The 120,523-nt window shown below is 35.0% G+C and overlaps 12 protein-coding genes across 19 annotated transcripts; 8 read left to right on the top strand and 4 right to left on the bottom strand.

Moving 5' to 3' along the window:
* Window positions 1-9,541: 9,541 nt before the first annotated feature.
* On the top strand, window positions 9,542-10,873 carry LOC113495151. The gene is made up of 2 exons (XM_026873762.1): window positions 9,542-9,758; window positions 10,461-10,873. Exons 1-2 carry the CDS (start codon window positions 9,713-9,715, stop codon window positions 10,802-10,804), a joined length of 390 nt encoding a protein of 129 aa, XP_026729563.1. The 5' UTR covers window positions 9,542-9,712; the 3' UTR covers window positions 10,805-10,873.
* Window positions 10,874-10,936: 63 nt separating this feature from the next.
* On the top strand, window positions 10,937-13,472 carry LOC113495140. Of its 2 annotated transcripts, XM_026873754.1 has the most exons (5): window positions 10,937-11,028; window positions 11,634-12,070; window positions 12,528-12,563; window positions 12,666-12,792; window positions 13,232-13,472. In XM_026873754.1, exons 1-5 carry the CDS (start codon window positions 11,022-11,024, stop codon window positions 13,342-13,344), a joined length of 720 nt encoding a protein of 239 aa, XP_026729555.1. In that variant the 5' UTR covers window positions 10,937-11,021; the 3' UTR covers window positions 13,345-13,472. The 2 variants fall into 2 exon arrangements, with proteins under 2 accessions (XP_026729555.1, XP_026729550.1); XM_026873749.1 differs by having other exon boundaries at window positions 10,937-12,070.
* Window positions 13,473-13,880: 408 nt separating this feature from the next.
* LOC113495134 (eukaryotic translation elongation factor 1 epsilon-1) lies at window positions 13,881-16,801 on the bottom strand. 2 transcript variants are annotated; one of them, XR_003400699.1, is made up of 5 exons: window positions 16,543-16,801; window positions 16,285-16,470; window positions 15,831-15,926; window positions 14,941-15,281; window positions 13,881-14,054 (listed from the first exon to the last, which is right to left on the bottom strand). XR_003400699.1 is itself a non-coding variant. In XM_026873738.1 (4 exons), the coding sequence occupies exons 1-4, from the start codon at window positions 16,627-16,629 to the stop codon at window positions 15,132-15,134; spliced, it is 519 nt and encodes a 172-aa protein (XP_026729539.1). In that variant the 5' UTR covers window positions 16,630-16,801; the 3' UTR covers window positions 13,881-15,131. The 2 variants fall into 2 exon arrangements, 1 of the variants encoding a protein (XP_026729539.1); XM_026873738.1 differs by having other exon boundaries at window positions 13,881-15,281.
* Window positions 16,802-17,022: 221 nt separating this feature from the next.
* LOC113500461 (solute carrier family 35 member F5) lies at window positions 17,023-25,377 on the top strand. Its single transcript, XM_026881273.1, has 10 exons — window positions 17,023-17,456; window positions 17,547-17,681; window positions 18,329-18,394; window positions 18,549-18,641; window positions 19,067-19,219; window positions 20,256-20,438; window positions 21,438-21,585; window positions 22,107-22,266; window positions 22,633-22,878; window positions 23,570-25,377. Exons 1-10 carry the CDS (start codon window positions 17,301-17,303, stop codon window positions 23,637-23,639), a joined length of 1,410 nt encoding a protein of 469 aa, XP_026737074.1. The 5' UTR covers window positions 17,023-17,300; the 3' UTR covers window positions 23,640-25,377.
* A 117-nt stretch (window positions 25,378-25,494) lies between these two features.
* LOC113495110 (probable RNA-binding protein CG14230) lies at window positions 25,495-27,802 on the top strand. 4 transcript variants are annotated; one of them, XM_026873727.1, is made up of 5 exons: window positions 25,495-25,828; window positions 26,161-26,282; window positions 26,540-26,644; window positions 26,960-27,286; window positions 27,413-27,802. In XM_026873727.1, exons 1-5 carry the CDS (start codon window positions 25,639-25,641, stop codon window positions 27,608-27,610), a joined length of 942 nt encoding a protein of 313 aa, XP_026729528.1. In that variant the 5' UTR covers window positions 25,495-25,638; the 3' UTR covers window positions 27,611-27,802. The 4 variants fall into 4 exon arrangements, with proteins under 4 accessions (XP_026729528.1, XP_026729523.1, XP_026729509.1 ...); XM_026873722.1 differs by having other exon boundaries at window positions 26,161-26,288; XM_026873708.1 differs by having other exon boundaries at window positions 25,496-25,828; window positions 26,161-26,288; window positions 26,528-26,644.
* A 95-nt stretch (window positions 27,803-27,897) lies between these two features.
* Window positions 27,898-31,055, top strand: LOC113495090 (probable RNA-binding protein CG14230). Its single transcript, XM_026873687.1, has 8 exons — window positions 27,898-28,222; window positions 28,328-28,458; window positions 28,736-29,059; window positions 29,145-29,336; window positions 29,415-29,638; window positions 29,910-30,187; window positions 30,369-30,611; window positions 30,848-31,055. The coding sequence occupies exons 1-8, from the start codon at window positions 28,033-28,035 to the stop codon at window positions 31,021-31,023; spliced, it is 1,758 nt and encodes a 585-aa protein (XP_026729488.1). The 5' UTR covers window positions 27,898-28,032; the 3' UTR covers window positions 31,024-31,055.
* Window positions 31,056-31,189: 134 nt separating this feature from the next.
* LOC113495099 (28S ribosomal protein S9, mitochondrial) lies at window positions 31,190-32,551 on the bottom strand. The gene has a single exon (XM_026873698.1). The coding sequence runs from the start codon at window positions 32,434-32,436 to the stop codon at window positions 31,234-31,236; it is 1,203 nt and encodes a 400-aa protein (XP_026729499.1). The 5' UTR covers window positions 32,437-32,551; the 3' UTR covers window positions 31,190-31,233.
* Window positions 32,552-32,763: 212 nt separating this feature from the next.
* On the top strand, window positions 32,764-36,937 carry LOC113495081 (transcription factor stalky-like). The gene is made up of 5 exons (XM_026873678.1): window positions 32,764-33,057; window positions 33,229-33,511; window positions 33,727-35,373; window positions 35,484-35,603; window positions 35,695-36,937. The coding sequence occupies exons 1-5, from the start codon at window positions 32,998-33,000 to the stop codon at window positions 36,783-36,785; spliced, it is 3,201 nt and encodes a 1,066-aa protein (XP_026729479.1). The 5' UTR covers window positions 32,764-32,997; the 3' UTR covers window positions 36,786-36,937.
* Window positions 36,938-37,829: 892 nt separating this feature from the next.
* On the bottom strand, window positions 37,830-42,289 carry LOC113495065 (microtubule-associated protein RP/EB family member 1). Of its 2 annotated transcripts, none has more exons than XM_026873661.1 (6): window positions 42,150-42,289; window positions 41,519-41,808; window positions 41,045-41,279; window positions 39,823-39,926; window positions 39,518-39,673; window positions 37,830-39,111 (listed from the first exon to the last, which is right to left on the bottom strand). In XM_026873661.1, exons 2-6 carry the CDS (start codon window positions 41,783-41,785, stop codon window positions 39,043-39,045), a joined length of 831 nt encoding a protein of 276 aa, XP_026729462.1. In that variant the 5' UTR covers window positions 41,786-41,808; window positions 42,150-42,289; the 3' UTR covers window positions 37,830-39,042. The 2 variants fall into 2 exon arrangements, with proteins under 2 accessions (XP_026729462.1, XP_026729469.1); XM_026873668.1 differs by lacking the exon at window positions 41,045-41,279 and adding an exon at window positions 40,576-40,807 and having other exon boundaries at window positions 42,150-42,287.
* A 1,172-nt stretch (window positions 42,290-43,461) lies between these two features.
* On the top strand, window positions 43,462-56,436 carry LOC113495055 (proton-coupled folate transporter-like). 2 transcript variants are annotated; one of them, XM_026873639.1, is made up of 8 exons: window positions 43,462-43,598; window positions 43,726-43,862; window positions 47,057-47,317; window positions 52,525-52,699; window positions 52,768-52,945; window positions 53,893-54,271; window positions 54,974-55,214; window positions 55,873-56,436. In XM_026873639.1, the coding sequence occupies exons 2-8, from the start codon at window positions 43,730-43,732 to the stop codon at window positions 55,928-55,930; spliced, it is 1,425 nt and encodes a 474-aa protein (XP_026729440.1). In that variant the 5' UTR covers window positions 43,462-43,598; window positions 43,726-43,729; the 3' UTR covers window positions 55,931-56,436. The 2 variants fall into 2 exon arrangements, with proteins under 2 accessions (XP_026729440.1, XP_026729450.1); XM_026873649.1 differs by having other exon boundaries at window positions 43,462-43,634.
* Window positions 56,437-58,538: 2,102 nt separating this feature from the next.
* Window positions 58,539-69,445, bottom strand: LOC113495046 (ATP-dependent RNA helicase vasa). The gene is made up of 14 exons (XM_026873627.1): window positions 69,306-69,445; window positions 68,276-68,315; window positions 67,775-67,871; window positions 67,359-67,490; window positions 62,572-62,819; window positions 62,307-62,492; window positions 62,116-62,202; window positions 61,867-62,004; window positions 61,501-61,677; window positions 61,227-61,422; window positions 60,950-61,147; window positions 60,697-60,827; window positions 60,273-60,398; window positions 58,539-59,657 (listed from the first exon to the last, which is right to left on the bottom strand). Exons 2-14 carry the CDS (start codon window positions 68,309-68,311, stop codon window positions 59,598-59,600), a joined length of 1,812 nt encoding a protein of 603 aa, XP_026729428.1. The 5' UTR covers window positions 68,312-68,315; window positions 69,306-69,445; the 3' UTR covers window positions 58,539-59,597.
* A 304-nt stretch (window positions 69,446-69,749) lies between these two features.
* Window positions 69,750-93,822, top strand: LOC113495033 (tyrosine-protein kinase hopscotch). Its single transcript, XM_026873602.1, has 22 exons — window positions 69,750-70,362; window positions 71,643-71,794; window positions 74,054-74,212; window positions 75,691-75,868; window positions 76,483-76,637; window positions 76,877-76,969; window positions 77,047-77,166; window positions 77,527-77,675; window positions 77,983-78,117; window positions 78,362-78,489; window positions 78,813-78,949; window positions 79,457-79,654; window positions 80,884-81,034; window positions 81,313-81,451; window positions 81,767-81,841; window positions 86,484-86,596; window positions 88,540-88,761; window positions 89,181-89,333; window positions 89,800-89,973; window positions 90,447-90,619; window positions 91,502-91,651; window positions 91,960-93,822. Exons 1-22 carry the CDS (start codon window positions 70,120-70,122, stop codon window positions 92,096-92,098), a joined length of 3,336 nt encoding a protein of 1,111 aa, XP_026729403.1. The 5' UTR covers window positions 69,750-70,119; the 3' UTR covers window positions 92,099-93,822.
* The last annotated feature ends 26,701 nt before the right edge of the window (window positions 93,823-120,523 follow it).

The raw sequence follows: 120,523 nt of genomic DNA, 5'->3' as shown, positions 1-120,523 counted from the left end.
ACAAGTAGTCAAAGTGTGAGAGATGTCTGAAGATGTTTTTTTATCTCAAACGAAACTAAACTTAGTATTTACATTTTTTAAACTATATTAATACAAAATGAACAAAATACATAGGTTTTATTTAACTTGCTCTGCTTTTTTAATGCTTTGGTTGGGCGATATCAAAAGACATGAAGGTTAGGATACAGGGGGCACAAGACCGGAAGAGGAAGGATGTGGAAGAGGCCTTTCCAGAAACGAAAAAATATAGGCCGAAAATGATAACTACATCATCATCGGCCTAGCCTTTTCCCAGCTATGTTGGGGTCGGCTACCAGTCCAACCGGATTCAGCTAAGTACCAGTGTTTTACAAGGAGCGACTGCCTATCTGACCTCCTCAACCCAGTTACCTGGGCAACACGATACCCCTTGGTTAGACTGGCTGTCAGACTTTTTCAGCTTCTGACTCTCTGTAACGACTGTCAAAGATGTAGCAATAACAGCCGGGACCCACAATTTAACGTGCCTTCCGAAACACGGAGGAACTCACTATGACAATGATGGTCACCCATACACGGACCAACCGCGTCAAGCATAGCTAAACCTGTGATCGAATCACTTATACGGTTATAGCTTAGCCACGAGCTCCTAAAATGATAACTACAATGATGATGAATTTTGATGAAAGAATTGTAATAACCACGAATGCTTTTCCGAAGTCTTTGTATCTTTATGCATCTGACTTGAATGTTTATGAAAGACGACACCAGGATTAACTTTTGTAATGCGGGAGACGATTCTTAAGAAAAGGCTAAGGCAAAGACATCGAACAAGGATGGAAAAAAACATTTTACTGATGAGACTTCGTGTAGCGCTTAGTGAAATAAAGAAAATATTAATATTTAACAACTGACCAAAACAAAATCAATTTACAAATTAAGCAGAGGTCGTGTTAAAATTATTGGTAAAAAATAGGTTTTAGTTTTATCACTAAACTTCAAGATTAACCAAAACGAGTCAGTAAATGTAAGAAGTAAAAACAAAAAGACTTTATTGCACACTTAGGTTATAGCGACATAACCTGATTTGTAAAATAGGTACTGACCTGTTGTTGATCAATCATGTAATATAGGTTTAAAAACTAAAATTACCCCTATTTTGTTCATTAAATCTATGTAAATATTAACCTCGATAATTACAGTACACGATTCCAAATTTAACGTTATTTTAATCATAATATACAAATATTCTGATACATACAAGATCATAGGAAGTTTGCAGAAGTCCCATAATATTTGGTAAAGCTTGAGGAAATTTTGATAAGTACTGGCTGTAATGTATTTTAACACCAGTATCACATTGACAAAGCTTTTGTTTTATTGATTAAAAATAATAAAACCTTCTTCATCGTATAAGGCAACGTACAGATTGACACCATAAACCCTAAAGTTATTTTCGGAGACCTTGCTTTAGGTCCTAATATTAAAATAGGACTGCACGGATTGCTGAACGATAAGGTCCCGGTCGCCACGAAAAACGAACTGTTCGCGACGTCGCGGGTTCGATCCCCGCGTTTGACAAGCATTTGAATGTATCCACATCACATCCACATCCTACAAATGCTTTCTTTGAGTTTGGGTGTCTGTTTTCACGTGATTTGAATGTTTGCGAAACCCCTCGCGATACAAGAATTAAATTTATTACTGCGGGAATTGTTTTTTTTTTTTGTTAATAGTATAATTATAGATGTAGCTAATTCTATATTTCTTAGACTACATACTTTAAACGAGGGCAAAAGCTCATTAATACATTTTCATACGCATTTGTGAAAATCGGAGACAGCGAGATATCCAACAATCGTCACCACACTAGGTACGACCCACTTAACTTGTTTTAAATTAATAGGAGGAATTAAGTAATCAACATAATATAGTTATCCGTAAATGTGTCAATTTGACAAAATAATTTGTTTTTGCGTTGTTTTTTCGGAATATTCCTAATACAAATGATTAACGCGTTCTTATTATATCTTGAAGGCACTTGTGAGTGCGTAAGCTTTGAGAATTCCTGATCCTTTATAAATAATAAATCGAATTTGTTTCCTCTCTAACCTGTTTAAACAAATACTTATGATACATCATTTACCCAACCGTGGTCCAATATCGGGGTACCGAACTTTGTAACCTTCAAATATGGGTATATAAGTGTTTGCGACTAAAGCTTTTGACATTGTTCGACCAAAAATTCGCAACATGAAATACGTAAGTTGAAAATATTGTTCCTAAAATAAAATTATTAAGTTTTTAAATCACATTTCTTATTGAGGACCGCACAAAGTTTAGCTTCAGTTTACCATTAGCGAAAATTATATTTGTGTTAAAGACAGCCTAATATTTGGACCGAAGGTGTAAAGTTTGTGTAATTGGGGTTTCTAGTTAGAACGTCCGGCTTTTGTAGAGTCGGGATCTACAAAAGATATATACAAAGGATAACTTACTGCCAGTTTTTAATAATGTTTTTTATATGGTTAAGTCTTCATATTACTTATCATAAAATGTTTTTTGTGGTAATCTTTTAAGCAAAGTGTTCAATTAAATAGCAGTTTCTGATAGTAGTGGGTCGTTGTCAAAATTTAGACTTACGGAAAACGGTTTCAAGAAACGGTTGTCGTTGTTAGGAGTCGAGACGATATGACGACAGAACGAAACTTGTCAATAAGTTACGGTTGCAGTTTCTTGCCACTGTTAACGAGTTCAGTTACATGAAACAGTTTTTTTATTAATTTACTAATGACGAAATTATTATTACCTATATACATATAGTATTACCTATAATATATTTTGATCACTGTTTTGTGAACGAATGAACTCGGAATTACAGAGGACGTCGTTGTGAGTAGGAGTAGTTTCATAGTTCTTTTTATTTTAATTAATTTATTACTTATTCAAAACAAAGGCATACAATTAATATCAATCAAAAAATCGCCAAACGGAGAGACAATTGAATTATTGCAGTCCGACATTCTGTATTTTGTTGGCCGCAATGAACAACGAATGAATAATTAGAACGAATGAGACGAGGATGACGCGACGAGTGCGCCGTCGACTGGACAACGAGACTTGTCTATGCAACGAAAACTGTTTAGCGTAAGGCGAGAAAACGGTTTCATCGTTGTAGATAATAAAACGGTTTCATAAAACGGTTGCTCGTCGCGACGCCCACCAGTAGTTTCTGATCGTCAAGCGCAAAATTTGCAAAACGTACCGTCGACCCTTTACCTCTTTACTTTACTTTTTCTTCTCGTATGTCGATAATAGAAAATTATCGTCCGTCCTGCAAAAGTAAAGAGTCCAGCGAAGATCTACCACCACTTCTTAACATAAGCTCGGTGCAGTTTTATAAGAATGATGTGGCTCAATACTCAATACTCAATACATTTATTGCATTCCACAATGTGAACTTAGGTGGTAGGTACACAGGATACATTAGGTTTGGAGCATTGTGGGCCCTGTCGGGCATAACAAAAATAAGAATTTGGAGGAGGGCTATTAATAACATTTTCAGTTTTACAAATTAATAATAATATAGGTAAAGTATTTCTACAGTTCTTATCTACATTTGGTTTTGGTATTCATATCTACATTTCTATGAATTTAAATTATAAATATATTTTATTATTATTCTATATAAATTAACACTATTTATTTATTTCTGTTTTAATTATTTACTTTATCACTTAAATATTCTTTTATACTATAATAACATTTTTGGATGAGGAATTGTTTTAAATTGTTTATAAATATGTTACATTTTCTGGCTCTACCTGTAATGCTCCGTTTTGCTTACATGGTTGCAAAAACGATTTATTCCTCTTCGAAGTGTTGGTAGTTCCCTTTTTAGCTTTTTCAACGTCTAAATAATATATTACTCCTCCAGTTCGCAGTTTTCGCCATCCTGATGTGCGCTGTACTAGCGCTGGTTGGAGCCGGCAAAATTCCCGACTCCGTAGCCAAGAAGCTTGGAGTCGATCGGCCAGCTCGCAGCGCTGCCCCACAACCAGGATATGGACACGGATATGGTCATGGCTACGGACATGGCTACGGACACGGCTACGGACATGGCTACGGACACGGATACTACGGATAAGCCTGTTAATTGAACACGGTTTGGGTGAAGGTGCTGTGATTAAAATTAGTGGAATCTCGAGAATAAATTAAGTCTATATCCAAACTGTATGTTATTTTTTCATCCAATTACCTCAATTCTGACTGAATGTCAATTGCCAATCACGATACTATTACTAAATTATAAGGTAGTCCATGTCAGATCGATGTGAGACAATAAATCCATTCTACGTGCAATATACCCTATTAAATAAGGTTATTTGGTATCTGTTTATAAACTGGTGAAAAATAGTCCAAAAGTTCTCCTTCAAAAGGCTGAACCTATTTTTGTGTCTTTCTATGCCTATTGAGAAGTTCTGGGAGTAGTTAGTAGGGAGCTTTCGATTTTACACCCCTAAATTTCAACTAAAATACATGTAAACAACGTTCGCCAAGTCAACTAGTTTTAAACAATGTTGCAATGTTATGAATCACTGCCCTTGACAAAACATTGTAGTACAGAAAAAAAACTTTGTGTCACATACATACTTATATTCCGAGTTTTATTAGATACTAGCTTTCCCGGCGGACTTCGTACCGCCTTAGAGTCGATGATAATATTGCTGATTGTTTTTAAGTAATCATTTTAAGTTGTATATAGGTTGTAAATAAGAAACACATGATTTACTAATATTGCCGATTGAATTAGTTTTTTATGCTAATCGCGGCCCTTCAGCAAGATCGCAACCACCTTCATATACATCTACTGCAACTTAGAGCCAAACTCATGGGTGCTGCCAATAGATATCTAGTTTATTTTTGATTTTGACTACCATTCCCCGATTTAATGGTACCACCTTCATGTATTACTGCTACCTGCTCTACTGGTAATCCCCTCATGACTGCTACCTACTCTAAGGTCCCACCCTACTCTCACGCGTACAGTACCTGTTACCCAGCTATAACCCTCACTGCTCTACTGGTAATCCCTTCATGACTGCTACCTACTCTAAGGTCATGAAATACTACTATCTGATCTCCTGGTATCACCCTAATCAACTACGGCTACGTGCTCTCCTGGTACCGCCCTCGTGCTCCCCAGCTACAACCCTCATGAAATACTACTATCTGATCTCCTGGTATCACCCTATGGACAACAAAAGTTTTACATGTAATAAACAAATCAGCATTTATTGAAATGAAAGTATTCATTACACATATCGAGTTTTCATTGTTTTTAAGGTGTATTCTGTTTTCGGGACGGAAACAAATCCAACAAATCAAAAACCATGGCAATCGGTCCAGCCGTTCTCGAGTTATAAGTGTTGTAACAAACACGACTTTCTTATATATATATAGATAGAAGTAGTTTTTTTTAATATTGATTTCTTACAAATATCAAATTGTCATCCATACGTCATTACATAGCTGTCATTTGCGTTTTGTTATACCACGTTTTATAGTGACTGACGTTTCATGTCAAGTCACACGGGAACGCTGTCGAACGGGATAAAAAGTATCCTATGTCCGTCTCCTGGCTCTAAGCTACCTCCCGACCAATTTTCAGCCAAATCTGTTCTGCCGTTCTTGAGTTATAAGTGGTGTAACTAACACGACTTTCTTTTATATATATAGATAATTAGTTAACATCTTCAAAATGAGCGATGTCATAAATTAATAAGGCGGTAAAGTTTTTCCAATGTTGACTAGAGCTCAAATTGAGACACCACAGAGGTTAGGTGCACGCCAATAAACGGTCAAACAGTACACGTGAACTGAGAAAAAACATAAACAAAGAAAAAACACACAATGCCAAAAAATGTTCCGGAGACATTCGTTGGAAATAATAATAATAACATGAACCGTGAACTTTGCAAAAGTAGCTCGCCTTGAATCCGTCGAGGCGTCTTCAAAATCCGGAGTAATAATCGTAAATAAGTCAACAGGTTTTTCCGTACAGTGAAAGACTTCTGCACAAATATTGAATAAAAATTCTGTTTGAAATATATACTGCATTAGTTAGGTTTTTGAACTCAGTGATAAGTGCTCATTATACTTTCCTGGTTCTTTCTGATTTACCCACTGAATAAGAAAAAGTTCTATTAGTTTTTGCTAACATGACTAGACATGCCGTTATGCTTAAACCAAAACTGTGCGATAATTACGTGAGATTTACTAGTAAAAATTTGGTGTACGTATCACTTTTCAACACTTGTTAGCGTTTAAGAGCAAATATGCCTTTGCTTAGCAATGCGATATTTTATTCTATCTATTAACCCTATACCTAAGACAATATGTATATAAAACTTTCATATACATACAGTTACAGAACAAAGGGATAACAAAAAACATGGTCAACCGCGTCAGCTCTCGATTAACGACTCCGTTCTCCAAGTAATCCATCATTAAATAAGTCATTATTAATCCGACTCACAGAAGTTAATTAGTATAACAACTATAGAAAAATATTCTTTATACATTATCGGCCCTTCTGAAAGACACCGGACTTGTTAATATTATGACCATTCCGGTAGTGTTACAGGTTGTGTTGTGAGTGTTGTGGTTTCTTATTGCATTCCAACAGATTACTATCACACATGCGATCACATTTCTTGTACTAACATGTAATGGAACTCTAAAAACCTGTTCCGTGGTGATTCCCCGATCCCCGCTCAACTTGCTCCATTTGTTATTGTATCTTTATCTTGTTTGTCAAATACAATATGCTGACATTGGACTTGATTTTCTAGTTTATTTATTTGTTATAAATGCAGATAGTTCGTGAAGAACGGATGTTGTTTCAAATAACAACTTTATATTACAAAATAAATATGTGATGAGCTCAAAATTATTTAAAAACTTTTTTTCGATTTGAAAAATATTTTTCTGCTATATTATGTAACAAGGCTTGCGTATTCATTTATCTTTTTAAATGATCAAAGTTATGAGGTGTCTCGCCATATAATTTATACTACTACTTTAAATGGTGCCTGTTTTCCGAGAACCATCATTATTATTTTATTATACACAGATTTGACCAAAACAAAATGATTACTGCTTTTGTTTATCAGTTTCTTTGACTGCACATTTTTATCGAATAGTAATTTTCGTGTAGCTCTTTCGGACATTGCAAGCAAAAAATTAAATAATATTATGCAATTTTGTGACCTTCCATGGCCCGTGAGTAAAACTGGTTTTAATATAACATTAACATTTTATAATAAGAATAATTCAACATAACTAACTTAAGCGTATAGTTTTAAGTTAAATCATTAAAACAGCTGGATGTTAGCCTCAAACTTAGAATTACCTAAATCTAATAATTGATCCACTTATTTTTTCCTATAATAACCAACGAAATGTGTTTATGTATGCGTGATATGTATAAAAAAATGCATTCTACTATCCCAATCTAAACCGCCTATCGGCATTAAACTTCAAACAACTTAAAAGAAGAACAATTATAATACAAGGAAAACAACAAAATGATGTGCGTGTAAACTCGAATTATTAAAAAAAATAATATAGAGAGACTTAGAGATAGACACTGAGACTTTTCCAATTACTGTAAGACTCAATTCTTTACCAATAGTATCAAAATATTAAAAATATGATAAACGTAAATGTGTATCTCATTTAAACCTAATACGTATATCGATCAACATTTTTACGACTTAACAGGTTGGGTCTGGTTTTAAAATGTAACCTTCAAAATCACAATTTTGATTTTTTGTTCAATTTTCGCAAAAAAACCTGTTTCGTTTTTAATCATCGTTGGGACTTCTTTTCAAACCGGTAAGTGGCGATGGGTATATTTATAATAATTTATACGTTTAATTAATCATTAATTAAACGTATGAAAAGTAATTTAAAGTGATACACGGATTTGGTTAAAGGCTCTAATTAAAACACGTTGACGCATTGGTCGGTACCATACTATTTTGTTATAATGAAGTCGGCGTGAGAGTTTCACCTTTTTTGAGTTACCAAACAAAAACAGCATTTCATAAACCATATTTAAATACCAACCAACAATGTTATGCTTTTTTTACATCTACCTAAATTGTAAAGTCTGACATTTTGTTGTACCTTCCATATTTGAATTCATAATTATCGTATACAATGCCGGGATGGGGTCGTTCACTCGGCTATCACTTTCGTAAGGTGTCCTTGATCGAGGTTATAATATTTAGAGGTCATAGAGTGGGAGAAAGCTTTTCCCTTACATAACATTATGATACCTCAAAAAAAGGTTAGTTTGGTGCATTTCTTTGAGTAGTGCAGCTGCAATAGCAGAAAAAGCAGGCGGCCATGTTTGTAAGTTAATCTATCATTTTTTTTTTGTAGTTGCCGTTGTTTTTTCCTTCTCCCACTTGTTTTTTTATTAATAATATCTACAACGTGTTGTAAAGTTGAGATAATTGTACACGTTTTGGTCTCGAGATCGGAATTAAATTCATGTTATAAAAACGTCAATGATTTTTTATTGACTGCGAAATTTAATTAGTTATAATTTATTTTGTGTCGGATTTACAACTCAAACAGTATTTTTTTTTATTTAAGGTATGAGTCTTCGTTTCCAAATATCTTGGGTACTTAAAATCAAAATATTACTGATTAGGTAATACCCAGTAACATCATACAAAGCTATCCGTTTATTTAAATTTATATTTAAGTCGGGCGGTCTTAGCCTAAGTCCTCATTCGTTCCTTACACTCCATGTTTCACCTCCGGTTCCAATAAAAACCTTCTCCGTATCATCCTCACTTGGAACAATCCGGTTAAAAACTGTGTCCACATGCTAGGTTATTCATAAAAGAAACGCTAGTACACCTAAACATCATAAATTCAAAACGTATCAGGAAAACACATCGAAAGCATACTTAGTCATAGGTAATAATTTATAAATTTATCGGTGCTTGAGTATTTACTCCATTATCGTAATTACTATTCATAGACAGTACATTACTATAATAATGACAAACCGCAAGTTTATTCTAAGTAATAATTTTCTGTAACACATAATGAAACATCTACCACAATTAATTAAACAGATTTATAGTTATTAGCTTCTTGAAAGTTATTATAGAAGACGGATGCTAATGTTTTTTGTATTGAAACATTAAAATAAATCTCTTCTGGCGGTCCGTAGGTATTGTGCAAAAACTTATTTCCCATCAAACTATAACGTTATAACATAAAGATTGTTCTTCTTATAGAACTCTATGTTTACGAATAAAACTTCATTGTATTGTTCTAAACCAAAAGGCAAAAGCGTATCTTAGGGTTTTGTACAAATCACACTGAACATTTATTTTTATAGGTAGGTACAATACTACGTTAATTAATCATTAAAGCTGAAGAAGGGCCTTCCACAACCTCAAATCAAATCGTTTAACTTGTAGAAGCAAGGTCTATCGTCTTTAGTGCATAACCAATAACAACAAGACATCTTTAATCCTATTTCTTTTTCCAGTTTCAGATCGCTACATTATGGTGCGTATTCCTTTGTTTGGCGGACTCAGCGGTGTTGGATCCATCTCTCTATCTAACCCCAAGCCCGCCATTATTGGAATCCAGTCATGACATATCGGCAGGCGAGTTATGGAGTCAATCTGTGAGGAGTACAATGGCCCGGGAAGCAAAAGATCCTACGTCTCAAGATTTGGGAGAAAGTAAGTGTCTTCAGCCCTTATTACTGCAACGCAACTCAATGCAAGTCGACATTTCAAGTCTTAATTTTTAGGCACTTCCTTTACATTCTACTATTGGATTGATATTAGTTTTATATCGTCAAATTTTACGCTTTAAGTTTAAAAGAAATAGGGGTAAAACAGCAAGGGGCTATATTTTTGACATTACTTATAAGTGGGCGTATATACCTACAATGGAACCGTATCCCTCGATTATTATGTTCGTTTTGTGAGTTAATCGGTTATACTTAAATCCTAACATTAAATGTTTTTGCTTTACTACACCTATGTAACACTAAGTATTAGTTGCTCGATTATGATTCTATATTATTATCGAGATATAGCAATTATGTTTTTATGGATATAATTTATACCCGCTAACAGAGTTGATACATAGTGTTAAGTTCATGAGTATGTCTTATTATCAAATAAAAAAAGCTTTGTTTATACTGAGGTACCCATGATATAATAATTATGGTTAAATATGTTAATCGAAATAAGCCTATTTTTATCTTAACATTATTTAACGTCTATGTATAATAATTATAACTATATACTACCTACTTGCCAATAGAGCCCATACAAATTTTCTTTTCGACTTTGTTTCGAAGTTTTTGCATGAAACAGGAACAAACATCACTATAACAAATTTTTGAAATTAAAATATTTATTTTACTTTTTCAGAACCAACAACAAAACGAAAACCACAACCAATGGAGAAAGCTAAATTTTTTTGGCCTTCATTTAGTTCTCCAGAGTACAGAGTAGGCACAGGAAACATTCAAGTGCCTTTAACATTCAGCCTTTCGGGATTGTACGGGAAATATTCGCCGGGTGCTGCCGGAGGTGTGATTGGAAGCTCTTATGGAACTGTATCTGACGTTGGAAGCAGCATGGTGACGTCATTAGCTGGAAGTGGCTATGGCAAGTATCGAACTTACGCTGGACTCCGAATCTATGGCGGAGAGAATGGGCCCGCTTGGAGCGGCTGGGGTAATGGCAAGTGGGGTAACTATGGAAAAGGATAACTTTTAAGCGAATTTTTTTTTTGTGATTCTTGGATTGATTATTTATTACTATTAAAATTGCGTGGGAAATATTTGTATTTTTATTCATAACCAGTACTTTACAATGTGAGTTCATAAACTTCTTAGCTAACTAGATTTCAATCCATTTCACTGTCTTGGAAATGTGGTAGTAGTTAACGTTGAATACACGTGGACGCTTTAGTAAATGTTCTACTAAATGATAGGTGAGGTTAAATGCTATAATTATTATAAACTGTAGATGATGTCAGTTCAAATAATATCCTCCAAGCAGAAATGAGCACAAGGAAAACCCAAAGAAACCTCAATTAACACAGCTGAGCACCCATACAACATACTCCTCTGTACAAAATTACTGAATAGCTATTTAGGTGAATACATATTAGTAGATATGTATAATACTTTAACAATAATTAATGGCCAACTAATTCACCATTTCCATCTAACTATGATATCATACAGGAATACAATGCTGTTTTTATATTCCTGCCGGTAGTAGCAGATTTTCGCATTGTATTCAAGAACCCAATTGTTGTCAATGTTGCAATGAAAAGATCTCACAGGAGTTACAACTCCCTGTGACAGGCACATGTCAAGTATAATTATCGAGCTTCCTGTGCATTTACTGTAATATGCGACTCTTAACTCATGATAATGCAATTTACAGAAAGGGATAAGGTCTACACATAGATAGCACCATCTCTTTTTTAATCAGGACTCCTATCTTTTACCTTTCATAATATGGCCCATGATTTGATTTAAATGCACGTCTGTGGTTCTGATTTTCATTTCGTCACAATGGTGGGTGCAGCGCTACTGGCAGCACTCCTGCCCGCGTTCGTCGCCTGCGCCGGAGAAGGAAACATACGCTTACTGGAAGATGAAATAGCTATTGCTTTGAAAGCCTGCTCGTTTCCTGACGATACTATTTCAAAGGAACCAGTTGCCAAAGCTCGCCAACGCCGCTCTGATGACACAAATGATGATTCTCCTCGAATTGATGACACTACCAAGGAGGGAAGTCGCTATAGCCATGAAAGACGAAAATCAAATGATAGCGGAGACGAGATGCAAGTTATAAACGCTACGGAGAATGATTACGATGGCTATGGATCTGGTAATATGGGAGAAAAGTTGTTGACCTCAGTACCTCGGCCAGCCTCCAGTTCTGGAGAAAATTCTATGAACGTGAACTCCAACAGAACTAAACGAAGCGAACCGCTAGTAAACAAACCCGATACGGATCAGGTACGACAACATGAAAGGAAATTTCAATATTTCAGTATCTAACCTCACGAACCAGTCTATGCACAATTCACATAATTCTAGAACTTAGGAGTATTTTCCTGGTTCTTGTCTGTTAGATAATAGGTACATAGCATAGCATAGATTTACGTTCCCGAACTACGATGCCCTACTCATTTAATTATTTATTTTACACCGTTAATTTATAACTGCCACTTTATTGCGACACATGAATAAGCCTCTACAGATCATTAATTATTTTTAACTTAGACATTAAGCATCGAACATCTGGTTTTCCCGCCGCGCAGCCTCGAAGAGGTCAACTTACCAATTTAATTAGATCTTTAAGGATCCCAACAGCACCTTAGTAAATTCTTTACCCTGGAACTTAGTCACGTGTCTAAATATGTCTGTCTTTCTAGATACGAATAAATTATTTAAAGAATATTGTATTTTCCAGTGTCTCAGCCAATGTGTGTTCGCTAATTTGCAAGTGGTGAGTGTTTTATGTATCTTTCTTGACTAGAAATGACTTGCTAAAAGTTTTTATACAAAGATGTTTACATGGCATTGTTAAATTATGAATCATTTGACCTAGGTGGATTCTCGAGGGATCCCCCGCGAGGCTGAGCTGTGGAATAAAGTACAATCGGCTGTTACGTCACAACAGTCGCGCTCTGCACTTCACGATCAGATACGGGCCTGCTTCCAGGAGTTACAATCAGGTACCTACACACGTATTTGTACCCTCTACCATTCAACCAACCTTTATAGTTCATCAGCTAGCTGTTGCCAGTGGACCCGCCTGCTACAAATCGAAAATGATCCCACGGGAACATAATATCGGGATAAAAACTGTCCTTTGTGTTTGTCCTGGTTATAAACTATCTGTGTAACAAGTTTCATCCAAGTCCGTTCAGTGGTTTTAGGGTGAAAGAGGAACAAACATTCATACGTACAAACTTTTGCGTTTCTAATATAATATTAGTAGGACCTGCCAAAATAAATCCCAATCTCATACTTCCCAATCAATCACAACACAAAATACCATAATAAACCAGTAACAAGTTATTTCATTTCATTTATCCATTGGCAGCAATTTCGCCAAGTGCCGAGTCAAGGTAGTGTTATAATATCCATTATCTATCATTTATTTAATTTCAGAGGCTGAAGACAACGGCTGTTCTTATTCCAACAAATTGGAACGATGCCTGATGCTTCGATTCGCTGATCGTAAAACAGACGGCCAAGGAACCACTCAGAAGCCAACCACTTAAATTGCAATATCTCATCTGAACGGCGACTCCAAAACGAAATTTGCATATAAACTATACTTAATTACTCACATGTTATTACCGTAGATTTATTAGTTAATAAAGCAAATCAGAAGAAAATCTGAACCATATTTGCTGACTTTTATTTGGTTTACTAGCTGTTGCCCGCGACTTCGTCCCCGTGGGTAGAAGATATAAGTTATGATTTATACCTGCCCTATTTTTTTCACATTTTCCTTTGTATCTTCGCTCCTATTAGTCGCAGCGTGATGGTTTATACCCTAAAGCCTTCCGCGATTAATGGTCTATTCAACACAAAAAGAATTTTTCAAATTGGACCAGTAGTTCCTGAGATTAGCGCGTTCAAACAAACAAACTCTTCAGCTTTATATATTAGTAAGTATATAGAGTATAGATTTGCCATGTTACCCATTACACACGAGCTTCCTTCACACACAAACTGTATGTATATTAAAGGAGTTTTTATATCAACTATATCAATACATTTTTTTTAAGTAAACAAAATAAAACTGTATTCCGTTAACGAAAACTATCTATTTATTGAGTTACAAATAGAGTACGACAGGGTATCCGGGGTGTGAAAGAGGTTGAGGAAAGAACAAGACGGCATCATTTAAGCTGGCGTTCTGCAACTGATGCGGAAGTATCTGCGTAGGTAGCGGTGGCAAGCCTTTATTCTTTGGGCTCGCTGACTGTAAACATGTTAAATTTAGTAAATGCATAACATTCACACTATAGTAGATACGCCGTAAGATGATATGCGTGGCAGATAATACTTGACAATCGTAGTGAAGTTGCCTAACGAACATTAATCAATTCTATAATTTATTTAATACTTTATTGCTATAATTTATACTTTGTTAAGCATAAACCCCCGAGCGCCCCTTATTTTTTTTAGTTTTCCGGGGTGAAACGCTACTGACCCAACCCAAGTCGAGGGCATGGCGTGGGGATATGTCGGACTTCCACCGACTAAAAACACCCCGGGCCCCTACTACTGCCTGAGCCAAGCATCGATGGCGCATGCTCCTTTGGTGTTTTCTATTCACGCAAGCGATTACGGGCAGAGGCACTTAGAGCCAGCCAAAACGTTTCGTTCAGCCACTTGACTTATTTCTGTCATTTTCCTACACTGGAGATTTTTCTATCGATCCTCACGATTGTGGAATGTAACTTGAATAGTAGGCTGAAAAGTAAAATGGATTTGGATGAAGTTTTACGCTTCCACTAGATTGGCTCGCAAGCTACTTTTTACCCGATAAGGCCTTCGAGACATACAAATTCCAATTATTTTCTTACAATGACTGATTGTTTACTCATTTAAAACATGAACAAGCATCACAGCGCCATCTTCAAACATTGTGACACAATTTTAAAAATGGCAGCTTTAGTACTGTGATGCCTATTTCCAGTTTTGTCGATTTGTATTTTTTTTTTAAACTAGGCCAGGTAAGGTTGTGAAGAGAACATATAAAAAATAAGTTTTTACGGTACATTATATTGACATACATAAAACATAAATTAATTATATGCATAATTAAACCATTGCAAAAATAAGTACTTAAACCAGTTACTTACACTAAGCAAGAGCAAACAATTAGCAACATAAATAAATAAAAATTTGAACTTGTTGAACACAATCATTATGAAGGGTTTCCAATAATGTTAATACTTTTTACAGTCTTCATTATTTTATGTTGGCAATCAAATGTTCAATTAAGAGTTTTAATTGTTCCTCCATTAATTTGGTCATAATAGCAAATTGTTGGTTAATGTACTGCAGGAGCTAATATTGAGAGATTGAGAGTGTTTAGTGGAAGCGGTTTCTGGTTTGAGCACACTCGGGGCTGAGCTTGGATATGCCTTGTCCACCTGCAGACGTTGATTAATGATTCTTGTTCGGAAACTGTCAGCCGCTCCTGTAATAGTGAAATATAAAATTAATCAATTATTCAGTTAGAATTTTAAATTATTAGACATAGAAATTCTTGTTTCAATGTGTATCATGAGAGATATAGCCAGAATATAAAGTTTTTAATGTTTTGTAATTTTGATCAATGAACCATGTAGGATGACATAATTAAACTTCATGATAAAAGTTTTAAGCATAACATTTTTTTTTTACTTGGTTGAAAGATGCTTTTTATCAGTTATGAACTTAACAAGATGTTTTCATAATATTCTTATCTTAATGTATTTATAGACAATTACATTGTTTATAAGTTCAAGTGCAATGTTTCTCAGGAGTTACTGCATCTTTTCCCATTACAGCCAGAGTACATAGGTAGCAATCTAGAGTGTGTTATTTTGCAGTTTTTTTGATAAGCTGTTTTGTCTTCTTCTTACCACAGCTTTTAAGCAGACCATGCAGAACAATATTACTTATATCTCTGTGTCTACTTTAAACAATTTCAAAGAATGCTCTGTACAAGCACATAGTAACTCATAGAAATACTAGCTATACTTACAATCATAGGGTAAAGTACATAATAGCATGCAATATCAGTCACATCCAAATGTTGTCCAGTCAAGTATGTGTTCTTTTCTAATGCTTTGTTAATACCCTGAAAAGTTTAAAACACATATTGTACATAAGCAATAATAGTATCCTATTTACACTTAGATCTCAATGATGATATGAAATGTAAGGTACATTTCATATCATTATGGTATTTTAAGTAGCCTTATAAATAGTTAAACTCATCTGTGCATGCAGCTCTTTGCATACTGGTGGTTGACAGTCATTGACTATTATTAAAACTTAATTTGCTAGACAGTTTTCATTCTCATTGCACAGTGCACAAAGATGAGTGAAATTCACTTGACTTAGATAGTCAATGATGGTTTAAACACCAATCTTTTATAATGACTTCAATTAAATCTTAAAATTAACCAATAAATTAAAGTTTTAATGAATTTTACCTGCAGAAATCCTTTAGCAAAGGCAGGGTTGGATGCTGCCTGGTTGGCATACATCGCTATGTGTTCCAGCCACTGATAACTAAGGAGCAACTGTTCTTGACTCGCATTTTTGCCGTTTCCAGCTAAACGTAATACTATACTAGTAAAGCCTTCAATGCTTTCCTTGTTTATAACTGTAGTCAAAACCTACAAAAAAAGCATGTATTAGCACTTGAACTTGAATGTTATATGACCTAACCTTTTATTGGATTAATTTACCTTATCGGTAGAGTAACATATGGTACCGACCGGTACATTGTAATATCTACCGATTTGTTTGATGACGTCTATATTACAGGCGCTCATGGTTTTTAAAATTATTTTCACAATATAAGTTTGAGAATATCTAATAGAAAAAATCTTAAAGTACAATCGCTTAATGGTTTCTTGGTTTCAGGTTATTTGAAATATATTATCACAACACAAATCTGACGTTTTAGACAAAGCCATCAAATTTCATTCAAGTTCATTCACAATTCTTGAAGATTATTCACAAAGACGTGTCTACACTAGAGTATAATATAATGTCTTTGGTCTACACAGCACAGCCTTCTGGTATTTAGAGATGTTCTCAATTATTATTTATTCAAATTAAATATATTTTTGTGTGATAAATAACAAGAGTTTCTTTTTAACATTCACTACAACGACAGACAGAAGTTTTACATTGACCCCCGTTAATTTCTTTTTTGATGTAAGCAACATTACCCGTAGGCTAATCAGCCATTGAAATAGTTGTTGATATTGGTTTGATTGAGTGTTCGATCTTCTTTCATTGTGTTGAAATTTCGTTGCTAAAAACTGAACAATAAATTAAAAACAAAACAAGTTTTATTCAATACCACGAGTTACAGTGCTTCGTTTAAGTAAATTATCAAAACGATTATGTTACTTTAAAATAGAGAAAAAAGAACCTAAGATCAATTCAATGTAATTCAAATAATTTACTTGGTTGCCGAATTTTTGTATTCGCCTTCATGTTGACTTTATGCCACAATTATTTTCGTGTTACTAACAACAACAAAAACAGTAAAGATGTGGTCCAACGCTTCAACAAGAGAAAGTTTGCGTTCGGCGTTTTTATACTGTTGTTGGTCGTTGTATTGTGGGTGGTATCCTCAGAGATGACAAAAGTAAGTAAAAACAGCCTTCATCCTTTCCCGAATGTAATAAACTATGGAGCTGCGGATATATCCTAACACTTGTCTTGTTTTTGTTTACAGTACTTGTACATAGAGAAACACATAGAAAGACCATTCTTAGTTACCTATGTAAGGAGTTCACTGCTGTTTATTTACCTTTTAGTACTATGTTTCACACCTCCGACCAGGGATCCTTGTCAACCTGCTGACTACACTGTAAGTTTACCAAAGCTAACCTCTTCTGTCAACAAAATGATCTTAATAAATTACTTAATATCTTATTGATAATTGTGGAAACATGCAAGTCAAGTTTAGGGTTATTGGAATATCCTCAATGTATAGAAGAGGCTGTTAGAATCTAATTAGTGTTTGTTATTTAATTAGCAATCACAAAATTATGTAACTTATCACTCAAAACCATAACCGAACAGCCAAATATGTAATCAAATTATCTGTGGACAGAGACAAAACAAACATTATTTCTTTTAAAATGTGCAGTACTTATACATATACTGCATTGCATGGTTCAACCATTTGTATTAATGATTCTTTGATTAATTATCTCTCAATTGATTGTGGGTTTCCTTGTTTTGAGTGATGTTTCTAGACCAGTTTGCCTCCACAATACAGTGATTCACAGATTTTATCTATTCACATAATAAAAATATAATGTTTGTAATGCATATTAGTAAAATACTAATTAAAGCAATAGGGGGACTGGAAGAATGGAAGTGCATTCGTTATTTTTCAAACACTAATATAAAAATGGTTGTAGACTGCTGAAATAAAATAAAAACACATAAAATTATGTATATAAGTGCAATGAGATTAGAAGTTCCACTTAATACACTTATCTTTTTCAGCAATTATTAGAAGCTACGGCTGAAACAGATGATGAAAACTATTTTAATGAAGCAACAAGCAGTCTTGTGAGTATGAAATATTCAACACCAATACCCCATTTCATATGTGCTAATGTTAAAAGAACAGGAATTTTACCTATAACCTCTTAAGTTTCACTTTTAAAGTGCCACAAATGACATGGAAAAGACCTGAAATATGATACAATAATCCATTTTTTAGGGAGACTCTACCTTTGTACCTGTGCGAGCAGGAGAAACAACGGACAGTGATGACGCAGCGCCAAGAGCTGTCCGATTTAACAAAGTGGCTGAGGTAATTCTAATTGTATTTACTAAGAAACAGTTTTTTTTTACATCTGGTGGAATAATGATGTGTAATTTAAGTTTCTTGTCTAAGGAATATGCTTAACTGACATTGGCTACTTTTGTTTTGACGTTTTTTTTTAAATGGTTGGCTATATTTTACTGGATTCGAAATCAATATAACATTTGACTCAAATCATAAATCCAGTTCAAGGAGGAGATGATAAGGAAACTGTGAAGGCCTTGAGGTACCTTATGTTATGATACTGCATCTAACATCAATGACTACAGTTAACAAGCACTAACACTAGAGATTGATTTTACTATCATTTACCTGTGCCTGTGTGTCTACAATACAAATTGAAATATTTGATAGCTAACATACATTTTACATAAATATTTACAAAGTTTATAGCATAATTGTATGTGACATAGGTGCGAGTAATGTCAGCGGCAATGGCCAGCGAAGCTCTACTGGCGCGGCTGTCGTGGGCGGCGTCAGTGCGGGCCACGGAGCACGCGCAGCGCCGGGCGGCGGCCGCGGCCACCAGGCGCCATCTCAGGCTGGCGCTACTGTTCTGTGTACCTGTGAGTACAGATATTAAATAAGTAATTTATTGTTTTATATACTCATCACAGTAGGTTTTATCACATAGGTGAGTAAGGGACTGGTGCCTGATACAGGTGTAAAATAGAAACCTGAGGTACAGGTCACCAGAGAAATGTAATAATTTTGTTTCTGTACCGTCACACCGGTTTTTCTCGTAAAATAGTGTCTATTTTGGAAAATCACCACTTCCATTTACATTCATTTACTTCCATACAGCATGTATTATTTAAAACAACTATAAAGTATAGCATGTCGTAAAACCTTAAAAAAAATAACAATGTCATAAATGTCAACGACCGTTTACAATAAAGAAGTGCTAACGATTTTGTTAAATCAAAAAAGTGTATACGATTACCCACACCCACTTCCAAACCAACTAGCTCCGTCCATATTTTCAAAACTGGCGCAATAGGCTGAACCCTATACCATTTGAATAAATCATAGGTCATAAAACTAGCATAACAAAAGGATTCGCATTCATTACTGTCTGAACTCAGTGACATTGTTCAGCCGCCAGCGCTTCTTTTTAGGAAGTCAATTTGTCGACTAATATAGGTATGAAATAGTGTAATACTAAACTATTATGCTTGAACCGTACATTTTCGGTACAATAAATATTAATACAAAATTAATGTTGAAACTTTAACTGTGTCTGAGTAATTACTTGCAAATATTCACTATTCGTTACACCTATAAACCATTAAAAATTAAATTAGTAATTGTGGTAGCAATCGATATGTTACGCATTAAATACTAAAGTCTAGATATAATAGTTAGACATTTAGGTCATTCTGATTACATTTATTGTATGTACTAAACATGTTAACTTTATCCTTTATTAAAGTTATTACGATAGGTATTCCTCAGTGTATCACAAATGATTATTTGACAGCATTATTATAAAAAAAAAACAATATTTTTTTCGCCTACATTATGTACTTTGCTTGCTGAATCACCCTTTCTCATATGGGTCAGTTAAGATTAAAAACTCCTTTAACACAACCTTTTTTCCAGTGGTTCATATCAAACTACCTATACCGGCTGAGCCTCCTCCACACGTCGTCTGGCTCCGCCACGATATACACGTCGACGGCGGGTGCGTTCGCTCTCTCCCTCGGCGCCATATTCGCACAAGTACCCAACGACCGGTTCACCTTGTCTAAATGTATTGCTGTCTTACTCACCGCAGCTGGACTGGTAAGTTAACTCTAACATCTGATATCATTTGAAGACGTTCTTGATCTAGGCTATTGATCGATAACATGTTTGTGAAGTGCGCGGGCTCTTACAGGCATCATGAGACAAGTGCCGTATTTTTTCCCATATTGCAACAATCAATATCTTCTATTCATCTATTGAGAAATAATTCAATAATAAAATGAGAAGTGGAAAAGGTCTAAATCGGGAGGGGGTTCATGACGTCACTAGCCAGCATGGACCATATAAAATTACAATATTTATTTACGTAGAGAGTCCTTACTGCATTTAACTGCTTAAAATATTTGCCTAACATTTATATTATTATATCGTCCAAGAGGCATGAGACAGCCAAAAGAGATTTTAAAATTTTCATACCTCGTTAACTTTGTGGGATTTTGACAAATAATTAAGTAATGCAGTGCTTATCAACCTTTCATAAACCAGGGGCTAGTAGATATGTAGGCTTGTTAAAACAATTTGTGTGTTTATATGACTCTTATCTGATAACTATCTCGTGTAGATAGAACTCGACCTTATTGTTTTGATAGCTGTGAAATTTTGCGATATACAGGTTTTGTAAAAGCTATAGTTAGCTATACATAGAAGAAAAAGAGTGGAGGAAGTAAACATTTTCAAGAGTATCTATATTATTTAGACTATCCGTATACATTTACTGCGGATGGCCGACTGGTTAAAGTCACCACGCCAAAACTACTGTGCGCATCGTGTCGCGGGTTCGATCCCCGCATACGACAAGTATTTGTGAGATCCAAGAATGCTTGCTCCAAGTCTGGGTGTCTTTGTGCATGCGATGTATATGTTTGTGAAACCCTCCGCGACACAAGGATTAGATTCTTTACTGCGGGAGTCGTTTAAAGAAAAACATTGCCTGAACTATGAAGACAGTCGTCTGGGGAAGCAATTTCCTGCATATAGTAGATATAAGATGACCTCATAGTAAAAACTCTAAAAGCGTATACTTACAAAATTTTACAGGTGGTATTGGGTATAGCAGAAAGTCATCAAACAAATTGGATAGCAGTATTAGCCGCACTTGGATCAGCGCTGTGCTACGCAGTACATCTGCTTCTATTCAGACAAGCATTAAGAAGCGGTGACGATATTAATTCTTCTCTGCTTGTTGGTAAGTACAATGCTTATTATATTTTTATCTCACTTATCGAAATTAATGTCCAGATTTCAAACATATATCTTGTTAATGTCCTGCACACAATAGACTATTATTTATAATATTAGTTATGTCTTGAAATTCAAAGCACATTCTTCATGAATATCATATTTCTTTGTAATTACTTCTTAACTATCATAACCTTTTTTGTACACTATACGTAATAATATATAAAATAGGTACATTATTAAAAAAAAATAAGTACATGTTCTGGAACAGCACAATCAGGAGCAAAAAAAAAAGTTTCTTGCAAAGGGATTATACAGTACTACAAGATGTGACATCGTGCGAGACATTTTACAACGACGTGACGTCATATATCCCCACCAACGACCTACTTTTATACTTATTCAATCTTAGCACTAATCTCTCCTTGCATTTATAATGTGTTATATCAATACTTCTTCAATCTCAGCATTAAACCCTCTTGACCCCATTCAAAATAATCATGTATTAACATAACATTATCTCTTTAGGTCTGGTGGGATGTGCATGCGGCTGCCTGACGTGGGTGGTTGGCGGCGTGCTGGCGGCCACAGGGGTTGAGCGCGCGGAACTGCCGCCGCCAAGGCAATGGAGCTGGCTGTTGCTGGATGCAGCCCTCGGACCTATACTTATTGACTCGCTGTGGCTCTGGTAATTAATGTTAATTAGATTTTTCATTTTAGAAGTTTGTAGAGTTAGCTTGAATTGCTGTACATGGCAGTGTTATAAGTGAAACTGTTACTTATTGTAAATAATTTGAGTGTGCATTGTAAGTAGCGTGATTTTGACTCAGGTCATCATTCTCATAGCATAGTATTCAAATAATCAACTTTTATCAGTGTTAATAATGTTTGATTGCGGATTGCACACAAGTATATCCTTAAAAAAGAAAGAAAAGAAAATCGACCAAACCAATCTCACTTAAATACCTTCATATTTAATGTTCCCGAATCAGAATCGACAGCTTTGGTATCAAAGAGATTTTCTACAATGTATCTGATTGTCGTGATGGTGCAGGGGCCGGTCGCTGACGTCCCCGGGCGCGGCGACGGGCATGCTGGCGCTGGGCGTGCCGCTGTCGCTGTGCGCGGAGGCGTGGCGCGGCGAGGCGGCGGGCGGCGGCGGCGGCGGCGCGGGCGCGTGGCGCGCGCTGGGCGCCGCGCTGGCCGCCGCGGGCTGGGCCGCCGCCGCCGCGCATCTGCCGCGCGACCACGCGCTGCTCACCTGCCTCACCGACCGACTGCGCGCCGCCGAGGGGTTCACGTCTGTATCACTCCTACATACACATTATATACTTACCGGCACCGATCTGGAGCGCTCGGCGGAAGAGTGGGGATCGCTTTGCGCATCGTAACATAAATCGCCAGTCAATTGAATTGGCCGGATGCGTACTCGTCGTCTTAAGGTGTCAGTTGCAAACACCAAAGAACGAATCATGCGTGACGGCTATGACAAGATGCGCCGCGGTCCAATCACTACACTAGTCCGCCCCGCGCTTCACTTCATACCGCAAAAGGGACCCAAAAAATCACATCTGCGCAGGTAAAGGTCAGCGCTCAAGATCCGTGCCGGTAACTATACCATATATGCAGAGCCACATAAAAGACGACGAAAATCGTATTTCGTCCCTTAAATAATCGATTAAGTCAACTTCTCAAAAAAAACTACCTTTCGACATTCACGAAAATTAATTTTATTTTTAGATCTGAGTCCTCATTTTCTTCGTTAAATTTCTGTATTATTCAGTTAATATATCGTTTAAAAATCTTAATCCTTTTATATTTTAACGTAACATCATAAGCTATTAATTGATTGTTGTTGTCTTAAAACTTATGAATCATACCCACTGCATTATTAGTATTTTATCAAAAGAAAACACAATAAAAAAAAATCAATCAATATAAATGTTATCAGTTAAAACTGTACATTAACTTTATTTATCTTGCTTGTGCAGAGTGATAAGAAATATGCCCGATTTGGACGAGCAGTCGGAGGCGCTGATGTCATCGGAGGAGCCTACGTAGCGCTACACCGCACACAACTCTTGCTACGAGAGGTACCACTACAAAGTCTGAGCTGTAGCTGCTACACTGCTACGCCGCATGTACTATAAGACACACGAGTTTGGTTGCCAAACTCGTTACTTCAACCATTCCGTATGGCAACTATTTATTAGTTTATCTTAGGTTCATCACAACACATACGCTTCGCCCCGCGGTCGGGCCCGTATGACTTGTACGTGTGATCTAGATCAATTATATTTTCACTTACAAAGCTTGATTACCGTATTTAGAATAAGTGAGTATAAAGTTTATATTATTTTAAACGGCGAACGACTCTCACGTGGTATTCTGGTAATGCACGTTATTTGATTCCTGAGTATTTTTGATGTGAAGCTAGTCGGGTGTCAACTTATTAAATAAATGCACCCTCAAGTATTTGTGTGGGCACACCTTATTTCGCCTAGTCTAATTTACATTAATATTAATTAAAACTAGTAAACTATTAGGTGTGTTAACCGTTAACTTTGTAAAATTATTTATAATTTTCCTAAATTTAAAAATAATGTGTGAAGAGTTAAGGTAATATGTAACAATTGTATAAAAGATCTTGAAATTAAAAATTTATACAAAATACATTGTAAATTGTACATTGAACATAACAGTAGCTACTTGTGTTGTTATATCTTATAACAATAAGTATTCATTAACTAAGTAAACTAAAATGAATTATCAGACAAAAGTCCTAATCATCTGTACCTATTGAGTCCATATATTTCCTATAAATAACTATCATAAGGGATGTTTTATTTATTCACTAGCTGTGCCTTTGATCTCTATATTCTTTAGGGGTAAAACAATTAAGGGCTTACTACACAGAAATATTATAGTCGGACCAGTACAAACGTACGAACTGAGCCTTAAACCATATTTATTCAAACCTTCGTTTACATGCACAGGCGTTTGAGGAAAGCGCTAGAAAATCTAGAAATGCGTGTAACAATTAAAAATAAATTGACGTTACGATAAGAAACTCGATAACTGGTAATGAAGAATGAGGTCCATGCGAGAGGTCTTATCACATACCGACCGTAACTTTACAATTTATAAAGCCATCATTCGCGCAGTTAGTACTTAAAAATGGGCATTTACTCTCCTATTAATATGTACTAACTATAAATGCTCACTTTACATTACGCCTTATAACACCGGCCAGTACCTACCTTAAGACTATATATGACTACTGACTCAGTTCACACGATTTTAAGGTCCCAACTATAATTTGAAAACTTGTATGTAACAGTGTGTACAGTACTTAACTGACAAGTCTTTAGCTATTATCATGATATTATGTATATTTGCATTTAAATGACGATCAAATTTTTCATTGGAATTAATAAATTAATATATCATTGTTGTTAGTGTTTTGATGTTGAATCCAGATATTGTGTCGTTGTTTTGACTTTTATTCATTTTTGTTTCTGTTTTCTTGGCTTGACCTAACTAATATTAATAATTTCGACTTGACTGGAGAACTAGTTGATTTTTTAGCTGAATTAATTTATTTTTAGTAAGTTCATTATATTACTCTATCTATATTTGTTTTGTGAACTATGTAAATAGATGTCACTAACTGCTGTATCTTATTATATAAACTATTTACCTGTTGTATATTGTGTTATGATTATAATTGACACAGTATTATGTAAGTGAATTATTTTGTGTTATGAAAGTAGTAGCAATAGATTTTATATACATATTACTATTTGTTTTATTTATATTTGTGAACCTCGTGGTCAAAATGTTTCTATAGCTTTCTACTCCATTTTATGCATTTATTCTCCATCGTTGTAAGCGGGGAACTCCTTGAGCCTACTATCCTGCAGGAAAAGAAAAAAAGAAAACCTTACTTCTGTCATAAAACGACTGTCAAAGTAAAAATTTTCGTGTCATTTTGAAAATAATACCTACATTAAATGCATGAGGTTGGATTTCTAAGATAAATTTATCGTTAAAAACAGCCATGATACCAGCGACCCGTTTGTTTGTGGCAAATCTCCCAGCTAATATTAAAGATGAAGATCTAATCTCGGCATTTTCCATTTTTGGTAAAGTCACTAATTTGGATCTGAATGTTAAAACGGAAGCTGGTAAAGAGCTAACCAAGTTCGCTTTCTTATCGCTTTCCGCGCCCAACGCCGATGTACAAACATGTAAGTATGTTATTGGTACCTACCTGTAGGAAGTTGTGTATCAATCACGTTGAAGTAATCGCATAAAACACTTGAAATATGGCTGGTTTGTACCTACATAAGGCCCGACCGGAGGGTGAAATCCTTGTAGGCCTGTAGGTTGCGAAAGGCAAGGGACAGAAGAGAAAAAGCACTGGGAGGCCTATGCAGCAGTAGATTACTCGGTCAGTGGGTCTTCTTAAGGGCGGAGTCCTTCTTGGCTTCTCAGAGCCATGGTGATAGGACCTCATGCACATGTATCGATAGACCATTCATTATACGCAAGTGTACGACGACATTTATCTTAATTATAGGCATCCAATATTTTGCCAACGAAGACTTTTACGGCAACAAGCTGTATGTATCAATCGCAAGGGAGAGTTTTCTGGAGAAATTGCAACGAGAACAAGTGGAATCGCAACTGAAAGATGAAAAAGTAAAGGTTGTATAGAGTAGTGACGCTTATTTAAATAAACGGGAAATATTTTTTACACTTTGCTACTACCAGTCATAATTCAATCCCTATTTATTACCTCTAGTTAGAGCAAAAATATTACAAGGTCAAAATGAATACCGTCTCATTCACTTGTTTTTCTGTCTGTAAGATTTTATAAGCCAGAGTGTGTTCGATAAATAAATAGAAAGTAGTTAGGTACTGTAAAAAAAAATTACTCATTCCAGTTTATGTGCCAGGAAAGTTTGAATCAGAAGAATCTAGCTCTAAGAAACAGTGAATTTTATACTGAGAAGCTGAAACGAAGTTCTAAATGGAGTTGGCGGTCCTGCGACCACTGCTATGTATATTTATTTTTATTTTCTTTATTAATTATATTTAAGTTATCCTGGAAATGTGAACGCATTACCTTACCTGTCTCTGCCAAAAGGCAACAGATTTGTGTCATTTTTCAACAACACCTTTGAACTAGGTAAAAGTTGTATCTCATTTCTAAAATAAATATAATGCAGGGTAGCTTCAAACCCGATGACAATGCAATTTACAACTATAAAAAAGGATGGACCGATTTTGATAAAATTTTACTGGAGTGACATTTAAAAACGTGGGGATTAAGATTTTTTAAATCTATTAATTTTGATTGATAATACTCGTTTCAGTTTATGGAAAAGGAAAATGCCGCTAAGATGACTCCTATTTATTTAAGTGAAACATTAAATCCACGTAAAAGAAAAATTGAATACAACCCTGGATTCGAATCTGAATTGAAAACAAGAAAACGTAAAGAAAGCAAAGCTCTACATGAAGGGAATAAAATAAAATATATCGCTGGGGACAACACTAATTTGGCGGAGAAAACGAAAAAAGTAAGTTTTCGTAATTCACAGATCTTGAAACAAGAGATGACAAAGAAAATGCTGGAATCTATGAAGAAGAGGCAAATTTATAAAGAGAAACCTACGACTACAACAAGTTTGACTAAAGTTGTAAGTACCTTTAACTAGTTCTATTTAAAATAATATTTAGGTACCTAATACACAGTAGGTAGGTACATTTCGTTAATAAACCTTAATTTAAAAATTGTTTTCTGATACCTAAATTCATAATTTTAGGATGAAATAAAGAACAAACGAGTTAAATTTCCTGACTTGGACGACATACTTAAACAACTAAAAGAAAATGATAAAAAAGTGACCAAACAAATTACTATTCATTGGATACGCGTGTATCAAAACGCTCGTATTCTTCATACACATAGGCAAGATCCCATGCACAGTCATCTGTCCTTGACCAGTATACTATTAAAATGATATTTTATGGACCAACAAAAGCCAAAATATTATATTATCATCAGTTATGACAAATTTGGCCCTGTTTTGTATTAATCCTGTAACAAAAAACTACAACTTCAACGTCTCTTTATGTAACTTTAAACGCCACACTTTTCTTTAGTTGAAAAAAAATGTATCGTGTAATCATGAAATAAAAAGATTTAAAAGGAACTAGTGTTTTATTTACATAGTACACATACAAGTATTTTCAATTAAATGTCCTAACTTGTGAAAAAGTACAATAAAAAAATATTTTAGTCAATGTAACATCTGTCACTCATGTGTCAAAAATTTTGGCGTGACATAACCTTACTTTTAAATTTCAAAATAATGCATGAGTTTTACGAGTTTTAGATAAATATTCGGTACATTAATATAAAGCATCTTAAAAACACTTAGCCATGATATCTGCAACCCGCCTATTTGTGGGTAACCTCCCAGAGAACACGGAAGACAAAGATGTTCTCTCAGCATTCTCTGTTTTTGGTGAAATAACAAATATAGACCTAAAAACTAAAAACGGAGCTGGTAATGAGAATAAGAAGTTTGCTTTTGTGTCACTTTCTGCACCCAACGTCGACGTGGAATCATGTAAGTACCGACATTCTACTATTACTTATAGAACTTTTGTTACATCCCTCACATTCTGTAAAATAATATTAATATCTTATAATCAAATAATATTTAAAATTATAGGTATCAAACATTTTTCAAATCAAGATTTTCACGGCAACAGACTCTATGTAACAAGAGCAAGGGAAAGCTTTCTGGAGAGATTGCAACGTGAACGAGAAGTGGCACAAAAGAAAGACGAAGAAAAAGTTAAGGTTGTAACAGTAAATGTGCAATATTGCTCATTGTGGTACATTGTAGAAACCTATGCAGTAATGCTAAAAAGTAGGGGAAAATAGCAACCTAATTTGAAAATAATGCAAAAATTATGTGTGATCTTTTTAATATACATACTGTTAGGCCTAAGGATGGTGAATTGTGGTGGTATATTTAAGAGAAAAACCCTGTCCTTTACTATACTTTGGCTAGACTTCATCTATATAGATATAGAATATAATATTAAGTAATTACTTAAAAAGAAACTTATTTCAGGTATCATCCCAAGAAAATTTACCTAAAAAGCAACCTATCATAAAACTCAGTGAAAAATTGAATCCGAGAAAAAGAAAAATAGAACTTGGTCATACAAATGAAGCTTTTTCAAAAACTAGGAAACAAAAAGAAGGCAAGATACATACTGAGGCCACCAGTTACAATGCTGGCGATACAGTGGATGGTAAGCATGCACCTGTAGTTGAAACTGAGGCTGATAAAAAGAAACATGAAGCTGAAAAGAAACGGTTAGAATCTATGAAAAAGAAGAGACAAGAGTTCAAAGAAAAACAAATGATTATTAAGACAGGTTTAACTGGAGTTGTAAGTAAAATCTTTCTGAACCTAAACTATTTTGGTTCCAAATAATGATATAGTACTATATTTTGATCATTTATCTTAATTTTAGGACAAAGTACATAACAAAAAAGTAATATTTTCTGACTTTGATGATATATCACCTAAACATGCAAATGAGAATGATGAAAAACAGAATAGACGAGTAAGTCAAAAGAATCTGTTTGATCATGACGCTGAAGGCTCCGATGATGATATAGATTTCAAAGTTAAAAATCAATATGAAGGAAAGAAAGGACAAAAGGTAAAAATAATACTTTTTACACAAAACTCATGTATACATTTAGTAGTGTAGCAAAATTGTAAGACTTTTTAATACTAGGTTTTAGATTTGCAATCAAGATACAAATCTGATAAACGTTTCACCTTAGATGAAAGGTTCATTGAGGATGAAGAAGAAGGCAACAATGACGAGCAAAATTATGATAACGAAGAAGTTGAATTAGGTACAGCAGATGAGAAGGCTAAACAGATGAACATTCTACAAGACGTGCTAGGAGTGACCATCAGACAGAGATTTACAGAAACGGATAACAAAAAGAACAAGTATGTATTTTCATAATTTTTTATTCATTAGAAATAAGCTGTGCTACAGAAAGTCTCTAATCATAATTTCTTGATAAAGGTAAACTTACGCGTAATTAGGATCGCGAGCTGGCTTCCCGTCCCTGACCCTATGTCGGTATTAAGGACTTCGATTGTGTTCTAAACTAATCGGGTGATCTTGATAAATACGCTTGAATTAACCATTATCAAGCAAATATTCAGCTACTTCACGACAGTTATTAGAATAATAATTATCCTTGTAAATTTTCAGACCAAAATTAGGTATGCTTCGGTTTGATCCGTCACAACCAGACCATGCAAAATTTCTAGCGCCTGTGGAAGCAAAACCACAGCCTACTAAAAAGTCTAAGAAATCAAAAGATAAGCAAGCAGAAGACCCTCAAGTACCGCAAGTACCTGAAGGTCCAAAGGTAGAGGTTTCAAAAGAACAGTTTTATAAAGTCAGTGATGCATTGAAAGAAGCTATTGCACAACCAAGTACATTTAGTTTAAGGAGTTTGTTTGGCAACAATGAAGATGTTGATGATGGTATGTATTTAGTTCAAAACAGAATTGATATCTTAAAAATACCTTAGATACAACTGGCAAATAAAAACAACCATCGAAACTATATTCAATACATAGATAATTACATGAACTTACGTAATAATGATATGTTAACATTTTGACATTTTGAAACATTTTTCTAATAATTATGTAAAATTTTCAGGTCCTAAAGAACAAGAAACAACATACATTCCTCTTGAGCCGCCAAAACAGAAGAAAGTAAAAAATCCTCTAGATCGAAAAGAAAAGAATCCATTCGTTTACGACTCATCAGATTCTGAGACTGAGGAACCTGATAACAAAGAGGTTAAAAAAGCTGTTGAAATTCCAACAGCACCTATTGTCGAACCAAAAGCCGTTTGGAAAGAGAACTTGTTCTTTACTGAATTTGATATACGTCTCAAAGGTAATACAATAAACTAAAATTAAAAAGTAGTTCACCCTATTTCGTTACGTATGTTATATTATAATTGAATATATTTATATTGAAAATATATTTAATATAAATATACCTATATCTTGCTGCTCAAGATCGAAAAGAGTGGTATAATCTTCTGCGAGCCCTATGACCCTTATGAGGAATAACAGGATTTCATCATCATTATTATACCTCTTTTCAATTTGTGATATTGTTAATTTCAGAAGGATTAGCTTTCTTTAGTAAAGCCCCAGAAACGGAAGTTCAAAAGGAAAGAAGAGAATTAAAGTCTTTAATGAAGAAACGAATTTACAACAAGGACAGGAAGAACCAAATGTTCAAGAAGAAGATTGGTGGGAGGAAGCAAGCTATGAAGAAACCTTATAAAAATAAAAGCTAAATATTATTAAATGCCTTATTATAGTATATTAATATGCATTTTTATTGTAAAGTCGAATCATATTAAATTTGAGGTACCTGTTTATATTTGGAAAAAGAGTTCTGTCAAAATTACGAAACGGGAAAAGCAGACAATAAAACTGACAGAATAAAAAAGTAAAAGACAGTTTCAGAACTAGTAATAAACATTTTATTCAAACTAAAAAAAGAACTATCTCCTCTTCCATGTAGGCTTCTTCCTGGCACCGGGCTGGCCTGGCTTCTTACGCTCTCTGCGCCTATGGTCTCTAGTTAACAAGCCGGCTACTTGCATCTGCTGCAACATAGCAGAGTCTACAAAACTACGAAGACTCCAAGCAATGCCCCATCGGATTGCTCCTGACTGACCAGAAGGACCACCCCCTTCAATGTGGCACTCAACATCAACACGGTCTAGCATTCCAGTGAATATGAGTGGGAAAATAACCTGTTCTCGTGACTGAACATCGTCAAAGTATGTCAAGTCTTTTCCATTGATAGTTATTTTGCCAGTGCCTGGAGACTTCACTGTGACATCTCCTCTAGCTTTCTTTCTCAAGCACTCATAAGTTGTGATAAAGGCGCGGCCTTCACTGTCATAGCCAGGTTTAGGGATCTCTAAAGCAAATCTTTGAGAAGATAGTGGTTTTCTAAACTTCTCAATGAACTCCTTGAACCTGTAGGCATAGGGTAGAGATGCCAACCTCTCCATCACTGCTTTGAAGTTATCATATTCTAAGTCTGTTATGTTCTCAACAAGGACTTGCTCAAGTTGGTCTTTTGTCAACCAAACACTGGTATTTAAATTTAGATCTCCATTGGGATCAGGGGAAGCTTTTTTTCTGATCACTTTGTCTTCAAAGCTCTGTAAATTTTTAATATTTTCAGCAGCATCATACATAAGCTTAAAGAAATTTGGCTTCCCAGTGTAAAACAGGAAATGGTGAGGTCTTCCAGCTTCGTCGAACTCTGCAGCTTTTCTTGCGGGGAATATCTCTTCTGGTGGTTTCATGAGAGGTCGCGCAGCTGGGTCGTATATGCCACTCGGAAACAAGTATTCGATTGCACGGTCCACGTCTTTTTGTGTGAATGTCTCTGGATCCTCGCCCATCATATTGGCCAAATGTCGTTTACCAATCTTATATTCAAACTGCTGTCTTTTCATGAACTCATCATGTTCTTGGGCTCTCTCTAAGTAAGCTTTCATAGCCTTACTGATTTTCTTTTTCTTGCTTAGCGTTTCCCAATCGGTTATGTTATCGAGGACATTGTTGGAGCCGCTTGCAGGAGTAACTTTAGTGCTATAACTATAAATATTACACACTGCAGGCTGTCTGAACTTAACACATAAGGATCTTGTATGGGGAAGAAGTTGCTTAATGATTACCAGTGACATTTTTACGTTTTGTAATAAGTTTCATTTAATTATTCTAGCATCCTTAGTATATTATATTCTTTTCATGAATTCACTCCTAAACTTAACCTAAAATGAAAATGTCAATCAAAGACTAAGTTGACATGAATATACCACAGCTACTAAATAAACTAAATTAATACCAACATGTTTTTTTTTACAAGTACAAGATGATTAATGACGAATTAACATCAAATCAAATCATAGTATGAAAATAAACTCAAAATATTTATATCAAAGAAATTGCAAAGGACAAGGATTGAGCACTTTTTTGATTTGTGACTGTTCACAAAACACTGGCAACACCAAGTATTTTGTAAAATAAGCATAGACTGTAGAGGAAATTTGAAAATATAATCTCAAACGCGTAAACAAAATCAAAATGGACCGTTACATGTGGAATACGGAGTTTACGATGATTTGAGTTTATATTATGCGTAAAAAGTTATCTGATTGTGTGTATTAACTGCGTTCAAACCATAGAAATTGAAAAAATCGTGTGCTAATGTTATTCATGACCCGGAACACGTAAAGCTATTCAAAATGACTGATAGTGATAGCGACGCTTCAAATAGCGTTTTCACTTTTCAGAATGTGAACACGGTAAGTAAAATCTTAAAATATTTACTTAGATATTTGCAGGGTGGTCTATGTTATCAATCTATGACAAATGTGATACAAGTATTGCTAGTTATTAACAACACTATTCTGTAATTTAGCGATAGTAAACAAATTGTATCGTATTTCATTTCCACCCGTTTTATTCGATTACAGACTGTAAGCGCTAAAGGACCGAATACAAACATAACGAACTTGAGTTTTCGTAATCAATTGACGTCAACAATGTGTATGCCGCGAAACTTTGAGCGGCAAAGATATGCGGAGTCAGTCTGTGACCAAAGGAGTATGTACTACAGACGAGAGACCTCGCCGATGTCGATACACAGTGCATGTGATATACGACCGAGGAACTTCCAGCAATATTATGGCGGGATGGGCTCACAACAGTCAGCGTTCAATGGTAGAAGTGGGTCACCCATGTCTGTCAGAAGTATTGGTATGTTTACAATAAATTTCACATAACATTTACATTAACGACCTTTATGATTGTAGCTTTGTAACTGGAACTTTATGTGTGTAAAGGTTTTTAAGACTTGTTTCTCTGGACTTGTCAAGACTTGTTTATTTTTATACTTTGTTCATTAGGTGTCTTATAAGACTAAGTCTAAGTTTCCATGATGCCTATTAAATTTAATAACTTTCTAATTTCAGATTCCACTGCAAGTGTCAGTGCTGCAGATATTGCATTTGCTTTCAAAAATGTCAAGTTCAATAAATATGATTTAAAAGTAATTAAAGATGCCTATCACAGACTTATGAAACAAAGGGTGCGAAAGAGAATTGAAAAAAGAAGAAATATGAGATTGTTTTTGAAAGGAAATAGAAGAAGGTCAGGTTATGACTCAGGAGAACAAGGCAGTAACTCCTCTATAAGCAGCGATGACTGTGGGTCTATAAAGACTTACAAAGAAAACATGTCTACTACAAGATCAACAGGAATGTTGACAGAGTTCAGAAAACCTGCTGCAGATAATATGTTCAAGGACTTTTCAACAAATGTCAGACAGAACAATTTCAAAAATATGTTTTCAGTTGGCTCCACCAGTAACACTAACACACAAAATTATAGTACCAGTGGAAAGTCAAAACAAAATAATCATATGCCCACTCAAAAGGAGAGATTTAAAAATGGTTTCTTATTACCTTCACAGAGATTTAACAGATCTGTTGCTTCTACAGCTATTCCTGAAACATCTGAGAAGCCACAAAGAAGTACAGACGAAAATGTTAAAAATCATTTTGCTCAAAATAAACAAAAAAATAAAAATGTCACCAGTGGTAGTGAAGATGAACAAATATTTTCTGAAACTGTCAGAGAAAGCAGCACTTATAACTATGAACCTCTAGGTAAAAGGACTCTTGACAGTGATGATGAGTCAAATCTTCCTGATAAGAAGAAGAGTAAATTGTCATCCCCCAGAAATGCACAAAGGAACAACATAGTTTTAGCAAAACCAAAGAATGCAAATCCACTCCCAAATACCTCAAACTTTGAATTTGCTGTACCATCTTTGCCTGTAAGAAAGTCGAGGCCAAAAGTACAAGAACAGCTTATTGCTAAATCAGCACAACCACTCACTGGTTTCTTAGAGCCTGTTGTAAATAAAGTTCAAGATAGTACAGAAATACCTCATCCATACAACATAGAAGAAAAATCAAGTAACCATCAGTCAGAACTGTCAGAAACTACCCAAAACAGTGATGTATCCATGCGCCCAAGCTTTATAAAAAGGAAACTTTTTACTCAAAAGCTAGATGTTGCAGAGAAAGCTAATCTAAGTGATGGGACAAGCAGTCCACATTCTAATGTGTACACATTACAGAAAGAAAAGAACAAAGCTAGAAAATTGGTCACAAACCAATCATGTCTGAACAGAGATGTGCAAGATGACAATAACCTGTTAGACTTGATCCACAAAATAGTACCAGCAGAGCGCATGAATATTACAAACCAATCAACAATCAGTCAAAACAAAACTGATGTTAAAAATAAAAACAAAAAAGATAATGATGACAAATGGGATGTCACCTCTGTTATTTCAATGTGCAATGAAGATGATGTTAGTGACACTTATACTGATGAAGAAATATTTGAACAAGATGTTACTAAGATTTCTAAGAATAATAAAGATAAAGAGCATGAGAAAAATAACCATGCAAATATGAAACCTAGTGAGCCAAAAGTGCCATACACTAATCAACTACCTCGAGATTGTAAGATCGTCCTGCAAAAATTAGAAAATAATAATAGTATACAGAATATAATTAAAAATAATAACTTTAACTTGACACATAATAGTAAGTCCATTGCTGTATTATTCACTGCATTTATTTTAAATACTTTATTTTTTTGTATTAGTAAAAAGTTTTTTCTTTTTAATTTAAAGTGTAATTTTTTCTCTTTTCAGATGTGACGAAAAGCAATGTGAAAAGCTCGGTAAAATCATTCTGGGACACAGATTTTGAAAGTGATGCGGAATGCCACTCTTCCGCGCCGCGCAGAGTTGTATTAGATAATCTGAAAAAAGGTATAGCCCTCTCATTTTGCACTTACACATATACCCCACTTGAGTAAAGTTAGGAATAAATTTAAATCGAATAACTTTTCGTTTGTTTCAGTGAACTCTACATTAGAACCTACCAAGCAGGACTCAAATAAATCGGCTGGATACGACAAAAACCATGTCTCAAAAATGTCATTACCCACTGCAGAGGATTCCAATAAGTTGAACAATACAACTATGAATAATACCCTTGACAGTACACGCAAATTTAATGCTAGCACTCTTAGTATTAGGTCGCACCGAATTACTACCAAAAAGAAGTGTTGTAACGAAACATGTGTTGGTGATGCTACAATAAATCGTGATAGTAAAAAAAAGGTAGCGGAACAGAAAGCAGTTAAATCTGATGAGCCTAAAAAAATATCTGTTGTAAAGCAAGCAAAAACCGTTAAAAAAGTACCAGAAAAATCGAAATCAAAACCAGATTCACAAAATGAACCTAAACAACGATCTACATCAAACGCGAGAAACAAGAATATCAACGAAATAAAATCTCAAACAGCTAAACAAATTGAATCTCCGAAAAATATCGATAAGCCTAGATCTAAAACTGCCAAGCCAAATGAAAAAGCAAATGAGAGCGTGAACAAAACAATGAAATCTAAACCAGAAAAACAAAAGAAACTGCCTGTAACTAAAAGCAAAGAAGACGCGCAAACTGCAAAACGTAATTTGAAATCTCATGCAGGCAAAGAAAATAAAAAAGATACTCCCACAAAAAAATCAATAGCAAAGAAAGTCGATAAAAACGGTAGTATGGTATCTAACCAGAAAGCTGTATCAAAAACCAAATCTAAACTAAACAATACTATGGAACCTGCAAAACAACTCAACATAAGCAATCGTCCGATTAGGTCTTGCAGAGCATCAAGCCAAAATAGATCCCAAGATATATCTTCTATGAGTCTAAACACTTCTGATGTACACAAAAGTCTTCGTTCAAGGATCATTAACCTATCATCGTCTATTGAAAATATCACTATTAAAATCAAGCCTTCCGCCAAAAAAGTTAACCAAAGCATTTCCCAAATAAAAACGCGGAAAAGTAATATATCATTCTCTTTAGCGGACAAAATGACACCAACGCCGAAAAAGAACTTGCCACGGAATAGAGCGGACTTTTTCAAAGGCAAGAGAAAAGCTTGATTTTTTTTTCTTTCCTTAGTTACTTATGTTTGTTCATATTCAGTTTTAAACGCGCACTATCATTATATCATTTCTCTTGCTTCTTATTTAAAACCTGAAATACAATGTAAATATTTTTAATGAATGTGTCTGTAAATATAACTTAAAATACTCTGGAGTTAAAAACACATTTTTTTTACAAATGTAAGGTTTAATAATAAAAATAATGTTATATTTTTGTCAGTGCGTGATGTATTTAACATTTATTTAATTATGTAATTTGACTTTTACACACTTATACAAATAATAGTAATTATTTTGTAGAATCCTGATGTATCTTGTGTTGATTTGTTTAAGAGGTATATAACAAAATAATTATGTATGGTATGAGTTTTAAATAATGACATTTATAAGATATAAATAAAGACATCTTTTATGTATTGACTTGTTTTTTTTTCACTGAGACACTGAGTCTGGGTGTCGTTGGCTTGTGCATGTGACTATGTTAATGAAACAACTCAAGGATTTAATGCTTCGGCAAGGAAGTATTTAATCTTTAACCTCAGCAAGAGTAACCACAACTTCAAAGTACACAATTCATTATCTACTGTTCATTTAATAGAAAGAGCTAGGAATCTTAAAATTTTACAAGTGATTCATCCTCCTAAAAATAAAACTATGTAGGTAATCGTTACATAGATTACACGCGGAGCTATAGTCGATGAATTTGTAAACATGTGTCTGTTGATTCCTGTTAGCTTAAACACCTGGGATATCATATTATACGAAGTCTTTTTTTATCTGCGTTCTATTTGCCACTAACCATCCACGTGAAAAGGGGCATCAAGTATGGAACTATCGTGGAAATTGAAATATTCTGATAGTTTATTAAATCAGATTTTATTTAGCGAGTAAATTACAAAATATAAGATTATTCTTGAGCATTAAATTATTATAATAAATCAGCTTACAATGGGAACTTAAATAAGACCTTTGTTTTTGTGGTGTACATAAACAAACACTGAGAATTTCAAGATGGTTGAAATTAAATGACATAAACACATGTATTAATAAAGTTATTATTTTATTCGATAAGACATTCACAATCTGAAAACCAGAGGCAATTAATATCTGCTGTTAAGGCAATTTATGAATGCTAAAGTAAATAAATTAATTATCTATTTATCTTAACCAGCGAATAACATCTTTTTTTACGCCAACAAGTCGTTAGTATCTTCGACGCGTCTAAGAATGCAATACTCTACTAAATAAAAATATTTTGAATTATATGTATTAGTTATACTTCTTATAGTTAGTTATAATAGTGCAAAGTTTCAAGTTTAAGTCTTGTATTTTGTTTAACCTAAATCACGGTCATGTAAATATCACACTACCTGGAACCAATACATGATTATCAACTATTTCAATACAATGACAATCATTAATTTAAAATTTTGTTAGTTACTTTCAGATCTAATGAGTAATCACTTAATCAATTCACTTGTTAATATTGTATTAGAATGATAAATTTAAGAACCGAACTTTCATAATTTTATTCAACTGGGTCATTAATATAACAGAATTAAACAATTAACAGTAAATCTCTTCCAATAATTTAACAACCTATTAAATGCACATTTATATAGGCACCAGTGGCCCAAAAATGATGTCGAATACAGGTATTCTTATTCCTCAGTCAAACTTCACCTTGCAGCTTTATAAAGATTACACGAGAAACAGCTTACTCCACGGATAGAGTTATTCCGCCAAGAAACTATGCTCCCAAATGCTAAGGAATGCACTTAGATATGCCACAGCCACGTATATGTATAAAAATGAATACAGAGCAAGTACATGACAACACAATGCATAATATGATAAAATGTTAGATAGGATAAAAGTTAATCCACGCAATAATACTTCATAACACATTCAATAGGACAACACATATGAAAAGCGTTAAATGCGATAATCTACGGAGAAATTATATCCTATAATATAGCATTTACACAAACTGTTGTAAGAATGTACAGCCTTGACAGATAGTAAACTGTAACATATTTATACATGAAACTTATTTGTAGGAATTATTAACATCAGCTAGTTTAAGCCATTTTAGGGCCACTGTTTCCGAACATTAACCTACAGGATCCAATTACGACTCATTGGCTGTGAAATACTAAGCACTCGATACTGTCGATGATTGTAAGCGAGATAATTTCGATTTGATATATGTAATATACAAAGAGCACTATGATACGCGTAGATACAATATATTTCAATATTCGTCTTCTTCGGGCGGGTGCGGGTTGTCGCCGTCTATTTCCTCTGGAGGCGCGAATCCGTCCTGTGAAAGCAACACAGGCTTGTTATTAAATGCAGTTAGAACTGCAATGTATTAACTTGAGACGTGTAATGACTTAAAGATTGAATTACTGTAAGCAATACCGTTGATGTGACATGCAAGAACTGTGTTACTCAATCTGAGGTACATTATGGTGAATGTTCCTACAAGGTTGATTTAATGTATACTGAATAGTTATGATCACAGTTATTACTGTAAATAATAAGTACAGCAAGCCAAGTTATTTTCTGGGAGCATTAATATTCCTTGAAATATGGAAATTGTCAATAGCAACAGGTTTGCAACTTGTTGCTTTATGACTACTCAAATGAAATGACAACATTTATAGTAGCAAGTTAAAGTAACTTTATAAAAGCAAAATCTTTGATTTCAAAACTACTATTCTTACCTCAGTTGCGTATAAGATATCCAAAATTTTCTGCACAATCGGAGCATTCTGCTGTTCTTCCATTTCTTGACAGATCACCTCTATATCCCGGAGCTTGCCAAAGTAGAAGTCCCTTTCCTTCTCGAGGCCGTCAACTGTTGCTTTCAATTCATTTATCTGTTAAAGGCAAATTTAATTTGTTTATTATCCTCCTGGCGGAAAATAACTACCTAGTATTAAATTGTGAGTTTAAATCCTGTTTATTTAAAACCAAACTATAAAAACTGCATTTTATAAAAATAATATTAAGCTCTTTAGAACATTACCTGATGATTTAGTTCATCAATGACTTTGGAGTCTCCCTTAGCACTCTGATTTATTCTAGATAAATTAACTGGGGGAGACCTCACTGTGCTGTTTGCTTTGCCAACTGCAAAATATTAGAAAAACACTTAAAAATTGATGCTTGAATTTTTTAAGTTATAAAATATATTTTTTACAACAGCCATTTAAATGAAAAGAAGCAATGTATACTCTATAATATTTAGACAAATCTAATAAACTATAAATAACTTAATGTATTTATTTATATTATATATTTTCCTGTAATGACTTAATAATAGTAAATACCGATAAATATGACGCCAAACACATACAATACACTAAACACAAAGTATATGACTGATGTGACTCATAAAATAAATAGAAAAATGGTGTCATTATGGAATGAAATAAATAAATGATGATATATTATGAATGATAGATAGCATGCTGTGTTAATACAGATAATGATGAAACATGCATATATTACTGTGCAGGTGCTATCTCAAATAATGTTAATTGTAAATTATTATACACTATGTACATAGAATACATCTATAAACTTAATTTAGATATTAATAATCATTATAGACTGTATAATCCTATCAAAATATTGTTTACATAAACAGTGCAATGGTTCTATTGTTTACATAGATATAATTTATAGGCCATCTGATTTGATGGCATAATCTTTTATGCAACTCAAAAAATAAGCAAGTTATCACAAATCAATAATTATAAAGAAAACAAAATAGTACTGGATTGGGGTCTAGCTGCAACTTTGGCAACAGGCGCGATGGGTTTCTTGGGGACAGCGGCGGCGGCCCGCGGGGCTGCGGCGCCGCCGTGCCCCATAGGCAGGCCCTCACGTTGCGCCACCGCGTCATATTCCGTGCCTCCATAGTTGGCATCAAAGAATTTCTTGAACCATTGCAAAAATTCAAAATTGTCTTGGAAACGACCCTTCACCAGTCTGTCAATGGGTACTATCTACAAAAGAAAAAGTGAAGGTAAAATAAAAAGAATTAACAGATGCCACTAAAGGTGCCGCTACCTGCCAGCAGACTATATCTAACATGTGTATGGATGACCACAACTAGAAACACTGTGGTAGAGACTGCTTGATGATATGAGAATGCCAACATAAATCACATATGCATGTCACTGGCCATGTTTCTAACTGTGATAGATGAGTGGGGTGCAATATTTCATTCAACTGATGCATACTGCCAGAATGGTGCATGGGGACAGGCCTGCGGGCTTTGGGTGGTGGCACCTGGATAGCACCACACAAGGGTACTCCAGATTCACATGCCCCTGAACCAATTGTGATACCGCCACGCGCATCGAACGCATCATATTCCCTCCCATCATAATTTGCATCAAAAAACTTTTTAAACCACTGCAAAAACTCAAAATTGTCTTGAAACCTCCCCTTAATCAGCTTGTCCACTGGTATTACCTATAAAACATTATATGAGCTTGATAAACAGTAATAACAATACTAAAACAAGTTCTACACTGTGAAACATAACATTTATCAATACTTTTTGATAGGTCTAATGTGTTTTTAAATGCCATTAAGCTATAACTCTTGTTAAAATTCATTTACAAATAGCTTTAAAAGTGTGCAAACACACTTATGTGTGTAAAACAATAAAAAAATATTTTTAATTGTATTGAAGAATGACGAAAATTTACCTTATCAACACCCATTTTTTTGAATCCAGCTTGTAGTATTTTGAAGTTTTGTATGTATTCATGTTCTAGATTTGTTTTGAACTTAATTCTTTTCATAGGCACACTGTTAGGGAACAACATGTCCATGAACTGACAATACGCCGCGCCTGTGCATAGTTCCTCGATCTTAGCGAAGTTCGACTGGAGGCAGTCGTTCACCCACGCCAGCATATCATGTCGTGACAAATTCTCAGAAGTCACATTCGTAGAGTACACGTTCACTGCCATATTAGTTATTCCAATTCTTTCGTCTAAAATGTAACATGACCAATCATTATAGGAATTCCATAAGACCGGCTTAAAACCGACAGTAATGCACCACAGAAAAAAGAAAGCCGATCTAAAAATAGGTCGTGGTATATCCGTGACGATTTCCCGTCAAACTACCTGAAGATGAACCAAAACACTCTGAAAGTACCTGTTATGTCTTTTCAAACATGACCAAACTAAAATTGAAGAAAATAACAGTAAACGTGAACACAGTATGATATGACAGAGGGACAAGACGACTCATCAAAAATCTGTAGTGCCGCATGAGGAAAGATATCGGCACACCCATTTATGTTACAATATTATTATTTAAATCACTTACCGTCAATTAACAAGGTTTTGGACTTATATGATCTTCAATTTATTATGTGTGAACAAGCAAAGTAATCAAAAACGTTAGATTTTTGTCCAAAAACGCTTCCTTCCCGTGTTCTTTCCGTATTGTCATAGACAAAGTACCAAAACCACAGCCAACTCAAACAATTTTCTGTTGTAAATAACTCTATTAGTTGCGATGGTCTATGACCATTATATTATTGCAATGCAATGTAATGACCACGTTCAAACAGTATTATTTTAATTCTGTACTAACAGCGTAAATACTAGGTTTAGGGTGTTAACAGATTTCAAATCGATCATCGTATTAAAGGATGATTCTGAGACACCAAGAACATTATTTAGAAAAAAATTGACACATTTATCTAAAACAAACATGAAACAATTATATTTATTGTTTTGCAAATCATAAACATTTTTTATTTTGTCTTCATATAAAGTTAATAATACGTAATATGGATAAAATTTAGTATTACTGTAAATAACAAAAAAACTTTATATGTATAAACTCCAAAAACTGCATCAGATCTTTATACAAAGACTATGTTAGGAGCTTGGAAATTTATCGAAAGGATCTTACTTCTTAATTTAATAGTTGATGTATTGGAAAAAGCAAATCAACTATTGAAGATGAAGCCGCGTATATAGCATTAATTTAGGTAATCTGTCGGTCAACTGAGTCAGCAGTTTTTATTTGTTTATTTTTTACTTAATGCCTTTTACTTTTAAGGCGTAACCTCATGGTCGCTCGTCGCTCGCGATCTGATCACGTGACACCATTTTAAATTTCCCGCGTCTCGAAAAAGCGTCAAAATATGGTCGCAGGAAAGGTAGTGACAAAGCTGAAAATGTTGAGCTACGGCCTTTTGCAGTCGCTCGTTAGCAGCGACAAATCTGGTAATGTGATATGTAGTGATAAAGCTCAAAATGTTGAGCTTTGTCGCTGGAAAAAAAGATCATAATACACTATAGAATAAAGAAAAGAAAAGAAAAAAATAAGCGGTCGAGACAAGTCGATTTCAATTACATAAAAGTGGTGCTGCAAACGGTCTCTAAATTAATTCCCGTAAATAGTGGAATCGGGCAAGGTAAATACTTTAAAACATTTCTTAAATAATAGTAAAAGTATGGACACAATGTACGTTTAAACCATAATTTTGTTTTCTTATTGTACAGCTTCACGAATATTATTATAATAGTAAATATTTGTTTTTATCGATATTTTTTACAGCTTGCAACTTCTCTTAATTTCTTGTGACATTGTCTGAGCCTATGCCGCGAATGTCAAAAAGAAAAACTTCAAACCACTTAATGTGGGAGTGAAGTTTGCACGTAATGACTTAAATACTGTTTCGCAGTTTGATTTGTTTCAGTTAATTAATTATTATTTGTTTTTGTAACCACGAAATATTATAATTGCTAAGCAATAATTTGTGTAAGTGAAGTTCAGTTCAAACGTCGAAGTTACTTCGTAATTATTATTTCTTAACTAAATATTATCTTGCAAAGATAAAAAAAAAATTGGCAGTGATCTAATCCTTTGTTTTTTATAATTATTTTAGTAAAATGGCACAGGATGACGAACGGCTATCTGAAAATAATGAGGCTGTTAATACGATTAGCGAAATACCGGCAAAACGTTTTGGTTTGACAATGGAATTCCCTACGTTTATCATTATGATGGGAATGTCATTAGCTGGTGAGTGAATTTTTTTCGCGCCTAGGCAGTAATAAGTCTACAGTTACTATATGATACTTCATCAAATCAATGTACTTCAGACAGTTACACAGTTAAAAGCATGCGGAAGTTGGTGTAAACAGACAATGCATGCATAATTGATTAATTACTGTCTCAGACATACTTTGTTGTATTAAAACACCAGGTAAGACTTGATTCTCCTTAAATCATCTTAGTAGGCATACATGTCTGAAAAAAGGTTCATTTAAATCAACAGAACTTTAAAGTGACATTTTGAATTTTAGTCTACATATTATTTATTCCTCAAATCATATCTTTATTTGCTCAAAATATGGTAAAATAGAAGAAATCAGCTATGTTGTTTCATCTAAATAAACAGAAAAAAAATATGTTCATGCTAAAACAATTCAGAAAGTTTATTAAAAACAGTTTATGTGCAAACAGCACTACATATTGAATTACAAATATCATGATAGATACAGGTACTAGACAGACATTCCAATTTCAATGATAAAAATACTCATCTTACACAACCAGGGTCTCTTAAATACATGGTATAATATTAATATAGCAAGTATATTATTTAACAAAATGTTTACCATAATATTTCCTGGTGTTTGTAATGTATGTCAAGTTTAACACTGATAAATGCTTCGAACCAGCTGCATAGTCTATAACAAGTGTATGAGGCATTCAAAATAAATACAGAATATCTAGCTTCATTTGTAATGATAAAATAGTAAATGGTCTACTTATCTGTTCGTATGGTTATAAACAAAATGATGTCCTACAAAACATTATCTGACAAAAACATAATTTGATACATTAATAATATGTATTTTGATTATACATTACAAATTATAAGGAAGCCATATCTGTTTTATTTTTTACAAACAAATTAAATACTAAACTACCTACTTCGTGTTAGTTATCTATGGCTGAATAACATACTGTTGTTAAACATACTGATAAGGACCATGAGGCTATAAAGTTCTTTTTGAAACCAGGGTTAACCATATATAGTGTTTCAATAGTAATTATTCTTTCAAATATGGTTTTGCCATTCGCCCATGTTTCCCTGGATCTGTACTAGTGTAGACAGGATGCATCCAGGAGAGGAAGTTTCATTGTTAGTATGGGTTCCAAAACATAGTCTTGCGGCGTGGGTTTGACGTAAACGTATCCAATGCCACCATAGTGAATAAAAACTCCTTGCGGCGCACTCGCTTTCCATCGCAATCAACCAGCGAACTTAGAGCCGCCATACACGGGCCGCTCGAGCAGTTGCTCAGTGATCAACATACACGGATCGCTCTTGCAGTCAGAGTCAACAGCTCGTAGCTGCTATTTATAACCACCCGAAGCAGTTGCAACTGCTTGAGCGGTTCGTGTATTGCGAATTACTATTTTGTATTGAAACTGCAGATGACGCAACGGCGACCGCTTAAAGCACTGTCTGCTTGAAGCAGTCCGTCTATGACGCCTGGCGGCTCTTAATCGCATGTTTTAAAAACACTGTTGGTATATCTGAAAACTCCGGATTTTGTTCCACGTTTCACGCATTTTGTTCTGATTGACAAATTTTGAAGGTGGTATCCCTATTTTTAAATTTATCCCATTCGCGTCAGTTTATTCTGAAAATTTTACGTGAGCAAACACAATCATAAAATATGTAATTAAAATTATACTCTTTTGTAAAACAACTAAAAACCAATGTAAAACAAAATAGAAGATGACCAAATCAAATATATTAATCGTTTATTTATTTAATACTAGCTTTTCGCCCGCGGCTTCGCCAGCGTCGAGGTCGGTTATATGGCGTTTCCAAGAGATCTCTTCAAAAGTCCGGGATAAAAACTATCCTATGGTCTTTCTCAAGGTCAACTCTGTATCTGTACCAAATTTCATTAAAATCAGTTCAGTGGTTTAGACGTGAAAGCGTAACAGACAGATAGACAGACACAGTTACTTTCGCATTTATAATATTAGTAGGGATTATGTTTGTAGTAAGTACGTGAGTACCAATGGAGTCATCAATACCATTTAAAATCTAGCCATCATAAAATAAATGTATGGGTGATAGAGAGATTTAACCAGTATTTGTATTCGGACCATAGTTAGCGCAACTAGACAAGTGTGTCGATTTCACGGAATTCTAAGGCCATGATATTCCTTGAATGAAACGTACACGGTATAGTTGGAAATGGTATAGGTAGGTACCTACTCATAATATTAGTAAATGGTGGAGTAGAAACACCTTTGGAGTTCTTAGTGACCAACAGACAAACTATGTCGATAGTTTTGTTTGGCATTCCACCAGATTTAATGTTTTTATCATGTACCTTTTTAATAAATAAAAATAGTGTTTCTTTACTAGTGTTGCGCGCCACTTCCTACGAGTAATTAAAGATATAAGTTAGGAAATCCGTTTTTTTTAAGAGACGCATCTTTTCTGTATCTCCAACAGTTGTGTCACATAATTCATTACTGCTCGCTGAGATTAGTGCGTTAAGCAGACAAACAAACTGTTCTGCTTTGTAATAGGTACTAGTATAGATATTTACATCACTAATCCTACATCCATGTAAAAAATAACAACAGACACAGACCTACGAGTTCTTAATGCTGGATACCCTCGAATTGCATACATATTTATCGATTTTCCTTGAAATTATGTGTCAATCTGAGCATTTCCCTTATTTTTTTTTCAGATCAGACATAAATAATACTAAAACCAAGCGATCACTGGTATGACTTATAAATACGTAGATAGTTTTCAATTATTGTTCAATTTTATTCGTAGTAAAAATATGCTTTGTTGTAGTTAAATCTATCTTAGCTGTTTAATTAAGTGGATATTATCAATAAATAAACTACTAACAACTAATACATAAACTTTCTAACGACTTACACGGGGTGTATTATTTTCATTCGCCTTATTTTCATATCAAGAAGTATTTTAATTAGGTATCTGCAATGCTTGGATACGACCGATGATTTTTATCATCGAAATATTTAGCTATACTTCTTTTCCGCGCGGTGAACTATTTTCCGACCGACTTCAGAAAAACAAGGACGTTATCATATCGTTTTTTTTTTATTCCTAGTTGATCACACCGACATACTACCAAACTTTCAAATAACATTCAAAATGATTTGTATATACCGTGTTACAACCGTACAATTATTTTCAGGTACTGCAATCAGCAATATAATATTGTACCGGACATGCGTCCATTCTCTGCACTACCCAGAAGACGAATGCAGATTATTTCTATCAATAGACAAGAAGAATACGACTAATCATTTAGAGGGGGAAGTACAGAAGTATGCGACGTTGGTCTCGACTGTGAGAGGTGTGATCGAGGCGTTGGTGCCAGCTTTCCTGTCTTTCTTCCTAGGAGTTTGGTCTGATAGTCATGGACGGAAACCTTTAATTGTTTGGCCCATTTTCGGTAAGTTAATTGATGTTTCTTTACGATGTAACCTAACTACCAGTAACTGAACAGCCGTGGATTATGTTTTTCGGTGTCTACGTGAAAAGTAGCCGTTGACCAGCTATGTCGAAAGTTAGATAGCATCTACTAGGCAATAGGGTTGCTTTGGTAAAAAATCATTTCAAAAATGTACCATTTAAATAACAGTGTCATAGTAAGCTCTTCTCCTAAATTTGATCATAATTTTGTTAAAACAACAGCTGTAAAGTTGGATAATGAGCATCATTTCTAGCGTAATGTCAAATACCAACTGAAAATAGAATATCTTAAGTTTTGTACTGTTATTTGGGATGTAATGAGGTGAATGACGACATCTTTTTGAATGCTTTTAACGATACACATAAATATCTCCAGTTTTTAAACTGATTCTATCCGAAGACCATACTTTGTCGTTAACTTTCAGTATATTTATCAACAATAAAATAAACAAATGGCTACATATAAACAATATGTATCTGTATGTTACATTATCTGCTGTTTGGATAAAAATTGCAAGACACAATAATTATAAAGATGTGTGCAGCTGTTTAACAATAAACACTTCTTTGATCTTCAAAAAGGAGAATCTTTTGTTCTATTTTTTTTTCTAAAGTACTTCACTGTACAATGTGATTTACCTAACGGGACCAAATCTGCGGCCCTGCTTCCTAAATTAGATTGGTTCTTGATTTTGATTGTCTCCAAAAGGATGCATAAAACCTAACTACGATCGAGTAGCTATCCAGTAGTAGCTATCTGTGTCGTTTGCCGTCTGTCGAGCGTAGTTTTAACTCGTGGCCTTCTCCGAAAAAGGCGCAAATCACGGGTCTACCAACTCAATCTCAATTCGATTTTAAACAAAACTCGATGCGGTTGACAGTAAGCTTACTAGTACCGAGTACCGATCGTCGCGTTACATGTATTTAATTACCGGCATATCCTGACAGATCATTATTCAATAACTGACACTATCGTATTTATTTATTATACTTATTTTTTTCTTATAAAATGAACCAAACCTTATACATTAAAGACATGTATAATAACGCCAATAAAATCACTCAAAGAAACCAAAAGAAATATTTTTATAATACCGCATATTGTATCTATGAAGGAAAACTGCATCTAATAACCAATATCAGTTGATTCTCGTGGAGAAAAACAAAGTAAGCCAAGGATGATGGCATTGGTGGCATTAGCTTAGTACCATTTATGTCTCCATTAATACCCTGTAGACTATATTGGCTTCAAATCGATTAATTGTTCGATTAGGCAGGTTGCACCTCGGTCCACTTGAAGACCATCAAACTTATTCGTCGGCTAATGCCAAATCCATATGATGTTCCGTTCCGTTCTTCATACCTGTAGATATCAGTTAACAGCCCGATGTCTGTTGTTATTTCGCGAGCGTTATGCGCGGAGTAGTCAGAAAATAATTCAGATTGGTCAGCTGTGTTTGTTTGGAGTGCACTACCAATCTGACAGTCGTTCGATAGAGGTCTGCAGGCGGCAAGGGTTCTAATTAAACCAGCTCTATCCTAGCAATAGTTTTCTACGTAGACTCAGTATAACAAAAATTGGTCCAAAATTTTGTTTGGAGATATGGATGTAGGTATGTTTGTTTATCTTCCTGCTAGTACATATAAAATCCTCATTTCAAAATATAGGTATGTGCTGTTTGTCCTATTATGGACCAGCTTATTTCGATTCATTTACAAGGCACAAAAAAGTGACATTGACTTTGGCTTGACGTTGGAAAGGTCACACTGATTACAACGCAGTTGCATAAAAAACCGAGTTGTTTTGAATGTCTTTTTTCGGACGACTTATGTTTACCTGTCACGAACAAGCTTACCAAATAGTTTTTTCTTTATTTTCTACTGACACTGATAATAAATTCGTGGTTTATTTTTCAAATTGTACCGAATTACATTATTTTGATATTTTTATTATTGCCATTAAAATATTTTTGGAAACAATTTAACCTTTTTAGTCAAACTTATTATTAATTTTCCGTACACCTGCATGTAGTCCAGGGGTGTCCCCGTTCAAGATAAAGATGATAAAATTAATCATACCATAATCAGATAAGTTTTTACTTTTTATTTATTTTGGCTGGTTGAGTCATTGTCCTGTTTTTGCGATAGGTAAATAAATAATCATTAAACAGCACAAGACAATTAAGGTTGTTTACGGTTAAAAACACCTGTTAAAGCACAGGTTCATTCCAGCTTGGAAAAAGGGTTTTGTAGATTCCACGAAAATCAGTATGAAGCAGATATCCGGTTTTTGTGCACTATCACATTTATTCTGTAAGTAGGATATATCATCACTTTTACATGTCTTCTTATTTTTTTTTTGAGAACGCTGGAGTCGACATTTCCTATCTGACTACCCTGAGAAGAAATGTCGAAACAAACTCAAGGGGTCACAGTCTCTTTTAAAGTCCGGACAATTTCAATGCGAATAGATATGTATAAACCAAAGCACGGTATTTTTGGACTGGCCTTTTGAAGAAAGTACCAGATCGATCTGAGCAAGGGAAAAAACAAATAATCTCACTCAAATCGCCAGTTTGAGAAACTACAATTAACATATACCTGCATAAAGTTTATACTTACAATAAAATAAAATAAAAGCAAAAAAGATTGAAAAATAAAAAAATAAAATTAATAATTCGGTAAACATTATATGCAAAAGCACAAAATATGTCAAAAATTGTATAAATGTATATGCAAAAGCACAAAACATGTCATCAATTAATTAAAACGTATCATATGCAAAATGCAAAACACATGTCAGCATGCAGAAGATAACCGGGCAGCAATAGACAGCTCTATTAGCGATCAGCTCAATCCCATGCGTTTTTATCAGTAAGATAGTCAGATATCTTGTAATATCCTTTTTTGGATAACTTAGCTTTGACATATACTTTAAACTTCTTAATAGGTAATTTACGAACGTCAATGGGAAGTTTATTGTAAAAGCGTATACATTGACCCATGAACGAGTTGCTAATTCTGTGGAGACGAGTGGAGTGAACAGCCAAATTATGTTTGTTTCTAGTGTTCAAGGAATGTACATCAGACATTTTTACAAATTCAGGCTCGTTTTTGTGAACATACATTAAATTTTCAAGTATATACTGTGATGTTACAGTCAGAATGTTTATTTCCTTGAATTTCTCTCGGAGAGAAACTCTTGGCCCTAAGCCGTAAATCGCGCGAATGGCTCTTTTTTGCAAGACGAATATTGAATTAATATCGGTACAGCTGCCCCAGAGGAGAATGCCGTACGTCATTAAGCTATGAAAGTAACTAAAATAAACTATTCTGGCTGTATCCACATCAGTTATCTGTCGGATTTTTTTCACAGCATATGCGGCTGAACTTAATCTTCCAGACAACTTTTCAATATGTGGGCCCCACTGCAATTTGGCATCAACAGTTATGCCAAGAAAAACAGTTGACTCAACAGGGTCCAACTCTACTCCGTTTAGTTGAACATTGGTATCTAGTTGCCTCACATTAGGCGTTGAAAATTTTATCAATTTGGTTTTAGCCGAATTCAAAAGTAGATTATTTACATTAAACCAATGGACAACCTTCGAAAGTGCATTGTTCACTTCATCGAAATTTAGAAGTTGACGTTTAATTTTAAACACAAGTGAGGTGTCATCTGCAAATAACAATTTTTTGTGATTTTCCCTTATATGAAAAGGTAATTGACAGTCACTTCAATATTGCACATTATGTGTTTGGTCATAAAGTTAATTATTCTGGACTCTGTTGCTCTATTCTCCTGATTATTAATATTCAACTGCAAATGCTAAGAAATATAGTCTGCTATAATGGAAGGCTGCTTGTTGCCTTTTTCACATACCATCATAAAGGCACTCCGAACATTCTAATAACGATAAGCGTGTATACTAGCGATTTTTCCTCGTCAGTAGTTATTCAAGGACGTACAATAAAAAAAGAACTGTTATTTTGACGCTGTTAGTCAGAGAATATAGTTTTATACACTACATATAAGACCTACATACAAGGTTTTTGTTTTCTGGGGTAAACCCACGCCGAGAGCATGACGAGGGGATATGTCGGTCCCAAGCCAGAGCCACAAAATCAGCGATCGAAATATTAGTCTAACGTATGTGTTATTTTTTGAACAAGGAGGAAGTTGTTCAGTTTTCTGCAAGTAATATGCTGGAAAGTCGACGATTTTCTGATTATGAATTACTGTTGCCGCTATAACAGAGATGGTTTAAAAAAACGACCGACGATTTAAAAAGAGAATTCCTCACTTGTTTCGCTGGAGCTTTCACAAACGACCGGGATCGCCACACTCGGGACGATCATTCGTGGATCACACGAAATGCTAGGCCTACGCGAGGATCGGACCTGCGACGCCTGCCGCACAGTCGCTTCAGCGTGGCAAATTCAACCACTTATTAGTGTATTCAATGATTTTTACGGTCATAAATTTGTTGAGGGCAAGTAAACTCTCAAATTTACATGTAACTCAAACGATTTTTATTCTCGGAGAATAGAATTAATACAATTAATGAAATCTATATTTAGCATTTCATAAGATAACAAAAGCTGTATCGTTAGAGCTATATGTATAATCGTTACTGGGCTGGATAAAGTTACATTTTATTGAAATATTTAGTCTGATGGTTGCAAGTCTTTATCTGCAAAAACGCGACTATAGACTTTGTTATAAATATACACAATTAAACACAATACGCAACACGCATTCGCTATTGTGTGTCATAGCTTACGTTATCAGTCTGAAGTTATATTGCCTTTTACCTATAAATAATCCCAAAACGAATGCCTTATTACGTACTACTTACGTATGAAAAATAATCTAAAATGACTCATAAAAATCTGATCTCTCCCGCGTCATTTGATAATTGTCTACTCTTATAGTTTTACTACTTTAAATAATAGACGAAATAATTCTCCGGAATGCCTTTTATAACTAATTGCATTATGTAGAACTAAACTGAATCGTAACATCATATGCCATCGTTTTTTCCTGAAGTAATCCTCTTTGATTTCTCCACTCTGTAGAACCTTTCGCTCACGAGTCTTAAACCTTTCCATATGTTGGTTATAAGAAAACTTATATCAAACTGCTTATAGTGCAGCTATTTTAAAGGCACATTTTATTATTTACAGGTATAACAATATCGTCGGGCATGATGGTCGTCTACAGTTTGATGAATAGTCTGGGCCCCTGGTGGTACATTTTAGCCGTCATACCATACTCCCTCTGCGGTGGATTCACAATTATGTTCACCGGCGCCTTCTGCTACCTAAGTGACATCACCACGACTAAGAACAGATCTATTAGGTAATATAAATGTGAGTATTCCTTTATTCCTTATTTGTCATATTTTTTTTATTCCGATTATTTTTCAGGATGATAATGTTGGAAGTGGCTGTGGGCTGTGGCAGTGTGGTAGGGTCCCTACTGAGCCCATACGCCCTGAGAGTCTTTGGGAATGTCTATCTTTTGTTGATAGTTACAACTCTGAATGTCATAGCATATGTATTTACAAACGTGTATTTAAGAGAGTCGTTGACAGGAGCCTTGCAGGTAATAGGTTTTTTTTTTACTTTTTTTTTGTGTGTAATGTCTAAGATCTATTTATAGTTTAAACAAGATGAGATGAAATTGCCGACTTTTACTATTTCGAAATACAAAAATAATTTAACAATATTTCGTACCGGATAAAGGCGCAAAATAAAAAAGTTCAATTTACTATCTTAATTTAAAAATAGTTCACGCTATCATTATCCTGGTTATTTTTACCGCGTCAACTTCTAGTTCTTCATTTTTGTTTTACGTAAAATTACAAGTGTGGAATTACAACGTGAAAGCTATTTTTTACCCTACTGACTGTTTTAAAAAGAGCTGAGAAATCCCTACATTACAGTATCTATTCAAATGGCCTTCTAGGTTCACGTCACGAACGTTAGCGTGCCTGTATTGTACAATCCAACTATCATCAGTAGTACCTAAGCTCGTAATTAAATATTGATTATTATGTTTTTTTAGTCTGACTCACATTGTAAATTGAGATACACGATTATTAAACTGGTAACAAGTATAAATCATAAGTCCCTACGTATATTGAAGCATACTATAATGCTTGAAATATTGGTTGTTGTTTAATCGATAATACCTAGCTGCTATCAGACAATGACGCACCCGTAATCTAGAATACGGCATCTGTTAGAACACAGGTGTGATGAGGATAAAAATTAACAAATAAAAACAAAGCTGTCGGGTTTAAAATCGAAATTCACGTGGGTTTTTTTATGTTATTGGCACATATCACAGAAGTAGTCGGCCTTTCTGCAATGTAGGTACACTATTCCTTCGGATTTCGAAAACCGAAAAGACATTTAGAGAGTAATAATTTAAGCACGAAACACCACAAATTTCGATCATAAGAGTTAACTATTCTCTGCCATTTCTTAAGCAGAGTTTGGTACTTGTGGCGAAAAACAAATTTCAGCATCCCAATTTCTTTGTTCCAGGGTGGCTTAACAACGGTTTTAGATTTCTTGCTAGTCAAAGAGATGGTCCGAGAGTGTTTCAAACGACGTCCGAACAATGGACGATCACAAATACTCCTACTGATCATAGCCAACAGTCTATCGATATTCATCCTCTATGGAACTGTGTCCTTGGAGTACATGTTCACGAGAGCGAAGCTGCACTGGACCATGAAGGACTTTACGCAGTTCTCTGGCCTGAGTACTTTGATAAGTTTCATAGGATCCGGTTTCGTAATTGTGGTACTTCATAGGCTTTTGAAAATAAGTGATTTGGCAATTTCAAACCTAGCCTACATATCTGTCATCGCTGAATTTCTAATCAGAACTTTTGCCACCGCTTCTTGGCATATGTACTTGGGTAAGCTAATATTTTTATAGTCTTCATAATGAAGTCATAATTAGTGTGTGGTGTAGGCCTGTCAATAAATCAAATAAGTTCGTCCAATTCTAATATTCTGCGGTTAAGCAATTGTTTACTTATTTGGATTCGCTGTATCCAACTGTTAAATATGAGTACCTATTGATTTAATTATATACACAAGTAAATTATTATTCATTCATTAGCGAGTACATTTCGGAACTGTACGTTATTTGTGTGGACAAAAATATATGAATGCATAAATGAATATATTACAACGAAAGTTCTTAGTCATTTTACATATGTTGTCGTATATCACGTGAGGTAAGGAAAAACTGTACACTTTCGGTGGGCAGTATTTTCAGGCACCAACTCCTCAGACATCATTATTGACGAATTCATAGATTACCTACATAGTTTTTAATATTATGTAGGTATTTATAAAGGCCTTGCATTTCGATATCAACGCAGGCCAAGTTACAATGTAATGTAATTTCCAAAAATATATTTATGTACTTTTTAAATTATGTGACCCCACTGACAAAACTTGAAGGAAAACATCGTCTAGGTTCCAAATAATGGAATTTATAATCGTCCACCTGCGAGTTGGATCAATGCTCAAACCTACCTTATACGAGAAGACGCCTGTGCCCAGCGGGCACGTAAATAGACTGGTTTTAATTATTATGTATTCATTTTCAGGCGCCAGTATCGCTTCTTTCAAAGGTCTATCAGCTCCATTAATCCGGGCCTTCTTGACAAAAATCCTGCCAGTTGTGGATATTGCGAAAGTATTTGCCTTGATGTCTGCTGTTGAAGGCCTATGCCCGTTGCTATCACCCCTTATATACAATTCGTTATATCAGGTTACTTTAGACGTATTTCCTGGTGCTATTTATTTGCTCAGCGCAGCAATAACGGCGACCAGCGTCGTTTGCGTCACGTAAGTAAATTTTGTAATTTAAAAAACTTATTAGGTACTGTCAATTATTTGTTTACGTTGTTGTTCTTATTGTTTACGATAAATACGCGTGAGTAAATTATTATCAAGTAAATAACATGGTATCCCTGGCCAGAGGTATTCGAATGATTGCTGTTGTATTTGTAGTAGCTGTTTTAGCGACTTATGAGAATAATCCACATCATAATTGACACATGCAATAATACACTATCGGTCTGTTTTGATACATAGACTTTCAGGCTCTCACTCATATCCTCATGCTTGTAAAAGGGAACTTCGATTACGTGAATCGTTTGCGTCGTGGATACATTACCTTAGCAATCTCCTACTAACACAGGCAACAGCAAAATCTTTTCGAATCATTGTTTATCACTTGTAAATATCTTAAATTCTTATCTAAAGCGTTTAATACCTAAATCATGCACATAAAAACACAAGATTAGGTATGACTCAACCAAAAACCGCAACTAAAATAATATTGTTGTCCTTCGCGTGATGCAATGTCGGGTATTAACATCAAACTAAATTTGTTTTTATTTTCTCAATATAAGCGACATTACATAAAAAAACGTCTTTCGAATTTATTATCCAGTTTTTTTGTTTTAATGATTATATTATGATCTCGTTGCTTTTATTTCAGAATGGTGCAATACTATAGATGGAACGTATCTTCGCCGTATCAACCTTTGTCGGCTTGATACTGAATTGCACGCGTAAAGGCAATATCCATACTACGTGCCTGTGTTATTTATGGCTACTTAAAGACAAACAATAAAGGAACTTGCAATACGATACTTAAATTGTTTAAGAGTTAATTGAATCAAAAATGTATGTGATATGTAGAAATAAGTAGTGATAAAAGCTAGAATAAGTTTTCTAGGAAATATGATTTAAGTAATACGCTGGTACGTATTTGCTATTTTTTTCGCCAAAAGTGCCTAATTTTAAACTAAAGTAAGAAATTAGTACACGATCTAAAATATTAAATAAGTACATTGTCAATGTGTATATTTTTTTACTTATTGCAGTTGAATGAATTTACTATACTTGGTAGATGTACAATAGTATTTGGTTTGTTATTTTTACGTATTGGTTTTATGCAATACGATGTGATCGTATATATTGTACCATAGCACATTTATTTATGGTACTATTGCTATACAGTGAGGTTTTGTATTACTAAATAATAAAGTATGTGAAACTATTTCAGTTTATTATTAACGTGCCTTCATGTCAGCTCAATGATATTTCTAAAGAGAAAACCAAATAACGTTGCTTTGTCATGTATGACTGAAGGCGTGTGCTATCGATTAACATCAGCTTCACACTTGTCAGCAAGTTTTTCTACAATTTGAGAACCTGCACCGCATTCGAAGCACCCTAGCGTACAGTGTGGCCGCTAATATTCTTTGATTAGGTTCTATGTATTTTTTTTTTTTTTTTAAATCATTTATTCATATATAACTTTACATTGCATTTACAAGATTACTCGCCAAGCTATGTCGCTTGTTGGCGAGACACGCTCATTACAACACAACATTATGCGTATTATTAGCACTTTAAAACATTTGTTAAAAACACATCTATAATATATATTTATATAATATTATATATACTTATATCTATCTATGTTACTACATCTCACTAGTACTAGGGTCAGCTTCGCTAAGCAAAAAGCCCTTCAGCTTAACTTTTAACTTATATTTACTTATTTTAGGTTCAGTTCTTAGTATTTCTATATTGTTAAATATTTTAGGGACTAAATATTCAGTCATTCTCTCTCCGTAATAGTTGTTTATTTTTGGTTTTATTAGTTTTCCTTGTACAACGTTCCTAGTGTTGTATATATTTTCAGTTTTTATTTTGTATGTATCTGTATAATAATGTTCTATGGCTATTAAAAAAATAGTTTTTACATCTATTGGTAATATATTACATATAGGATATAGTTTTTCATATTCTTTATTGCACTTTTTTTTAATTTTAGCACTAACTAAATATTTAATGAGCCTTGTTTGAATACATTTTATATCTCGTATATATGTTATAAACGTGCGTCCATATACACTAAGACCATAACTAATTATAGAATCTGCCAGAGCATAGTAGACCATCCTCATCGTATTTTTGTTAATTACTTTTTTAAGTTGGTAAAAATTGGTAAGGACCGGTCTAAGCTTATTACATACATCATTTACATGAGACTTCCAGCTGAAATGTTTGTCGACATTTAAGCCTAAGTATTTATATGTGGTGACTGATTGTATGTTGACACAATTGCAATTTGCTTTATTTCTATGAAGACAGTCATATGTATGCCCTATTATACCTATGCTGCTGTCATCAGCGGCCTTAGCACGGTTATTATACGGTGAGTATATATGCATGTACTTGGTTTTTTGAATATTTAAGATTATACCGTTGTCATGTGCCCATTGCGTTATTCTTTCAAAGTCGGATTGAATACTCTCCTGGGCCTCGGTCAGATCTTTCGACGCATACAATAGGCACATGTCATCGGCATACATATACACGCGACATCTGCTTACAACGTTAATTACACTATTCACATGCATTATATAGCCTACTGGTCCGAACACTGATCCGGTCGGCACACCCATGTCAACAGGAGCCTCCTCCCCCGCTACTCCGTTTACTACAGTACGAATCTTTCTATTGGTAAGATAATTCTTGAACCATTCATTAGTGGGACCGCGAATGCCACAATCTTCCATTGCTTGTAGCAACACGTGATGGTCAAGCGTATCGAAGGCTTTCTTATAGTCTATAAATAATGCTATGAGCTGCTTACCTAAATTAAGACTCTCATTGACAAAGTCCGCAAACCGGGTCAGTGCTGTGGCTGTGCTGCGTTCTTTTCTAAAGCCGTGCTGAGCATCGGACAGTATGTTATTACGTTCCAAGAAAGTGTTTATTTGGCCAACAATTACTTTTTCAAATATTTTATCTATAACTGAAAGTATAGCAATAGGTCTATAGTTTACATATTCCATATGACTCCCCGACTTATATATCGGTCGAATTATTGCATATTTCAACCGGTCAGGATACACAGATTGAGTCATACACATATTGATGAAGTTTGCTAATATTGGGCTCAAAGTTTTACATAAATATTTTATATCCGTAACTCTTATTTTATCTATTCCTGGCGCTTTATATAAAGATAATGTATTTATTGTGTGCATAGACAAGAGAAAAAATGTAAATATATGTAATTTAGTTTCAAAAATGGAAAATTTAGACTTAGACAGAACAGGAAGGGTAAAAACCAAAAAACACCGATTATTATTTGGTATTTTTATTATTATTAACGTCTTACGTCTAATGAGTACTCCCTTGTACAAGGTTTGGTATGAATTGCTTACAATGTGTAATGTCAACCAAGGTAGTACTTTCGGGCTTGAATGAAATAGAACTCTATTTCGAGATTTTGTGAATATGTTTTACATTTGAACTGAAATATTTCGTATGGCATGGGTGACAAGTGAACCTATTCTACTTATAATAATAATCATCACAGATTACAATTTTATCCTTCTAAATTAGAATAGATCGGCTTTTGTACAGAAAACTAAGGTTTTATGACAAGTAGACCTCCTAAACACTTAGTGTAAGTAAACAATGATTTTAAAAATAATAATTTTGCATGCCCTTTGAACATTTAAGAGATTCAAAATTTTTACCAACCTGCATCTATGCAGTTGGAATTTCCTGTAAGGCGAATCTCAAGTTTATATTTACTTGAAGTTGAGTAATAAAATATTATGATATATCTATGCACTCGTAACTATTTTAAAATTTTAAGTGAGCAACTTTACATATAACATCACAGGTTAGCGACTGAGGTTAATTTTGTTCAAGTATTTCAAAATTTTGTAGCTACCTAGTATAGGTACTAAAGCAACGCAAGATAAACAAAAAACAAGTATTAAAATCTAGTAAAAAAATACGCAAAACTTAAGAACTAAACAATTAATGGAAGAATAATAACATAAGTACAACAAGATGATGTATGCGTTTCAACAGCAATGGAACTTATGCAAAATGTTATGTTGTGGTTAATCAATGCAACTTAAAATTAAATAGAACTATCTAAAATACTTGTCAATTAAGTTTACAGTCTTATGAGGCTTGGTAAATTAAGGAGAGTTACTATTCCTAAATTTAGGAACAAATTCGGTTTAGTCATTCACTTTGATATCTTCACTAGTCATAGTGAGCTGTCGCATAAGCACCACTGTCTTACATACGCGCACCACCAGTTGTAATAAAAAAAAACAAACAAATCATCACTGGAGTACTCGCAATCTGGCGAGGTTAATATCAAGAAGTCCCTTACATCTACCATTCTTCTTCAGGCTCCTGGCCTTGATCAGCAGCTGGCGCTGAATTGTTGAAATCCTGGAATTTATAATAATATGTTAATATTCTATGAACCTCGGTGATAGGCTGAATTGGCTACTTGACAGTTTTTGAAAAAGCATTATAGTATACAGTGATTGTTGACCTATAAACTGCTACATCAAACTTGTTTCATATTTTATTGTTACAACTTTCAAGTAGCCAATTGTTTGTATTGAATTGATTCTATAAACCTTTAGATGTGGTTTTTGTTACTACATCAATATGTTATTTTATTCTAGTCTACAGAAGTGTCATAAATTCTAATGTACTACCATTTTTGTTGTAAAATATCTGTCTTTTTTCTACCCTACAGCATTTCATGGTGCATGCACAACGAGCCTAAAAGCTGCTATAATAATAAATTTAGTTAAATAATAGAATTAAAATCTACTTAAAGCAAAATTACGCGCATATTGTATTTAATTAAGGTAATTCTTTGTGATTACTCACGTCTTCTCTCTTTAGTTTGCATAAAAATATATTTTTTATAATCAATTGTCTAAATCGTAAATAGGTTACATGTTTTATTACATGTGTAAATGAATTTGTGCGCCTGGCGTAGTTATTTTTTTTTCGAAATAGTTCATTAAGTTTGCAAGGAATGTTACTTACTCTTATGTCACTGCCACCATATTTGTTGCCTCTGTATGTGGCAGTGCCGCCTCCCTGTAGGAAGTCTGGGACTGGTTGCTCAGCTTGCCTCAGGATCTTTGCCAAATCCGCTGCTAATCCAATGTCCTGCAAGGAAAAATATTTCAAGTTTTAGATGTTTTCTTTTAAAACCAAGTTGGTAATGATAATAAACGGAAAACACCCCAATCAACCCATAGTAATCAATTGTTTGTTTCTGCTAAATATACCAAGATGTTTAAAATTGAAATACATAAAGGCCGTTCTGTTAATTATGTACCCATAATGGAAATAAAATTAAAATTAGAGAAGAGTGGTTTTAGATCCTGTTGTTCAAGGCCAACTACTGTTATAAATTATTTCAGTAATTATCATAATAATATGTAGATTTGGTATCATAACTTACTTGATCAGAATCATAGAACGAAACTGCTTTTCCTCTGTTTCCAACACGACCGGTTCTTCCAATTCTGTGTACATACTCGTCTATACTCTTTGGAAGATCGTAATTGACGACGATGTCCACATTCTTTATATCTGTTTGGATAAAATATAAATCATTATTGTTACATCGTAGCTATGATTAACAATAATAATTTAAGACATAATATTGTGGGGGTCTTTTTAAATTTGTGTATAAGAGCAAGTTATACAAGTACCTAGTCCTCTAGCGGCGACAGCGGTGGCAACAAGTATGAAGTGTCTTCCACTTTTGAAATTGTCGAGTGCTTCTTCGCGCTCTCTCTGCATACGGTCGCCGTGAATCGATGACGTCAACATCTGTTGCTCCGACAGCATGGCGGCTATGAAATCCGCATTACGTTTTGTCTCCACAAACACCAAGATACGCTTGCGATCTGGATTAAATAACAATTTGTGTATTAGATACTATTTTATGCTTAGCTATTAATGTTTCGTTTGTTAGATACAACTTACCATTTTCTTCAATCAGCTTCTTCAGTGTGGTTTGTTTTTCGTACTTGCTAACTTGGTGGAAAATTTGTTCGACGTCAGTGCTAGCTCCCCCTACAATACCGACGGCTACAAACAGGTAATTGTTAAGGAATCTGCCGGCTAAATGTTGGATGTCCTCGGGGAATGTTGCCGAAAACATCAGGGTTTGCCGGTCACTCTGCAAAAACAAGAACATGCAATCAATTCGAATACACCGATACAGAATTAAGAAAAACTTAAAAGTTTTTATACTTACAACAGGAACCATGGTAGGATGGTCCATCATCTTCTCGACGCTCGGTATGAAACCCATGTCCAGCATGCGGTCTGCTTCGTCAAGCACTACAAAACGGATGCCGTCGAACGACACGCGGTTGCGGTCCACGAAGTCGTGGAGGCGGCCAGGTGTTGCGACCAAGATGTGACATCCTCTCTGCGTTTTGTAATTGTTATTTTAGCACCAAAAATATCGGAAAAATGCCTTTAAAATATCTAGAAGTTAAGCCGCGAGGTCTCAATTGTAATAGATGATCATAAATCATGTTCACATAGAACAATTTGTACCTATGGTAAGTATGTCAGAAGCTTCAGCACATTTTACAGAATATTAAAAGGTACTTACAGAAATATTATCCCCCTGATGGCGCACTGCAGTTCCTCCGTAAGCTACAGCGATTTTTAAAACGGAACCATAAGAGAACTTTCTTGCTTCATTGAATATTTGTAGAGTCAGTTCACGAGTTGGAGATACTATTACAACCTAGCATACAACAAAAAACTTACATTGAAAATGACAATTAATGTAAATATTGTCAGTTTTAACAGAATATTCATAATTATGGTAGGGCATAATAATTTCTTAGTTAGTTACCTGTGGCTGGGCACAACCATTTGGTCCAACTATAAGCTCTCGCTGATCTTGAAGCAATGTGTTTATAATAGGCAGTAAGAATGCAGCCTGGAAGAGAAAAAAAATGTAAAGATTAAGAAATCATTAAGAAAACTTACATGAGGTTTGGGTAATAGAATAAAAAAAAATACATATTAAGAATATAGTATTACCGTTTTGCCTGAGCCAGTTTGTGCACAGCCCATAAGATCTCGGCCACCAATAATAATTGGAATGGCATGTTTTTGAATAGGTGTCGGTTTTTTGTACCCAGCCTTCAAAATGTTGTCCAACACAAACTTTCGTAAGTTTGCTGTTTCAAAGCTTTCAATGGCTCTGGGTGGGTTTTCGCCACTCACCTAAAGATAAAAAAAGAAACATTAGGACAAGAAGAAAAAAAGGCCACTTAACAATGGTGAGAAATGAAATATAACTCACTTTAACAGCAATGCAGTCAAATTTATCAAAGTTGATGCCGGAGCTAATGGTGCTGCTGAAGATGGTTTGCTCGTCATCGGTGGGCTCCGGCGGTACGTATGTGACTGGTGGCTTCTTGGGCTCGCCGTCCTCGCCGATCTCGGGCGCGTCGCCTCCGCCGCCGCTGCCGCCGCCTCGCCCGCCACCGCGACCGCCGCGACCACGACCTCGCCCGCGCTCGCCTCGATCACGTCTATCCTCGCCTTCGCCTATACAAGTTATAAGAAAACAATATGTATTGCGCAAAATAAATAAAAAGAATTTTCAGTAAAAATTATGACAGCATAACTCATTACTCTAGTTGATTACGTTTCTGCCAACTAATATAAAGAAAATCAGAACAAAAATTGACATGAATGAATCAGCATGAAACGGAAATGAAGCGCACGCGTCTACGATAAAGGTAGGTACGTACTAGCTGAGTGATTTTAATGTCAGAAAAAAACGAAGTTGTTACAAGAATACCTCTTGGCTTTTTAATAAAATGAACAGAAAACCTTTAACGTCTTAATCTTTATGGAGTCAAAATATTATGATATGTAGTAGCTTAGCAGACAATAAGATTTAGATTTTCAAACAAATTTTTTTATTTCAGTTTGTAGGTAAATATACGACTCGTGCGTAATGTGCATATCGCGCTTTTTACTACATAAGGTGGCGAGAGCTCGATCACAATTCAAACGTTACAAGGAAGCAAAGAATAACTACGGCAGTAAATACAGTTCAAAGCTAGTAGTAGGGTATTATCATATTTTTTCATGGGCGGAAAGAAAATTGATTAGCTTTCTAACGCCTTTAAATATGACGCATAACTGACAATTGACCGATGTCGCAATAAAATTACACGCAATCTTTTACATCTAGTGCATAAGTTACAGACTCCGATTTGTAAAATGCCGCAAGCGGTCTGTAAAATGTAATTTTGTAATATGGTGGACAGCATAAACGCCTAAAATTTGTAAATAATATGTTTATTCCTATTTTAATGCACTATTACAGTGTATTTCATCATGTCAGCCCATAGCAGTCCACTGCTGGACGTAGGCCTCTCCATAATTTCTCCAGCGCGACCGGTTCGTTGCCACCTGCATCCAACGGAACCCAGCGGTTTTAACCAGGTCGTCGGTCCATCTGGCAGGTGGCCGTCCCACACTGCGCTTGGTGGTACGTGGTCTCCACTCCAGAACTTTTCTGCCCCATCGGCCGTCCGATCTTCGCGCTATGTGGCCCGCCCATTGCCACTTCAGCTTGCTAATCCTACGGGCTATATCGGCGACTTTCGTTCGTCTACGGATCTCCTCATTTCTGATTCGATCCCGCAGAGAAATGCCGAGCATAGCCCTCTCCATAGCTCGCTGAGCGACTTTGAGCCTGTGGAAAAGTCCCTTCGTGAAGCACCACGTCTCAGAGCCGTAAGTCATCACTGGTAACACACACTGGTTGTACACCTTTGTTTTAAGGCACTGAGGTATTTTGGACGAGAAAACGTTGTGCAATTTACCGAACGCTGCCCAGCCGAGTTGGATCCGTCTACTGACCTCTCTCTCGAAGTTGTACTTACCTAACTGGACTGCCTGTCCTAGATAAATGTATTCGTGTACAACTTCAAGAGCACAGTTCTCAACAGTGACTGTGGTGGGTCTAACATGGACGTTGAACATAATTTTAGTTTTTTCCATGTTCATTTTGAGACCCACTTGTTGTGATACTCTGTTGAGGTCTCCGAGCATTTGCCCTAGTTCTTCCAGCGATTCTGCCATGACCACGATGTCGTCGGCAAACCGAAGGTGAGTGATGTATTCGCCATTTATATTAATGCCTCGTCCTTTCCATTCCAGAAGCTTGAAGGAATCCTCTAGAGCAGCTGTGAACAGTTTCGGAGATATGACATCTCCCTGTCGTACTCCTCTTTTTAAAGGGATTTCCTTCGTGCAATGCTCCTGTACTCGGACTGACATGGTGGCGTTACTATACAAACACTTCAACACTTCGACGTACCGATAGTCAATACGGCACCGCTGGAGAGACCTAAGGACTGCCCAAATTTCGACGGAATCGAAGGCTTTCTCATAGTCCACAAACGCCAAGCAAAGTGGCCGATTATACTCTTCGGTCTTCTGTATAACCTGCCGCAGCGTATGTATGTGGTCTATGGTACTATAGCCTTTTCGGAAACCGGCTTGTTCGGTAGGCTGGAAGTCATCGAGCCTGCGTTCAAGACGATTCGTGATAACTCTCGAAAACAACTTATAGACGTGACTCAGCAGTGTTATGGGCCTGTAGTTCTTCAACAAGGTCTTGTCACCTTTCTTGAAGAAAAGTACCACAACACCCCCGTTCCACGCCTCCGGCGTTCTGCCCTCGAGCAAGGTGGAACTAAAAAGCTTCTGAAGGACTTTCAGTACCGGCAATCCGCCCGCTTTCAGAAGCTCTGTGGTGATTCCATCTTTGCCCGGCGCCTTGTTGTTTTTAAGCTGCTTGAGAGCTATCCTAATCTCGTACAGGCTGATGTCCGGGATGTCTTCGGTGTAGTGTCGGGTTAGCTTGGCTCTTGGGTCTCCCTCCGAGCCAGGTGGCTCAACTGAGACCGAGGTATACAACTGTCCATAGAACCTCTCTATCTCCCGTAGTATCTCTGACTTATCAGACGTTACGCGTCCATCCTCTGTCTTCAGCTTCGTCAGCTGGCTTTGCCCAATAGACATGTCTCTTGAAAAGACTTTGGAGCCTTGGTTCCGCTCAATCGTCTCCTTAATATGCTGTGTATTAAAGGAGCGAATATCGCGTCGCAAGGACTTTGAGATCTGTCTATTGAGCTGCCTATATGACTCTGCGTCCTCAGAAGTTTGGAGCGTCATAGTACGTCGACTAGCCATGAGATTCCGGGTGTGGTCGGATAGTTTTTGAGGTTTATTTTTACGGTTGGGCTTGAAATACTTAGCCCCAATCGTACGGACAGTGTCTACCAGCCTGCTATTCAAATCGTCCACCGATGCGCAGCTGTCTAGCCATTCGAAGCGATTTGCTAATTCGAGTTGAAAGTTCTCGGGGTTTTCGATATGTGCAATAGACGGTCGGAGCGTAGACTTCATCAGACGCGATCTTTCGAGTTGAACATTGATATTCAATGTGCCTCTCACAATGCGGTGATCGCTTCCGGTTTTAACCATATTGATCACAGAGACATCATTGAATATCTGTTTTTTGTTGCTCATGATGAAGTCTATCTCATTTTTGGTCAAACCGTCGGGACTCATCCAGGTCCATTTCCTGTGAGGCGGCTTCTGGAAAAAAGAATTCATCATATAGAGTCCTTCTTTTTCCAGAAAGTCGGCCAGCCTCTGTCCCCTGGAGTTCCTCTGCCCATAACCAAATTGCCCCACTTTCAATTCACCATCACTTCTACAGCCCAGCCTTGCATTGAAATCTCCCATAACAACAGTATATTGTGTTTTGGTGTTGTGTATGGCTCTACTTACGTCCTCATACACAGCTTCCACCTCATCATCAGAATGTGTACTTGTAGGGGCGTAGACCTGTATGACCTTCAGCGAATACCGCTTGGATATTCTGAGTATAAGGTACGCTACCCTGTTCGACACACTTCCGATGGACACAATGTTGTTCTTGAGAGACTTGTGGACGATGAACCCGACACCACCTTGGGACTTTCTGTCTCCTTCCCGGAAGTAGAACAAGTGACCGGACTGTAAGGTTATCGTATCCTCACCCTCTCTACGGATTTCCGACAAACCTATTACGTCCCAACACAACTTGCTCAATACTTCTTCCAGTTCAACCAGTTTCTCGTCTGTCCTCAAAGTGCGCACGTTATGTGTTACCAGGGCCAGTGGTCGGTTGGGGTGGTAGCCTGGCGTCTGCCGGAGATTCTTAGCACCCCCTGCCCCACCGTTTATCTGGCTGCTACCGTGGCCAGGACTAGTGGGGCTGCCGGGGACTAGGGGCCTGGTTCCTGGTGCGTTCTTCATGGAGGTATTTAGCCTACTGGTGCCACGCTGGCTAGACGGGTTGGCACAGGGTTTCTTTCGAGTTTTCCTTCTCTGACCTTGATTCCGTTGGCACATTATCTACATATTTGGCCAATGTATCCCTTAGTCGCCTTTTACGACACCCACGGGAAGATAAGGGACAGTCCTATTCTTAGCCGGGACTGCACGGAGTAAACAGTGTAAGAGTAACAGTGTATTTAGTATTTTTTAAGTAGCGCCCTGTAACTAACCTTTTTGAATCATTTCAGCCATTTAAAGAAACGCTATAATTTGTTGAATATGTAATTCGCATATAATTACCAAATAGAGGGAATCCGACTTTGAGATTTATTCAACAGTCATAATAACCTAAGTAATTGAATGGTTTATATTTTTTTTTTCTCTAGCCCACAGTGTCCCACTGCTGGGCAAAGGCTTCCCCCAAATCCTTCCACGACTCTCTATTCTGGGCCGCACGGAACCAGCCTGCGCGGCAAGCGTTAAGGTCGTCTCGCCACCGCTTCCTAGGTCGCCCACGACGAATGGTTTATATGTACAAGTTAAATATTAAAATGACATCAATCACTTATTTACACGACAGTTTTATAGAACGTATTTAGAATTTCTTTAAACAAACAGCAGAATACGGATGTACTCATATCTTCTTACAAATAAAAACAATGTGTTAAAATTCATTCGAACCTTCCCTGAATAACTTCGCTTGACGTTACTACCTAAACAACATGTGTTTGAACTCACCATTTTCATAATCCCTTGGTTCTCTGCTACCTGTTCCACCATTACGGAACCCACGGCCTCCTCCCCGCCCGCCTCTACCGCCGCGCCCGCGCCTCTCTCCAAAACCGTTGCTGCCCTTATCCACTTCATAATCTAAACATGAACATGCAGACCTTAGAACTTATAATTATAAGTAGTAACATGATATCTTTGGTGTGAGCTCAAGCTGTGTATAACCAACAAGGCTCATTTGTAACACTTAAGTGGTAAAGCCATAAGTGTATGAAGTGTTGTAGTCAAGAATGCTGATACCTTGAAAAATGAGTTAGCTAAGTTTCAAGTTTTGTTATGTTGCAATTTTATTAGTACTAAATACAGCAATAAAAAATGGGAGAAGTGATAAGTCAGATTATCAGGACTTGCAAATTAATTATTACCATTTTCATCAAATGACTGGAATCCTCTTCCTCTCGAAAGACTGTGCCCTTGATCAACATTTGAGTCGTAGTTGTTAAGTGCAGGAGATTGTACTACCTAAAAAATAAAAGTTATTCTATCTTTTGTCAAAAGCTAACAAGTATCATGTACATCACTAGAGCCCAAAAATCTTGTGCATTTTAACTAAGACATTATTCAAATTATACAAATGCAATTAGATTTTAATTCTCTAGATGATACTGTAAGTAAACTAGGCTATTATTATTTTTGATTCATTATGGTACTAAGAGCATGTGATGATGAGCAGAATTGTCACTCATCTTGGGTTTAGCAGCACCATTGGATACTAATAAGCATTATCATAAATGTATAAACAATAATTCTCATTGTTGTTGACATACATTTATTCCTCAGGTGTTAATAGCAACAAGTCAGCTCAATTGGCCATATACCATTTAAAACCCTAAAATTTTGAATATGACTATACGCTAAATACTTACCACATCACCGACACCATCATCCCAATCATCATCCATGTTTCTAAACAGAAAAATAAAATGTATAATAATGCTCAGTAGTAATAGATTTATGGCTACTGGACTTAGCTCAGCAAAATGGTTCGCTACTGTTGTATAAAATCTATTTACAAAATTTAGCTGAATTTGGGGCGACTAACATGAATATTGACATTCCTAATTTCCTACCTATATTTCCTTTTTTATAGCATATTAAAGAACAATTAATTTGAAAGATACTCTATCTAAGTAACCAAGGATTCACAAGTCACACTTTGCTCTACAGAGGTGATCCTTTTCACATGTATAGTAACTTAACGTTATGAGCTAAGAATAATTCATAACAGTTTTTTAAGAGACTTATACAACTTCTACAATTTTAATCAGTATCAATACTTATTAAACTTGTATTTCATAGCATTTGATCTTGTTTGTGTATGAGTATGTTATCTACATTTTCCTATCCATCAAAATTGAAATAACACAATAGCAAAAACATTACAGTCAACTAAAAAACCTAAAAAGTAATTTATTTTAATCGAAACCACCAAACTTAACCGAAAATCACTTGGTAACAAAAAGTAATAGGTACCTACAAGCAGCCATGCCATCAACAAAATGGTGCAGGTAACTAGAAACTAACAAGAATTACGAAAATGCAACTAAGTCAATAATAAACATAATAAATCTTTCAACATAAACACAATCAATAGTTGTACAGGCTAATAATTGAAAAGTTTATCTACCTACATGAAACAGAATACCTACCCACCTAAGTGGTTTGAAACTTGCCTTAGATTTCGATTCGATATTAGTACAAATGAATAAAAGGAAAATATAGACCAAATAAATTTGTTTCCAACAATTTATCGCAGAAAAAAACTTTCAGTCACAAAAATTTGAAAATTTGCTACAACCGGCACCGGCATTTGTCAACTATTTGCACGTGTTTAGAGCAAATATGCGCATTCCAGTAAATATTTGTTCAGTAACAATAACTATTTTGAAATCTTACCTTCTTTGAAATTTATATGAAGTATTTGCGTAGTATTTATAAATGTGAACAGCGTCACATAGAACAAAGACAGCAGCCGCCAATAACGCTAGCAATGGCGGAAGAAGATAATGGAAAATGGAATCGGATTCAGTACGTTGACATAGACAATATATACAAAGAGTTGCCACAAGACCAACGTAGTTCTTCAGTTTAGGACTGAACTAAACTCAATACTAATATTGTAATCCAATAATCAGTCCAAGAAGCCCTGAATATTGTTTGTTTGGATAAATAATTATAAAGTAAACCTAACATTCACGTACAACCTATATAATTCTTCGTATCCATACAATGACTATATAGTAACTTTAATAAATCATCTTTCTTATAAATATAAAAAATGTGTAAGATAGAGATTTTAAATATTTTACCTCGTTTTAATTAACCCGTGGCGTAGATAGGGGGAATAGAAATATTACTAAAGAAGTACCTCTAAGTCTAAATTTTAGTAGACCACATCTTTACTCTATGTTATTGACAACTGTCAAATACCTATCAAAGTCAAAGTCACTTAGCGTATTACGGGAAAATAGCTAATGTGACCGAAAATATTCCGAAAAATACTGCGCCGAAAGGAGAATTTGGCCTATGTTATAAATAACATTTTTTGTTTTATGAATTCAGTGCATTTTAGTAGTCCTTTGAAGAAAGATAGGGGTGTAAGATGTGTTGTGTGTTAAAAAATAGTGTCAATGTAACGATGCATTTATCAGAGTGGGTTTGAGTATTATCTCTGTTGGCGTCCTCTTGTTTTTTATGGTTCAAGTTTACGATGGCAACAGTCGAAGAGACAGTTAAAGTGGCGGTGGTGACTGACCGATTACCAAATATTATACGTTGTTCTAGTAACTCAACCGCGGAGGAGTTATGCATAATTTTATGTAAAAAGTATAAAATCCCTCCACTGACTCGGACGTTGTTTGCGTTACGAGTCAAAGGGAGAGACTATTTTCTTAAAGATAACGCCAAAGTTCTGGCCAGCACCAGGGACTATGAGCTCAGAATACGGTTCAAGGTGAGTGCAACAATAAACCAAATGTTGACCATGATATTTAGATAGCCTTGTGAGTTGTGTAATGAATATTTGATTTATGTAATTAAACTCAAAGGAAAGGGTGTAATTGAATTACAGTCTTATTATTTAGGCAATCTTAAGTTTTATGATGTATAAAAATGTTTGCAGTATTTATACAGCAGTTAAAAAACCAAATAGTAGTACAGAAAACTAGTCATTATCTTACTATTAATATTAAGCATTTGCTCTATCAAATAATATAGAGTAAAAACTACAATAAATCAAGTTACCAATTTGTTAAATAATGTTTACAAAAAATAGCAGGTTCTTAGAAATATGGGTTTTGGTATAAAGTGTATCAAAACAAGTGATGCTCATAAATTATATAAAAAAAAGTTTTGTATTCTAAATAAGTTATATTATATTGTTTACATTGTTTCAAGAAAAATTGTAAATAAGTTATGTTACATTGGCTCAATTTTTTTAATGAAATACTCCAATATTGTAGGTACAAAAAAAGATAAAATGGTTTTGATGTGTCTTTTTACACAATAACAAATGAAGTCAACAAACTAGATACATTATAATAGTTTATTTGATTTGGTAATCTTTATTGTTGTGTTAATTTGGTTTTGAGTTGAGTTTTATTTTTAAACTGATTTTTTTATGCTAAAAAGAGACACCAAGATTGTTTACCTTTCCAAGTACCTAATCAAATGAAGTATATAGTAGTAAGAATTTTATTTTATCACTGTTGTTTTACTGATGAATGTGAATTCTCTCAAAAGGGAAATTATGATTTTTGATAAATAATAATATATAAATAGTGTGAATAGTGAATCGATCAAAGTATGTTCAAGAATGAAGCTAGAAGTGGTTGGCATTGCTTTCAGTAGAGTCTTGTACCTTTAAAGAACATTGTATCCCAGTCCCAATACTGAATTACTTTATTATTGTATTCTGCATCAAACAAATCATCATTTAGTGTTTAGCTTCCTTGCTTCCAATAGTAATACCAGCTATATACTTCCCACTATAAGGCACAGGCCTCTTCCCATTTAGAATGGGGTTGAGCATTGGATCCCTACACTAGCTCACTGCGGCTTGGGAGTTCCAATATGAAATAATTTTATTTGCAACTTTTGTCTTGAGAAACTTATAAAAACACTTGTTTTTGAAGACCCTTGTCCCATGCCCTGTTAGCTAATGTTTATCGAACCCTCATACTAATCAAAGAGTGTTGCTGTGGAACAAAGTAAAATGTATCTTTTCTCCCATAGGTACCAAGACTGGAACTCTTAGTGACACTGGATGAGACTACATATGATTATTATTTCCTCCAAGCTCGTAGCGATGTATATGAGAACAGAATACCTGAAATTAAATACCCTGAACACAAAAAAGAGATGCTTGGACTTGGTATTGCTGATATGTAAGTTGTTAAATTGATATTTTTATTTATAATTTAAGTACTCACAACACTTTTACTGGACATGACAAGAAGATAAATATAAAAGCATCAATATGATACTTGTCGCTTAGTTCAGCAGGCTCATGATTATTAGACATTCAGTATTAAAATGATTGGAGTAAGGAAAGACTTTCTGCTCTTTCTCTGGACTATAGTATATAACTCTATACACACAAATTATTTAAATTAAAAATTAATGCAAAAGTTGCTTTTGTAAACTATCTGAAACTTAATGGTGATATAGAATTTATATTCTTTTACAAAACTTGACAAACAAATTAAAATAATTTTTAATAGTATAGTTTTTATGTTAATTTAATGATCTATGATACTAATTAATTCGTATATGTTTTATTTACATGTTTTTCTGACTATTGCATAGATGCTATAATTCGTGTTAAACTAAACTAATTCTATGTTAATCAAATCGTAAAATCTTAATTATGTAATCGCAACAGCAGATACCTTCATATTCGAAAATTCTGACCATTCCTCGAAGACGTAGAAGTAGAATGGAAGTTACGCGTGACGTCACCTTTATTAGATTTATAGAAATTACGCTTAGTCGTTACGTCACAAGTCTCCCTCAAAGTTTGAAACAAGCTACCATTGTCAATTTAATTGTTCAGATAAAGCCAAAAATACGTGTGTAATGCTTTTGAACACCTTATGTGTCGGACTAAATATGTTCTTATTCCTCATATCCGTGACGTAATTTACTTCAAATTATTTTCTCCAGAAACGAAGTCCGTTCTGTTTCGATGTAGAAAAATAATACCTTTATTTTGGACGGGAAAACATTAAGATTCCATTCTCTTTGAGTTGACCGGACTGCGGACGGGAGTGTCAAACTTTTACTGACTGAAACACTTCTGACTCCTTCCTTTGCCTTTCGCACCAGGGCCACGAAAACCCTTCACAACCCTTTTCAACAATACTGCGCTCCGATTCAGTATTGGTCCTCAGTCTCGCCATTTCAATACGTAACGTATTAAGATACATCTTCCGATTTCACTCATAAAATGTAATTGATAGCGTAATGCCACAGAAATTGTCAACGTCTCATTATCTATTTATCACATAGCACTATGAGTAGAACGTGATACACATACATAATTACTGTAGCAGATCATAGGTTGTTAAGAAAGATTATATCTTGTATTGACGAAGAACAATGGACTATAAAAATCTAATTACTCTTACAGCGTGCGACGCTGCCCTCTGGAATTATAGCAAATTTTATAAATGATCTTTTTCCGTATGGATTATGTGACAAAAAATTATCAGTATGTGCCCCGTTTTTCAATTGAGAATGTGTATAATTAAAAAAAGACCAAGAGGCCTTGTACTATCTTCCAAAGTAGGATTGTCGTAACACGGAGTAAAGCATCGTTTCTGTATTACTTTATTAAAATTCTTACTTAAAAATGATAATATGGTATTAGACACCAAGGGCCCTGTATAACACCGCGATAACAAACTTTCGATGACCTTTCAAAACAAGCCCGATAATATACTATAAATTATGATGACAATTGTTAAGAAACAATAAATAGAGCTATTTATAAATCGGAATTCACACGATAATGAACGGTATCTGTTAAAGTGAAGCAAGTTTCACATAAATAATGTATATTCGTTGTTGTATCAGATGGCACGAACAACTATCGTAGGTATATTAATACTTGATGCGGTAATCGATCCACTGTTGCAAGTCTTAGCAGGGAAAACTGTCGCCATTTATTTATTTTACCACTTGTTTCATTTTGAATACAGCCAATTGTTGTCTGCGAGGAGTTATCGTTCCTTAGAAAAAAAAAATCGTCTTCTATCTTATTTGTATTATTAACAATAATAAAAATCTTCATGATTACCGTATTTTTTCCTGTTGCTTATTTGCTCACGAGTAATACAACGTTGAACATACTTAAATATAATTGTATCAGAAGGTTGTATAGGGTGAATGTGTCTGCTGAACCCCTGAACCGATGTAATAACCAGGGTTAAAGTACCGACAATTGGATAATAGACCATTTTGCCGCTCACTTTTATAAACTCATTGTATGCTTATTGAATATTTTTTTATTCTTTGCAAAGCGGATAATGAACTCACGATAGTGCATGCTACATACATATTCAGTACATTCACATGTACATCCCAAAAATGGCTTTATTCCTTTATTTGCGTGACATATTGTGAATGTTGTGTTGTTGATTCAGGACACGCGCCACTGCCGAAGAAAAATTGTCGGTAAACGACGTTGTGAGGGATTACAAAAAATATATACCAAAAGTGATTGTAAGGAGACACGGTCACGTCGCAAAGAAACACGCACACGACCAACTGCCGAAACTGTGCTCCGTGGGGCATAATGTCAAGTAAGTAACACATACATACTCATTTCATTTTGTAGTTCAACTACGTTAGCCAAAATATGGTCACCATGATAAGGATGCCTAGTTCTTCTTATCAACCACATTTTAACCATATTTTTGTATTACATATTTCGGCGTTAAATTTTTTAAATACTTATCATTTAGTACAATAAGAAAACTCATATGAAGTTCCCCGCGCTACGATTAACAAATTTTTGTCAACCTTCAAACAATCGAAATTGCTTGGGACACTGGTTCCCGCGACCACGTAGTTAACCACAAGAAAATACGATACGATTTGTTATGTTATATAAGTAAACAACGCAAATTTTCATGAAACAGACAATTTAACCGAAGAAGAAATCCAATAAAGGCAATACAGGAAATATTAGAACTTTTTACACGATACTTCGCATACAAAATGTAAAGTCAAACTTCATTGTATCGCATCGAGTATTTGTGGCTGCATTCAAGCGCGACTCTTTTTGTGTTCCATTTTTTAGCTAGCTATTATTCCTACTGTACCTCTGTTGTAGGACCGTTGATGTCTGGTACACATTTATGAGTGATATCAATTTAGCTCGAGATATCTTGATTGTATATGGACTTGAATTTTTGCGGCAAACCCAGTAGCAGTTTATCAGACCTGAGGATTAGGGCAAATCCTGACTAGCGAAATGATGATTCTAGCAGTGTGAAATCATTTAAAACATATTTTTGAAAATTTCAAGTTTTAGTAATTCTCAAAAGAGAGCTCTATAACTCTTTATTCGTATAGTTTTACGAAGTAGTGAGTAAAAGTAGCCTGAGTCTGTAGGTATAGACGTATAACCGGTTCGACGACGGCCAAGTTAGTTCTTATCTCCTCTAGTACCCCGCTGATGAACTTAGCGCTGATATCAACACTGAATTACTGGCGGGAATTTACGCTTTTTAGTTTAAAATGCAAAAACATACGGATATTCCATGATGAAAATACGTATTAACCTCGTACTAAGATAAATTAATAGTTTTATCAACGATCTAAGGTAGAGATCTTAAAAAAAACTTTGTAATAAAGTTTTTGTCCAAGCTAGTAGCTTTCGTTGTAATTGAGCCATGAGCCAGCTCGTTAAGTATTCAGAACCTGATCTAGATAGTATAGTTGGAGATTGTAGAGCTGTTTTTAGCTTCCATCCTAGGCCGGCGAATGCCACTTATGCTTTTTAAAAGCATAGCAACTTTGGCGTTTATAATATTTGGTATCTTCTCATAGTAAAGATCGAAATCTTATTAATTTCTGTATTGTTTTCAAACCTCCAACATGTTCTAAAGAAGACTGACAATTGTTAGCGTTTTCCTATAGTTCTCATCCGTGAGTCCCTCTCAGAGTAGGTACCTAAGACACAGAAATGAAAATATTTCATTATAAATATGGTTAAATTCTGAACAGCTCTTATTTTCGTAAGTCCAACATCTTAAAAAAACATATTTTTTTGCAGCTACATAAAGAACTTGTACTTGCAACAACTGTACATAATGGCCCCTAACTACTTGGCGGAGGAGTACGACAATGTTCTGTGGCAGAACGGCAACGATGTGACCCCGGTGCGGATCGTGGTGGCACCGTTCCACCCTCACCAGTCAGGCATGAGGATGTATAACACGGTGAAGAGAGAGGTGAGTTTGTTTGAGGACGAAAAGCAACAAATTTGGAACACCAGTTTCTTTTTGTTTAAGAGCAGTTACTTTAGCATGTTAGGGTTTTTAAGACTTTGAGGTTGTATGAAGAGGAAGCATAGCATAATTGGATGGAAAGGATTTTTTTTAAGGCAGTTACTATAGCACATTCGGTAGGGTTTTTAAGACGGAAAGCAGGTTGTATCAAGAGGAAGCATGTTTGGATTTCTGGGTTTTTGGACTAAAGAGTATGAACAACGAAAGAAATACGTAAAGTATTGTGACATCAGATGTTGCTACTTCTATATCTCCTCGACGTATTTCACTAAGTTGTTAATTATATTGTAGCTTTAAGAAATGTATGCTACGTTTTGATACAACATCGCCCTCAATGGCTATAAACCGCCTAATCGTTTTATTATGTAACATTACCAACTAATACAGTTATTAATTTAAAATCAACACCAAATTTAGATAACATTGGCGATCAAAAACGCTAATTAATGAAATAATTTAACAATTCTCTGTTTATATTTTTCCTCTTAGAAAAATGTATGTATTTCTTTACTCAAGTGATAAAAATTGTATGCAAATAAATATTGTCATCGTTTCAGTGGAATCACGTATGTAGAATAGAAGAACTTATTTATTTGACGAGAAACGGGGAAAATTCTTTAGAAATATCAAGAAGAGGTACTCCGTTGTTTTTTAAGTTTAAATCGGAGGAACAATTATCCTCGTTTATATCGATTTGTGACGGATATTATAGGTGAGTTGAATTTATTCATTTTGCTTATTTTGTATATTTATGCAAACACAACTTGCTTGTGTTAATACAATTACTATGATTGTCGAATGTATATAATATTCTACAATTTTAATTATAATAATATACTGTAAGTAAAATTGATCGATATTTGTTTGTAGTTTATTAATAAGTTGCATATACCGTTTTTACTTACTGTTTAAATATGTAGTTTAATTTACGAAATAATCTTTATCCAACAGATTAATGGTAAAATGGACGTTTAATCTATCGAAAGACGACGAAACGCCCTCGTTAAAGGAACTACAAAGAATTAAATGTCACGGGCCGGTCGGGTGAGTGTCGAGGGGTGCATATTTTATGTAATTACTTCGCGGAAATTCGGTTATTTAAAAACCCATTAACTTTACAGGGGTGCGTTTTCTTATCGTAAGTTGGAAGAGAAACGCGCAAAGAAACATGGCTGTTATATATTGAGGCAATGTCAGGATGACTACAATGTTTACTATTTGGACGTCTGTACTAAGAACAGGTAACGCTCTTGTTTCAAACGTCGAACAGTTTTCTTTGAATGTCCAAAGATGGGACAATGTACTTCAGTACTTGTAACAAGTTGTAATGGGCAATTAAATCTTGCGACTTTCTTTTGTTTTTGTTTTCCTTTACAAACTTTGCGGCTAGGCGACAACACCGTTCTATAAATTACAACATAATTTAAAACTAAACACAGAGAAAAGAAGCGCTATGACTTACAATTCTTTACAATTTTTGACCTCTTTGGAGAACGGAAAGGTAAAATTTCTGTTAACAAAACTATAGGCGTCAACTCCGGACACATACACATTCATATCTTGCAATTTTCTTTGTTGTAATACAATTTGTGTATTTACAGTACAACAGAGACATATAGAATAGAGTTCAAAGGTCACTGCTACGTGGTCAATAATGAAGAGTATTATAGCATTGAAAGGCTCGTAGGATGTCATCAGAACCCAGAAGGCAGAATATTTTTGAACGAATGTATACCCCCCTCAGAATATGGTAAGTCTTAAGTAGCAGGTTCTTATACATATATACGTAATTTATAACGTGTAGAAGTCTTTGCAATTTTGTCAAATAAATAATCTCACATTTTTGGCTAAAAGAGGTGCCCTAACTGGTGTACGTACTATATCAAAACAACATACACATACATACATTTTCGTTTGATTAAAAAAAAATACCTATTTGATTAAAAAAACAAATAATACATGGTTAAAAAAGCAATTAAAAAAACTATTTTTTTACTCTAGATACACAATTTTGAACTTTAAAAATATGGTTTTTAAGTAATGATTTTCAATTGTAGACAAATCGCAGCTGTTACTGTGTGGTGAACCAGTGAAAAGGGGCGTACGTATTGACCAGGCGGAGTTGCAGGAAATTCTTAAGGACAACAGGAGCCCGCGGTGCTTGCCTAACAAAGATATTCTATTATATACAGGTATGGTATACAAAACACATATATGGTCATTCTCACACACCAAATTGTTTATTATGAAGTAAATATATAATCTAACGGATGCATGCCACATGTGGACTTAATGGATTGATTAATTAATCGTAAAAAATATATATTTGAAACACAATAAAAGCAACTGTTTATATCCTCTAGTTTTTATGTTCTGCTTAAAAGGTGAAATTATATAATAAACTTTAATTCAAACTTTATTAATACTTTTTCTTAGGTTCGGAAAAGGTCGGTTCAGAAAACATAACAGCGACATACAAAGCTTTATGGCGGCTTGATGAAACTAAAAAACTTCTCGTGGCTTTCAAGACGCTGCAGAGAGAGAAGGCTAATGATCATCTTAAGGTACATCTTTTGAAATGTGTTAATTTCTATTGTACGTGGATTATTTATATTTAAGTCCTGTTACAACTAGGCAACATTATCTCCAACTCATAATAGACAAAATTATCCCTAAGACTTAAACAACAAAACTTGACAAACTTTTTGTTTGTAATTCCAAATACCAGTTATATACTTAGATATTTCTTATAGAACTAAAAATTTAATAAAAATTAGAGACACCTCCCCGATAATCCCTCAAATCTCATTCAAAGTCCTTTTTAACAAACCTCTATGTTGAACTTTACATTTTAATTCAGTTGATTAAATTATACATTTTGTAACAGGAATTCGTGGAGTTGGCCAGCAAGTGGGCGTGCGTGCAGTCTAGCTCGATGGTCCGCCTGTACGGAGTCACGCTCAGCTCGCCGACCGCGCTCGTACTCGAGTACTTGCCATACGGACCCTTTGATGATTACCTCAGGTATGTTTATGTAGGGGAAATGTTATTGAAAACTTTAGAAAGAATGGTTAAGAAGCAATTTGATTTGTTAAGGTTTTTGGTTTGTGTTAATTTGAATAGGTCTGAAATGGTGTTTTTCTTTCGTCTTAATGAGGTTTTGATGAGTTGGCGATCTTGTGATCTTGTAAATGTTAGTTAAACAATTAGAACTGTTCATATTGAAATAACTCGGTTTAAAAAGAAATTATATTTACTGAACGCACATATAACGCTCTTTTCAGTCAAATTTTATTTGTGATACCCACAGTCAGATAGAAATTCTCAATATTTAGGATTTGTTTTGGTAAATTACTACTATTACTATTTTTCTTGTACTCCAATTTTGACTGGTAGCGAATGCTTCAGGCATTAAGTCCGCCTTTATACATGTATTATTTGTTAACGTAATTGGTTATCCGTGTTAGCATAAGAAAATATAAGAAGTGATGATAAATAAAATATTTGATCGTCTGTCTAAAATTGGTTTAGAGAGAACGAGGACCGCATAAAGCCCCTCCACCTGAAGAAGGTGGCGGCGGGGCTGGCGCGCGCGCTGTGGGACCTGTCGGAGGCGGGCGTGGTGCACGGCTACATCCGCTGCCGCCGCCTGCTGCTGGCCGCGCACGACGGCGACCGCATGCTCGTCAAGCTGTCCGGGCCCACGCTGCGACACTACACCAGCCAGGAGTAAGATACAAGTGTATTACTAGCTTTCGCGTGCTTCAGGATGGATTTCAAAGGGTAATATAAAGGTCTACTACAAGTTCAAACTCTCTGCTAAGGGATTCTGTGATTCAAATAGAGTAAAAATAGTAAAATAAACAAAAGTTATTATATATAGAAAGATATAATATCATTAGTGAAAACTTTAAATATCTGGATATTACGGTTCATGAGTTATTGCATGATGACAGACGGAGATGCTTTTATCCATTGGGTTTGGCAATTGTAAGCCAATTAAGAACTTCGTCTTTTTTGAATTAGTCCAATTTATTAATGAAAAATAGATTTCGTGCCTAATTTGTATCTAATTTGGAATTATAATCTGAGAGATAGAAAGTGGAGTCTGTGTTTTGTGATCTCTAGAAAGGCTTTATTGTTGGCTTAAAGATGAGACGGAAAAACAACTGTACATATACGTAACTATACAAGGCAGCATGATATTTTAAATTATTCACTATTTTATCTTATTTTAGTAGTCGTAAAACATGAGGAAACCCATGTCAGACTATAAATCTGTAAAGAATTTGCTTAATGGCTTAATATTAATTAATTATTCAATATAATGTGCGGATAGTCGTAAAACAGAAGTCGACAAGTAGTTGTTTGTTTTAGAAACTTGTTTAGTAGTCGTAACTCAAGAAAGTTTAATTACCTGTTATAATAATAATTTGTTAATTTTGGATAGTGTTGTTTCGATCAAAAACTGTAAGGAAATCTGTAAGGATAAATGTAAAAAAAATATAAGATAATTTAATAGACGTGGGAAGGTTAGAGAGATTAATAGCGGATTTTTATATCGATGAGGCACTTTTAGAAAGGAAGCTACGGTTGAAACTGTCATAGGGAAAAACAGGCATTAAAAAGTACGGCTGTTGTATGGGCATCCCTTTACCTCAAATATTTTAATGCGGTTTTTCATGTGCCCAATAGCCCAAAGTATTTTGTCCGTAATTGTTTTCTTCTTTTCGATCCGATTATTGTTCCCTGTATAGCTTTTATAACAAATCAAAATTTATATACCTACTCTGTGAGCTTCTTAAAGCAGGACTAAAACCATTATGGAAGAAAGAAATATAATGAGGATTATAAGCTATTAAAGAACAGGCGCTTTGTCACTTACACAATTGAAACATATGCTACATTAACAGCTCATAGGAGTGTCCGAAATGTTCATGTATGTCGTATATTTGCAGTGTCCATTGGATGCCAGTTGAATTCTTCTCAGACATGAGTCTGGCTAAACGGTCGGTGATGGGCGACATCTGGGCGTTCGCGACCACGCTGTGGGAAGTCTTCTCGTATGGACAGTCGCCTACCGAAACTAATCCAGTTTTAACAGCGAGGGTGAGTGATGTTAACTGTACTACAGTGTTATTATATGATATAAGTTCTCGTGTTTTATTTGTTAGGTATACAGTTTTGGGAGTATACGTTTCCTCAAGATCGCGCGACTGGTTCTAATTTGTGGTGGTTTCTTAAAATCGCTGACAAAATTTAGTTAAATGTATGAAAGTTGCCCAGCGACAGTTTATTTACTAAAGTTACTAACAGATGGCGCTCTGCGAAAAGATAAGTTTAATTATGTAAGAGTGATAGTCATTATAATTATGTATGGCGTATAGAGTTACGAGATGGGCGACCGGCTGCTGCGGCCGGCGCGCTGCCCGGGCGAGGTGTGGGCGCTCATGCGGCAGTGCTGGCAGCCCGACCCGCTGCGCCCGCAGGAGATCATGCGGGACATGAACCACATGCTGCACAGGGGTAACGACACGCACACACACACAATACAGACTATATGTATATGACAAAGTTACAGGCGCACTCAAAACGAAACAAAACAAAAAGATTATTCTAAGTGGGTCACTGCCTATGTCAGTTTCAAGTAAAATTTAAAGACCAATATATATTTTTGAACATCCAAGTGTAGTTTTTCAAAGTTTGTTCCAATTACACTCTGAAACTGCCCATCGATTTTTCTCTAATGATGTTCCAAAAAGTCAAAATTAAAACATCAAAATGAAAAATGATTCGCAAAGAAACATGAAAAATGAGTTCATGGATTTATATTTTTTACAGAATACGTCCCGATACACGAGTACGAGGAGCCAAAGATATCTCTTGAACATATGGAACATACTGAAACTGTGTCAAGTAAGTATTAATCCCACCAAAAACATTAAATGTAAAAAAATGCCAAGTCTCTCGATGCAGTCTTTCCATCGTAAAAAGTTTTGAGATCTCATAGAAGCCAAGTCCTATTCAAAATATTTTGTAGTTATAAATCAACATTTAGTAATTGTATCAATAGTTTTCTTTATATTATAATTATAGTGACTTGGCAATGAGCACAAGAAGAAACAAATAAAACGGCATATTTGTAGGAGTTGAAAGTTACACACACCGCATGCGTAAACATTAATATCACAAAATTAATTTTCTTTTGGTTTATCCGTGTCGTCCCAACCGAATTTCGGCAACGGCAGTCAGTCTTAGTGTACTCTCGATTCATTTACTTTCATAAAGCGATGGCCCGTAAGGTATTCTTAATTATTGTATTGGAGCATGTAGTCGGTAGTGACCATCATGATTCACACATAACAAATAATCTGATCACTGGTCTCGTCAGTAACATTTGCACATAATTCCAGGCATCAAGCAGCTTTTAATTTGTGCTCATTGCCAAGTCACTATAATTATAATATAAAGAAAACTATTGATACAATTACTAAATGTTGATTTATAACTACAAAATATTTTGAATAGGACTTGGCTTCTATAATAATAATAATAATAATAATAATAAACTTTATTTTCAGACATAACATCCATAGAGTTAAAATTATACACAAACAGTTACTTACAATACAAATAAAATAAAAACGAGAAGCTTAAAATTAAAATTAAAAAACAAAACACTTATTTTACATATCTGAATGACGGTCTGTGAGTCGTCATCCAGTGCCACATGATAGGGCTGTCAACCCTACTCGCCACAGTAGCAACGAGATTGTTGGAGCTGTCGCGCACTCGCCGCATCAGGGACGCTATTCGTGAGCGTATTATACAGTGAAAATCAGGTATACCTGCCTCGGCAAACATCCCTGATGCACTGCAAAAGCGCGGCAGCCCCACCATAACCCGATACGCGTCATTATATTGGACTCGCAGGGCACTGTACGAGCTCTGTGTATAGCGGACCCATAGGGCACACGTGTACAGCGACTGGCAATACGAACGAAACAATGTTTTCTTGACATCCGCTGAACATCGCGCAAACCTACGGGCCAACATATTACACCTAACTGTCAATGCCCTACGCTCCCTCTCAATGTCCATATCATCTGTTAAATTATCGGTGACCCAATGTCCCAGGTATTTAAAACGTGTGACTCTAGACAACTCGACGCCAGGGACCGGCCGGATACTCATTGAAAGGGTTTTTGAAGGGGTTTTTTTAAGCGCTTCAAGAAAAAACCCTATGACATATGTTACACCTTCGAACGGATTACTGTAACCCTGTTCCGAACAGGTTACCCTTTCACTACCCTGTAACACTGTAACAGGGTAACCCACTCCAACCTAAGACAATGTAATATGCACTCTTTATCATAGACATTAGTTTGAAAATAGTATAACCACGAGCGCACGTGACATCTTACCGCCCAGCGGCGCCATTGTTGCATTTACCGAGCGACTTGTAAACATGGAATAAAAATCATTGTGGATATGACCTTACAGTTTAATTTTGCTTGTCGCACATTTCAAACGTTGTGATATATATTTTTCGTGTCTATACTTGTACACCAGGGTCGATAATTTTTAAAACCAAAAAATAAAATAGTAGGATCAAACCCATTAGAAAAGTAGGGGAATATTATAAAAATGAAAGGAAAAATAATTTACGGGCGATCTGAGGTCGGGAAGGGGGTGGGAGTGACGTTTGAAGAGTAAAAAACGGTTTTTCTCGATTTCCGGCAAAAGTAAAATTCGTATCAAAAAAAGTCAAATGGCAAAGTTGTAGGTAATAAAAAGATCTAAAACTTTTGTGTTTACATTTTTTTCACATAACCTCAAAATTTATGTGAAAGATCCAAAAAACCAAGATTGTGGTTTTTTATTTTTATTTTTTACAAAAATTTATTTTTGTAACGAAATTTGGTGAAAGCTTACTTTTTTGTGTCCCAAATACGCTGTAATTTATTTGATTAAAAATATTTATTTTTTCACCTTATTTTGAATTAATATAAAAAAACACTAATTTTCAATCGAAAATTCACCCGTCATGTCTTCTCAGAAAATGCAAAAAATGAAAAAAAACTTGATTTTTTTTTAAATTATTATAAATAATTTCATCTAAAAAATTTGATTTGAGGTTTTAGGCTAGGTATATAAAATTACGCTGCAACTAATAGGAGCGAAGATTTAATGGAAAATGCGGCAAATACGGGGAAAAATATCAATCTTCGAGGGCTTTCGTTCAAAAATTCCTAACTTATATCTTCTAACCACGCGGACGAAGTCGCGGGCAACAGCTAGTTACCTATATGAAGTTTCGCGCGTAGGTAGTTTGTCCGAGAGGCGCGAGTCGCGGCGCGACACGTCGGCGATAGAAGAAAATCAGCTGTAGTCTTAGTAAAGCAATGAGGGGCCGCTAGGGTGCAAGTATGCAGCTCAAGTTTAGTGGGTAATTCAGGGTAACACGAATAAAAGCCTTTCGTGAAGGTAACCACTTCAAAGGGTTAAGTTATTGAAGGGGTTAACCCCTTCACGTGGTTACCCTAATGAAGGTGTTAACCATTTCGCTGGGTTTCGAGGATGTAACTCGAACAAAAGGTAACACTGCGATATGAGTTACCCCGTGTACGGGTTACCCTGTCAAACGGCTTAACTCTAAAGTGGGGTTGTCCGGTCCCTGCTCGACGCCCGCCAGTGTAACTGGCGGCACATCGTCGTAAGTCTTATTTCCGGCCTTGAACACCATGAGTTCACTCTTCACGGCGTTATACCTGAGTCCGTGAGCCACCGCATAATCTTCACAGATTCGGACGAGCCTTCTCATAGCACTGATTGATGGGCTCAGCAGCACCATATCGTCGGCATAACTAATATTGTTGACACACTGCCCGTCGACAGAACATCCAATACTGGCACTGCTGAGCTCACAAATCAGTCGGTTAACATACAGGTTGAAAAGCTTGGGCGAGCTCAACCCACCCTGCCTCACCCCGCATTCCAACCTGTATGGCTCCGATAACACTCCTCCCCCCCACCCCTTCTATGAGATCTCAAAACTTTTTACGATGGAAAGACTGCATCGAGAGACTTGGCATTTTTTTACATTTAATGTTTTTGGTGGGATCTCATTTATTTTTTGTAAGTGTATTTCTTTCTTTTTTTTTAGGTGTCATAATTTCTAGGACTTCAGCTACTGCTTTGCTTAGAACCCATTCTCTATCTCTATCTCTTTTGTTTCTTCTCTGAGACTTCGTTACTTCTAATGTAAACAAGCTTAAACTTATATATATATGCATATATATATCTACTAACTTACAAACTATAGCTAAACTAAACTAAATAACACGTAAAGTTCTCCGAATATCAATTATCACTACAATATTTTTTAGTTTCGAAATGGTTTTTCATAGACAGGTGGCGCTATCAAATGAAAATTATCGAATTATTCTGAAGTACTACTTAGACTGCGCTTTGTAACGAAACCATAGCGCGATTCAGACACGTACAACGCCATCTATCGAGCGCGCATACAATATTTATCGCAATACAATGGAGTTTTAGCTTTATTAATTTAATGAATTATGAATTTTATGTATTAATTTGTATTAATGATAGTCTGTGTATTACATTTATATTATTCTTTTCTATTCTATGTATGTATTCATCCAATTGAATAGGTACTTAAACAACGAACAAAGTTAACAATGCAGTCAAAATCCATACATAATGTTCTTGCCAAACCGCAAATATAAAATTGTTTTCTATGGCATATTATTTTTTAATGTTTTTATAATTTTTCCTTTATATGTGGCTAAGGACCTATCTTGGTGCAAAATTTGAAGTTTCTAAGTCTGCTAGAAGTACCTTAGATTTTTGATGATCTGTCAGTGAGTCAGTGAGTGACAAAATGGTGTAACTTTGATCGACCGTAACTCCTAAACCATTAATTCAATTGGCATGTAATTTCGAACTTAAGCTTGTTCTAATGCCTACTATTATTCCCCGAAAAGCTAAACTCCTAGCTTTGTCCACGTCGAAGATACAGGGGGGGCGAAACAGCCGCGAATCGCTTCGAGAAAAGATGGTACGGCCGTGCCCGTTTTGCTCGAGACTTGGCAGGGGCACTGCCGTGCCCTCAGATTAGTAGCAATTAAAAAGCAAACAAAATACTGCTCCTAATTGTCGAGGAACAAAAGGCAAATCAATCTTAACGAGATTAATAATTGTCGGTATATTTATTATTCAGCATTTTATGAAGAGTGATATTCCAAAATATCGCTCTTGATAAAAAAAGTGCCGAGTGGTTGAGCTCACCATACGGAACCCAATTAGCAGGACGTATCGCGGGTTCGATCCCCGCCTAGAGCAAAGTGTTTGTGTGATCCTCTTGAATGTTCGTGAGACTTTCCGCGACAAAACGATAAAATTTTAATCAACGGGCATCGTTTAAAAAAACAACTATTAACATAAGCAGTTAAATTCAAGAAGCTAATCAGGCAGAGACATTGAAATTATAAACCATCGTAATACTTCTTAACAAACAATCTGTGCTTCCCAGGTGACAGGTTCATCCCGAGCGAGTTGAGTGACGCGGGTAGCAATAAGTCATTGATATCTGACAGCAGTGTCCTGTCCATGAACGGTACCATGTCCGACCAGTACGATAACCCGGTAAGTACACGGTTTAAGAACTCATTTGATTGTTTGTTTAACAGTCAGCAACAAAGTGGAAAGGGAAATTTTGTTGACATAGCAGTTTTTGTCCAAAGAGGTTTGACGATATACATCAACACTTGAAAAGACATAAAATTTACAACATTTAATGTTACTTAACGAGCTATCAATCTATTTAATTGTCATGAATAATGCATGGTTTAGTAGTATTTTTATGCTGTTTCTTAAATAATGTATCCTTTTCTAAAGCTTTTCATTTGATCTTCGTGAACGGACTTACGCGAAACTTGGTATATAGATAGTTTATAAACAGGATTAACATAGGGTAGTTTTCATCCCGATTTATGATCTCGTGGGATCATTTTCGATTTGTAGTAGGCGGGCCCGCGAGCAACCGCCAGTAATAAATAAGGAAACAAACTCGGTATCATTTGTTTACTTTCTTCTCGTGAATGTGTTACTACATTTAAGCATTATTGTTCGTTAAGATTGCGTATGTGACCTTGTTACCCACACGCTTGACTTCTGCGGTTTAAATAAACTGATATCACACGCTATCTCATTATGAATTCAAATTACTTATTAATTTCAATATCTTGTATGCAAACAAAACATACGTCATATCTTTCATAGAATATATCTTTTATAGATACTTGTATATACTAGGGTATTCCCTGTCGTAAGGTGCTAAATGATAAAACACTTTCCCTCTTCAAAAAATACTTTTCAGTTGTAGTTGAGAACTAGTTTGCAATCTGCGCTCCAACGAGGCACAGGCCCTAACTGAGAAAGCCTATTAGACTTACATAGCGCTGTCTCCCTTCCACAATGACAAAGATTTCAATTTTTTTAAGAGCTAATAGTAAGCTGAGAAGGTTATAGAAATGAGACGCTACTTACATATAGTGTAATGTAGTCATAAGTACAGGCGCTGACATTTAGTTACACTTAAAATGAATATACACTACACTTTTTTGTACCGCTAATAATTGTCAAAAAACACTTCATATGTAAGCGTGATATTAATTATTATTCTTGCTAAAGTAATTAAAAAGCGTTACATTAAGATGAAATATTCAATTTAAATAATAAGCTACCGAGTTTGGTGATAACTTTATGGGGGCGATGCCATTAATGACTAGTATTTTACATAAATTTACATCTGTTATCAGCTAAGATTGTTTTTTTAACATTTTAATCTTTTCCAGAAACTTTATTACTCACATACTTTTTAGTATAAATTATTTTTAGTTTATCGACTGTGAAATGAACTTCATGAAGTATCATTCGATTATTTTATAATAATTTTCTTGCGAATTTATTTATTCGGCCAAGATGGATTGATGTTTATATGAGTATTTAAGCAAAAAGATAACTTCTGAGCTACTAAATCTTCACTTAACTTTCAATTGCTTACAGTATTTTTTGAAACTTAGGTAAACAGGATAAAACTAGAGAAGCTGTTCTATTTCTTTCTATACCATAGTAAAGAAAAATTATGACGATTCTAATACTTGGATCACAGCTTTCATGAATTAATAAATAGATTAGATTAGAATATTCTTTATTGTACACCATGGATTTATGTAGCAGTAATTCTTTACAATGGCGGTCTTATCGCTAAAAGCGATATCTTCCAGTCAACCTTTGGATGGACAGGAAAATTATCAGTATGTACAGAGGTAGATGGTGCACTATTGTTAAAAACATGTAAAGGTATACATAAACATACATAACACAGAAATAAGAAATAGAATGAATACATACAATAATAAGATAATCAGTGTTTGAGACGGCTACTTTAAAGAAAGGAGATGGTCTTTATAAATATAGTATTGTTTATCACAATCCTCTATCAAATCATTGATTATTTGTTAATGTATACAAAAACCTAAAGATTTATTGTTCTAGTTTTTAAAACTTGTAATCTGTTACCACAGTTCGCGGACAACAAAAGCTCAAACTCTTTGGAGAGCATGAATGGCCTTCCTTACGCTCTCCGCGGTGAGTTACGGTCGCGGTCGAGCGGCAGCGTGGCGGGCGCGGCGCGGGCCATCGACGACGACCTCGATGATGATGCTACCCCGGCGCCGCGGCTTATGGAGAGCATCGTGTCGCAGGGGAAGACCTACCTCGTGACTCTCACTAAGAAGATTGGTAGTGTGAGTATAATACCAGTCTGTGTTAATGTCATCTGCTACAGTTTCCTTCCTGAAAGATGTTCGAGTTTTATTTGGTTCTGAAATTATAATGACCGAATTCACAACATCCGACATTACTCCCTCTCAATTCATTAATTCAAATCTTGTGAATGGTATTGAAAACTTTGTGTGTTTGATGTTTGGTCTCTTTTGAACGGATTCATGTGGAAGATTTTCAAATGTAAGATTTTAAAACTCGTGCCTTGGATAAATCATAATTTATTTATCTAATAGAATCCTTTAGGGGCGAGAGTAATAACTTACATATACACTAACTTCTCTACGGTTTTTTAAAGGCACCATGCGTTAGACTTGGGAATACCCACATTAGGCATTGTAATAATAATGAACGAAATTACAATAATTAACATTCATTACAGGGAAACTACGGTCACGTTTTCAAAGGTTGGATGGAGCGTGACAATCAAGAATCTCAAAGAAGAGAAGTGGCTGTGAAGAAGTTGACGCGGCAAGCCTCCGAGAGGAACGGCACGTTATATGAAGACTTCAAAAACGAATTGGAAATTATGAAGGTACACATACATTGTTCTACGAATTTAAATAGTATCGACACTTGTTGTTAATTCAGGAAACATATATTCATTGACTTATATGTAAATCCATATTAAAATCTGCTGGCTGAAAGCGTAGGGATATAACGGTCTCGTACTGCCTAAAAACACCCCTTTTTTATCCGGGTCTTTCACCGCCCTGGGGAAAATTTAGAGTTTTGCCGGACTATACCGGCTAGAAGAACCGGAGTGCTTCATACTTCTCTTGTACCAGAGACTACGGAAACGCGATGCTTCAGCGATGCTAGTGCTATGGCGATCCTAGGCAGGGACGCTACTAGCTAGCTGCAACATTTAAGTCTAAAAATACCCCTGTTTTATCCTTTATCGCTGCAGCGGCATATATCTGAACCCTGATCATAACGATTTGTTTTACCATGCTGTGCCTTAGCTGTAATCGATACATATATATGTATTTCATGTCCAGTCACTGCAACACATCAACATAGTGGAGATCCTGGGCTACTCGTGGGACCACGGCTCGGACGTGCTCATCGTGATGGAGTACCTGGAGGAGGGCTCGCTCAACTACTACCTCAAGTTCCAGGGAGACAAGCTTCGTATCTCGCATCTGCTTAAATATGCTAGGGATATCGCAACGGTGAGCTGTATATCAAACTTTTTAAGTAATTGTTTGAATGTTCAGTTGTGACTTGAAAATTAAAGCCAGCCTAATAGTTAGACTACTTAGTCGAGGGTTACACAGGTCATTATCACCACATACACCAATTTCGAATTCTTGTGCGCATTACAAAGAATATAATTTTTTAAACTGGCAAACATTGAGTTTGATAAGCATTTGTGTGACCCACGAATGCTAGTTATGATTCTAGGTATCTTTGTACATCAAACTTGAATATTTATAAATTCCCCGCTATACAGGGATTAAATTACTTAAAAGTAGAAAAGCTGCGTTTTGCTAATTTTATTGCAAATATTAAATACAAACGTCTATGTAATTATCATGAGGATCAGAGTCATCGGCTATTTTTGTAGCATTTAAAAAAATGCACTACCTACTTATTATATTTTATACGCACTTCATTTATTAACCATGATTATTGCCTTCCTCAGGGTATGGATCACGTGTCCGCCAAAAACGTGGTGCACCGCGACTTAGCTACTAGAAACATTCTGGTAGTGAACAAATATCACGTGAAGATATCGGACTTCGGTCTCGCGAGGATCATTCCGAAGGAGGAGACCGCCTACAGACTTAAGACTGAACGACTACTGCCTATAAACTGGTGAGATCTTTACACACAATCATTATTATTATGATTATTTTTAGACTAGAGGATTTAACGTCACTTCTTAACCATTTTCCGTGTCCCAAGTGTCATATGAGAACATTTTCTATTGTTTAAAGCGAAGTAGGTGTAACATGATTTTGTTTGTGGAAACAGTTGCCGCCCTACACCATGTAGTGCACTGCCACGCTTCCACGACCGCAATAAAATAAATGTATAAAAGTGATATTACTAGACCTGCTTGGAAAAACTGTCTCTTGCTTAGTAAACCATCACATAATTAAACATTTAATTAAATATCGTAAACATTTGCAGTAGTAAGCCTGTACCGTTACCATGCGAAAATAATTAATTGGTGAAAATTTTAAATCTTAATTTATTCGCAATAAATTTAAATGTCAGTAGATTAATGCGTAGATAAAGTATGTTTATATGGCATTTTATTTAACTTCTTTGAAATACACTAAGCTTTAACGGAACTGCTTGGTATATTTTACATTTTGTGTTCCCATTAAAATAAACAATCTTGTTAATTTAAAGTAAAAGCTATAGACGCCTAAAACTAATGATTCAATTTTTTTTTGGTAATTAGCTGAGGTGGCATGAAATGGGATGATGCATTTCAAATTTCCCTTTCGAGGCCAACGTTAATGCGATTTTTACGTCTTACGGTCCTGGTGGAAACGAATTCGCAATTGTTGTGTAATAAGTTGACTGACCAGATATGTTGACAGATATTATTCTCCTAATATGAGATATTAAATGGTAGTTGTTTGCACGTTATTTATTAGGCAGACAAACGATTGATAACACCCATACAATTACAAATTACACGTTTATAAGTATACTATCATTACTGTCATATGTCGTGTTCCCCAGGTACGCGCCGGAGTCCGCGGTGGAGCCGTGGCACTTCTCCACGAAGAGCGACGTGTGGTCGTACGGCGTGACGGCGTGGGAGATCTTCACGCGCGCTCGCCAGGAGGTGCCCAAGTTCAACGTCGACCGGCCGCGCGAGAGGGCCTCATGGTACGTAACCTACATATAGTGTTACTTATTTTAACCAGCTCACGGTTTCCCACTGCTGGGTAAAGGCTTTGGGGGAGCCAAATCTTTTCAAGATTCTCTATCTAAGGGGACTTAGACTCGCATAGAATGTGATATAAGATATCGTTATCTCTGTCTCACTTGCTGTTAATATACAAAATGCATCTGGCCCTAAACATTTTTATCTTTATAGTCTCATCAAGTATAGGAATGTAATGTATGCTTGACCTTCTGCAACTTCTGCTTCTGAAGAAGTTTAGTAACAATACATGTGATTGCTCTTTTTCCAGCTTTCAAATCCCGGAAGGGTGTCCGTCTGAGATATTCAGGCACCTGATGAAGGACTGTTGGAATCTCGACCCGAACTTGCGACCCAAGTTCATTGACCTCGTGCATATGTGCAAGCGATTTATGGACGAATACAAATGAGCATTTTATTTTGTTTGTTACACGTGATTGCTTCAATAACGCACAGCAATAGTTGATAATTGCGACTTTTATGAATAATTGTCAACCAGCATCAACCTGTGATGACGTCTGATAGTATGAATGGTATCTGTATATCAATATGTGTTGAAAAAGCTATCAATAAGTGTGTGTGTTATTGATAAAATGTCTGTGTTGCCACCCTATATGAGTTTTGAGAAATCGTTACAAAGTATTTTGTTACTCAGACTTAGTACCAATTTGAAATTTCATACAATTAATTGGAATAGTTTTGGAATGAATCTGTTAGTTAAAATATTATATTGTTGTATATTTAGAGGCCATATTTCACGATATGTATTTTGTTATATTTGCGCTATTGCACAAACTGTATCGATCGATTACTGTTTAAAATGTAAGTATGTGTTTTTGTGGTTCCTCGAAGCATTTGCCTTAGTCCTGTATATTATTAACTATTTGTAAATATTTATACACGAGTTATTTTAGACTGTAAAAAGGATTATTGACTGACTGACTGACTGACTGACATATCGACGCACGGTTAACGCACTAATCGAGCTGAATCCGTGGTTTTTTCATCCAGGATCGTTTTGATGTTGTAGTTTTACACTTATATAGCATTTTTTGTTTAATTGACCCCTATTTCGGTGTCATGATAGGTTTTTCGAATATGTCACTATTAGGTCGTAAAAATACCTGTTTTCAAGATTCGTTAAATTTGAGATTATTATTAGAAGGTAAAAGTTTATACAAACCTTGACAGAGGACGAAACCAACATTCAGACACATTGACTGCTGGCGAAGGTTTAATATTAAATTATTTCACTAATATTATGAAGGGTGGAATCTATTCTGTCATTAAGAAAGTGCTGCTATCAATTTTATTTCACCCCATAGCTTGTATATTTCAAATCAATTAAGTATGATGTTAAAACTTAACTTTTGACGTAATTTTTACTTGCCGTGTATAATTGTGACTAATTTCAAAGTCAATTTTAGTGTAAGGAATGTTTAAAGAATCATTTTTTTTTATCAATTTCGCTAGTCTAACTAATTTAAGTCTTAAAAACATGTTATTGTTAATTTAACTCATCTTTGCGTATGGCGCCATGTGTAAGTAAACCTTGTAAATATGCAGTGACATTGTCACACAAATAAAAGTTTCAATAATCACCAGTCGCGGCCTGCACACACAGTGTCACAAGCACAGATGAGTTGAACTTCCTGCAAGTTCGTGAAATCGATGTTCAATTGTTAAAATATATTAAATGTGTAATCAATTATAAATAGGTGTTGATGATCCCGTGACGTGATTGTGACGATCGATGACTGTACCAAGAGAACTGTTGTCAGTGTGGAAGCGAGGCATCGCATTATACCGCGCGTAGTAGCTCGCGCTATCTTGCCGTCTCGCTTCCGCAACGGCAGTAGTCATACTTCTAAAGCTCATAGTAAGTGTGCAGAGTTTTTTGAGTTAGAGTTTTGTGACAGAAAATCAGGAGCGTTTTGCAGAATGATCACTTCGATCGTTTCACTATAAAACCAAAGATGATATTAAAATATGAACATAAAATCTAGAGAACAATTATTATAAGATTTATTGTGTATATTTCTCTTTTAATTTAAATTTTATTCGTAAGTTTTGCAATTCACTGTTGTGACAAATAAATGTAGTTATAAATTTTAGTTAGGTACAAAAATATAATCGGGTAATTAAAACTTTTATATTATAATTAATTTTAGAAATTTATTATTGTTTAGATGTGATTGGGAAATATTTTATAAAATTGTTTTTGATTATAATTTTTTCGCAAGAACGCGTTGAATGTGATTAAGAATTGGTATTGTGATGACATAGACTGAGAAATCGAGATTCGGTGCTAAAGTAGTGGGATTAGAGTTATCCAACATCAGACGTACGTCTGTATGTCTGTGGAGAACTGCTTCGATCTGTCTGCGAGAGAGAGAGAATGACAAATAAAACAATTATGTACCTTATTTGAACGAAAACCTGATCTTTATTTATATTCTTAAATATTTTACAATCGAGTGTTCTTATGAATTAGCTCAACTTGATAATTTTGATGAAATATTAAATATGTATTGTTTAGTCAAGTATTTTATATATTATTATGTGTGTAGATGAGACATTGTTATCCACGCGATGGATTAATTTCGAATTATAATATTGTTATTGGCTTAAATATATCGATGTTTGTAGTAAATTCAGTTTGCTTTTTAAAGATATTTGATTCATATTAATAAAACCTGTGTTGGACACTTTTTGTATATGTAAAGGTGCTTTAGCTTTGCACTGAAGTAATGTAATTTATAATGTCTTTGCCGTTTACATATCCCAGATATTGCATTGTAATTTTATAGAAGAAACAATTGATGTGTGCTATGCTTGTTAAAATTGTTTGTGGCGTTACTGAAGTGTGAATCAGCCATAGTATAGACGATTTCTTTGAAGTGAAACGCAGTTATAAATGTATGGGAAAATTATAGACAATCGAGAAAGCTATTCATTTTCAAGACGCACACAATAAAATAGTTGACTAATTTATGGCTAGCAACTTGTAGTCCTAGCTGTAATGTAAAGTATTTTTTTTATTCGTGTGTGATTGGGAATCTTGTTCAAGCATAGTCAATGTCTTGTTAAATTGTTCTATACTTACGAATCTACATGTGTAAGTATCCTTTGATCATGCGATATGTTTTCTTCTTTATTATCGTCTGATAAAAGGAATAAAATAACACGAATGCTTAAAATGTTGCTGTAAATATTAGTTAATTATATTATAAGTAAAATTTGTTTTATTATAATTTAAGACTAAATGTGTTGCGGTTTCGTATTGAAAACATTTTTTTTTAAAGATCTTATCTCATATAATTTTATTACTCTAGAACGAACTTAAAAAGTCAGGTTTTGTGTACTGAGAATCACTAATAACGTAAAATAGCCTTAACAACTTAGGAGTTAGATTCAATTAGCTTATAGAAGATGGAACAACAGACGGCTCAACGACTATGTCCGATCGCAATCAAATCAAATACTTCGGATCAGATATACAAATCACGGCAGCTGCGAGACGTATCTGTTATAAGTGCCCTGTTCGTTCTATGAAGAAGTTTTTGACCGGTCATAAAATCGATTGGAAAGTGACAAGTACTGCGTAGTTTCGAATTGAAGTGAAATGCTTCTTCTTTAGGCTGCGTTTCCACCAGAAATGTGCTATGGAAATGTATCGTGTAAGGATGTCCGCTAAGTTTCCACCAGAGCTGTGCTGACTGAGTCGAGATAAATGATGCGGTTTTTTACAAACACATCATGTCTGGTGGAAATGTAGGTTAAAACTCACGTCTCGTCGCTGTCGCGCGTTTATAAATCCGGTTCAACAGTAAGTGTCTGATTCGATTGCGATCGGGTCAGTCTTATAAATTGCCCACATCCTGGTTTCAATACGTCAATGTGTCGGCGCAATTTGTCCATTGAACAGACTCTTATTGTATCACATTATTGAAATAGTATGCAAGAATGTAACAATGAGGTGTATTCGATGCTAAGTTGTATTACTCTAATATTCATCATTCGTTGCGTCAATGTTAAGGGCTAGTTTACAAAACATTGGTCATTTTATTTCGTCGACTGTTTTTCGAAGGGAAATTCTTTCAAATTACATTATGCCACTTGTAACAGACTTTTAACAGAGTTAAAGTGACAGATCGCGACTGTAACTTATTGTCTTTACAACCTGCAATGAAAAGCTCATAAAAAACTATTTCTAGCATGGGTAAAGCTACTAATTTTTCAATACAGACATTTTCTGCAGGCGCGTATTTCATATCATTATAGTTCTATTAATTTTCAAATATAACTGTTTTTGTAAATAGATGCACAAGTAATACGGAACAACAACACATTTCAGTTATTTTTGCCATGAAAATTCTAATAAATTATTGGTACGTCAATATGATTTTTTATTTGTTACCTATTCATCCTTAATCTCTAAAATTCAACCTCAATACGGGGTGCTTGACAGAATTGTTCCTTTTAAAAAGTTCTAAAAAATAGTCCGCGACAGCAAGTTGATCTTTTAGGGTTGAGTCACTTTAATTTATTTTAGAAGATATCAAAGTTTAACATAACTCTGACTAAATAATTAGAGTCGTTGCGCGATACCGAGGCCGTAGTTTGACGTTGCAATATACTATTTGTTTTTATTTCCATTTCACGATTACTCTAAAACTTAAAAGAACTGTTTTATATCTTCACAATCTCGCGGACGAAGTCGCGAGCAACAGCTAATTAATAAATAAAAAGTCAACAGATTTGTCGTTATTTCTGTAACGTAGGCAATTTTACAATTCTATATCTAGAAATAATACGATGTAAAAATTCATGATTGAGAAAAAGGACGACCATATTTTCTCTAACAATTTAACACAATTGTATTTGTATTATGTATATTATTTTTCTGACCTGTAGAAACGTCGCCAGCACGAGCTAAACCCATGGTTTAAAATTTCTTTCAATTCTCGGGATACTCTCAGAAGGATAGCATTAATGCAAGAAACCCTTTCCGTTTAAAATTCTGAATTTTAATTCATATTGCACTAATTGCGAACTGTAGGTACGAATAATGAGGCGTCTCCTTAAGTACAGTGTAAGAATCTGCGTTCACGTTACGTTGTAAATAGACGATTTGGCTCATGCAATGATGCAATTGGAGAACAAATGATTTGCGCTATTACGCGATTTACTAACATCGTACGTTCAGCCAGAGTCGCGCAGAGTATGCGCGAGCGATCCCGTGACTCTGGCTAAAGCAGTAGGTAGAAGGGGCCCGGGGTGTTTTTAGTCGGTGGAAGTCCGACATATCCCCACGCCGTGCCCTCGACGTGGGTTGAAGACATTAGCGTTTCACCCCGGAAAAAAAATGTGCTGTAACGTTATCTCCTATTCTATTTCAATAAAGTAACCTCATTAGCATGTAGGATAAAAGCGACGTGACCTGAATCACATATCAAATAGAAGTATAATTAAAAGGTTCCACGAATGGGGTAAAACTCACCTAATTTGTTAGAATGTTTAATTTATGCAAAATGACGATACCTACATAAAATGTTCGTCCAGAGACAATAATTTATTGGCTATTAAACCAGACTAATTAGTGCGGGTAAATAATTTGTAGTCCAGTAAATGTTAAGTGATATTCTGAAAAACTGTGGAATTTTAACTGTTTTGAACTGTTGAATCGGAAATCGTTATTGAGCAAACAAAACAAGTATAGTATGAAGTGTACTTCCTGTATTAATGAAGACACGAGCATAATAATATGAAGATTTACTTGCAATGGGTATTTCCGAAATATAAAAATAAAATCTAAGTTGATGTTTTATTCATGTTCCGTACTTAAAGGGTAAAAAAACATCGTCACCAGAGCCATACCGAATGTCTATCTATAATACGTCGACTCTAATTCACCTACAATTTAGCACCAAGCCCGCATTAAACAAACGTATTACCGGGGTGACATAAACGGGTGACGTGATACATTGCGGGCGCAATGAGTCCTGACGTCCGTCCCGTTGGAGTCACGTTGCATCGTCATCATGCGGGCCAGTTCACACGTGCACCGACGCCAATTGATTGATGGAGCTGGTACGGGCCGGCGTTGTCCCGCCAGAGCCTATTAATCCTGACGATCGACGAACGTACCGGCACTAAGAGATTTCGTACCGTATTGGCACATTGTCGGCCCATTTCGACGTGTGAGCGATGGTGACGAAATTGTAGTGTTTACTTGCAGCTGCTGGTTAAAGACTTGCTATAACTTACAGGTTTTGTACAGTTTTTGTTGAAGTTATTGAATTCGTCGAGATTAAGCATTTGGAAGGCAATAGGTAGGTTGCTTGAAATATACCTACAAAAGATGCAGGACAGCTAAGTTACGGTAATCTTATCAAGATCTCATCGTAAGCAAGGCAATCTAAAAATATCATTTAAAATAAATGGGATGACTAATCAATTTGACAAACTTATTTGTCACCCAACAGCAAAACCGTGAAGCATTCGCAGATCACCCAAATACCTACTTGTTTTTAGCGGGGCTCGAACCCGCGACACAACGCATACAGTGGGTCTGGCGTGGTGATACTCGGCTCTCCCGCACTGTTAAAATTAGAATTTAAACAGTCACCAAGATGGTCTAAATAGGTAGCTATGTTGTTGCCACCTACAGACATGTTGTATATTTCTAGAAAATAACTTTTAAATAACTTGGACAAATTAAATAAATCATTAGCATAATTCACACCGCGCCGGTTTTAAGACTAGCGACAGCTGTAGTGTATAAACATACTAAACATTTTGATTAACACAGTTAGGTAAAATTAGAAATAATATTTAAAGTTCCTGTTTCTATGTGAATTCGTTCATACAGTCAAAGGCAAATTTAAAAAAAAAAACTTAATATTTAGAGTTGAAAATCGTAAAATAATTTTAGCGTACCTACAAGTATATGCCTGAATTCAATTTAAATACATAGTAGGTATGCAATGAAGAACTAGAACTATTTCAAATATTTATATTAAAAAAAGTTTACAACTGTATTTCAATTGTGATTTGAACTTATATTTTTATTGAATGTCAGAAGCACGTGCCTGCCATATTGAATTTTATCATACCAAGCAACATACCTAATATGTAAAACACGAGCTGGTTCCCTGAATTTAAAACGTCTGACTTGTTCTTAGTTTTTACTAAAGGAAACATCACTTGCCTTGTTGCTGCGGTAGAAAAAATAGAAGTTAAAATACTGGCACAATTTTATGAGCAAGCAACAACAACAAGTGCAAGCAAAATATTAAATGACCATCCAATTTATGACCGTACTAAAAGAAAATCGATTTTTATTTGTTGTTATAGAGGCAAAATTTAGATTTTATCTGTGATAATTTAAAGCGTTTAGCAATCATGCTTCATGTGATACATACAGCCTACCGCCTGGTGATAGAGCGACGGGCAGGCGGATAGACATTAGACCCTTATTAATAGGGTTCCACTTTTATCGTTGGTTTACTGAATATTTAAAATAAAGATTGTCTGACTTAATTAAATCGTCATAAATTGTAATAAAGTTGTGGTTTATCAATAATTTCTTTAGCTACCGCCTTTGGGAACTCCGAAGTAGAGAAGACCGTAAAAAAAGCAAACGGCACTGAGGATCCGGATAATTAAAATAAGTAAGTCGCTAATTCCAGGAAAACGAGCCAAACATTTCCTGAATATCAAAAATTCAAAATCACAAAAATATACGGAAAATATGAAGGCGTTGAACGTAATGCCGATGAAAATAACAAAAGCGCTAAAGGAAAGAAAGCGTAAGTACCTGCTTACTTAAAGTAAATTGGTACTTACGTTTTATTTTAGTTTAAGTAGATCCTTTAAAACTTTTTTCTAATAAAATTATTCACTAGAATTAACAGCCATTGTTTTTATTCAAGAGGCTGTTTAAGACACTGCCTTATAAAGCTTCGCCTCCTACGAATTTAAATAAAGTGTGTTGTGTAGTACCAATTAGTCTTTGACGGCAGAATGTAGTATAACATTTCCAGCATTTCTATTTATTTAATTATCACTCGAATCTACCATTACAGGTAACTTAACCTAATGCTGTAGCTAGGACTAAATTCAAATTGACAAAGCAGAATCTTTTATCAATAATACTGGAAAAAAACTAGTCAAGTACTTAACATTGATCTATATATTTAGGTTTTGCTATTATAGTGGCAACAGAATTAAACTGTCACGGTTCATGAGATACGGCCTGGTAACAGAGGGACAGACGTACACCGGTGCCTGAAATAAGTATAACAAAGTTTTATTTTTACAATTTTGGTACGGAAAATTAAAAGGCGATTCATTTGTATTTGTTTGAAGGTTCACAAAACATTAATTAGTGCTGATGGTAACATTTGTTTGGGTTCAACTGTTGCTTAACAAGAACAATTTCGGAGAAAACCTCATTCACCGAAAATCAATTATTCTGAGTACCAAAAAGTGAATAAAAGAGTCCTATTCAATTTGGAATCGAGAATTTTTTTATTAAAATTTCAATTCCGTACAATAAACGGGGCCACCTGCTACCATTGAACTGTAAATCGATTTTTTTAAGTAGTTATAAAATTAACAACAATCCAAATTAAAACTACTGATATCGATTTTATGGCGATTAAAATGAATAAAAATGTATTGGCATTTACCACTTAATTGAGAACTGATTAAACATTACAAAGAAGAATCGTTTTTTAGCCGTGTGAATTATTAGCTATAATTAAAGTGAAAAGAAAAACTAAAGCCTAACTAAAGTTATAAAAAAATCCTATGACTAATATTGATAGTGATAATATTGATATTTCTTCCTCTTTCACGCAAAAATCACCGAACGGATTTAGACGAAACTTGGTACGGAGATAGTTTATAACCAGGATTAACATTTATGATTATAGTTCTATCCCGATTTCATGTTCCTGTGGAATCATTTTCTTTTTTTATCGCGCGGACCCGCGGGCAACAGCTACAAAACACAAATCTAAAATCACAAATCACGTATGTAGAGAAAGTCATTACCAATTTATGATATACACGTAAGTTATCTAAGTATATTCCAAGAACTAATTAGGTAACTTTGTACTTTCTATTTTCTTTTCTATTTAAGTATTAGCAAGTTCTTACGTAATCATGCCACAAATTTCCATCGATTTAGCTGTGTCAAAGCTTATTCTGACCACGAACCTTGTGGCCCGGTTCAAATGGTAGACTGATTAAAATTCTTATTAACACCCACTTGTTAATTCATCCAAAAATCTTAATTAAGGATTTATTTTCAAGATTTCAGAAGTACGGATTTTGTTCAATTAAACATGAACCTTCAGTATTAATTTGTACGTCTTGACGCAATTTAATGTATTAATTAAGATTAAGCTATTGTTACTATAAATTAAGAGTATCAAATTAGTAATATGTAGTTGATTTAATTATTATTTTTTGCTTAAAAATTAAACTCTTAAAAGACGTTAATGGTTATGTACTTAGGGAATTTCTTAAGTAACGTCTCTGCGGACGACCGTAAAAGCTACCTTAGGTAGGTTCTTTAAAATATCTAATACCTTGTAAAAAATTGTATAGAAAATAAGTAAATATAAATATGTTAGTATTTTTAGACACTTTTATAAGGATTCCTTGCTTCAGACCAATTTCTTTCAGTCCGCATAATAAACATATGGATTTCATAAAACTGAACCAAAATTAAAGAATTCATGATTAGGCTAAGTGCTACATGTAACAAGTGCTACACATGGCAAAAGCTGAACTAGTGCGAGTCGTGCTCTTGATACTGTGGAAGCCGGACGAACAAGCTAAATTCAAAAAAAAATCTGAAAAAAATGGTCGCCCTTAAATTTTATGATTATATCAAATTTCTCAATTTTTGTTTTTATTACAATATAGAGCAGCATTGGAAACACAAACCTGCGAAAAATTCTGTCTAACCTTAACAGATTAGTTTGGTAAAGGATAACTAAACCTAAAACACATACATAGTCCGTCTTTACTCTTTGGATAAAGAGACATAAAAAAAGACAAAGAAAGCATTGAACGATTTTTTTTAATAAATAAACAATACAATACGAAAAACAAAATAGGTACAAGCGCAAAGGTGAGGTTAGAGTCCAAATGGTAATGGAAACATTTTAAATACATGAGCCTTTGCGAACGATGGAAGTTGTTTACCCAACAACCTGCTAATGGCCTTGTTAGTATACCGGCTCATTGTTATACTCTCAATAAAATAATTGTTCTATAATAAGCAAGAATAAAGGCAAAACATTGAAAAGTTCTTTTTATGTTCCAATAATAGATAATGCTTCATTTCGCTTGTCGAATTCGATTTGATGAGAATATGCTTGAGAAAGTAATTTGAAAGAAGTATTTTTTGTATTGTTTTATTCTTTTTTTGAAAGTTTGTATCTTTTGTGGCGTTCTTCATAACTTTGGTACGTATTTTGTCTTATTTCAGAATCAGATAAAGAATGGCTGGGTGGTATTTTTCATTCTATATAGTTATGTTACACATTTATGTTACATCATTTATGAGAAGAAAGCTTGATACCATTATAAGGCACTAAACGCATTTACTCAATAAACATGGGACCCCTCAAGGCTTTGCAATTTAAATGACTTATTGATTATTTTCCTCTTTGGCAAATTGTTGATTTTGTCTGGATAAAGTCGAGACCTTTTATAATGAGAATGGATAAGTATTTTTCTTCTAATACATTTATTGTCATTGTCGTTTTTTTCTTACGTAGGTACATATTATGTTTTCTTTTATTGCTCGCCTTCGGATATTACCGTATGTAAAGATGACTAACTAATCTAGTTGACTCTATTAAAATCGAGATTATTGTGGATATACCCACCGTAGTTTTAATTGTAATTCCTAAGTTTAACCTTACACCTACAGACTGCAAGTTCCTCGATTCAAGTTGAACGAATTTAAACCAAGATGTGTTTATCTTGGCGCAGTAATTGTGGCGGCGAGTTCCAAGCGTCGTTAGCTGATTCGATTATCGGGAGAAGTAAGGTCAGCACCGAAAGTCGGTGAACTAAATGTAGGAGCTATGAATACGAGCTATATGTTGAAATTCTTGCATTTCACTTGCGGGTGGTGCACTGTGCAATGTCCGAACTTCGATATACAACTTCAACAAAAGACTAAACTTCACTATTAATTTTCGCCAAATAGCGCCGAGAATTCTTGCGGGTTTGAATGATTGAATTAATTGTATTTAAAGATTAAAAACCCTTGAAAATCACATAGTGTCCCTGGAGTTCTGTTGCTGTCTGTATCGTGCGCTTTTATCCGGACTCCCGAAGGTGGTGCTCCGAATTCCGCAATCTACGTCACTATCTACAAAAAACAATTAAAGAATTAATTTCAATAAGAAAATCAATTTACAGTACCTAGTTTTTATGTTGGTGTTTTCATCTTATTTATGGATGCCATTCAAATATGTATATTATGGCAGTTTTATTTCTGTTTTCAACACAGAATATTCGTGTATTTTTCTATTCTTCATTTATTATAACATTAGAAAAAAGAGGCTCGTAGAAGCAGGAGTGCGAAACATTTTATTTCTATGTTAAATTATAAAACAAAACAACAACCCAATAACAACACTAGTAACGATAAGAAAACAATAACTTAACAGTAAAAAATAACAACAAAGTCACGAAAACTTGGCAATAACAACGAACAGGATGCAGTATTCAAAAGTGATTGACACAGATAGATACTTTTGTGACATATAACTTCAAATGACATAAACCGACAAAATGAGAAAATCCCTTCTGTCACAACTTATGAAAGGATAAGGTAACCTCTTAGATTTGGTAGGATTATATTGAAGGGAAAAACGTTCCAGGTATTGTGCATCGCTGCTTCTTTTAAGTTTTTAGCATTGACACTGGAATTTTAATATGGCTGAATTAATATATTTAAATGAAAGTCACTTAATTTCATAAGGTTAAGTATTGAAATAATTACAGTGATTTGTACGAACGGATATCTAACGTAAATCACAACTTTAATATGTTTATTGTATTTTTGTTGCAAAGTGTGCCTTAAAAAGAACCCTTTTTAACTTCTGTCTAATGCTATAGTAAATGAAGTATAGATATTATTAAAAACATTAGATACTGTTCAACACTTTCAGGATTGCACTTAAAAGTAGATGCCTAAAAAGACGTCTGTGACACTTCTTTTAAAATTATTAAACATTCAAAGAGAACTTCAGCCAAATAAATGCTACGAGTTTTTATGACTTTGTAATTGCTAGAAATCTTAATTAAAAATAAAATGAAAATTAAATATTAAGCTAAAATGAATCAAAGTCAAACAATATAGAATAAAAGAAAGATCACAGACAATCTAAAACGTTAGAACGAAAAAAAGAACAGTTTAAAAATCGAGTTCAATTACCGGAGCCAATGAAACGGCTCTATTATTTAAGACGCGAGATTGAAAATTCCTGTTCTATATTCAAGTCGCGTGTGACGCGGACGCAATCGCTCACACTGAATCACTATCTCGGTGAGAACAGTGCCTGTGGCACGAGTTTAAAAAAAAACACGTTGCAGAAGCGAGACAGCGCTATGCACTGAAGTCTGAACTTATTGTTGTCTTGCCTCCTCAAAGTATGATTTTCAGAGGTAGTTTGAGCAGGGGAACTGAAACAAAGTGTGATTTCTCTTTGTATTTTGTAAGGTGTAAAGCACACGAGGAACTATAAATAGATTTTATTGATTAGTGAGCACGTCTAGACCTGTTTAGGAGTTCGCGATACTGAAGTCTGGTGCAGTAGTTAGGTAATGTGCTCTGTTATTATTAGGTGTTGAAGAAGACTTTGTGTCGGAGGAACTTTGAAATTGCTGCAAGTTAAACTGTTATTATGTAATAGCTATCTAACTACCTATTAATGATATTAACAGTAGAGATATTTGGAAAACACGAGAGATCGGGATTATTTATATCCCAAATAGTGACGTTTTGTTTCAAATCTACTCTTTAGGCACACACACTACCTAAATATAATATAAAAAATAATCAGAAGGTGTTTACAAAAAAAAAAACAAATTAATTACTGAATGTAAAGTAACCGGGGTTTAAACAAAAACCAAAATAATGCCTTATTAATAAATTTTGTATGACTATCAAGCTATCCTAGTTAATTTTAGGAAGTTACATGATATTTTCGTAAATATATTGTAGAATCCATTCATTTATAAATACGTGCACCTTTGAAATTGTGTTTTCCATCTGCGCATGACGTGTACTCGACGCAGTCTGCAGTGCTGCCAATGTGAAGTGCTTACAATGTCATTTCAATGAGAAGAATATAGGTAAATGAATTCTCATTTAATCTGTAAAAATATAGAATTAAAATAAAAGCGCCCTGAAAATAATTTGACTGTATACAGAAAGGTAGATTTTGCATTAGTTATAGCGGAATAGGGCTGACGACTGGATGTAAAAGAACAGTGAGACAAGAAGTAATTTTGCCTTATATGTATATGCCTTTATATAAAATATAGTGGACCATCCGAAGTATTTACAATATTATGAAAGGTAGATGTGAAAACATAATACCAAGAAATGACTTTATGCGTAAGATTCATTCGCTGTGGATTGAAAAAAATATGTTTGCGGATAAAAAATGATATGCCTCCAATATCCAATAAGTGCAATTATAAAAAACGTGCTTGATGTTATACGATATTGCCGTCATCACAATTCCCCATAATGATTACCAATACTCCATTGGTTCAGATACTTTACGGGCGACTGTTTCGTACCTTATTATTACTATCTTGTCATTATCAACAAAACATTTTAAAAAGACAACAGCAGTTACTAGCAGTATTTGGCATCGAATCTTAATGGGCAGGGATGTAAGCGATGCCAAAACAAAGCAATATTGGTCAAGTAATATAAACTTTTCGATACACAGTAGATACAATATATCTCTGCTGTTAATATACACGATGTTTAAACGAGCCCCTGTTATATTAAAATCATCACTTCTGTGCTTTTGATATTTTAAATTTCGATAATTTATAAACAAAAAGTGACGTCATGGCCAGTCCTTCTAAATGTTAAAACAGTTTACCTTTTCAATATTTTTCCGTTGAGATAAAGATAAGATACGTTTATACAATCTTTATGAGTCCTATTGTATGACTGTTTAGAACTTTTTACCACAATTCAGAACAAGAAACTTCCTACGTGTATTTAAGGTGGTTTATTCAATGAGAATAAACTTTAGGAATAAGTTGTTAAGGTAAAGACAAACACGAGTGCAATAAAGCCTGCAAAGAGTAAATCTAGACTGACACACAAAGTTTCCAGTCCGTGAACAGCGGAGACAAAAGGGCGGGCAAGTCTTTGAGAAGTATAATAATTGTGCTTTGCTGTGTTATACATTTCGGAAGCAATTAATTTGGATACATGTTTGCTTGTGAAGAGAAACATTTTCACTCTTAAAGAAACAAGTATCATCCTGTCCCCTTTTCACAGAGAAACAGAGTATTAAAAGAGCTTAAACTTATGTAGAATGAAGGGCAGGCTTCATTAAAATGTACTTAATTCTTTGAGTCTATAGAACTTAATATTTTAGCCAAAATCAGGATCAATATCAGAAACCTTGTATATTTTGGTTCGCGACCAACGGTGAACATAAACTCTGTGAAAAAACCTGGATTCCAAATATTCGTAATTCGCCATCGAAGAGTGATCGAACGTGGACGTCAATACTTGCGTTGAACCGTTCCTTTATGGGCTTGAATCCAAAATTTTAATAGTAAATAATAATTTAAGGTAGTTAACGATTCCCGACTTTGGCAGGGATGAAGATGTCTTTTTCGACACGCTGAAAATATGTAGGTATATTGTTTATGTTGCATTCGTATTTAGTTTAATATAGTTTAAAAAAAAAGGATGAGGAGGATCAGGTAGTAAACTGAATATCAATTTTCATTACAAACAGCTCTTTTACACGCACATACAATACATACAAATATACTATTACATGTGTAAAGCATACATGTGTCACATGTTTTCCTCATAAAAAAACCTAATAGGCTTTCGATACAAAGGAAAGCAAACATTAAATGTAAATTTGTCAATTTATTATTCGACAAGTAAATCGGGGCGTGAGAAAAATATATTATAGCTCATGTGGAAAAATCGTACAAGCAGCATTACTCATGATTACGGGTTGAGTTTGGGTAAACAGAAGTTGAATGTTACTGAAAATTGCTTACATAACTACAGGTATAAATCTAACGCTCCTATAGCCGAGTGGTTGAGGCCACCATGCCAAACCCACTGAGTGCGATGTGTCGCGGTGCGATCCCCGCGAATGACAAGCATTTGTGTGATCCACGGTGGCTTGACCTAAGTCTGGGTGTTTTTGTGCATGTGACTGAATGGCCTCCCTTGAAAAACCTCCCCGTGACACAAGGATTAAGTTCCTTAATGCGGGGGAAAAAACTAAATCTTACCCTTTATATAAACAATAACCAAACACTTTCATTTATCTAGGAAAAATAGTTTTTAACCTTTAAATGATTTAAGTTCAATACATTTGATGAGCTACAAAATGCCACATTAATTTTACCGCATGCTACATTGCATTGACCGCCCCGTACAGAATTTGCAATTATTGTTAAAGAGAATAGGGTCATTGTAATTCAATATTCCATTCATTAATCGCCATTGTAAATAGCGGAATTGGGGACCTGGTATGCTATTATAAGGTTACATTCGAACCATACGTATGCCATAATTATACAAAATATAAATGTATAGTCAGTCGCCAATTTTGAGTAAACAGCTCATTGTAATTACATAAAATAGATTTATTCACTTTCGTTTACACCTACGAGTACGCTACGGGTTTTGGCTACGGCTAGCCATAAAGTTGTGCGTAGCGGAAAATACCGTAGACTTTCACGTTCACTGCGGAGCTAATGGTGAGCCTTACGTGAGATATTTACAAATAAAAAAAAATATCTTTTATATTTTTACAATCAGCTGATTATACATTTGATGATTTGACTATACATTTGAATTAAATGCGGCCAGAATTTAGCATAGTTTTAGTTTTTTGTTTGGTAAAAACCTGTAGCTGGAGGTTATTTTTGATATTTAAAATCGAGGCTAATTGTATTAAGTGTACAGACATTCATCTATAGACTTGTTGTTGAATAAGTCACATACATATGTGTATGTGTAGGTATTAACATAACGCATTCAAAACGATATCAATCAAAGCATTCGTAACGTTATGTTTTGAATACTATGATAGGTAACATTAATGCTAGAGGCTTAGATCTCAGTACTCAATAGTCAACAGGCTTTCATAATATAATCCACTAATATCTTTGACTACAAACATTTCCCTTTCAGTACACAAAAGGCGTATCACCAATCGTAAAGCGAGACGACTCTATACACTTTGTAGAGCTCTATCTCGTTCACACACATGCAACAGTCCTACTTGCGATGTTACTGTACGTCTCTTGTTCCTATATTCTGAAGATTCATGTTCTGCAGTCTAATTGGCTGTTATGACTGTCATTGGTATTCGTATAACAACTATGGCTGTCAGCTTAGTGCCTGTTGGGAATCGAGCGATCTAGACAGATATTGAAGCAGATCACTTGATTGAATTGCGTTGTAGAATGTGAAGGGAGAGTTTATTTGTCAATAAACCTCTTTGTTTAGCCTGTATAAGATAACATACAGGCTAAACAAAAAGTTTAAATTATGTTTTTTTTATTAGATTTTATAGACAGTCGCTGTTAAGGCTGGGTGTTCGTGATAGACTTTGTAAGTAGTTTGATAGTTCTCATAACGGTTTTGAGTTTATGAAGTCATTCAATTTCACGGAATTGAAAAGACCAGGACTGCTGGGATTTTGATGCAAAAATAATAAGGAGGGTATACAAAATCGAGCTGATTAAAAATCATACCTTATTTACATATAAGTAGTAATTTAAGTAGAGGCAAAGGTTAATAAGCTGAAAATCTTTTGATTCCTTTGTATCGTGATTTGATTACCTTTTCAAGATAAAAAACAACTTTGGCACATAAATTAGGAGGTCGTGGAACTGTTACAAAGGACATAATTTACTTTTGTACTCGAAACTAAATCAGCTGTCTCCAGTTACTTTATCCAATAAGTAACTAGACCCTACGTGTTTTACGAAATAGAAGAATAATAATATTGTCTTGTAATAAAAAGCTGTTCTTCAGCCTTTAGGTTACGTTATACGTTTTAGTTCTAAATGTATTTGTAATGTATCAAAACGATAGCAGGAGCTAGGAGGCTAAACTACGAGTGCACAAGTTGATCGATCACAGGTTAAGCTACACTTAATACGGTCAGTCCGTGGATGGGTGACCATCTTTGTCATAACGAGTTCCTATGTGTATCGGAAGGCACGTTAAACTGTTAATTACATATCTTTGACAGTTGTTATGGGTAGAAGCTAGAAAGTCTAACAACCAGTCAGACTCGAGGTAGCTGGGTTGAGGAGGCCAAATAGGCTCACTTAGCTGCATCTCGCTAGACTTCAAGCCGACCCAAAAATGGTTGAAAAAGAGGCTAGCATGATGACGACAAAAACAATAGGCACTTGGAAAATATTTGGCTAAACAATTGTAGTGTTAAAATTCTTGTAGCTTCTAATTAATAAGCCACAAATCCGTATTTTACTATCCGTTTTTTTATGATTCGGAAAATACCTTTAAATAAATGCAGATAAACACAAAAATACTCAAAACAAATTTATAAATCTCATTTTTCTGCCTTTTTTCAAGTAATATGTTACAATTAGACTATGCTACTGCAATTCTTAAAACAAAAGTTTTTCATTTCTATTATTTTCATTTCTGCGAGATTCCATTGTGCAAGGAAACGTGCCGTGGCAATTGTTATATAAAAAATAAAACAAGTGCGAGTTGAACTCGCGTGAAGAGGGTTCCGTACGATGTTACCTATCATGTTTTTGGAGTTAAAAAATATGTTCTCCCACACATTCCACCTGCAAATGTAAGTTGGTACGCACAATATTGAGTGATTTACCAAGTTATTTTAATATCATGGACTTCTTATAGGTTTTCCTATAATCTATAAGGAGAAAACTAATTTCTGTATTTTTTTCAAAATTTTAGGTTCAGTAGTTTCGGAGATAAGGGGGTTGAATGGTCATTTTTCGACTATTTTCTTGAATAACTTGGAAACTATTTATTTTAAAATTACAAAAAAAAAAAACATTTAAGATCTTTTCAACAAGACCTTTCATTTGATATGCCACACGATGCAGTTTTCAATTTTTTTTTTAATTTTCCCCTTCCCCCCCAATAATGACCCCCCCAGATTTCATCTGCTCACGTTACATCTTTGTGTTTGGGTTACAGGAATTGATATGTGTACCAAATTTCAACTTAATAGCTCCAATAGATTCGGAGATAATTGACTGTAAGCGACGGACGGACAGACACACGAGTGATCCTATAAGGGTTCCGTTTTAGTATTCAGACGTACGGAACCCTAAAAATCCTCCAGATGAGAGTAATTGTATCTAAACAATCCGACTACTTTACGCACGTATTGAATAACATTGAATAGAGAAACATTGGAAACCAGCTTTTACGTAATGTAATGAAAGGCTTATGTCATACCCTGACAGTATTAAGTACTAAAAATACCTACGTGTATTCCTGCCACTAATGGGTGCAGGCCTCCGCCCGTATAAGGTTTGGTCAATACGACTTGGAGATATTTTCGATCACCGTGCGTCAAATCAATTGGATTGTTTCGAAAGTGCGACGAATAAAACCAAAAGTGTTTTTTTGTAAATCACTTTATTTACCAGGAACAGGAATACTTAAAATGGTATAAAAATTCTAAATTCTTTATTATAAAACCCCAATCTAACGGCCATAATAATTCACTATTACATATTCCATGTAGCTAGCAATTTGATTAATATTTTGTTTCGTGAGTTATGAGCGTTCAGGTAATAAGTTTTCAGGTTTTATTATGTGAAAAATTGTAAAAAAGGGATACAAACCTCCTTTAAAATAATATGCAAACACATATTATGCAAGTCGTATCTTGTACCTTTTCTAAATAGTTTTAATTAGTTTATGTCTCTTCAAGGAGATTGTGAAGTAAGTATGTTTTCCTTTGCAGATTTAATCTTTATTGCGTTCCAGAAAGTTCACCATACACCTAATCGTTTCACTTTTGAAATGCTGTAAATTATTAACGCAACAAATGAAGAGTGTCGCGAGTAAACCCCACGCGCTACACCAACGCTATTCAACTGGTTCCTAGTAAAATAATTATATTGCCGGCAAACTTTGAGTGGAAAAAAAACGCAAAATGTACAGGTATAATATCGTGACAAATCTATGAGAATTGTGAATTGTTTCCTATTTCAACAACATGATGATTTAAAGATTCACTTCGTTGGAGAGCCTTTTTTCCCTTCCTACCTTAAAGTAAGCAGTTAACATGACAAACTACGTAGTGAAGCGAGTATTCTCGCCTTCACTGTTAAAACAGTCTCTATTTATAGGCAGTGTCCAGCCGCATCAAAAGCAATTGCAGTACCGCATTAGCAAAATTTCTCATATTAGAAAGCATTTTGTCAAGTACTACGTTCAAACTAGAATTTATTGGCGGTAGGTACCTTGAGCTTAAATATCCTGTTATAGGAATAATTAATGAGTTGGCAATGTGGAAGCGCGACAGTGATATGTAATGTGCGTAGCGGCGACGCGTAGAAGGCGTATTTCTTTCACAACGCGACAATACTGAGCGTAGAATATGTAACATTGCATTTCAATAGAAAGCTTTATTAATTCTTCAGCACTTAGATAAGAATATTGTCAAAAACCCAGTTCCACTTTAAGAAAATACTGTCCTAGTTATATTAGACACTGAATCAACGATCTGTACATATCTTGAAGTATTGAAATACGGAAATGTAATAAAACCGGTTTTGAAGAGATTTCTATAATTAGATTTAATTATACCTCTTATGTTGAAATACGCTCCACTGGTGAGGGTCCTCTGAATGTAACGAGATAGAATTTAAATTTAATAACACAAAGATATTTAAAAAATTAGCTACGAAACTTTCTCAAATTAAATCGGCTTAAGGTTTTCTATGAAAAACAATTAAATATCAGTAATTCATTTACTAATTCAGTTATTTTCTTGGTTTAATTTTAATTTTCGTTTTCAACATATCATATTGTATTTTTCAATCAAGGTGTTGAAAACAATTTACTCATCTTTGCGCGCGGCGACATGTGTTAGTATCTCGTGTATACAGTGATATTGTGTAATAATTCAGCTTTCATTTGTGTGTCACTGCCACAGTAATTAAAGCTTCCATAATAAGTTGACAGCCGCAATCGCACGCACACATATTGCTGCGCTCAAAGATGCTTTGAACTGTCTATACAATAGTAACTAAGATTGTGGGAATAACTTATGTGAGATTATTGTCGAACACATTTCCTGGCTAATTTAATATGTATTTGATAAATACATTTATCATTTCATCATTGGCGTAGCCTTTTCCCAACTATGTTGGGGTCGGTTACCAGTCTAACCGGTTTCAGCTAAGTACCAGTGTCTTACAAGGAGCGACTGAATATCTGACCTACTCAACCCAATTACCTGGGCAACACGATACCCCTTGGTTAGACTGGTTGTCAGACTCTTCAAGCTTCTGACTACCTGTAACGACTGTCAAAGATGTAAGAATAACAGCCAGGACCCACAATTTAACGTGCCTTCCGAAACACGGAGGAACTCGTTATGACAAAGATGATCACCCATCTACGGACCAACCGCGTCAAGCATAGCTTAACCTGTCATCGTTTCACTTATGCGGTTATAGCTTAGCCACGAGCTCCTCTATCTAAGTTATAAATAATCGGTAGTAACTTTAAAAGTCAGCAAATTCTAGGAAATATCTCGTGTTAATGACGTAGCGGGCAGCCACTTCTTAACCTAAATGCATTAATTCTTCATTTAACAAGGAAGACACGCGTGTTTTATAAATTAAAAAAAGTATTTCGTTAAGCGGTTAAAGCTACAAAACATTGCTCTGATTTTGACACTGTTGGGTAAAAAATCGCCCATTTGGCAATCCAGGTTGTCAGCTAAATTCATACCACATTTTATTAAAATCCGTTTAACGTTTTGATCTTGAAAGAGTAACAAATATCCACAAATCCACACAATCTTTACTCTTTGAAGAAGTCTATTCATTTTTACCTTTTATGCTCCGTTAACCGACGTCATTCGTACAAAAAATGGAGCTTTCTCAATAAAGTATTTCTGGAGCAGGCTGTAAGGGCGACGGCACGTGTAAGTCATGGGCCTAAGAGACTTGACGCATTGCACGTGTACAAATATATTGAGTAACGTTGTATCGGAGATGGCTAGGTAAAGGAACCTACTAGTATTGTTGTGTGTCCTAGTGATATAAACATGTTGGTTTCATTTGAGGTTAGGTGGGGGAATTCTCATGGACACCAAGGCCTTCGGGGAGGAAACGGGTAGAATGTGACTACTAATCCTTTAAAAGCCATTTAATACTACGACAAGTAGGTAATAGTAATTTAAGCTATTTGTGAGGTATCTCCCGCCTCCCATCAAAGCTCAATTTAATAAAGTAGAGCAATATAATTTTGGGAGCTTGTGATATTTGGTACTTGGTACCTATGAGCACATATAATAAGCTGCATACCGTCGTCGTCATAATCTAGTGAAGTACCAATATCTGTACCGTTTCTACTTAAGGCTCAGTTCATATTTGCCGAAAATACGACGCGTGTTATCCCTTAACGCAAGAAAAAAGATAAATGTTCTAAAACATTCAACCTTCATGCATTAATTCATTACGTGGACGGTTTTTCCTAGCTAGTTTTGTAACTTGGTTCACAATTATGAAAGGAGCTTAATTCAATGCAGCGTCGACAGCTTAAATATATAGACGTGTTCCTTCAAGCGATGCCGATAAAAAAATGATTGATATGAAACGAGTGAAGCCGAACACCGTATTTTAATACTAGATCGGATATTTAAATAAACTCATGTATGATTGATCCATAAAACCTGTATGAAGTGAATGGATCACTCGATTGATTGACAAATGTTAGGTTAAGAAGGCAGGGCGTTGTACATTAGTATTTTTGTGGTGATTATTCATAATATACATCAATCGTATTTTTTTTCAAGCAGTTTTAATGAATCGTCATAATTCATTTTAAATCTTTTCAGTTGTGTAAGACAAACGCCTTTCGTAATTGTAAAAGATTTCCTTTAAAGAGCTGTAGACATTAAGATTTTCGTGACAATTCCGTTTGAGGAAATATTGCACTTTTATAGTCAGTTTATCCTAGTAATCTAAATATCACAACAGGGCCGACTGCAAAAGGGAGTAAAATATATAAACTAAGATGTGTACTAACATGAAGCAACTAACTAAGTACTGAATAAAAAACAAATTGAAGGAATTTTGAGGTTTCTATAAAAAAAGCTTGGAAAACAATATTTTAAATAATATTGGAGAAAATAAAGGAAAATTGTCTAGTATAAAACCTTCACCTTTGCATTACACTGCTTTGCACACAGACAGTTGCATTCAGGTTTTCCCGGCTTTACGGTGACAATTTCGGACATCGCACTGAGATCATAGATATTGGCTCAGAATTTCATTTCGACGTCCATTCATTTCATTTGGTCGTCTATCCTGTACTCAATCCATTTGAACTACAGGAGTTGTTTCTTCAATTTCTCAATACGATGGAAATCAAAACCAAAGTTTCTATCTCAGAAAGCAGGCCGCTTTTACAGTCACATTTAAAAAGCTTCTCATATAATACATAATTTTGCACATATTTTTTTTTACTAAATCTATAGAAAAATTGTGGTTTTTGTATAGATTTAGTAAAAAAAAAATTAAAATTTTAAATATAGTAAAGATAAAATACATCAGATGTTTCCAATCGTTAAGTGGGGGCTAGTGACGTCACACGCCCTTGACGTCACTCGAGGTTTCAACTCACTTTATCATCTTCATTTGTAAGTCTTCAAAATAAAAGAAATAGTTTTTGGAAATCTATCTGATGAATATATTAAACTAGCTGTTGCCCGCGACTTCGTCCACGTGGTTAGAATTTTCCCCATTTTCCATTGTATCTTCGCTCCTATTAGTCGCAGCGTGATGTTATATAGCCTATAGAATTTTAGAACTTATTTCCTTGACCGTAATAGAGAAACTTCGAAATAACTATTGCTATTTACTCACAAGATATTGACAGTAATTACGGTTTGTATAAATACCAAATACAACCAGCCATCGGCGTCTATAGCCAAGTGAAAATGCTTAAATGTCTGAAAATTCAAAAGAATGGAAGTGGTTTCGAAAAATCATGTCAATTTGAACTGTCATCTCCATATAGTCGAACGTTTTCTATTGATTTCAACGATTTTAAATATGTAAATACATATTATAATTTTAATAGACGCTGTCCTTACGACTCTCTAAAATGACAAAGGACGTCACTTGTCAAAATATTGACTAGGCCCTCTACTTCCACTAAGAAGTTTCTAATACACTGTTTGGCATTTCCAGAGGTTATACAGAGTACAGACTCAACAACTGAGAGTTTTAGAGAGAAAATTAGTCATCGATTTTGAATCTTTAAACCATTAAGGGTTAAATTCTCTCTCAATATACACAGAATCATAGTCAAATGAGCATTGACTTTGATATCGTAAGGAGTACTGAGGGGATGCAATCTTTTAATTTTAAACATTACTCGGTTTGTTGAGCGTGCGTACACTTTTAAACAAATGAAAATCTTCAATCATTGTAAATGAACTCTCAGCCTCAGCATTTTAATTTATCAGAAAAGCGAATTCTGAAATAAATAACAGCAATATTACAAATGCGAAAGTATGTAAGTGCATGTGTGTACGTCTTTTACATTCTTCACCGGTCTTCACGCGAGATGGCTGGAAAGATTCCGATGAAATTTAAGGAGTTATCTGACACCTTGGATGAAGAATGATAATAATTTTGTAACACGGGTGTTGTGCTCAGGAGCCATAGCCTTATTTATAAACCATATTTAGGCCAATAAATAAATTTATTTATATTATTATTAATTTTGAAACTAACACTACTAATTTAAGCAACAGCTAGTTAATATGGATATTTTATATTTTACCTTGCCCCCCCGTACCTTTCTCAATATTAAATGTAAAAGAATAATAAATTGATCAATAAGATAAAAATACAATTTGTCGTTCATCTACAGAACCCTACATTGTCAGTAGTTACGTCTGTAAAAAACAGAAAGAAATATTACTTGAAAACAGAATTTACGAGTCTTTGAGGAATACCAACTTTGTTCACGAATGACAAATTGTCTCGGACTTTTGTGAACCGTAAAAGGCAAGATGGCTGCGATGACGTTGAAATAAGATACAACTTTGTCTTTATTTATCTTTGACCGGCTGCAAGGTCATCGAAGTGATTAAACCGTTAAACATCTTGGAATACCCCTACTTTGAGGGATGGTGGCAGATGCTGATCAGCCTACTCAACGCTCAGAACTTTAAAGCAAACAGAGGAGTTTTACTATATGTGTGTCTCTCACAGAAAGACAGACAGACGGTCAGCCTGAGGACAAACCGGAGGATAGACAGACAGACTGAGGAGATTTAGGAAATCGGTTCCTTTTTGGTTGCAAAAATCTCTCTGAAACAGGTATTTTCTACCTAAAGTCTCGTTCTCCTATCGTGTATATTGCAGAGATTTCAATATACCAGTTATCATCAGTTATTGCATCAGTTATTATCCGATAACGTCAAACTATCAATATACCGCAATATCAAAGTTCTACTATTAACATAAATATGGAAGATATAAATACGGAGTTTATTAATACAATGGCATTGTAAAGGATTCAAATTAATGTTGGCGTGGATAAACAAATTCTTTCTTTCTTTTTGGGGTTTCGTACCCGAAGTAGCCCAAAGTCTAAATCTCCACTATAATATAATTATTTAACTTAAAATCTGTGTGTGAATCTGTCTTTCGAAAGTTAAGTCTTAAAGTAATATTAATGAGAGTGTGGAAGAGACATAATAATAGCCAAAATCCAATCATACAATAAAAGCCATAAAGGCACAGGAATAATAATATCACACTTGGTGGTAGAGCCTGAAGCTGTATATACCTAAGGAACCGTTATAGCTGAAATTCCCACCGATTTTTAAACTTTTATGTAACTCTAACAAGAAAAAAAAGGTGGACCAATTCGTCATAAAAGTGATGAGTAAACAAACGCTTGTAAAATATCGCTTACCTACGGGTAAGTCACTTGTTTTAATTAATGAAGAAGCATCTCATGTTTCTCTGTATACTACAGTTTGTTTGTAAACAATATCAAAACGTAGGTAGAGGTAATTACGATGTGGTTTCCTTATATTACGGGTTCGAAGCTACAAGTTAGTACAAGTTTTGGAACGGGGAAAATGTATGAGTGTACATTATTATTCATTTCTTTACAGAACTATTGTATGACTTTTTACATCTTGTTTTAAGAAACCATACAAAATATGATTGAAGAAACTTTGATGAAGGATTTGTTAAAGAAGTATAAGATTTGCTGTGTTATAAATAGACTCAGGTAAGCTTAAGGGGAATATGACAAGTGAGAAAAACGAGTATTTATGTAAAATACATGCTTCTAATAATAATATAAGTACCTTTAACACAATAATAACTAACTTTGGCAATTATTGAAAAACTGCCGTTCAACTCTTATTAACTAAAACATGTAATTCACTTCATGTGTTCCAGTATAACTTTGATCCCGAAAAAGATGGATTGGACTACATTAAAGTTCGTGATATGAATAATGTTAGAACTTCTTATGACATGTTTTTATCAAGTTATGGAACCCAAATTCCCAGTCCTAGACTTCCCAAATTTACAACGTAACAATAGCACTTAAAAAAAGGCTCATGTAACAGAACGGAATCGATGTGGAAGCAAGTCGAAGCTATACAAAGTGAAGTGTGTTTTCTCGCTTCCACGATGGGCACAGATTTGCTTCATGGTTTTGATATACTTGAGTATTTACTTGTAAAAGAAAAACGAGATGCTTGCTGCAATACTCTATCTAGTGTATTATCCTTTCATGAACCGAACGTTTGCACGAGCATGGCCGATAAACTTTACGATGTGCGAGGTTAGATATTTCAACAAAAACAAACAAATGACAGGTACATTTTGACAGTGAACAGTATGACCGTTTAGATGAGCTGACGCTGGGTATTAGCACGATCGTTACAATAGAAGGAAATGCTCTTGAACATCACCACCGTTGAGAGTTATAATATAGGCAGTTTTACAATGATACTTGTTGTAAAATATACGATGTCATTTGGCACATTCTGCCGTAATAAAACAACTCGAACGTCTATCAAAGGGACAACAGCATTGAGCAATTCGTTTTTTAGTCAGCTTAATTACATGACATTACGCAACTGGTCATCTATATAGCAAACTAACTGTAGCCCGCGGGCCCGCTCGTTCCAAATCGAAAGTGATCCCACGGGAACATGAAATCGGGATGAAATCCACCCTATGTGTTATTCCTGGTTATAAATTATCTGTGTACCAAGTTTCGTCTAAATCAGTTCAGGGGTTTTTGCGTGAAAGAGGAACAAACATCCATACATACAAATTTTCGCGTTCATAATATTGGTAGGATGTAGCATTTTTAATGATACTACAATAGCCAAAGAGTTTTGAAATGGTTTTTATACATTTGTCGAGTAAGGTCCAATAAGCGTGGGTAGCCGTTTAGGAAAAGATAAAATACGCGAAGTGTTTAGACGAAAAAGGGCAAGTAATATTTTAAGATATTCAAGGATATTTTTACTTCAGAATTTTGAAGTTTAAATCAACTTTTAAAGGTTAGATAAGATCCTGCCGTTTTTCTATTTTATGAATATTCTTAATTTTGAATAAATTTCGTTTCTATTTAATAAAATAGGCATTGATAATAACAAAAACCAAATTGAATTATGCGTAGGTATTTTTGACATATATCTAACAGCTCTGTAATTGGAAACATGTAAATTCGGTTTTGCTAAAATTTCTGTGGCTTATAAAATTACGGATATTTTGTTACTGAATACAGAATACTAATCCGAGATTAACTTTAAATATTTTTTGTTGTATATCACTGAAATAGGAAATTCTAAAAAGGTGCATGGATTTCAAATAAAATTCTGCGAACTGGGCCACTGAATAGCCATGTTTCCCGACGGGGAAAATTGGCGGAGCGCCTGCATTTGTTAACTACACTACGCTTGGTTAAAAAACTCCATTTAGACTTTCCTTAGCAAGAATACTAGACGGAACCTTATTACTAAGGCTGTACCTAATGTCTGTCACCAAGTTGTGTTATGATCCGTTACAGTTAGACATTTTTTTTTACGGAAGCACACGCTATTATAGCACCTAAAATTGAAATTGAGAATAAGCGATGTTTGGTGCGGTCACCAACCAGTGTCGAGCAAGACTTGTCCTTGACCGGTTTTTCTATTTGAACATTATTTAGATGTCGCTTCTGTTTATTAATTCTTGTCAAACCCGTAAAATCCCTAAAGACGTCGTTTTGCACTCTTTTCAGAAAGCCAAGTTAATTAGCCAAACTAATTATATACATTCATAGTTCTTCATTTTAGTTATGCCATTAACATAAACCAACCTCTTTGCACGTAAAAGGTGTAAACCGTTTTAAAACTGAAAAAGTTTCTTTAAACAGGATTAAAAAGTTACGGAGTTGTGTAACGTAGTTAATGTTTCCACTAAATCCAATATACAATTCAATGTATATTGTCATATACACACATACACATACACACATGTACATATAGTCCAATATACAATACAATTAATTTGTTATTCATCCAGTATTTAATAATATTAACAACTAGCTGTTGCCCGCGACTTCGTCCGCGCGGTTAGAGATATAAGTTATGATTTATACCCGCCCTGTTTCTTTCCACATTTTCCATTGTATCTTCGCTCCCATTAGTCGCAGCGTGATGGTATATAGCCTAAAACCTTCCTCGATGAATGGTCTATTCAACACAAAAAGAATTTTAAATTAGTATCTGTAGTTCCTGAGATTAGCGCGTTCAAACAAACTCTTCAGCTTTATATATTAGTATAGAGTATAGATTTGATATGTTTAATCTGTCTAGCTTATATTTTCATAGTCTTAGTCCTTGTTCTATGCAAGTTTAGTGTGAGATCACAAATCGTTATGTAAGTCATATAACAATAGTTAGATTGAGCAATTGTTTACAGTATGACATCTTATCATACGGAGAAAGTCCAAACATAATCTGTTTGCGTAATTTGTTTTTAAAGCGGGCTTGTTAATTAGGAAACAGATAAGCAATTATCCAATCCATACTAATATTATAAATTCGAAAGTATCTTCATTTATAGTCTAGAACCTGAGAAAGGACATTTTTAATTGAAAAAAAAAGGTTGCCTATGGGCCCATGGTTTTAGCGAGAAATAAGCTAAATTGTGACCATAGCAACTGTCTGAATGCCATTGTCATTATCATTACATTTTAAAGTAGCGATACTCCACTGTGGTAACGACTAAAATAATTTGTGAAGTAGTTTAGTATTCATTTTACAAAA

Source organism: Trichoplusia ni, chromosome 1 (assembly GCF_003590095.1).
Source record: "Trichoplusia ni isolate ovarian cell line Hi5 chromosome 1, tn1, whole genome shotgun sequence".
Taxonomy (NCBI): Eukaryota; Metazoa; Arthropoda; class Insecta; order Lepidoptera; family Noctuidae; genus Trichoplusia; species Trichoplusia ni.
The sequence above is the reverse complement of the archived record's forward strand: the minus strand, read 5'-3'. Positions and strand labels throughout refer to the sequence as shown.

Bases quoted from the DNA above. Each gene is read 5' to 3' on its own strand.
- LOC113495151 (XM_026873762.1), top strand. From the start codon at position 9,713: ATGGCCCGGGAAGCAAAAGATCCTACGTCTCAAGATTTGGGAGAAA. The intron at 9,759-10,460 runs GTAAGTGTCTTC...TTACTTTTTCAG, and splicing joins GTCTCAAGATTTGGGAGAAA to AACCAACAACAAAACGAAAA.
- LOC113495140 (XM_026873749.1), top strand. From the start codon at position 11,585: ATGCACGTCTGTGGTTCTGATTTTCATTTCGTCACAATGGTGGGTGCA. The intron at 12,071-12,527 runs GTACGACAACAT...TGTATTTTCCAG, and splicing joins ACAAACCCGATACGGATCAG to TGTCTCAGCCAATGTGTGTT. The intron at 12,793-13,231 runs GTACCTACACAC...ATTTAATTTCAG, and splicing joins CTTCCAGGAGTTACAATCAG to AGGCTGAAGACAACGGCTGT.
- LOC113495134 (XM_026873738.1), bottom strand. From the start codon at position 16,629: ATGAGCGCCTGTAATATAGACGTCATCAAACAAATCGGTAGATATTAC. The intron at 16,471-16,542 runs GTAAATTAATCC...CTTTTTTTGTAG, and splicing joins TATGTTACTCTACCGATAAG to GTTTTGACTACAGTTATAAA. The intron at 15,282-15,830 runs GTAAGTATAGCT...TCACTATTACAG, and splicing joins ATGTACTTTACCCTATGATT to GAGCGGCTGACAGTTTCCGA.
- LOC113500461 (XM_026881273.1), top strand. From the start codon at position 17,301: ATGTTGACTTTATGCCACAATTATTTTCGTGTTACTAACAACAACAAA. The intron at 17,457-17,546 runs GTAAGTAAAAAC...TTTTGTTTACAG, and splicing joins TATCCTCAGAGATGACAAAA to TACTTGTACATAGAGAAACA. The intron at 20,439-21,437 runs GTAAGTTAACTC...AAAATTTTACAG, and splicing joins TACTCACCGCAGCTGGACTG to GTGGTATTGGGTATAGCAGA.
- LOC113495110 (XM_026873708.1), top strand. From the start codon at position 25,639: ATGATACCAGCGACCCGTTTGTTTGTGGCAAATCTCCCAGCTAATATT. The intron at 25,829-26,160 runs GTAAGTATGTTA...TCTTAATTATAG, and splicing joins CAACGCCGATGTACAAACAT to GCATCCAATATTTTGCCAAC. The intron at 26,645-26,959 runs GTATATTTATTT...TACTCGTTTCAG, and splicing joins GGTCCTGCGACCACTGCTAT to TTTATGGAAAAGGAAAATGC.
- LOC113495090 (XM_026873687.1), top strand. From the start codon at position 28,033: ATGATATCTGCAACCCGCCTATTTGTGGGTAACCTCCCAGAGAACACG. The intron at 28,223-28,327 runs GTAAGTACCGAC...TTAAAATTATAG, and splicing joins CAACGTCGACGTGGAATCAT to GTATCAAACATTTTTCAAAT. The intron at 28,459-28,735 runs GTTGTAACAGTA...AACTTATTTCAG, and splicing joins AAGACGAAGAAAAAGTTAAG to GTATCATCCCAAGAAAATTT.
- LOC113495099 (XM_026873698.1), bottom strand. From the start codon at position 32,436: ATGTCACTGGTAATCATTAAGCAACTTCTTCCCCATACAAGATCCTTA.
- LOC113495081 (XM_026873678.1), top strand. From the start codon at position 32,998: ATGACTGATAGTGATAGCGACGCTTCAAATAGCGTTTTCACTTTTCAG. The intron at 35,374-35,483 runs GTAAGTCCATTG...TTCTCTTTTCAG, and splicing joins CTTTAACTTGACACATAATA to ATGTGACGAAAAGCAATGTG. The intron at 35,604-35,694 runs GTATAGCCCTCT...CGTTTGTTTCAG, and splicing joins ATTAGATAATCTGAAAAAAG to TGAACTCTACATTAGAACCT.
- LOC113495065 (XM_026873661.1), bottom strand. From the start codon at position 41,785: ATGGCAGTGAACGTGTACTCTACGAATGTGACTTCTGAGAATTTGTCA. The intron at 39,927-41,044 runs GTATGCATCAGT...AATATTTTGCAG, and splicing joins CCCCATGCACCATTCTGGCA to TTGGCAAAGCAAACAGCACA. The intron at 39,674-39,822 runs GTAATGTTCTAA...TGCCTTTAACAG, and splicing joins TTGATGAACTAAATCATCAG to ATAAATGAATTGAAAGCAAC.
- LOC113495055 (XM_026873639.1), top strand. From the start codon at position 43,730: ATGGCACAGGATGACGAACGGCTATCTGAAAATAATGAGGCTGTTAAT. The intron at 47,318-52,524 runs GTAAGTTAATTG...TATTATTTACAG, and splicing joins AATTGTTTGGCCCATTTTCG to GTATAACAATATCGTCGGGC. The intron at 55,215-55,872 runs GTAAGTAAATTT...CTTTTATTTCAG, and splicing joins ACCAGCGTCGTTTGCGTCAC to AATGGTGCAATACTATAGAT.
- LOC113495046 (XM_026873627.1), bottom strand. From the start codon at position 68,311: ATGGATGATGATTGGGATGATGGTGTCGGTGATGTG. The intron at 62,820-67,358 runs GTGAGTTCAAAC...TAACTTGTATAG, and splicing joins ACCAAGGGATTATGAAAATG to GCGAAGGCGAGGATAGACGT. The intron at 61,423-61,500 runs GTAAGTATAAAA...TTGTTTTTGCAG, and splicing joins ATCCTACCATGGTTCCTGTT to AGTGACCGGCAAACCCTGAT.
- LOC113495033 (XM_026873602.1), top strand. From the start codon at position 70,120: ATGGCAACAGTCGAAGAGACAGTTAAAGTGGCGGTGGTGACTGACCGA. The intron at 76,638-76,876 runs GTGAGTTGAATT...TTTATCCAACAG, and splicing joins ATTTGTGACGGATATTATAG to ATTAATGGTAAAATGGACGT. The intron at 81,452-81,766 runs GTAACGACACGC...TATTTTTTACAG, and splicing joins GAACCACATGCTGCACAGGG to AATACGTCCCGATACACGAG.